This window comes from Phalacrocorax carbo, chromosome 2 (genome assembly GCF_963921805.1).
Source record: "Phalacrocorax carbo chromosome 2, bPhaCar2.1, whole genome shotgun sequence".
NCBI lineage: Eukaryota > Metazoa > Chordata > Aves > Suliformes > Phalacrocoracidae > Phalacrocorax > Phalacrocorax carbo.
This window is the reverse complement of record NC_087514.1, coordinates 22,072,605-22,194,500: the sequence shown is the minus strand read 5'-3', so window position 1 is coordinate 22,194,500 and position 121,896 is coordinate 22,072,605. Positions and strand designations below refer to the sequence as shown.

Here is a 121,896-nt window from a genome sequence, read left to right as displayed (position 1 = left end):
CTCATCCCAATAGGAAAAGCTATGATTAACCTTGATCTACAGTGAGTATTTAATGTAAAGACTCACTGAAAAAGTACTTGTGTCCTAAACTTGAACTGTGATTTCCCTAGACTGAACCCAAGCTTTGCGAAAAGTTCTTGCTTTGGCATTTGGCTAGGAAATGGAACACCAGGTGCTGTAACTGATTCCAGCATCCGCTCCAGGAACCTGTTTTGAAAGAAGAGTTATCAGCAATAATTCTTGAACTTGTACTGGAAACTGACTTTACTTTGGAAACAAAACAAGCCCTTTCAGCATTGGAAGCTCAGTCAGCTTCAATGCAAATCAAACAAGAGAAGTCCGATATGTGAGAAGAAACAAGGACTAACTCCTTCCATGTTTAGAAAGCTTTACATGAGAAAACTTGCCTCACAATAAACTGCATTCTTCAAAGCTTTCAGATGAAAGTGATCTATTACAGAAAATAATTCCACAGTGAATCATTCTGACTTTTGTTCAAAATGCCCTAGCATTTAGCGCAGCTAAATCAAGAATTATTTAAACAAAACACTAATTTGAACTTTTTATTCTGGAGAGCTAAGTAATATGACTTATAGGAGTCTCAGTAAAAACAAACCAAACAAAACCCCCCCAAAACCAATCACTAATACATTAATCAAAAGAAAAACTGATCACTCCCTTTAAATCACTAAGAAAAAAAAATCACTGCAACAAGTTAGCCTCATACAAATAGGAATTTTATTTACAATTTTCCAAATTCTCAGTCAAATACAACTTCTCAGTTAAATGTGTAGCATTTCTCCTTTAAAACAAATTAAACATCGTGTCCTTTTTACATCTGCAGTATGGAGTCCATAGGTACATGCTATTCGGGGCATCTAATGGAACAAATTTAGGTCGCTCTGTGTGTTTAACACCAAAGGTATTCTGTGAAGAGTCTTTCTTCAAAATATATCTATCTGCCTTGGGGACAAACATTTCCATAACCACTTTCTAATGACAATTAGTTAGGAAGGTTTAAAAACCCAGTATTTTATACCAGGACATACTGTTCACATGTATTTCAGGGTGCGTTACCATGTTCGTATTGCAAAGTTGCCTGCTCTATAAGCAATGCCACTGAAATCAGACTAAAGATTACCCACAGATTTAGATATTATTCAATGTGAATAAAAATGGCCATTGATGACTTTTACTTGAGTATGTGTAATTATGGGCCAATCTGTACCTGATCTGGTACCAGTGTGATGTGATTTGTTCTGAAACTTGAAACCACATGGGTCATTATACTAAAATCTTTTACAACTGTATTGCACATAAGGTTCCTCAAAAGCACAAATCTACATAACTGTGTCCTGAACTCAGAATTTACCTGCTAATTCTCATGAATAAAATCAGCCAGATGGTAAAATTGTTTGTTTTTCTCATCCCAGTGTCTGTGAATGAAGAGAAGAGGGAGAAGATATATAAACTTTGGAATCCATTCAATTATTTGTTTCTTCTGCATGTGATTTGTACTTCAGAGATGAGGATTAAAAAAAATAAAATAAAAAGCCAGACAGACCTTGGATTTATCTTTAAAAGTACCTCCAAAACGTAACAAAAATTCAATTTAATTTTGATACATATTAAAACATTTTAGTCAGTTCTGCCTGACAGCATAACACGACAGAAATGCACAAGACTTTAAACATGCTTTAAAATGACATTCAACAAAGTATTTAAAATTTAATAAATAGCATACAATCACACACAAATACATTTCATACTGGATCTTTAAGCCTACTAAAAACAGACTGGCAAAGAATAAATAAAACAGTAGTTGACATTTTTGTTTTTAAAAGGTGTAGGATTCTTGTCACACTAGTAGCCACATATTAACCTGTTTATCACAAAATTGGAAGTTATGAGTTTTTTTTTTCCCACTGATCTGTTTTGCTCCAACATGTAATATCATTAAAAAATACACTAAAAGGGACTTTTTAAAAAAAAAAAATCCAACAAAACAACCAGTCTGCAACCAAGTAAACCAGTTTTTAAATACAACGAATAAATAGGGAATTAGTAAAGCAAATTCAATTGCAACAAAAATGCAACACCCCAAGAAAAGAGCCATGGAAATATATAGCATTTGCAATATTAGACAATAATAGTACTTAAAGTGATAGTGCTTGTGCACTAAGCTCATTAGAGACCTTAATATGATTTTAGTGCAAATCCCTTGAGTCCAAACAAGCTTTATACCCTACAGTATTAGGGAAAGATCTATTACCAGTTGGAACTTACTCTGTAGTGTATTTGTACATATTGGATTATTTAAAGAACACACATTGTAATATCTTCGGCCCTTTTTTACTTCAAATTGAAAAGACTAACGACTGGGGATTTTACATACTGTTTGGCTGTACCATATTAGATTGCGGTTTAGGAAAGTCAGTGCTATAAAAGCTTTTGCCATCAGTTTACCTATTATATCTATAATTCAATAAATCATTGCATTTTGTACTTGTGAAAGAAAACGAATGCTCCTGGAGAAAGTTTCTCCTCCCTTTAAATAAGTTCACATTATGATGAAATTCAAGAATATTTAGACAAAGTGTTGTATAAACTCAAAGAAAAGTACATATTTTACATTAACAATCCTTACCAGTATTTAGTATATTGTTACAAGTATGTTGGCAATAATACAACAGAGTCAATTCCTAAAGGAAAACAATTCTGTACAAATTCACCTGTTAATATGGGGTTAAACAGGCAGCCAGTAACTCTTGAGCAGCCATGTTTCTGGTTTGAACTACAGTACCAGGATAAACTAAATTGGAAACTAACTGGGATAACTTCAGTTTAAAGAGTAATCAGATTATACTGGATACACACATCGTGCATTAAGAGCTATTAAAATGTTCACTCTAATAGTTCTGTAACGCCATCCAGTATAAGAAATGTTTAATCAACCACACAGGCTAAAATAGTTTTAACATAACGTTGTCCTGGGTTTTTAAAACTAAAAACTAGTTTCGACTGTGAAGTACAAAACAATGACAGATATTGCTCCAACTTGTACACAATCTTTCCTAAACAATCCGTACCTAGCAGAGTAATAATGCCTCATCATCACTAGTTTCATTTTTCACTGTTGCTTCTAAGCAAGTGTCGGGTATCTGGGCAGTGTGTACGATGCCACAGCTCTCACAAGGGCCATCTCGACTGCATGACCTTACACCGTGATGTGTTGCACTGTAAGGCTGTCTAAGCCCTGGTCCTTGATCTGAGCTGAGATCAAGTAGAGGTCTTGAACAGTCATTCATGTCAAAGTCTGATGCTACATCAGAGACTGGAATTAACATTTCAACATCATCATCCTCTTCTCTTCCACTTACCCCATTATCAAGCTGTCTCAAAGGACTTTGGTTCTGATTCACTGAGCTTGATCTCCCTAAAGTAAAGCGTACCCAGCGTAAGCCTTGAGTCATACGACTTAGAGCACTAGTGAGCTGGTGACGTGCGGGACTCGTGCTTGGGGGCTCTACACTCGTCACTTCTCTTCCACTATCCGTGTTACTGCTACTGCTGCTCTGAGCAGAGGAACTCCCACATGCTCCAACTGTTGCTTCGACTGCCGTTGCAGGTGGGACTTTCTGAGGCAAGGTGGCAGCAACACCACCAACTGCTCCTCCTGTGTCTCTTCTTTCATTTTCTGTGTCTGTATCATCAGATTCGACTGAAAACAGACTTCTGTGAGTATTACTTCTTTCAGCTTCTCTACTAGTACTTTGGCTGGCAACATCATCTCCATCCGCTGAGACCAATGCCAATGATCCAGAATGACGTGACCTTGCAAAATTAAAAATGCGATTCCAAATGTTACTTGATCTGCCAGCAATAGGAAGTCTGATTGAGGTAAATCCAAGCTGAGATCGTACTGCCAGTCTCAGGTTTTCCAGAACTGAAGCCTAAATGAGAAGACAAGCAACAATCAAGCGTTGGCAGTATGTTAGCATTGTTCTAACAAAAGAACGAAAACTGTTGTGCAAAATGGCATTTAACTACAAAATTAAATGTAGAGTCTTAAATATTAAAAAATGTTGCATTTTTAATATTAAGGATCTGGTGTATGTGGCAACAGACTATTTTAAAAACAAAGCAGGCATGAAAAAAGTCTAGATTCTCTTAAGGAAAAGAGACATTATGAAGAGGAAAATTAAGCAGAAATACATATGGAAGAAAAAGGGAATAAAAGAGCCATGAAGTATATGAGGTACATTTCTGCCCATATCAAGGACCTCTAAAAATAAAGACAAAATGAAAGCCAAGGCACTATAACCTGGATATGGAACACTGATTACAGAAAAGTACATCCACTGACCAAGTGCAGACCCAGTACAGTAGGTATGCAAGATGCTACAAACAATCTTAACAACAAGATAAAGTAGTCACTGTGGATTTTAGAGTACAGGTGCCCTTTGACTTGGGGGTCCCTTATTCAAACTCACAGAAAACAGTGCCTCAGCTAAGTAGGTCAACTCTCAAATACTAGGGTAGACTATATGCCAGATGCCCACGATTCTGAAAATATTCACTGATGTGTTTAATTACAGGATAAAGTACATATTTGCATCTTTTAAGGAAGATTATGGCAAAAATATAGACTATTCGTCAGAATAGCCCTTTTTCCCCCAATTAAACACATACTATATATGCATATATTTCACTTTGTGTACAAACAATGAACTTCAGTGTTCTCGTGTTGCCACCTGCAGCTCCCTTCCACAATCCTTCAGCTGCCACAGCACAGCATTCAAACAAAACTTCATGCACAACCTACCTCTTCCCTTCCAATAGTTCATAGAATGATATTCAGCTCTGAAGGCATGCATCAGTTTTAGGCAGAAAGCGTTACATACAAGTCAGAACCACCACGATTCCTTTAGCTTGAGACCACTAACTTTGAGGAAACCTCAACTAGGTATCTTCAGTCCTACATAGATTTGCCATCTTAAGATGTATATTGCTCAAAACAAAGCAAGCTGAGCATGTCCTGACTTAATACTGGCTCCCTCCCCCCACACTTAACCGTACTAAAAATTTAATTTGAGCTTTATAATTTATAGAATTCAATTTATATTGCCTCTAAGGCTTTTGCTCTTACTGATGTTCTCCCGTCTGAAAAACAAATTTTTTTAAACAGTGCAACCACATTGATTAGATAAAAGTGACATTTTTTATTACGGAAGCATCAATGCTCTAGAATAACTTTTTCATTATTTTTTGAAGGTGATGGCCTGCTCTTTACTATTCCATATTTTTATGCTAGTTAATTTCCCAGTATAGTGACTTAAGTTTTCAAAGCCTCAAGTCTTATCTGAAATATTGGTCTTCATAACGGGAGTTCACTAACACTCTTTTACTGCTCACAACTATCGTACATGCATCAGTATTTTTACTGAGTGTGAAATCATGGTTACGTAGAAAGACTATGAAGCAACTACATTCTGTTACGTGTCATTACAAAAATACGCACTTTCAGTAAGTCTTTCAAATTCCATTATATTTTAGTTCTGAAAATAATTTAAAATATATCCAAAGCAACAGTGGTTAGTTCAATTTAAGTAAAACTAAAGATCAAATAAAATTTCAGTAACTGCACAGCTTTTTAAAAGCTCCAGTACCAACCTGCAGCTACTACATGTCTGGTTTTTCCAGAATTGTCCTCTTTATCAGGAGATTTCATTTTAGTAAGAACCAAGACCTTTAGGCCACCTTTGTGGGGTTTCATGATGAAAAACAGCTCTGGTCAAGCCAAGTTTGTCTGAAAATCATAATGGTTCCTAAACATGTTCACGTGCACAAAACCCGAAGTGTCCCATACAGGGTAGGGATATGCAGGAAACATCGTTTTGTTCCAAGTTACTTGTACTAGAGGACTTACACATCTGGGTGTGACAACTGCACTGTTTTAATGGACTTTCTTGAGCTAACCCTACCTCAGGAGGCTTGTGAGCATAGCTGCATCACAAACTGTTGAAGCTTAATTTCGGAAAAAAGAGGACAGCAAGCCAAATTTGTAAAAGTACCGAATTGTTTTTAAAAAGGAACATACTGGTCTTTATTATAACCACGATAACCCATCCAACAAGAATGAGGGAGTCTACTGTGTTCATTGTAGGCATTCATTAATAAGCTTATCAATAAGTTTAGTGCCAATTTAGCTACTGAAAAATCTTCGCAATGTCTTCTTTCTGATATGCTTTCAAAGACTCTCATGCAAATTGCAACTGATATTCCTCTTTCCTCTGCAGGATCCTTTGTGACAGATCTCGGCTGCTGCTTGTGAACATGCATGCATGAAAGTAAGGGAGATCTATGGCCAAGTTTAATGAAATCCATTCTGTTCAAAATAAAAAAAAAACCCAAAACAATTCCCCTTCTTATGGCTTTAACTATTTTTTTATATGCTCAGCAATATTATCTAACAGTAAATTTTTTTTATTAAGCTGCAACACATAACACAAGTTAATGCCAACTCTAATACAGCACCACAGCAGGATTCTTCCACCGAGACTTTTCCTCTATTTCACAAAATAGCATTACAACTGAAAGCCCATTTTCTCTGAATGAAAAAGTTGTTTTGACAGAAGTTCATTCATCAGCCAAGTAAGAACTGTGCTAATGACCCATCTGAGAATCAAGATGGCTAGACACTTAACTGCCATTTACCAGCTTTTACTTTGTTACTCATTCCTGTTGATTTTAAATGGTATTACAGCCTAGCTTTTGCCCTCATCTTTTCTATGCATAGTGGGCATGATCATACCTAAACACATATACACAGGGGATATGAACTACCATTTTGCATTAGAAGCCTCAATTCTTCTTTCCCAAATTTTGAAGTGCTACCTTGCAGTCTTAACTTATATAACATCAATACAGAACATGCAATAGATTGGTAGATCTAGTTTTTATGCAAGAAGGGTTCTATAGTGTGCATTACTGGCACTCATTATCAAGGAAAAAAGCCTGCAAAGAAAACTGTGTTGCCACTGTATTGTGATTTTGTCCAATGGCTAATCCTTAGGTATGTATTGGCCTGGAAGGAAGAAAAGGAAATTCTATAGAACAAAAAAATGCAGATGAAAGTTAAAATATATTTATTTCAGTCTCCTTAAAATTTAAGTGGTCCGCCTGCTACTTAGGAATCTTACCTGATTTGGTGAACAAACAGGAAAATCTTCAACTGGTGGAATTAAGCCCTGGGCAATTAACTGTCCATAGGATGGAGGAGCTTCTCTTCTTAACAGTTCAGCCTCAACCCTTGACAAATGAGTTTCAAATGATCTTTCAAAGAGAAAAGAAATTTCATAATACATAAGACTATGATGTGTATATATATAAGAGTAAATCTTCATCAGACTGTTGTAATCTGAAATAAATTTCAGCAGATGAAGTTTTACTAATTTAGCTGAAATTTAATTGACAAAAAATATAACTAAGTCCTTACAGTCATTCCTATGGGTCTGTCCAGCTGAGACAAGAATAATAAAACCAACCCGACAATAAATTCAACAACAACAAAATAAAAAAAAAAACAAACCACCCACCCCAAAGCCCAAACAAACAAAAACAAACCAACCCCACAAAAAACCCATGGGCTAAATATAAAAGGCACCATGAGAGATGCTATATTATTTTACAAAAGTTGAAAATGTGTAATCCTGGTATGAGATAGTCTACAATAAAAGAAATATGCTGTTAAATACAGAATTGAGATATTTAATTGCAGAAATGCAACTTTTCCACACTTTCATTTTGGTAACAACATCTGAAAGCTTAACTCTCAATAATTAAGTGATCAGAATACTTCTGTTCCCTTTTATTCACTGAAAGGGTGGTCAGTCACTGGAACAGGCCCCCCAGGAATGCGGTCACGGCACCAAGCCTCTCAGAGTTCAAGGAGCATCTGGACTATGCTCTTGGCCATTCAGTTTAGTTTTAGGTAGCCCTGCAAGGAGCAGGGAACTAGACTTGGTGATCCTTATGAGTCCCTTCCAACTTGAGATAGATATTCTATGATTCTTTAACTAATCTCTTTTTACTGTTAAGGAAGAAGAGGGAACAATGCCTTAGAAATCACATGCAAAAATAACTGTATGTCAGTAAAAATGTTTCAAGTATAACAATAAAAGATATGAAAATATTTTAAAAATTTAAGTTCTTGAGGCCACCTGTTCCACTTACCTTCGCTCAAACATCCTGAGTGAGTACAATTTACAAGTACATCCCAGTGCAATGACAAGCAGCAATCCGCAGATAAGACTCCCAATGACAGCTGCAGTTATTACTCTAGTGGGCACAATGACTGGGCAATTCTCTTCATCACTGCCATCACCACAGTCATCTTGAGAATCACAAACCCAGCTCTCAAACACACACCGGTTATTTTTACAATGAAAATTTCCTGGCTGACAGAAAAAGCAATTTTTTTCATCTGAACCATTAGGACAATGATTCTGGTAGTTGCAGCGATCTGAACGAGGGTAGCAAACACCATTTCGAGAGCAGGGGAACTCATCTCTTTGGCACATGGTGCAGTTGGTTTCATCCCTTCCATTTGGACAGTGCCAGTAGCCATCGCAGCGTTGCTGCTCTGTGTAGCAACCCCAATTTCCACCGCATGGAATTTCCCACGGCAAACAGAAGCCATCTACTTGATAGGTGGCATTGAATCCCCTTGCAGCATTCACTTTGTCAGCACAAAAATGCACTCTTATCTGTCCTGAGGAGGAAACAACTGTGAGGGGAGCATGAGAGTCAAATGCTGTTAGTACCCGCAACAGCCTCCGTGGATTCTCCTCTAATCCATCATATATTTTGACATAGTCTCCATAACCTGTACCATCAAGTTTAAAATCAGTGAAACGCAAAATTACTTTGCGATGGTCACCAGTGTCTATCAGCCAGGTGCAGTTGCTTCCAGGTGGATAGAAGTCAGGATAGTTGGGAGAACTAAAAGTACCATAAAAGTATTTTAACCACTGCCCACATGTTGGCACATCACAGTCTATTTCGTCTCCTAAGTCAAGACAATCAATGTTACCGTCACATTTTAAAGACTCTGGAAGGCAAGTGTAAAGCTTGGTGAAGCGAGAAAGACACTGGAACTGATTGCAGGCACAAGGTTGAAAGGAAGAAGCTGTTGGAAGATTAGCTTTGGCACAGATTTCTTCATCAGAGTTGTCTCCACATTCATCCATATTATTACATTTCCAACTTTCTGGAATACACTTCCCATTTGCACAATGAAACTGGTCACAATCACAATTTGGTTCATCAGATTTTCCTGAGAGAAAAGAAATTATAAAAATATTATATTTTTAGAATTTAACACTTCATGGTTTGTGTCGCATATTTATTTGCTGCTTTCACTCAAATAACTTTAATCCAAGCAATAAAACAATGCTCATTTACAGTGGTTTAAAAATCTGGCTTCTGAGGTGCTAAAGTAAGTCAGAAAAATACTGTCTCTCTCCTCTATATCATTCAATATACAGAAACATTTTGTCCTGCAATACCAGTTACCTCCTCAAGTTTTCTCTTGTAAAGCAGTCAGACCTGTTTTTGTAGGTTCCTACTTTGTACCAAAGGATCTACGGTAAGAGAGAGGCTGACAGTTGAAGATTACCTATTACTACCAACTGAAGAGAGAAACCTCTCCCCTCACCTCTTCCTACTGTTTGCTCCTGCCTCTCCTCCAGCAAGTAAGAGGGGAGTGCAGCAAATGCAGAAACACGTACTTAAAACATACAAATTATGCTTTAAAAGTTGAGGATCCAAGTAGTGGTCCAGAAAACATGGAAGTGTGGGGATTTTTGGTTGGGTATTTCTGTGTTGGTTTTTTGTGTGTGTGTGTGTTTTTGGTTGTCTTTAATTCTGAAAAAAAGGTTGAGACACCCTTTTATTCAAGGAAATATGGTCTACAGGCTACTACCACACTTGTAACATCAAGAACATTTTTTTGAGGGATTCATTTACTAAAGTTCCAACCATGTTAAACACTGAAGCATACCTGGGAAGCAAGCTATTTCAGCTCTATAACGACTTAACTGAGTCAAATACTGCTGTATCATTTAAAAATCACCACAATTTCTAAAATTGGCTATAAAACAAACTACTGTGGTCAATCCTCAAAAAATTCAAAAAAAATATGCAATTCAAATGTTCCTACACAGCAGTAATTCAGGAACTACAATAAACAAATATACTAAATCCAAATAACACTACACTTAGGATTTTAAAAAAGAAACAGGAAAGACAGCATGATGAACTTACTGAAATACAGACTTTCCCAGAAGAAGCAGGCTCTGTCTTGCCTTACAACAGAACAATTCAGATTGGAAGGGATCTCTGGAGGTCACCTAATCAAATCATCTGCTCAAAGCAAGGCTAACTGAAGTTTGATTGGGTTGTTCAGGGCCTTGTCCAATCAAGTATTTTCAAAGTTCCGGCTTAACCACACAAACTGATAGAAGTCCTCATATCTAGCCTGCATTTCCCTTGCTGCAAATAATCTACTGTGATACGTCAAGTCATATCACAACTCTGTTCACTTTTTTGCTATTTTAGTATCTTATAAAGCATTAAAAATACTCTACCTTAAAATAACTTTCTTTAAATGTATCATCAGCATTTTAAAAATTTCACAAATGCTAAGGTTTTTTAAAAAAAAAATGAAGGAAAAATGAAACCAACAAGAGTGATAAATGTTATAAGCACTCCTGAGGAGTGTTTAAGTCAACAAATTTGCTGGCAGAGTAAAAGGAAAGCAAAATGTTATGTGCTGCCAGTGATTAAGTTTTAGAAAATGTTTATAAACAAAAAGAATGGATCTCATATGATACAATCTTATTCTGTTACATATTTTAAATATATATGCATTTTTATATATATTATACACTCACACACATATACATTGTTCATAATGTTAGTATGGCAAATACTTAGTATGAACCTTGGCCTTGACTTTGAAACTTGTAAAAGTGAACTACTAGACTTTTTCTCCCTAAATCGAATGACTGTGCCCCATAGGTGGTGGCCAATATAGTAGAATATGCCTAAGAAGAGACACTGAACTCGCTTAAGTACTGATTATACTCTAGCTCAATGCTTTTACCTTGCAGAACCTGGAAAAAGGTTGAGTAGAAAGCTATAACATGGAGCTGAAAACATTAATGACAATATTGTAGTTACAAAACAGGATATGATTTCAACCTAAGCTCTTCCTTCTGAAGGCTTTTAAATATCCCAGAAAAGAGCTGCTTACTTGATCCTGATTTAGCATTTTTGATCACAGATCCCGAAGTCATTACATCAGGGAAGTTTACATATGAATCAAAAATTAGAGTAATAAAATAGTAAGAGATGTACAAAATAAGACTATCCTCAGAAGCTGTACCATGAAAGACTTCAGGATAGTACAAGATAATTTGCAGAACCCATGTGCAGTTGCAGCCAAAGGACTAACACAATCCTTCCATGCATTTACAGTGAACATAAACCTCTGTACTTTTGTTAACTCTATTTTCCACTCTATATCGCCATTAGTAAACTCCATTCATCCCGTTTCGATACCCATAATTAAAGAGGTTGATAAATTAAAAGGAGTGGGACAAAGACAGAGGAAAGAAAGACAAGTGACAAAATCTACCGTCTAGTCAATCACCCTTCCTAACTGTAATGCTTTTGTCATTGTTGTTTTGTTTGCTTGAAGTGAAATATGAATATTTACCTGGAAGGTATTTATTACTTTAAACAAGAATTAATTTAAAAATTCACATGGCCTATCTTCCACATCAGTTTTTAAACATGGGTCTCCCTAATGGTCGCTTTTACACCTGTAATCTATATTGTTTCTATCATTCCAGCACAAGTAGGTCTAACTTGGATCCATGTAACTGACATATTGCTATTTTTCCCCTTTTCTAAGATCACATGCAACCTTTGAGAGTAGCCTTAGTAACACTGAATTAAATAGTCTATTGAGGAGTTAAACTGAGCACCACTGCATGATGCTAAGGAGAAGAAATCAAAAACATAATGGCACATTTGACTGTATAGCAAAAATGTTGTTAGTATTTCAGGGATCTCCTTTTCACACTGGAAAGCAGAAACAATCAAATGATTATTAAAACAGATTTGTCAACTCTTCTATACACAGGTCCATTTACAACATTAGAAGAACACTCCGTCACTGAAACACTTTGCTTCCATCTCAATCATTAAATACTTCATAAGTATCATATCAAGCATACAGACCAAGCTCAAAACAAAGTTTCAGCACTGTTCATTTAAAAAAACCACACCACACACCAAAACCACAACCAAAAACCAATGAACAACCCTCCCCCACCCTAAATAATTTTTTTTTAAAGACATTTAAAAACATTGGATTAAAGTCTTAAGTACTTGAGTACCAGTGCACGATGCTAACAAGAAGAAATCACGTAGCAGTAAAAATCACGTTTTGTTGAAAATATTACAGCTTCTTCCAAAAGGGGTTACACACTGAAACGTTTCAAGATCAGAGGAAAGGATAGGAAAGGATTTTTAGAAAAATCTCTAATGGAGCCTGTGACTTGCCTCCTCTGCCCATTCCACACGCTTATCCAAAAAGCCCTACCTTCTCAAAGCCCCTCAGGCAGGAATGCTGCCCTCCCTCCATGCCTGTGAGGGGAGGGAGATAAGCAGGGCAGAAGCCAATGCCTCACACAGGATAACAGCATGTGCATGGGCAGTTAGCAGAAACAGTAGTGGAGGATGACTGATTAGACAGTGGCACTTTTTTCCCCCAGTCATGTTTTTTGGTGAGACAGTAAGCAAAACCCAGGCAGAACACTGCCCTGAAGCTGAGCCAGCATCAAATGCAGGGCTGCATTACTTCTCCCAAGGCTTGCTAAGCTGCAAGGAGCTGAAGTGTAGAGGGAACTTTTTTGTAGGCTTGAAAACATGCACTAGAAAGGGATAAGCCTGCCTGGAAACTTCAGGTTTGTGAAGGAATGACAGGGTGGAGGAAGCCATTAGGTTTTTTCTTTCTTTCTAGAATGCAGAACGCAGAACAGGGGCAAACAGGGCTTAGGCTAGAGGACATCAGGGCTCATTTTACTGAATCTTGGTGGAATAGTTTTGAAGCTGGGTGGCAGTGGATAGATATAAGAGAGTATGAATTGTTTTATGGAGGAGTTAAAAGCACACAGAGATTTGGAGCAGATCAGAGAGTAGGGTATAGGCATACAGTGAGGAAGCAAGAGAACACAAAACTATTATGAAAACGAAGAGGAATCTAATTGAGTATTTTTTATGATCAGGACATAGAAAACCATGATCATGCTATTATATGAAATCCTAATATCACTTAAGGCCAGAAAAAAGTTTGGAGCTAGTCTTTACCCATGACTGTCTACCTCCTCTCTCTTGGCAACAGCTGCTAGAGCAAGAATTGCCCACAAAACAGCCTCAAACTATTATTACTGGTAAATAGCTTATATTGCATACTTCAATTATCCAAGAAAAATTTTACATGTACAAAACTATGTCTATTCTTGGCTAGAGTAATTTATCATTTTAATAGGTTTTTAAATTGTGTGTGTTTTTTTTAAAGGAGTGTTCTGTTTGAAGAAAAACACTTCTGGAGATGGGAAAAAATGATGCAAATGTAAAGAAAATCCTACCGTTTGTTCCTTCTCTTGCCCTATTTATGTTACTTAGAAGTCTAGCCAGCTATTTCAGCAACTAATTTTATTCTGACAAAAAAATTCACATCTTAAGCTATGTTAAAAAGCCTTCCAACTTGCCTAGCATTAGTAGTGAACTTCCCCCCGCCAAATAATTCACTGTGCTTATTTCTGTGAACACTAATTCCCGCTTTGAATAGTCAAGTGGTGCATAGGATCAAAATAATCTATACAATGTATACTTTCAATAAGCCTTAAATCAACTACAGGAAATGCATATACTGTACTTTGTTAGAAGGAAGTGGTCCTTGAAACAGAAAAAAAAACCAAACGATAAAACTGAACTAGGTATAATTTGAAACATACCAGCAAAGTAGGCTAATCTGAAGCCTTTTCTGGAGATGCTGTCATCTGAATGAAATCTGATCCAAACATGATCCTGTGAAGAGATGTATGGTGAAGGAATGGAGGAACCACATGCTCTATAGCCTTCAATATTCTTGTAGCTTCCAATTGTTAACCAATCTGAGCTGCATCGTCGTGATCCCTGAACATCAAAATCTTGAAAGCTGTGGGGGGGGTGGGGGGGTGGGGGTTGGAGGGGGAAGGGGAAGAGAGAGAAAGAAGTCAGAAGTGCTACTGAACTGGATATTACACAACCAAGCTGATGAACTGCTATACATAAAAATGGAAATTATCTGTAAGTTCTGGTCTGAAATAGAAAGAGCGGCTTCTCTACCCATGTAAGAATATGATTTCACATTGTAGTGATGATACTTTTATTATGACAGAATTCATTCTGTTAACCAAAATATTGCACGCACTACCTAATGAAGCTCAGTTTTGCTATAGAAAAACACATTAAGCCTTCATTCAAAAAAAAAAAAGGTCTGTTAATGAAATTGTCTTTGTCTCATTTAATGACTTTCATATACTACTAGGTGGTTTTATTTAATCCCAGTTTCATCAGAACTTTAGCTAATGCTATACTTAGCTAATACTATACAGCTAAATTGTTCAAAACTATGATTTCAGATAAGATTTGCTCCCAGTTGCACTACTCGGTTAGCCAATGGGTACGTCATGGAATGCCATGGTATGGCTACAGCTGTATCAAGACATGCTGCCATGGTAATGAAGTGTAAAGCAGAGACAGTCTGGCCAAAACAGGTCAGTACAGGCAACACAGCAGTAAACCAGAAACGAAATGTGAACTGTATGCTAGGTAGATGAGTGGAAGGAAAAACAATGTGAGAGGGGAGAAAAAAGTTTTATGAAAAATAAACTGTATTAAAAAGTTTAGAAAGCATTCTAGCAGATGAACAGCTCTACCTACTTTGCATTTATGCCAGTTTAATATTTAGTAGAAAGACTGTTTAAATTAAAAACCAGTACTTCAAAAGAGTAACTGATGTCAAAGCAAATACTTCATAATGAACAGATGCTTCTTAGGTCAGCAGGTCTGTACTGGAAGTAAATCTGCAGCTAATGCCGTTTCACAATCAGCCTGCGAAGCAGTAAGAATTTGTATCTTGATACTAAAACAAGCCTAGATTTCCCTTGTGGCAGTAATGGGAAATGATCTCACAAGAACTTGAACCCACAATACTACTTTTTCACATTACTGCTTTGGAAAAGTTATGAGATATGTGAAACTGCGAGGAGCTCCCTGCCCCAAAAGTCAGCTTCTCCAAAACTGCAATCATATCTATTGATACCCTGTCATATTTAAGCACATCATATGACTTCATAGCAATGAACCATTACAGAATTTCCCCTCCATATTTTTAATGCAAAATTCTTATATTTCAGAGACATTAAAAAGAAATCAAATAAATGAGCACATAGAACCTTTTTCTTCTCACCAAATCTCCAGCTGAAAACAAATGCTACATGGCTTTGTAAGTGCCAATCAGATAAAAGGAAAGACAGAAAACAAACAAAACAGAAATCCCACATTTACAGGAAGGAAGAAATTGCTCCATACAAAATTGGCAGTTAAAACTGTCAATACTTCTTCAATCCATTTGGTTAATACAGGAGCACTGTTACCTTATAGTAATGATCTCCCCTGGGTTTGCATGGATGTACCAGCTACAGTTGATTCGTGCAGGATACTCAGAGGGCCACCCCGGGCTTGTGATTGTCCCACTTGGTGATCGAATTTGTTCCGGAATATCGCCACAAGCTAAAAAATACATATATATTGAAAGCAACTTGATTAATGCAAATTTTTTAAAAGCTGGAAGGACGAAAACCAATCAACACTTATCAGGGAAAATATCCACTGAGTTAGATGAGATAGCAATAAAAACAATGTCTAAAGGAGTTCATAATGCACACAGATCACAACATGTCAGCTGAAAGATGTTCTCCAAAGCTGCCAGTGCAGAAGTTGATACTAATGTCAATTAGTACTACAGATTAAAAACTATTCTATACAGACTTTGACAACTTTATTAGGAATGTGAAAGTTTTTGTATTTCCTAATTTTATTTTTAACCTTCACAAAGACTCAGTTCAATTTAACTATGCATTTAACACCTTATGCTGAAAAATGCATGAGAGGGTAAAAGATAAATTAAAGCAAAATAATCAAGTAGTTGAAATTTCCTGTCTTAGGAAGACCCAGTGCCTGGCTATCATTTATATACCCACTTCCAGCCCTTGGCATGGAAATAATCTTCATACACATGATTCCAGTGGTTGGAAGGCAAAGAGCACTTACTGCAGCATACAATTTATAGATATTAAAAGTTAGGTTTACAGGAGATTATTCTTAAGAGGGACTTGGGTAACTACATTTCTGATAATGGACTAGAAAGCTTGTATTTATAGGACTAATTCTATGCAACTGAAGTAACTCAGCCATTTGTATTCTTACTTTATTATAGGCGCAGCTTTCTGTACTGGCCTTAACTCAGTTCCTTGTTCCTTTCACTGGAGTGTTCTCAGCTCTGCTGATTTTATTTCAAGTAATGTACGGATTATTTTTGTGGTTTTGTTTTGCTGGTTTTTTTTTTTCCCCCTTAGCAGTCTTATATCCAACACCTGTCATACAGCATATTCACAACCTTCACATAAATAGGAAGCCAGAATACTCTCCCTACAGAGCCTGAAACTATAAGGACATTTCAGAGGTCAGAAAACACATTATAAATAATTGCCCACTGTTCTTTTTTACAATTTCCACACTGCTAGTCCAAAACTTGTGGGTTCTTGAAGTTTAGTGGTAGCACAATCAGTTACACACAGTAGTTTAAACACAAGAACTATTACAAATGAGGAGGCGTTTTCATTATTGTCTGATGATCAAAAGCTTTTAGAATCTTTTAAACTTTGGAATATGTATTTGCTTAAAATAACAATCAGAACGGATGCACTGAACAAACACAATGAAGAACGTAATAGTGCAAAAGTTGTAATAATGTAATTTGTAAACAGGTTATTAATTTTTTCTATTTTTATCCACAATCAAGCTTTTAAGATCATTTTTCAAGACTACAAGGACCTGAAATTATTGACTAGCTCTAATACAATAAAAAGTTATATTCTTAAATTATTATTACTTAAAAATATTTCTATATGGCGTAACAAATACATTTCTAAAAACAGGTTTAAAAGGATTAAAAGACAAAAATGCTGGCATATGCCTGCATTTTCTGTGTTGGCTTAAATACATAACTCTAGAAACAAAAATAAAACACAGTAAATTTACCATTTTCACATACAGCTGTAAGAAAACATTGCTTTTTATTAAAGCTTCATTCATGCTGCACAGATCAGTATTAACACACTTTGGCTACAGAATGTAGGACCTGTCCAAATATTGAGGGACAAAAAAGTCTCAAAATACAGAAGGATGTTATTTTATTTTCATATACAATCAATTATACCCTGGAAACTTTCTTGTTTTAATTTTGAGCAAACCCTATAGGTGGTGCTCTAATACCATGATATTTTGGAACACTGCTCCTGTGTGAATGATCTGGATATACTTTACATCTGTTCAGACAAGAAAAGGAAGGGCTGGAAAGAAAAAACGGTTATTCACAATTAAATGTTGAAGTAAAATAGCAGTTTTAACAGGTTTGAAACAAAGACACATGCGAAAAAGTAGAAGAATATGTAAGACATTTTGCACCAAGCCTGCAGATGTTGGCAAGCAATTCCACACACTACTTGGTTACTAGTGAAATACTGCTTAGCTTAAAGTAAGTTCCCTTCAGGTGAAATTTATACTGTTACAACATTCACCTGGTTTTATATATTTAAAAACTGACATACGAGATTTTGTCACTGAGAACCTCTAAGGATGCTTTTAAATTTGCCTGACAAACAAAATCACTACAAGATAAACGTACTCCATTCAACACACGTTTATTCAATTTTAAAGTTCACCTCCAAAAACTTAAGCATGCTACAAATATACGTACAGTGTATATCTGTTGAACAGGAACCTCCAAACACTGCTAGCAACTGTAAATTACTATGCAATTAGCTTTGCAACTTCTTATGCTGGCACAGCGCACACTGATAACTATAATCTGCTCAATCCAATCCCTGCAGTAGTACATGCAGTAACTTTCACTTGTTACATGAGTTTGAACAGAAGAAATTCCACATGGAAAGCCTGTATAACCAAAGTAGTATTTTCAGAGCACCATGTGAACTTCCAGTTTTACTCAAACTCAGATATTTTTTAGCCTTTGTTTGCAATACCATCCATATCCCTATATTTTCTTTATTCTTTTAATTAAGATGGCTTTTTCTCTGTTTCCACTAAAGCTAACACTAAAAAGCTAAGGGCAAAATATGACCATTTCCAGCACCATCCAATATGGGAAGAGAGAAGCAGACTAAGGAGGGTATGAGGAAGCAAGAATGATCAGAGGCACTAAAATACAGGGTGGCGTGAACAATACTGTACTTCTGCTGTAGAAGAGAAAAAAAAGGAACTGAAGAAAGTGTGTGTATGATCAAGTGGAGGTTAAAAAAAATAATCAAAGGGGATGGACTTGAAAAGGGAATTACAGCTTCCTTAAGTGAAGGTTAGCTAGATAAGCTAAGTGTACTTGCATGCTTCGTATATATTCATTCACTGAAATCTCTTACTTTATAACTCAGGAGACAACAGAAATCTCCCTCCCATTTGCTTAAAAAGTGTATAGAGGTCAAGATCAACTGCATAGAAGCTGTGCTGAAGAAGTGCTGTCATTTTGAGAGAGAAGAGTTTCTCAGAAAGATTTTTAAAATCAAGGATAACTTTTTAAAAGAGAACAGTTTGAAAGGAAATCCACTTTATAAAGCTAACAGCAAGACTTTTAAAATCAGCTCCTGATCCTCTGCTTAAGTAGGATGTTTCTTCTAAACTTTTGAAAATATCACATACATTTTGTTCATGTGTTTGTAAACATGGAGAATGTGAGCAACATCAAGTAGGGCATGGGAATCAAAATTCTGCTCATCCATCTTCTACCTGTTTTAAACTCTTTCCTTTGTGAGCCTTTATTTTATTAACAATCTATTTGCAATTCTGTTTGTTACTTTGCCGTAACTATGTTCAGTAGATTGCAATACTGTAATTAGGACTGAAGATGTTTCACAAACTAAAGTGCAAAATAATGGTTGTTCACCGCCCCACATTACAGAATAGGACCATGAACTACCTACGGGATGTTGACTGGTAAACAGAACAGAGCCAATGAAAACTTTACAGTACAGAAATCAACTTGCAAGTTATAACAAGAAAATAATTGAGAAACCTAAGCAAAAATTCTGTAGCAAGATCTAGAGAAGTAAAGAACCTGTAGTAACAGTGAACAACATGTCAAGGAAAAAAGTCACTTCAGAAAAGCAGGGAGAGGGAGATTAGGGATTTATCTTCACAGTAATGCCAGGAGATTAGTTGAAAAGATAGAAGAATTAGCTTTCAATGTGAACCACAAGATGATAAGGCATGCATTATATTGGACATGGTAAGGACATGAATGCAGCTGGATAAATGATCTGAAGGTGTTTAAAACAGCTTAGAGTAAAAAGAGAATAATGTTGTGATAAAGTCTAAACCACGAATAGGGAGGATAATTATTGCATTTGTAACTCTCAGGAGCCACTGAAAGTCTTATTTGGAGAACTACAGGGGAAAAAGGCATAGGAATCTTTGCCTCCAGGACAAGCTGTAAAGCTTTAAGTTAAAATGCCCTTTGCTCTGCAATACAGAGACACACTCAGTAAAAAGGAACCATTATAATTTAAAAAAAAAATTGTTGTGAACAAGTGTTTTCACCACTGCAGTTCTTTAATATGGGGGTGTGTGTGTGTTGGTTTTGCAGTTGTGGCAAGTACTGTGCTACATACCTGAAAGACAGACCTAAAAACTATTCCTCAATTTTTCAGATTTTAAAGGCATAAACACTGGTTCTCTAGTGATAGCTTATATGTAAAAGACAACATTCCTTTATTGCTGTTGGTAGAAAAAGGGTGCTTGTATATTAGGGGTGTATCTGCAACTTGGCAGATATAATATACAGCAAAAGCATAAATACCAAGGACCACAGAGTCTGTGCTATTCAAACATAATTTAGTAAGGTAGGTCGTGTAGCCTCACAGTGGCAGCATGACAGGAAATCTACCATCAAGACAATAATTTCATTTTAAATCCTTTTGCAGCAGCAACTGTCCAAGAAAATTGCTTGCTTGGTTTCAACACCAAGTTAAAGTTGGATTTAGAGAGATTAAAGGCCAGATGTCTTTGGTTCCATTTTACAGGAACTCTGCTTAAAATTCTGATAAATATAAAGCTGTCTAGGTATGCTTCATGAAATATATAAACTGCGAGTTCAGAAACATGTTTGGGAGACACAGATTGTTTCAAAGGAACTTAAAAATCATCTACATCCATCCCCATCTTTAATACTTGGGCTATACACCTAATATTTAAGATGTACAGACAAAGAACTAAGTAAAAAGCCACTGGGTCTGCCTATGCACTTTCTTCAGGTTTTCATTAACAGACTACCTCCATCCCCATTATCTCAAAATTCTCCAGTGAAGAATTTTGACTTTATATTAAGATAGAAACTTCAAAAGTATGATGTTTATTTTTCCTCAGCTGGTAAGCTAAGCTATTTTAGAACAAAGGACCGCCAGAACTACTATATTTTTTAAAAATTTATTTTTAAATGGAAGTCCTCACTGAATCTTTCTTCTCAGTAGTTAAAGGTCTGTCTACCACCTGCTGTTATCTTGTGTAGAAAGTTCATTCTGTTTCCTCCTCTTGGCACTGCCCATTTGAGCATGCTGGCCAAAGTACTGAAAGCGGAGTCAAAAATTCCATTCACCTCTTGCCTAGTACATGCTTTTCTGCCTGTATTGCAACCTGTGACACAACTGTTGCCATAAATAAAGGAATGAAGGGTTAAAACAATCTGAAAGCCACATAGCCAGGTTTTAGGCTCTCTGTGTGTCTCAATCTAATTCTAGCAACAATTGTGCCGACAATGGCAAGTATCTGTTATTTATTACTTACCATGTGCCACAAAGGTACTATATACGATACTTTGTGCATTACTGCTGTTGAAAAGCAACAACATCCTTCATGATGCAGCACAAGAACGGATAGCAAAGATCTATAATTAGATTTTTGACAGTCTGAGTGGCAAACGATGGAAGAGAAAAAGAAGGTAGTATGGTATAACAGACACCATCCACTGACCATACATTTATCCAAAAACTTGACTGTGTGCACAAGTAGCAATGTAACATTTGAAGCGATACTGCAAGGATAACTATAGCAAGATGTGCAAGCTGCTGTCAAAAAGGACAATTCTGCATTTTGACTCTTTTAGATGAAGGGTGTGAAAATCAGTTTGATATCAAGGGATTAATGGTAGCTTCCCTATGGGAAAAATCAGGCTTGTACTCTTTTACCCACAGAAGAAGAGTGTTTGTCTCCCCATTTGTACATATTCTGAGTATTTGTATCGTGAAACATGACCAGCAGCTTAGCTGACACTGCTTAACATCTGAAGAACAAAGACAACACAGTGGTATCACCTAATGCCTTGACGAACGTACAGTCACATCACTAACACAGAACAATCCCAGCCATGGCTGCTGCCCAGAAGAGGCCTAAAACCGGCCTACTGGAAGTAAACGTAGCAGCCTTTGAGCAATGTGTGCTGCTTTCATACCCCATATTCTCCCAGCATATCATCAGTTTCTCAGTTTCACGAGTTCTAAAATTCTTTTTTTCTTGTATTAAGGAAACTGTGCAGTCAAGTGTACAGTAGTTTCAGTTACCGCTTCAATCTAATCAGGTGAAACGCATAACTCCTGGATTAATATTATTTGATAGTAGCAGTGTCCAAAATTACATTTCAATATATTTCATTTCACAAAAACTTTACTGTGGAAAGAAAATATCAATTCAACTTAAACCAACTTTTCTCTTAGTTCAATGTTTGTATGGAAAAATAATTAAGCAGTCCACTTAGAAAGGCATAATCTGTTCGTGAGCATGCAGGTATCAATTTTATCTTATGAGAATTTTTCCATGTTCCAGTTGCTTCATTCCTTATTACATGCTGCAAAAGGCAGTAATAATTTTTATAGCCAAATATCTCTTCATAAGATACCAGGTGGCTTTCAATATTTACTATTTAAGTCATGCATGAAATTTAAACATTACAAAAAATGACTTACCCGTTGACACTCCTGAAATATGCACATTTTCAGAATGTTCTGCAAGAGCACCATTTCCTAAAATTAAACATAATGAATAAGCTAATTTCCAAGATAAAATTTGTAAAAATTCTTCAGATACCATTTTACAGAACAGAAAGAACAAAACTGAAGTTATTTTAATTAATATTAAACATTAACAGTCATACCTTCATTTTATGATAAAACTTAAGAGAAAAACTGAAGGAAAAGTTACTATACAATGAAAATAAAAATCAAGAATCACTAGTGTACTAGGAACAATTAAATACACTAGAAATGTAAGGAACAAGAGACTGATAGTAGCAAAGAGTTTTGAGAAACTTCAGGCATTTTAGATGGTAGTTAACATGAAATGTTATTTTCTTTTCAAGAAAGGTTTATTTCAATGTATCTTCCCCATCTCATCTGGGATGAAGATTTGTAAGTAAATGTTATGCAAATAAAGTCAACCAGGAGAAGACATCCATCTATTTCATAATGAATTGCAGCCAATACCCTTTATCCAGAAACATGTTTCAGATATAGCCAGGAACTAGTGACCTTCAACAGTAACTCCCCATCAACGTTCATTAAAACTAAGTATACTTCCAAAGACAAGCAATGAGTCCCCATGTGGTCATCAAGAGCTAGAGACAAAGAAGTCATTCCTCAAAATCTCATATTCTTTGTACTCCTCCAAAGTAAAAGAAGCCTGCTAAAGCAAATACGTTTGCTGATGGGTGGTAGCACTGGTACATGATGTGACAGATCTAGTTGTATTTGTGCACATTTCCCCCACTGAACAGCTCTCATTCTCCTCTCCTTTATTCAATACCTTTTCATTTAACCTTTACAACAAATTTGTAATAAAATCTTCCAGGCATTTTGGGAGGACAGAACTACTTTTGTAAATAAGCTGCTTTGACCATAGGCAGTGAATCTGAAATTTAAAATACATCACTAGGCAAATTCCAAAACCACAGCTCTTAATCCCTCAAAGTTTTGTAATATTCATGATTTGCCATGTCACACAGATTTTCATACACGTGAAATGGATTGTTCTATCAGCACTGCACTATAAGTGTGATATGTTTGGGTAACAAGAACCTTAAATACATGAAGAAAACTCAAATTCCTTTTATACCAAGCTTAAAGACTGTTAGAGTTGACCTAGAACATACCTGCCTAAGCAAGCATCTCAGTGCTCCTCCACTGCAGTAATTACAAATAAAATGTTTCACAAATTGCTTCCAGGGTTGACACCAAATGCACAAAGACAATTTTTTAATTTCCTAAGGACACAACACAGTTAGAAACTTGATGATCAGAATTTGTAGAGAAATATGAAGTCTAATTAATCTTTTTGTTGTTGTTAAAAAAGCCTAAATTCTTGGGCTCTTAGTAGTAATGTGTTTTCCTCCCCTCCATTTCTAATGTACTAATTTTGCTGCATATATTTACATACCAAGTTGCTTTGTCTCAATTTAAAAAAAAATTCCACACTAACAATTCCCCTCAACGTTCAAGTATTTTAAAACACAAACTATTTCAAATACTGTATTAGTGAGCAACTACCTTCCAGTTAAACTATTTTCAAAAATAAAACACCTGTAAGTTTTACAAAGCTATTCTCCAAATAATTTCTCCATTTTGCATATTAACTGACATGCTAACTTATGCTTGCCATTGATTTAATATCTTCAGTAACAATTAGCTCTAAATTTACAAAATAAACACTGTCTTTGTTGTAAAGTGATTTTACCTGTAACTGATTCCACAGAAGTACATTTGTCTTGTTTTCTATTATTCTCATCAATATAAGGAAAAAATATTAACATATTTCAAGACCTCATTTAAGCTAAAAATCGCGTAATGGTATTTAATCTTTCAAATTACAGTAGGGATTATTCCCCTTTTTTGTATTTTCAAAAAGGGGTTATCAACACATAACTGTATCTGTAGTTGGTATTGAACACTGCAAATGAACAGTATGACAAAAAAGAAGGAATTCACAAACATTTGGAAACACGAAAACCCTCGAAGTAATTACGCTGAGACAGTCAATAACTGGGCACTACATTGATAGCCCCAGAATCTGAATTACAGACAAGCTGCCTATACATAAAGACCAGGAAAACAAAACCCCCATAATTTTAATGATATAAGTTCTGATAAAAATAGAGTAACAAAACATGAAAATACTGAAATGACACTGAAGTGATGGAAAGAAAAGCAAAATATATATAAAAATTGACAAGAACTATAGCTCAGTCATAATGGGAAGCATACTGAAGTGGGAACTCGCATCCAAACCCCATACTCATTGACTTAGAATTAATGGTTTAAATTAAGAAGAAAACTTAAGTCAATATCAAAAATGGAACACTAATATTTTCCATTTAAATATGCTTTATGATCTAACAATTAATCTCTTGGCATACAGTTATGTCACATTTATTGTCAAACTAACTTCAGTGATTAGTCAGAAGCAGCACTAATATGTAATGATGAAGCCTCAACTCAGATCCAAGTATCGTAATATCAAAATAAGGTGTTTTTTTTTAAATTATTTCCTTCCCAATAATCCTTCATTACATGAAAGATGAACCTTAGAAACCTCTCAGACTATTACTTCCTTTTTTATTTGAAACTGTCACTGAAATAGAGTGTGTTCAGATGCCATTTAAGTGTTACGAACTGCTGACACCTTTATGCAATTTTTAGGCAATGTTCCTTATGTGAGCTCAAAATTATGTCACACAGTTCCATACAAACTGAGCCCACTAGAATATCAATATATAACAGATCAGTAATTTCCATTAAGATATGGGAACATAATTATCCTTGAAACTCCTGTTAGTCTATTTAATACAGCAGAGTACGAGTATATAAAAAAAATTCCTTAGGTCACCAGTAAGCTTTCATATTTCTTGATGTTTTAAAGAAGTATTTACTATTCATTCCCATTTAAACCTGAAGTTTAAAACTGAAACAGGTGCCACCTAACAAAACTTGACAAAAGTTTGCCCACATCAGTTACAGGAGCTGGTTAAGTATGTGTGACAGCACAGCGCTGGAAGACGCTCACCAAGAAGATCCTGCACAAATCCATTCTGCCTGCAAGAAACCAAGTTTGTTTTTCAAAAACTGACATCTTCCATCACTTCTTTTTTTTGGGTAACTTCTTAAAATAAAAAGAAAAAATTAATCACTTGTGTAAACAGGGCTATAGTCATCTTCTTCATATCCTTTCATAAATGGACCACTTTATTTTAAGTGGTATTAAACAGAAATACAGGTCAGCTTCAGTCCTGCAGCTTAAGATGTGGTCAGCAACAGCATTTAAGTTAAAAACTTCGAATGGACAAGGCTCAAGATAAAAACAAGCATTTACTATGGTTCTTTTTCTGAAAAAAAAAATAATCAGTAGAATCCTTGGTAAATAGGATACAAGATATGTTAAAATACTGGCAACCTATAGGTTAAACAAAAGTACAGAAAGTACTTTTAATAGCTTCCTATTCAAGTGCACATGAGTGTCACTATCACTGCTGGTAAGATCTCTAAAGATTCCTTGACTGCAATAAAGAAAAAAAACCAGCCAATTGGTTATTAAATGAGTTAGACTCTATAGAGTATGTTTACAGTATGGAACAATCTCCAATTTCTGACGTGCCTTTGTGTGTTGAATAACTTTAAAAATCTCTTCAATATTCAAAGTATGGTTATGGCCAAAGCTGGTCACTGATTCTAATAGACTCATCCATAAAATTTTATTTTCACAGCACAAAGCCAGTCCCTTTGACCTTCATCAGTTTTTTCTATCCCACTCACATCATCTGAGCTGAGATGCTGCCTTCTCTTAGGAGCAGGGAGCAACAGACAACAAGTAGCTCCACGAACACTTGGATTAATTCGGTTTGATTTGTGTCTCACAGCTGACTGACCACAGAAGCAGGCAAGACAACACTAGATTTGCCTTCAGGTCTTCCAGCAGTTGAGGCATTTCTCCCCTATCAGTCTATACATAACTATGTTAAACATACCCCACCCCACTCTGAACCCAACTCCCTCACAATGCCACTTCCAACCATCCTGGTCAAAGAGCCATGAGTCCTATGCTCCTATATGGAGTCTGGAGAGGAGAACAAAACTACGTGGAAGATAAAAACCATAACCTTGGAAGGTATTTGACTCACTAACATCCAAGTTTCATCACAGATAGGAAAACAAACACAGGCCAAGGGAGTGGGGCTGACAACATGGAAAATGTTGCAAGCAGCAAACACTCCAACCAAACTGCAGAGGAAAACTGTAAGGGGAAAGTGTGGAAAAACCAATGCTTTTAAACTTGAAAAACATGACATGTTTGGAAAAAATAGCTGCCAAGTTCTATATATTTGAAACCCAGACAGTAGCAATGATGCTCAGATTAGCGTGGAGGCTAACCACAATGCAGCAGCCTTCATTTTAGGATGTTACCCCACTACAACCCTCCTTCCCCGCAGCACAACTCTCTCAAAATGGGAAGAATATCAGACACAAAAGATTACCTGCATAAAACTTCAGAGCATAAAATTAAGCCTGCAGTCCTGAAATGAGCTTCTTCTATTAGTTTTTCTCAGATTCATGCAGTTTCGAAGATAGCCAAACAGATCCCCCCCAATAATTCTGTCCCTCTTAGTAAAAATATTCAGATTAAACAACACAAGCTTCTGCATACCAGATATGTGAAGTTGGACGTTTCAGACAAAGAACAAGAAGTTTATCTAAATATTGATATATCTGAGACAGCAAACAATGACTCTTAAATGAAAACCCTGTTTTAATTTCAATTTGACTAAAACTAGTAATACAAATGCACAGTGAAGTGATAAATATCGTAAAAGTACACCCAAAAAATTGGTACGTGCAACTTTGTCCACTGTGATTCTAAAGTAAAATTTTATAACTTCAGTTTGGAAGAACGTCATGTATCTTGGAACTCAGTTAAATCCAGATAGTGTTTTACAGAGAAATTAACTTGATTGTTGAAATGAAAATGAAAATTCTATATGAAATTAAAAATGAAAAATTCTATAGTAGCAAACACCACATTTAAGTTACCGTTATTTTTGCTGTTAGACCAAGTAGTTACTGTCCACAAAAAAAAAAAATCAGGCACACATATCTCCATTGAAGCTAAATTCTTCTAAATCAAGATTAAACCTCTGCTATTAGCTTTAATAGCCAAATTACAACCCCCCTATAAATAGAACTGTAAAATTTGAGGAACTGCTGTAACTGAATGGCTGTGAAGAGAGAGCTTTTTCAAAACTACCTAGAGTTAAAAGGTACTGTGGTCCATAATGAACTCTACATAAGCAGACTGGACAGGATATTTCTCTTGAAGCACAGTTATCAGGAACAATAGATCAACTCTTCCTGTATATCATGCATATCCAAACACCCTTTATCATGGTACATGTTCAACTTACTTTACTTTAGATAACATACTTCATGACCAAACTTCCCTTCTTCATCCTACTCCCAAAATTCCTCTCTACTCTGTGCGTTACCAAGAGTAAGCTTAACTTTGTGACATTGCCTCATCAGCTGAAGTTACTTTGCATTAATCTTCACCAAATTTTGCTTCTAACTGACCAAGTGTGTATGATGCCACTAAACTAAGAATCTTACTATACACTTCCATGAACAAATTGAGGCTGCCTTACATGTCACCCCACTAAAAATGGACCCACTTAGCAATACTCCCTGGTCCAAAAATGGCATTATCCTTCTTGATCTAGAGATATGGGAGCTGGAAACATCCATGATGCCTTCCAGCATGCTTCCATTTTGCTAGCACATTCTGTGACAGTCCCAGCCAGTACCTGCCCCCCCAGTTCCTGCAAGTATCTAGGCACAGTTGTGCTCCACTTGAAGACACTGTGTATCAGGCTGAGTCTGTGGGAGAAAAGTGTAAAGGCTACCTGCCTACCCATCATACCTACAGTTAATCTAAGGTTAAAATATGCTGGTTTAGAGCAGAGCATGTGGGAGACCAACAGAAAAACAAGTACTACCACCCCCCCTCCAGATAAACTAGATGACCTTTAAAGGTCCCTTCCAACTCAAACCATTCTTTGATGAACACATTTGTTCAGTATGTAACCCAAACCACTATATTGAATTATTTACATGTAGGTCACATGCAGTTAATGAGGCAAAAAAGTTCGGTCGGATTCTCCTCAGTCTTTTAGCTCATTGTTTCCAACCTCCTTATCTCCTGAACAGTTTGCACGTATATTTGTTAAACTACTGTCCATTTAGAATTGAATGCATTAGCTGTAGGGAATTAAAGTTGTAACAACAGCAAAGAGCTACATATTCACAGGTATACAACCATGCTGCTGCCAAACTCTCCTGCACTGCAGGAGCAGTACACAGTAAATTGAGATTACACAACTGAGGAAAAAAAAAAAACTTTCTCTAATCTCAAATGAACATGAGGATATGAAAGGGACTAGACTTGGGTTTTTTCATATTTTATAACCTAGAAGTCTCTGAGAAGTCTCCTGTACTTTCTCTTCTATCTGTACAAAAAGTTCTCTACCGCTGCTAAACTGTATTACAGTGCGTTCCTCAGAAGACAGGAACAGACCTACGTGTGCAACTATAACATTACAAGAGACAAGGAACTGAAAGTGGAGCAAATAGAGAGAAAAGGCGGGGGTGGGGAGTGAACAGTCTAAGCATTTGAAAGTTAACCTCCCAGAACGGTTCATGAAATAAACAGTATTCTTGCTACAGGGAATGCTTCAAATTAAGGTGCAGCAGAGCTCAGAGTACACAGTTCACTGAAGCCAGGCAACATTTGTTACATCTCTATATTCAGTAACAAAGCAAAGCAGCAGTGTCATTCCCAGATTCCTACGGAAACCAGTCACAGCCTTTAGACGTGACACCATTTTATTATTTCCTGCCTTCTGATGACTTAGTTTGCAATCAGTGCACTCTTTTGATTACAGATATGCGTGAAATCAAATTAACACATTTGTGCACCAATATGTATTTGGATTAACTACTCAGGATAAGATTCATGATCCACAGTCATCTCATTTTCATGTCTTTATTGTTTTCTTTTATACAGTGCATTGCATCTTTGACCAGAAGTTTCCGTCCTACACCCAACTGCTGCTTACTTCCTTGGCAAAGGGCAACACACGCTTTTGCATAAATTCATGCATTTCATGACCAAAGCCAATTAAAAAAAGCATCATGTAAAGTGGCAGTATTGACTTTTAGGCATTAACCGATCAATATTCTCCAGTTTAGCTAAAGAATCTTTGCAAGAGTTATTGACAAATTTTGTATTATTTCTTTTTAAGTCAACAGTTTGGTGTTGACTAGTTACATACAGTTCTTTTCCATATTTCCTTAGGGTTAAGTGCTGGTTTCATAGAAGTTTCAGGTGATCATTTGTAAAACAGCACTAAGCTGTGCAGAAGGATGTAAACTGACCGTAAGGGAAGGATTAAATAACCATTTCTTTTAGCATAAAATTACACATGCAATAGACAGAAACATTGAGCGAATGCTGTACTGCTGTGCAGACATCAGTCAGAATTCTCTACTAAAGGCAAGCTGAGTAAGAGTGACAAAATTTACTCCAAATCCCTATAACAGAAGAATATCTGCTACAAAGAAGATACAGTAAATATATCTAAAATTTCAAACAGTGAAAGCGAATGTTCACGCAAAATGACGGTGTCATATACTCGAATAGTACAATGGCATAATTAATTTCTTTAATTAAGGAAAGAATAAAAGTGACTAACATGAAACTATACTGAAATAGTGGCTTATTTAAATGTGTTTATGATACAAAAGCAGGAAATAAGCACATAAAATTTCACTGTAAAAACAGATAAAGCACAGAATTTGTTTACAAGACTCAGTGCTGTTCTTTTATGTAGTACCATTTTTATTTTAGACCAACTGTGATGTAGTTTTATTTAGAAAACTAAGAACTAAAGAATCAATTCTGCAATGGAATTGTTTTATGTAGGTTTTAGATTTTTATTTTTACTTTTTACAACAACCAATATCTACGATTTTGTGCTTAGAAAATTACTTCTTGGGTATTAAACAATGGGTATGGTGCTGCTGGAAGTCTGCACTGTACACTTAAGACCTGCTGTCCAACACTGCATTTTTGTTTCACCCCCTCATACTGTTCTTTCTTCCTCACAGAGGGACTTTAAATGACATGCAGCTGCACTATACTTCTGAAAAAACAGGTCTTTATTCATCTCTTGGTGAATAAAACACAACTACAAAGTTTCCAAATCTACATTCACTGTACAGAGCCTAAACACAAAGTTAATCAGTACTTGAGTGAACAACAGTGCATACCTTTATTCTTATAATCTTGATAACACTGACTTAAAAATCTCCGAAGAAAAATATTCTTCTACTTTTACATTCTTTAGCACTGTAACATTATTGCCCCCACAAAAAGAAAAAAAGTGTGTTTATTCTTCAAAAATTGACTATTAAAACAGGTACTCTAAAAATCAAAGTTTACTACATAAATAAATGCTTTGAATTTGAAGAATATAAATAGATGTTACGATCTGATCATTAAACTTCTCTGACAAAACATAAAATATCCTTTACTTCCAATAATTTTATGGTGCTAACTTGGGATTTGCCTACATTGGAATTTTATTTCAGATAAGAAGCATGCTTCTGAATCTCCTGATCTGCTCCACTTCACGTGCTTTGGTTCACATTATGCTGTGGCCTTGGAGCCATCAAACTGGACTCTTTCTAAATGATACTAATCTGGAAGATGTGCTCCTACTGGTAATGGGTGCTCAGTCCTCTGCACCACACCTGAGCTAGTTCAAAGAAAAAGTGTCAGAAATGTATAGGGCACAAACATCTTCAGCCTAACTTGTTTCACTGCACAAATCCACTCCTTCCAGGCTGTGGGGTATGCCAATGCAGAGACACCCCCAGCTACCCGAAGAGTGCTCTCTGCTCGCTGCAGCTCCAGCACTGCCAGGGAAGCTCCACCTCAACTGCTCTATACTTGTGGCTTCTCAGTCACTTTCCACTCTTCCTTCTCCCTTCTATAGGAAGGGACAGCTCTTCCTTTTGCCAATCAGACACACAAAGAAACCAGCAGTTCTGTACTTGGCCGTAGTTAATGCAGCACAAACATTTTCTCTGGGTGTACTGGCAGGAGAGACTCTCACAAGAGAGAACAGGAAATAATTTTGAAAGGGATCTTTCCACACCAAATAAGCAAGATAACCCGAGGTTCCTTTATCCTAGGTTGCAAGAGAGAAGCTAGAGCAGTAACTATAGCAACTCTGATACAGTGCTGCAGGCGGAAAAACCCCACATCTGGTCACACCTGTAAATCCCACGAGACAATTCTGAATTGACTCTACTGTCATTAAAATACAAAATTTTAAATTAATAACTAAGCTAACTTGACCTAAGAGAAGGATTTTTGTGTGAAAAGCTTCAGAAAAAAAAAACAAACAGCAAAAACCAACCAGTTAAAGCTTCTCAGTTTTAGTTTGAAAAGGTGGGGACAGAAAAGAAGCTGACTTTTTTTTTAATTCTCAAAAATTCCACAAACTATTTATAGACAGCTCTAATATACTTGGCAGCAAGCAGTGGAAATTGGAAATCTAGCAGAGACACTGGCTCAGCATCAACAAGATTCCTGATTTTAAGCACGTAAGTAGTCCTGTTCGTGTCAAACCCTATACTTCTGCCCAGCCAGGTATAAAGGAAGTTACTTGACTGACCACTGCCTGCAAGTTGTACGTGTTCTCAGGTGGTAATCTGGTGCAGCATTTCAGATTATATAGAGAGTACAAACAAAAGAGCTTACTAAAACCAATTAAACAGTAAATACAGCCTTCCAAATTACAGTTAAATCTCAAGTAACATTAAAAAAAATAGATAAGGAAAAGGGAGTAGACTAGAAACTGAGGGGGTGTGAGGGCAAGAGGGACTATACTGCCTACCAATCCTTAAAGGAACTGTATGCTTTATAAGGCTTAGGTGCCTATTTTTAACTGCTTAGCCCCTATCATGAATGCAAACCTAACCATTTGCCCTATTTGAAAACATTCTACTGCCATATTACTTAAGCCCAGAAAATGCCAAAGTTTAACTATTTTCAACAGCTTTATTTAAAATAATAAAACTCAATTATTTTAACAAAGGACTGTTCAGAGCCTCTGTGCATGTTCAACTGCAGTAACTATTCTTTTCTTCTCAAATTCCATTTCAGATACGAAAAGTATTTCACATTTGAGAAGTGCCAGACTAGGGGAAAATTTCGATGTGTGGGCTGCACAGTGCTTATACAGTAGGGGGAAGATTTGTTTCATACTCTTGACACACTTCGTACTTCTATCTACTACAGTTTCTTCAAATCACTGTTGCAGTAAAAAGACTGGTTTTGGTTTTGCTCCTGCTCCATGCAGGTTTAGATTGATTTCCCATCTTAATTCCTTGTACCTACAGGAACAAATGACAGTAGGCAAGAGTCTGTACAGCTGGTATATTACATTTAAAAAAACAAACTGCAAAACCAAAAAACCATCTACAGTCAACAGAAGATTTCAGGCCTCTACAGAAGTTAGATGGTAAAAGCAGGGCTTCAGGTAATATATTCTTAAGATATAATACTGCTGATTATGTTTTTCTTCAACTGCTTTGATTCCATTCCATCTTTAAAATGTGCTAACAGAAGAAACAAAATAATCATTCATAAACTAATAACTACAGCCATCATAAATCTATTATAAGCTTGCAGAAATGAAAATATTATCTGCTACTACCCCAAGAATCCCTACCAGGAACCCCCAAAACATCCAAGCTTCTAGTTCCAGATGACAGCATGACTCAGACTTACAACTGATTTTTTCCAAAAAAGACTCAAGTAGTGTAGGAGTACTTGATATTGGGGGGTGGGGGACAATCACGAGGATCTTTGAAAAGGAGGAAAACACTGCTCCACTGCTGTATATTTATTATGGAGCCTACACCTCATGTGAGCAACAACTCAAACAGAAGAAAAAAAAATCATCACCTAAAATACATCCAGAGAATAACAGTTTCAAAATCCAGAAAGCTCACTGGATTCATAAAATAAAATTACAAAATCTATTTAAGTCTTCAAGGAGAGAGTTTCATACTTCAGTCCTGAGCAAAAGCAGGGGATTGAGAATAACCATAATTTCCAGATTTACTAGATTCTTTCCGGAACATTGGCCTGAGCATATAAGGGAATTCTGGAGTCAAGAGTATGTACCTGCTGAGCTTCAACTCTGCCTTCATGAAGGTATCAACGATAAATTAGAATTAACTGCAAAGCATCCCAGCTGCATTCACTGTAATGACATAAGTGAATAGAATGCAAGCCATTTACGGGAAAGGGTGGTAAAGCAGCAGTATATTTACATACACATTTTGCACATACATCAAATATAAAAATCATAAAAGCACAGCATGTTTATTGCAGCTAGGAAAAACATCCTCATTTGAAAGATAAAACTGTGTTTTCTTCCCTCCTCACTACTTATTACTAGAAATAAAACTTTGATTTTGACAACCTTTTCTACTCTTTAATGTGTTTTGGTTTCTTTCTGATAGAATTAAAAAGAACTGCAGAGTTCCCAAGAAAGCTTGTTTTCTTTAATTTACACAAAAGTTCACAGAAACCACAGACCTTGCAAATACTTCTGCAGGCTTGTTTATGCAAAGTCTGGCAACTGAAGTTTTTAGACCCCTAGCACTTATTCAGACTGAAACTGAACTTACACAAAATGTCACGCAGTCTGCCCAGCTATCTTCCAATAATATAGGACAGATGCTTTGCTCCTTATTAATGCTTCACTGAACTAATTAAAGTGTAGAAATAACCTTGCACAGCGTAACTCGGCACATCACCATTCATATGGACTGAAACAGCACAGTAAAAAGCACAGCCAAAGGAGGGAAGAACTCCTAAGGCAATGCACTTCTTGCCTGTGCCTTCAACATCTGTAAAACAAAGCTTTTTGTTAATCTCAAGCAAACACCCACACGCAAAATTAATTTAATTATTTACTTTGAATAATATTATCTGCTCTAGTTACAGCAGACAGAAGTGGAGATGTCACTGAGTTTCAAGGGAACCACAACATGGTAGATGCTTCCATTCTCATTGTTAAAAAGACATTCAATCCACATAGCTCTTTCTCTACTGTTATTTGTTAGCTTCAAAATCTTGATCACTGTGATAGCAAAGGCTATTAATTAGCTACCCGAATTTAAGACTTGCCTAAACTATGCTGTTTACTAAATATCCTCAGGACTTCAGAAGAAGAGATGAACTTGCTATAACTTGCCAGTCATAACATACTGCATTCCTCAAAACGCGCCATGAATTGCATCTATTCAAAAAAGACAGACCTTAAGAGAATATAGATTGCCTGCAAGATATGAAATTTATTTTACTCAGATTAATAACTTTTTAAAATTAAGAATCAGATCTTAAAATAGCCCAGGCATACTCCTGGTACAAACATGTGTGCAGACATGCTTGTACGAATATGCTCAGCACCCATGTGAGAACTGTGTGCATGACAGTCTTGCTACTTCTACATTCTTTTGTTCAAACAAATTAATTTCATCAAAGCAAACAAATAAGAGAAATAACCACTAAAATTTATAATCCAGTAAAAGTTATTTTCTCTCCAGTGTTTTATGCAAGACCTGCATATACTTCAAGAAAACTCTGCTACAGCTACTGCATTGATTCAGTTCTTTGATTCTAAAGTAGGAACCTTCAGGAAGCCCCATGGGTATTTGAAAAAGTCTAGCAGTCGTCCATATAATTAAAAAACAACAGAGAAATAGGTGTAAATCTCTGACATCCAAAGTAGTATTTCTTTCCCTCTCTTTGGAAAGCAGATCTTTTCTTTTTTCCCCTTGCATGTTATCTGCTATTAATCCTGTGATTCTTATCCTGCAAGAATGATGCTGATGCTGTACCTCGCACATTAGCATGAGTACACCTGTGAAAGAATTTAACACCTTATGCTTCAGACACTATGCAGTGTCTTAAATACAAATTTGCAAAAAGTCTAGTCATCTTTACTTGGCTCACAATATCTGTAAAACAGAGTAACAGTGCATTTTTTCATAACAGCACAAATAAGCATATTATTATAGCATTATTGTGTCAGAAACTGTACAAACACGAAAAAACTTGCTCCACAGAGCTCACTGTTTTGTGAAAACTGTATACGTTACTTTTTTTTCAGGTAAAGGAAAGGACAATAAAAAAAGCATAATGCATAAAACAAATGGAAATCCCAGCCTGCCAGGTACCAAAACATAATCAGATGGCAGTGCTTCATAGGAACCACAGCAGAGCCAAGAGGGTTTGAAGAAAGCAAGTATGATGGCTTTGTGTTTCCCATGGACAGATCTACCCAGGTGGTGGGAAACACAAAGGAAAGAATGGATAATCTTGAGTAATGTTAAGAAGTGATAAAGCTATTAGTACTAAAGAACAACTGGCAGAACAACAGGCTAGTAAACCCAAGTGAAACGGAACTTTGACTTATAGCTATCCTGTGCTAACACTCCTCCTTCCCTCTCTCCCCCAAATAACTCAGAACAAAGTTCAAAATTCTGAACACCAACGGTAAAGGCTTCTCCCCTTCCAGTAGTGGAAAATTCAGGAAGCATTTGGGTAAGCCTGAATTACATTAATTGTGCTGGATGTAGGTAGAGAGACAGGAGAGCTGTGTGAAAACAGCTGTAAAACAGTAATTTCAATATAAAGACAGATAAGATCACCTTTATATGTGATGAAAAGAAGTGCACAACTGACAGCCAAAACACTTCTTTTCACACTGCAGAGTACTGCAAACTCTTGCCACGGAGATTGCCAGTAGTTAGAAAAGAAACACTATCTTCTACTATCAGGAACTAGAAACAAGAGTGTTGGATAGTACTATGACTCCACAATTGCAAAATGAAGCAAAGAAACGTGTACAGTTGAATAAACATTTGACCTGACGGCCAGTTGAGGCAGCTGCAATTCAGCAGAGTACAGCACACTTACAAGACAGCCATAGCATACCTAACATTAGTCAAAGAGGGCAGAACAAACACTTAAACATATCATTTCCCTCCTGTCAAACTACATCCCTGACACACACAAATTACCAACAGAAAACTTTAAATGTGTTAAAGGAGACACACAGCTAATTTACTATATGGATTCTGGTTTTGCCTTTTTCCAAGGCGGGGGCCAAGGCAGTGGGTATTTGTTACAGAAAATCAGAAGATCACAATGACTTGTAGATGCCATAACATAGAATAAAGGCCATTTGTATGACCCTAAGTGCACTTTCTGTGCCTGCTCACAATAGAGCCAGTAAGAAAAAGTCTCACATTGTACGGTCATAAAATCCCAAGTTTTATTACATTACAGTAGCTCTAAGCATGCAGAAGTCCTGCATCCTTTAGCTTTATCTCATTCTTTTTCGTAACATGGCATTTGAACTGCATCCTGCTTTCTTTCTCAAACATGCACAGACACTCCTGCCCCATGTGGCAGAATCATTTCAATTAGAGCGCTTTGCAAGAAATTGGAAATGTCTATAAAACTCAAAATATGCTTTGTTTACCTCAGGGTCAAATAACCCCAAACTTGGTGTCTCATTGGACTCTGAACCTTCGTGTTTTAGTGGTAAATTCACAGCAATTCAAAAGAGCAGTTAGACTTCCAAGGAGTTAGTTGAAATAGGCACATTTAGAGAGGTGTGAATTGGCCTATTCGATTCCATCTAATGTTACCATCTTAATAAAAATGCCCTACAGAGATGAGTGACAAAGAAATAGGCTGCTTTTTTTCACCCAAACACAACCATACTTAGAACTGTACCATCCCGCTCAGCTTCAATACAGCTGGTGTGAGGCTGCTGATTTCCAATAGCCCAGTCCTCAGGCTCACCCACATGCCATAACTCACCACCGGCATAACTAGGAAAGAGGGTTCATACACAGATGCACTCTCAGCTCCTCCAGGTCTTGGGATGTTCACCAAGAACACACAGAGCAGCTCACACTGCAAGTACGTTGGAGTACACTGAAAACCTTACCAAGCCACCAGCTACCCCATGGAGGGAGTATCAGGTAGCCACAAGTGAGCATGCATACACACACTGAGATGCTTTCTCTGAGACAGAGTTCCTGCGACAAAAGCAGAAATAGGAAGAGAGGCTTAAACATAATGAGAGGAATGAGCACCTTGGAGAAGAGAATGTGATCTAACAGGTATTTCCAAAATCCGTATCATTATTTACCCTGACATTCATATTTATAATTACCTTCCAGTGTGCTATCCCTACACTTAGCACATCTTATCTCCATTTTTGCCTTGACACAAGCTCTTCTATATCTTCTTCTCATCTATTGCTTGCTTGGCCAAGAAACATTCTCAGTACACATTTACGAGTCATTAACTTCCTTCCTGAGAAGGGTTTTAGCAACTAACTTTTTTTTAGGAAACTGGAGTGCAGGAAAATCTTATTAAATATATGGGATACTATGGCAAAACATGTTTCCACTCTTCCTCTGAGGAAATCCCTGCCAAGAATCATTCAGATAACACCAGATGACTGAAGGTCAAGTTACATAGTTACTGCCCACCCCTTTGTCTACCCAGTTCACAACCCGATACTCCAAAAGCCACTTCAGCTGTTTAGTTTGCACAAATTCACTGTTATCTGGTGATCTGAATATCAACTTGAGCCTAGTTTCCCGTGGATCACACAGCATAAGAGCAGTTGTGCACATCTGCACATTCCCCACAACTTCCAAATACTCTTCCGCCAAATGTGGTAAAAGTAGTCCAAAGTAACAGTCCCAAAAATCCAGTTAATAGGAATTTCCTGAAAAAAATTATACATGTCTACTTGTATTCCAACATAAAAGCTTCATTGCAAAACTTCTTGTTACTTAATGTAGGAGATTCCACATAGAATACAGTAATCCTTGAGAAAAAAAATGTTCTGCTTCCAATAAAAGCTAGCTGGTCTGAAGGAGCTCTCTAAGTGGCAGCAGATGATCATCACCAAACATTTTAAAGCCGTGTGCAACCATTTGCTTAAGAAACAAGAGCTAAAATACGCAATGCACTGTGTTTCTTATGTGCAGAAAAGGTTTGGCATTTTGGGGCTGAGGCACATTAGTCGGTAGTCACATTTGTAAAAACAGACAAGGATAGGAGTTGGAGTTTTAAATAAAGTAGAACAGACACGCTGCTCTCAAAGTAGCCTAATTCCAGTTCCACAATGAAAACTCAACAACCACATCCTTCCCCAAAGGAGGCTGTTTGCATTTAAATGCTTTAGGACCTTTATCTTCCCTCTGAGGGACCGACTAGCCTGCCTATACTGAGAATTGATACTTCTCCGAAGAGCAGTTCAGATCAGTAAATCACATTCCTGTTGCCTCTTGTCCCTTTAATAAGTTTGCTTTTCCCCACACTGACTCTGCCTCAAGTTAAGGCAAACCAACACTCCCCACTTCACACTCACGCACAAAATCAGCATAGGACTAGAAATGTGGAGTAACAAACTCCATTCATGCACAACCATGGAACAGCTATTTATTTTCTGAGCTTCAGCTTCTACCCTGCAAACAATATTTTACAGGAATACTGTCAGTGTGAGGGGTTATTAGTCTATCTCAATACTCAAACCTCAGATAATAAAAAGCTTTTACGAAACTACACAAATAATATTTTAAAAAGAAAAATATTCACTGAAGGTTTGTTTCCAAGCATGTCACATTAGTAAAGCACAGTGAATTTAAATGCGAGTTAGGTTTATAGTATTCTTTTGGAATAAGGCCTATTTTTAAGAAGAAAGCTCAGTACCAGCAAGTCACCGCTTGATACACGAGTGTTCTTCTATAAAGAGATGCAGTGTATAAAATAACAGCCAACTAGGGAAAGAAAGAGCGCTCAGATTCAACCACTGTATGAATGAAACAAAATGATTTTCTGAAGAAAGGGATGAAGAACGCTTTGGAAAAATAGCTATGTGAAAAAGATACCAGTATTTTACGTTAGTACCATTTACCAAACTTGACAGGCAGTTGTATTCTTTTGGATGTAGCTTCCTTTCAATTTGCATGAAAAGCATTGTTACACTTGTGCATTGATGAAAGCAGATTACATCCCTTACAACTCCTTACTGGCAACTCTGCCTAATGAATAATAATCAGCCACAGTTTAAGGGCATTGGTTTCGCTGTGTGTTTGCTATTCAAAAAAGGAAGAGGATATCACTACAAGAGGTACCGTTCTGGGAAAGAAGTATAAAGGAAGTCTGGACTATTTCATAGTATCCGAGTTTTCCATTCCTCATCTTTTATTGATAGTATATACATACACCGATTTCTAAAATTGGTAAGTACTTTCAAGCTGATATAGATGGCAAAAATGAAGAATAAGGTTTATTTGTATAAAACAAACACTACAAAGACAGAATACTTGCAAATTCTTACACTGTTTATACTTCACCACTGATTGTTATCCACTTGATTGTTTACTTTCAGTGGAAGGATCTGCTCAGAGGCTTGGTATTGACATTACATGAAAACTTTTACATGGATTCAGTCATTACCAGTGTTGGGGCATGAAGAGATCTTTTCAAGAGATCTGTGTATTTGCTAAGTATTTTAGCCAGTTCAGTTCCCAGAAGGTAGCTATTAGATTTGCTGTGGCTAAAAGTGATGACACTTCTGTTGGCCTCTCTCTTCTCAAAGCAAAACAAACTGTATAGGTTTCCAATGTAGACCACCTACAACAGAGATAAATGGCCTAAAATAATCCTGGATGGGTAAAGCTTTCAAATGTAGTGTTTTATAAAGATAATTTTGAATTAATAAACACGCCACTGAAAATTCCTAAGGTCTAAAGTTAATTTCATTGCTTATAATCAAAGTGCAGGTAACAATTTTACTACAATTTTAAAAGCAGTTAATTTTGACTTGACTTTAAATTTTACTGCTGGCATCAGTAAAATCAAACTGATTAAAGCAGCAGAGCAAAGTCAAGGCTGAGTTTGGATTAAAATTCCACACCCTTCCCCTTCCAAATATGTATATACATATTCAAAGCAACCACAGGACTTAGTAGTACTTACACAAAATCATACACACACTGCAAAACCAAAGATCTACCTTGACTTTGCCAACATCTGCTGACACAGAATGATGGATGAAGTCAATGACTAACTTCATTAAGAGTGGGCTATGGCAATGGTCAGCAAAACTAACAGGAGACAAACTTAAGCACAGAGCAAGTTAGTCTTGGCTTAGGAAACAACACAGTGGATTAACGACAGAAGTTCATAGCCTGCCCTACACAAATACTATCTCCTGAGAAGTTTAACGGAACAATACAGTCCTTGGATAATCTTTCTTTAAATAATCATGACCATGCTACAACAGGGGACGCTTCACTCTATACTGCTACAGAAACGTTCTAAGGCTCAAATAGCTATCGGTTTCCTTTTTAAGGAATGTAGCTTGAAGAGGAAAATGGGTAAATTAGGCTTCAATGCACTAATTCAGCTGTAAAATAAAGGGTAAGAAATTACATATACAAGCAGACATTCCACTCTATTAAAAGCCAATCTGCTAACAAAATTCAGCACTTGCTCCTACACCCTTTTTAAAGGGAGGCACTAAATTTTAAAATAGCAAAAAGTGTGACATAGTATGGTGACAAGAACAAGATCAATGTCAGACATAATGCCTACATGTTCAAATTTCTATTTATCTGCTTTTATATAATGAAATATATTGCTCATTTAAGAATATGTTATAGAATCATAGAATCACAAAATGTCCTAAGTGGGAAGGGACCCACAAGGATCATCAAGTCCAACTCCTGTCCCTGCACAGGTCAACCCCGAAATTCACACCCTATCTCTGAGGGCATTGTCCAAGTGCTTCTTGAATAGTGTCAGGCTTGGCGCCGTGACTGCCTCCCTGGGGAGCCTGTTCCAGTGCTCCACTACCCTCTGGGTGAAGAATCTTTTCCTAATGTCCAACCTAACCCTCCCCTGGCACATCTTCCTGCCATTCCCTCGGGTCCTATCACTGGTCACCAGAGAGAGGAGATGAGTGCCTGCCCCTCCTCCTCCCCTTGTGAGGAAGCTGCAGACTGCGATGAGGGCTGCCCTCAGCCTCCTCTTCCCCAGGCCGAACAAAACAAGTGACTTTTGCTGCTCCTCATACGGCTTCTCCTCTAAACCCTTCACCAACTTCGTGGCCCTTCTCTGGACACTCTCTAGTAGATCTATAACCTTAATGTACTGTGGTGCCCAAAACCGCACACAGTGCTCAAGGTGAGGCCGCACCAGCGCAGAGCAGGACAATCCCCTCCCTTGACCGGCTGCGATGCAGGGCTTGATGCACCCCAGGACACGGTTGTCCCTCCTGGCTGCCAGGGCACACTGCTGGCTCCTGTTCAACTTGCTGGTGACCAGAATCCCCAGGTTCTCCAGCCTCTCATTCCCCAGCCTGTATGTATATCCAGGGTTGCTGTGCCCCAGGTGCAAAATCCGTCACTTGCACTTGTTAAACTTCATACGGTTGGTGATTGCCCAGCTCTCTCATATGTCTAGATCCCTCTGCAGGGCCTCCCTGCCCTTGAGAGAGTCAACAGCTCCTCGCAATTTTGTGTTGTCAGCAACTTAATTAGTATTCCTTCAAGTCCTGCATCCAAGTCATTTATGAAGGCATTAAAGACTAGTGGCCCTAAGATGGATCCCTGTGGAACCCCACTAGTGACTGGCCACCAGCCTGATGTAACCCCATTTACTATGACCCTTTCAGCCCGACCCATCAGCCAACTGCTCACTCATTGCACTACGTGTTTATCCAGCTGTGTGCTGGACGTTTTGTCCAGGAGGATGCTGTGAGACAGTATCGAAAGCTGTACTGAAATCCAAAAAGATCACATTGACTGGCTTCCCTTGGTCAGCCAGGTGGGTAATCTTGCCATACAAGGAAATCAAATTTGTTAGGCAGGACTTTCCCCTCTTGCATCCATGCTGCCTGGGACCAATGACTATGCTGTCTTTCAGGTGTTTTTCAATAACTCCCAGAATAATCTGCTCCATAATTTTGCCAAGCACAGAAGTGAGACTGACAAGCCTATAGTTATCGCGGTCATCCATGTTGCCCTTCCTGAAGACTGGGACAACGTTTGCCAGCCCCAGGCAACTGGGACCTCTCCAGATTCCCAAGAGCACTGAAAAAAATCATAGAGAGGTCTTGCTATGACATCAGCCAGCTCTTTAAGTACCTTTGGATGAATCTCATCAGCCCCCTCGACTTATAGGGATCCAGCTGGAACAGCAAGTCCTGCACAAGCTCAGGGTTTATTAGGAGTTTATCATTCCCGCAGTCACTGTTCTCTAGCCCAGGGTTCTCAGGGTCCCTGAGCCCGTCATTGGTGTTGAAGACCAAGGCAAAGAAAGCATTAAACATCTCTGCCTTGCCTTTGTCCCTGCTTGTGAGGTGACTATTCTCATCAAGCAATGGGCCAATGTTATTTCTGGCCTGCCTTTTGCCATTACCGTATTTTAAAAAGCTCTTTTTATTGTCCCTCACAGTACTGGTCAGCTTCAACTCTAATTGAGCTTTGGCCACACATATTCCCTCCCTGCAGTGGCTTACAGCATCCCTATAGTCCTCCCATGTCACCTGATCTTGCTTCCACTGGCCATGTACTTTCTTTTTTCTCTTTATTTCAAGAATATCATCCCTGGTCAGCTAAGCTGGCCTTTTGCCTCACCTGCATGACTTGCTACACTTTGGGATTGCTTGCTCCTGTACTTTCAGGAGGCGGTACTTACAAAGCGACCAGCACTGATGGACCCCAGCACCTTCAAAAGCTTTTTCCCGAGGTACCTTACTAAGCAGTTCCCTGATCAACCTGAAGTCTGCTCTCCTCATATCCAGAGTTGAGGTCTTGCTGGCAGCTTTTCTCCTGCCAACATAAATTTTAAACTTGACTGTTTCATGGTCACTGTGGCCAAGGTGACCCCCCATCTCCACTTTACCCACAAGGCCCCTCTGTTAGTAAGCAACAAGTCAAGGAAGGCACCTTTCCTGGGCAGTTCCCTTAGTACCTGTACCAAGAAGCTGTCATTAGATGGTTTAGGAACCTTCTGGCCCTGTTTGTCCCAGCCATGTAGTATTTCCAGCTGACATCTGGAAAGTTGAAGTCCCCCCTAAGGACAAGGGCGGATGACTTAGAGGTATCCCTTTGTTCATTGGTGCCAACCTCCTGGCTGGGTGGCCTATAGTAGACTCCCACAACAACATTCGCTTTATTTCGTCTGTCCCTTAATCCTTACTAAGAAGCTCTCAACTGTGCAATTGCCAACTGCAAGCTCCATGCATTCCAGCTCCTCCACTACACACAATGCCACTCCCCTGCCTCACCTGCCCTGTCTATCCCTCCTAAAGAGCTTGTTACCATCCATTGTGGCACATCAGTCACAGGACTCTGTCCCACCAGGTTTCACTTATGCCAATGATGTCTTAGCTCTAGGACTGGGCCAAGGCATCCAGCTCCTCTTTCTTGTTCCTCATGCTGCACGCATTTGTGTAGAAACACTTCAAACACAGCTCCTTGTGCCCATAGCCACATGCAGCAGTCTGAAGAGTCTCACTAGCACACAGCTCCTTCAACTTTGGCACGTCTACCCGTTGCCCATTGCTGACTAGCTTGGTACCACCCCCTTCCCCCTTCCAATCTAGTTTAAAACTCTGTCAGTCAGCCCTGCTAGCTCCTGAGCAAAAACCCTTTTCCCCTTCTGAGAAAACTGAATGCCATTAGATGTCAGCAGACCTGGTGTTGAGCATACTATCCCATGATCGAAAAAGCCAAAATTCCGCTGATGACACCAGCCTCGGAGACACATGTTGATCAGCTGGACCTGCCTGCCTCATTCAGTATTCTTCCCTGATACTGAGAGGATCAAGGAAAATACTACCTGAGCACCTGATCCTTCAGCCATCCACCCCAAGGCTCTGAAATCCCTTTTGACAGCCTTTGGGCTTCTCCTTGCTACCTCCTCTCTGCCGACATGGAGAACCAATAGCAGGTAACAGTCTGAGGAGCTTACCAAACTAGGGAGTGTCCCACCGACATCTCTTACCCTGGCCCCAGGGAGGCAGCAGACTTCCCTGTGGGTTGGGTCCGATTGGCATATCGGACCCTCCGTTCCCCTCAGAAGGCATGACAACTACCCTTTTTTTCTTGACATCAGTGGTTGTGATGTGGGGGGGTGGGCTGCCGAGATGACCGCTCCATCCCAGAAGAACCTTCATACCTTCATCCCCATCATCAGTTGTCTGCCTTTCCAATTCCAGGGCCTCATACCTATTGTGTACTGGCACCACGGAAGGTGAGGCAGGCTGAGAGTGGATTCGCCTGCCGCCCTGAGCAGTAATCTGCTTCCATTCTCCCCCATCTTATGGGTTACCTCCTTCTATCTGGTGGTAAGGGGGTACTGGGTCCTTTGTCTCTTGTGCTGTGGTTGGTTGCTGCAGGTCCCTCAGAGGGATAGAGGAGTACTATTCCACCAGTCGATCTTCTCTCACTCCCTGATACTCCTCAGCCTAGACACCTCCTCCTGAAGCTCTGTCACCAGGCTGAGCAGCTCACTGCTGTTATCAGATACTGACCTGAAACTCAAGTGCACCCTGCGACCTGGGACCTGGGCAGCTGCATGTTGCCTCAAAGGCTCTGTTTGGGTGGCTGCATCAGTTCTTGTCACTGGAAGGGCCACGAGGGATGCTCAGGGCACAGCTCTTTGCTAGGTGGATACCATGGCGCCTACTGCACTCAGCTCCTTCTAAGTGGGACGCAGCTTGTGCTTGAAGTGGCAGGGCCCTGCCTGTGCAAACTGCCTGCACGAACTGCTGTGCCACACCCTGGCTTTCTGTCCTGGTCTCTGCTCCTGGTCACTCGCGCTCCCTGGGGGCTGTTTAAGCCTCCCGCAGTGACTCCTGGCCATGCTCCTGCCGCATCAGCCCCACTTGCAGGATCTGCCAGCTCCCACGGGGTCTCTCTGCACACCTGCAGGTTCCCCTGGCTTCGGGAGCCCTCCTTTTCCTCGTCAACATGTACTCAGCTGCAGCTCTTCCCATTACCACTACTGTGTCCGTTGTCGACTGTCCTTCCAGTTTAATAGCAGACTTTCAGATACAGGGAGAAAAGCAGACCCAGAACACTGGAACCCCATAAACTGCAAAACAAACTCTGATTACACGTCTAAATAAATTAAAAATACATCAAAGTACACAGTATTTCAGTACAGGCATGAAAGAGTTGCTTAATAAGAATCTGATGCCACGGTCCTTATGTTCATAGCAATAACTTATAAACTATGTTCAACAACTCACAAGTTTAAAGTTAGTTCAGACCTCCCTCCCACCAGAGTAACTGATCTCCCTTATAAAAAAACTTACTGTTTGATATGATCATTTTACTGATCACACCCAACTGTGTAACACACACATGCCTGAGAAACTGTGCACACTTATTTCAAATTATGTTCTTTGACCACTTTATTGGCTCCCAGATGTGCAGTATGGCCAGCAAGCAGGGTCTCAGATTAAAAATTTAAATGCAGCCTTATTTTGGTCATTAATCATTTCTGAATGCTATTGCATTTTATACTGAATGCCTTCATGTCCAATGCTCTAAACGGCTATCTAGAGTTCAGATCCACCTCCTCTGTAAAGCCACAAACTAGGGACAGTTCCAGAAAACTGGTGAAAGAGATTCAAACACAGACTTACTCACTTGATTCCCACATACATCTCCCTGACCTCCATGCTTTTAATTAACATTTTAAGACAGACGTACAGCTGAATATTTCATGATACTCATTCCAAAAAGTCACTATCGGGTACTACTAGAGCTTTCTCTTAGCTAGGAGTGCAAAGGGGGATCTCTCGACTTCCCAACCACGACCTTAACTTTTCCCTCCAGGCAGATTTGACTTGCAAGGGAGTCATCCCGGGAGATGTCATTGCAAAGGACAGTTGACAGCACTGCTGCTTCTCCTAACCTGCACATTTAGAACACAGGGTCTCCAGCAAAACTCCTCATGGACCCCAAGGGCACTACATACAAGCAGTGGGAAAAGTGGACTGTGTTCCTCAAGAAGGCAAGAGGATAAAGGTATAGTCCTTCTCCCAAGCCTTATTCACCTAGAGTGTAAAGGCAAAAGGGCTGTACAGGCAGTACTGCCCCAGATTTCCACAATGGATGAAGAAAAACAGAAAGCTGGTATTGTGAACTTAACAAAAGCATTATCAATTAGCTTTGGTATACTGGATTGCCATTTACATTAGAACTGTGATACCACTGAAGCTTTGTTACAGTGCACACAGATGACAGACAACAGGTAACTTGAAACCAGGGACTGGAGCAAGACAAGCTAGACAACACCTAGGCAGCAGCCACTGGAAACAGCATTAGCTGGATCAGCAGCAACAGGGAGGTCAGTAGTAACTGGACTCTAGAAACACACAGCTCCCAGGCACATCCAGCAGTAAAGCTGCTACAGAGCACACAATTGCCAAATGCCAGCATCAGCCAGAAAGGAGAACACGCAGCAGAGTCACAAAAAAGGATGTTTCAGAACATTGACAAATGCCATACGCCGAGTTACAAAATGCTCAAAAATCGGTGTTTGTTGTAAAAACAGAAGAATCTAATGTTTCCCTGAGAATACATGGCAGGCCTGAGAGTGAGGCCTCATGTGATTCCTGAGCTCCTCCTGCACTCAAACCCCTTTTCTTGCTTGCTGATAAATCTTAAGAGTAACCTCTTAGACTGACTAGAAGCTCAGCCACCATAACACTCCTTAAAATAAAAGGGCTGTTTCCCTTCCTCCTTTCCACTTGTACAGCCCTTTAAACAGCTGTTCTCACAGCTTGGCTTCCTCTTCCACACTGAGGAACAGTTCTACCACCCCTAGCCGCTAAGGTGCCTTCCCAAGACACCCCAGTCTTTCCCTCCCTTGCCATCCCAGCTCTCCAGTCGTCATGAATATCTCTAACCACAGGCACTAGCTGAATGTTAACCATGAAACTGATTGCTGTTTCAGCACCTTTGGATAGTAAACATGAACAATGGGAGGTGCTCTGATGAGGGAAGCCATTTCTACAAAGTACACAACTACCCAAATCCATCCCAAACAGTACTTCCAGCTGCATGTCGCTGTAATCAAGAGACACGTGACTCACGATTTTATCATTCATTTTTCTGACAGGCACCAATAGGCATCTCCTTCAGAATATTTAAACTGATGTTTACATCTTGGAAAGGAGAAGTGTTCTGTCTTCATACTTTTAAAAAATTATCAACTCTTGAAGAAAAGAAAAATATACATACTCTCCCAAGTCCAGCTACAAATATTTCCATTCGGTTTAGACATGCATTTTGAGTTAAACCTCTATGCGCTCTCTGAGCACTTCTTTAGAACAGAGCAAATGGAAAAATGTAATTGCTTAGTAGTATGAAGAGCAGACTGAAGTAAATACAAGAATATTATGAATAAAACAGCATGTTAATTAGGTCTCTAGAATCATTATTTCTTTGGAAAGGACTCTGTTTAGCTCTATGTGCAGGAAAAAAGGAGGGGAGGGTTAAAGACTCCACTTAAAACTTGTGATAAGAGGAACATATATACATTTGTTTACTGCATGTGACCTACTCATTATCCATCTCAGTCCCAATTACTACGATATCCCTAACTGAAACTTTTACTTTCTTTTACTTGAGATACTCAAAATACAACTTCATAGGGTGTTTTCCTTCTATCAGGGTATACTAATTCACTGTATTCTAATACATACACTTTGCAAAGCATAGGAGAAAAAGGCACTAACCAAAGTTTTATGAAAATCCAGAAGCCAGCACACGTAAGTGTAAGCACATGCCTTCCCTACACAAGATGCATCAACAGGACTTCCATTTTCTGTTCTGAAGTGCTCACCTTCAGTTACTAAAGAGTTCTTTCTAAAGGAGCAGTTCCTTAAGTGAGTAAGATCACTAGATTTTTAAGAGACATCATCGACTAGAACAAACTTATTACTAGTAACACTGGATAAATTAGAGGAAAAACAATCTTCTTTTTTTTTTCCCATGAAAGTGCTGTTCTCACAATCTGTACTTTCAGAGGGACCTATCTACGTCTCCCAGGAGGTTCATATAAAACTGGAGTAATAAAACCAAGTTACAGCAGTCTTTGGCAGAGTAATTTTTTTTTCCTAACTTTTAAACACAAGCAACTTCATTTTACACTTCCATCAAGTGCCAAAGTGTGCTCACACTGCTTCTTTGAGGATCACTCTAGTGTTTTCTGGCTGCAACTGACCTAAAGAGTCTTCTCTGGTTACTCAGAGTTGATCCTAGGGGCCTCCACTTAGCAGAGAAAGCATCTCAGAGGTTAGGGGTAGTCATGAATTACAGACACACATCAGATGGGCATGCAGTTCACATCCTAATATATAGTTCAAGTGTACTTTCCACTTACAGAGAAATACAACTAGTTCACTTCCGTTGCTTTGCTGAAAGTTTGTAGTTCACTATCTGAGTGAGCAAGTTCAGCTTTCTTGCACATCAAAAAATTCCGCAGCCCATTAAAGGTATCTGGGAAAGTACTGATAAGTCACAAGATGCTTAGATGAAGAGAGAGACCGTCCTACGATAACTCAAGCTACTAAACCAAATGTTCCTGTGTGAGTTCCTACCCCCCACCCCCCAAAAAAAGAGAGATATGGTCTACTTGTAAGCTTTATTAAATTGGGGAGAAGTAAGAAGCTTACTCTTGCTTGCCAACTAACTTTTGATCCAGTAACAAATAAGTCAGTGGGAAAAAATACTCTAAACTTGTTCTTCTCCTGAATAGTTCTAGAAAGTTGTTCCTCGCAAAACAGATGAGAAAGTTTTACAGGCGTTCCCTCATAACCTAAAATTCAGAGTGTCAAATAGAACAGCACGAATAAAAATCTAGTAGATAGCTACTAAATATTCTTGCCTTGCTAAAAAGACACCATTAACACATTAACAATGTATCAAAAGTTATATCCAAATTTAAAGTACCTGTTCAGAGAAGCAAGTCAAAGCCACAACTTAGAATCATGCTTTTGACAGACCAGTGCAAATACTTTCAATTGTGATAAATTTAGTGGTTTAAACTTCGATACTTACAAGAAGCAATACTATATATTTCCATGCAACTGTAAACCTTCATGTAATAAAGCATTAGTAAAGTAACAACTGCAGCAAAAAAATCAAGTGTAGAAAGCAAAATAAAACAAAAGGTACTCAGAACTACACAGTTCTTCAGAGTATGGTATCGTATAGCCTGCTATAAACCACTTGGAGCATTTACTTCTAGTGAGAGGATAAACAGAGGAGCTCGGATCTACAACCAACTTCCATAGTACCAAATGCATCACTACCCAGTGTTTTCTTACAACCATGTAAGCTAAGTAGGCTGAATCTTGCTGACCCACTGACACCTCAGTAATAATCAGTACTGCAAAATGTTACAGCTAGTCATTCTGAAAAGCATACAAGCCAAAAAAAATCCCAGGTTGTCGGCAAATCACACTCTTTCAATTAATGCCTAGCTAGGTATTTCAGCTGTTCCAGTATTTAACTTCATCATCAACTATCTGGGACCATATAAATGGAACACTAAAACTGGAAAACAGATATCTAGGAAAGCAAAACCACGCTATTTATACAGTACAAACAGTACTCATGAATTTAAAAAAATAATTAAGGGACTTGGTGATTTATACATAAAAAGTATGAAAATAACGTCTACAGCTTTGGAAACTGAGGCGTACGGTAAAAGATAAATGATGCGTGGAAGGACATACCTAACATACCAAAGATACTAAGTTTGAAAATCTGAGATCTGTTAATGAACCAAAGACTGATCATAACTGCATGTTTTAGCCAGGACAAATACAAAACAATATATTTAGGGCTTAGTTGAAAATAATATCCATACAGTTTACATCTATTTGGTACTAAAATAGGAGTGACTAAAGTAGTCAAACAGATCCACCTGTAGGGCCCTTGCAACACTAACGCAGCAGAGCTCTTCCTCTTGTAGCAATGACAGAAGCAGCCAAAAAAGCCGTGCTAATTATATGCTTTGCTCTGGTGACAGGAATGGAGTCAGGTGGCTTCTGTTCTGATTCCGGTTACAAGTACCTCTCTGCTCTTCCTCTGGCTGAGGATGTCCTCATTCAGTGCATAACAATCACACCAACTACCTTACATTAAATTTTCACACTCTTTTTGCTACAAGGTTGTCTAGGATGTGGGTTTTTCCTTCTCCCCTTGAATGAGCACTGCTTTAAATATTGCCTACATGATCTCATAGATACTTTGACTACGGACCTAACTGTGGCTCCGAACAGCCAGCTGAATATGTACGTACTTGCACAACTTGACATATGATCAACTTATTAGGCAATATAAGTTTCTATGGCATTAAAATTAGGACATTCTCACTTCAAGGACTACAAAACCATTCTAACAAATTAAACATAGCAGTTTTGCCAATAATATAATTTACAGCGTCGCAAAATATATCTGTTCGGTATATCACAAAAGTATCACTAAAGAGTGACATTCAAGAGTTTAAGGTACAATAATTTATTAAGCCAAGCCACTCCTTTAGGACAGTCTGTTCTGGCTTTATAGTTCAACTTCTTTAGAAAATTAAATAAACTGGCTGGCAGACTATTTGCTTACATGATTCAGGCTATTCTTTCAAATAAGGTGAACGAACCCGAGGCATTATTTATTCTTCCTCATACCATCATTAGCCAGCTGACATGTAAGTAAAATTTGGGTCCTGACCAATGAGCTTCTATGACATTTTTATCTGTCTTGTCTTAAAGCCAAATGAACAATGAATTATAGATATAGTCTCATTGTAATCTCAAGCAACATTTGTACCACCGAAACCTGGAATGGTTCTAACCTAAAACTAAGTGTTTAAAAGCTTATATAAGTGTAATATGTATTTCTTTAATGGGCCAGAGAAATGGCAGTGGCATTGCAGCCTCAGTAGTAACATATAACATTGTTTCAACCACAATTTTTGGAAATAATAATTTTCTGACCTCTGCTAATGTTTCTCAGTAATTGGTCCTTCAGGAAGTACTTATTAAAGCCAAACCCATCCTGAAGAAAAGGAGAATTAAGACTGACCTCTATCTGCCTCCACTTCTACCTTTGAACTGTTTTAGTTTTGCTGTCCTACTACTGTAAATATTTTCCTTTGATACTCATTATATCTGGCGAAGCCAGCAACAGGGAAATTTACCTGCTGCACTGACCACTACCAACTCTACAGAACACTAGAAAAGTTCTCAGTAGGCTTCTGTTCAGTGGGACAGAAATTCAAAGGAACGTATTTGGGTTGACAAGTAGAGTTAAGACTATCAAAAAATTGACTTTTCAGGAATCTGAAGAAGCCAAGTACCCACACTTCTGGACTCTGACCCAAAGGAAGCCATGTCCTAGCTTTTGCACTGTTCCACCTCAGAGATTTTTCATAACTCAGCCTCTGCTCTGGAACACCAATCCCTCCCAAACTGGTCCTAAAAATGCTGCATCACAGAACCAGTAAGATATAATCCATTATCCTGCCAAGGGTTAAACACAAATAAAGCAAAATGGTAATGTTCGGAATTCAGTTCTCTAACCTAAGCTTATGTTTTAACAAGAAAATAAATAAAATTAATTTGATTTCCAGTCGATCAATCAACTTTGGTTTGAAAAGCACTGCCTCAAGAAAAGGACCAGTTTCTTAAATGACATTTTTCCCCTAAAGAAACTACTTTGCACCACATATGGTTCTGTTTTGAACTCAGAGAATTGTTAGAGCCTTTCAGATATGCAGAACTGTCTTCAGATTTGTCCCAGTAACAGCCATGCCAGGATTATATGGACAGACATACAATCAGTTATTTGTTAGATATAAAACTCTCAAGCCAACTGAAAGGCCAGACGTATTAAAAGCAAACGCCATTGCCCAACACCTCACCAAGCTATAATTCTCGTTAGTCGGTGCCATTCCAATATTTCACTCATCAGTATTCCTCCTTCTCAAATTTTTATAATTATAGTCATCATCAGAAGGACGGTTTGAAAAATTCACTAACTACAGGGAAACAGAGAAACGTTCTCTGGAGAGCTCAATGCCCACATACCAACCTTGGTGAATTTAGTATTTTAATTAGTGGAAAATTCTAGATATTACAGCTGTGCAACTGCATAATGGAAGGCAACCAAAGTGATGCACTGCTGCTTTTGCAAGTGTGCACTTACCTCCAGTACTGCCTACTGTATTCAAAGCCTTAACATGCAGTAACGTAATGATACCTACATGGCTCTGCTCAGGATCAACATCACAGTGCAGAGCTCTGCTGTCAGCAGTGCCTTGATCACATTTATGCCAATATTAGATTCGTTTGGAAGAGCTAAATGCAGTTGTACAGGAAGGTGAAATGCTTCAATAGGGAATAGTTTCCACCCCCACTTCCATCTCCCAAAAGAAACAAATAGGAGAAATCAAAATGACAGCTTGAGATAGGGCTATGCTACACAGCGAATGCTTGCTTTCATTTTGGATGCTCTTGCCCGTGGAAGACAAAGTACTTTTCCCTCGAGCAGTGAAACTGGTCAGAACTTCAGGCATCTGTAACAAAAACTGTTAGGAGAAACTAACCCCTCATGAGGATGAGGCAGCACACTGATCGAAATTGGAAGCAGCTTCTCCTTCCTAGCAGTGGCAATAATGGACGGCAATGTGTTTCTCAGCAAGGCAAAAGGAAGTTATGGACCCTTCATTCTTAGCTGAACTTTGGAAAGCTTGATTAAACATCTATGAAAAATGTTATGTGGCAAGAATTTTATTTGGTTGTTCTTTTCTCTAACTAAAGATTGTGCTTGTGGTTTAAATTTCTGTAGCGGAAATGCTGAGAATACTGCCTAAGCTGCAGTATCAAAATCTGAATCTATCCATTGAAGTCAGGCTAATGGTGTATATCACAACTGAAATTTTTACTTTTTACTTCAATTCTGCCACAAGTCTAATAAACAAATATGGAGTTTGTTAAAAACCTTTGCACGAATGTTAAATTTCTCAAGTATGTTAAGTATACAAATATAAGGACTGCTTGATATATCCAGACTTGAGATTTTTCCCTACCAGTTCCTGCTCTACCATAAGCCAACTCCTTTCTACTTGTGCTTTCACTTTAGCTTTCGACACATCAGATTTTTAACAGCCTATGTAGATATTAAAACTGTTTCCCTCGACTCTGTGCACATTTAAAAGATCGGTCACTTAGTTCATGCAAGCAGGCCCCCTCAAAAACTAACTTACACCAGTGTTGTTATTCAGCTGCAGGTCCTGGCATAACTGTAGTTCTGCTTGAAGAGGTCTACCTTACTTCTACCCACATAGATATGAAAATTACAAACTTTCATGGTACATCTACACTTAAGAGTTTGCACTGATCTTTGCAGCACAGGCAAGGGCTAGACAAAGCCTTCTGCACAGACAAACCTGAAATATTTCATATGCTCAATCTCGTGTTTAAAGCAAAGGCACCTACTTAAGAAACTGCTAAATCAGGGCCCCTGTTGCTGTCCTCCTCAGCGCAAGGCACGCGCCCAACTCCGTGCCAAAGGCTGCTTCCCACGTCGGGGGCCCACGGACACAACCTACTCTTGAGTTTGTAAAACAAACACAACTCCGTGAGAAAACAGGCAAAAGAGTCTGGGTTTTGATCTATTGTGTGTTACTGGGCCACTCACGCGCTGTAAGAGCCAACGCAAGTACATTCCCTAACACATTTACACAAGTATTTTTCACTGGGAGTTCTGTTTCAAGATGGGTTTATAACAGTAAACGCTGTTCAGGTACGAACTGAAAACGGGCTGAGCCGAAACGAAGGTCCCTGGAAGGGCTTCAAGGCCTGTGCGATGTGTCACGACCTCGAGAGGCGGCAGCGGCCGCCCCACCGACCCCCGGAGGGGCTCGTCCTGACCCCGGCAGCAGGCCGCGGCCGGCCCGGCCCGGCCGGACGTGGAACATCTCCCAGGCATCCCCAGTATCCCCAGACAGCGATTATTCGTGACTCAGAGGATCTGGGGTTGGTTTGTTTGCGCGGCCCCGTGCCAACTCCGGAGTTCCCGGCAACGTACGTAGTCTGAGGGAGAGAAAGCCGGGGGCAGCTGGGCCGAATCCCAGCCTCAGTTTTAAGGACTTCCCTGAGGAGATTTCCGCCCGCCCCCACAGATGCGAAGGGGCCCGGGGCGAGACCTGCAGCAGCCGAGCTCGGAGCGGGGGACGGGGCTGAGGACGGGGCGGTACGGGGACGCCAGCGGGGCCGCCGCGGGGAAGGCGGCGGCGGCGGTCCCGGGAGGCGGCAGGGCCCGGGGCGGGCCGAGGGACCCCGGGCCGTCGCGCCGCCGGAGGCCGGCCAGGAGAAAGGCCGCTTTGTTCCCCCTCCCCCGCGGCGGGCGGCCGCCTCCGGCCCGGGAGCTGGAGACGGACGGCCGTCGTCGCCCCCCCACCCCGGTACCTACCGCAGCAGGAGACGACGAGGAGCAGGAGCTGCGCTGACCTCCAAGCCGGGGAGCCTTCTGCGCTCCCCCAAGGGGCCATAACACCAGCCCGCAGGGAGGCGACGAGGAGCCGGACCTGCCGCCGCCGCGCCCCCGATACGGAGCCGCCGCCGCAAGAGGGGCCGGCCACGCCTCACCCCCTCGCCCACCGGAGCCGCCGCCTCGGGGAGCGCTAGCGGCCCGCACACCCGCGCCTCGTCCGCCCGCCCGCCCGCCGAGCCATGAGCCGCCGCCACCTCCGCCGGCCTCGGCCTCCTTCCCCTCGCGCCGCGCCGCTTCCTCCTCCCCGGCTGGGCTCCGCCGCGGCTGCGCACTGGCGGCCCGAGCGCATGGAGGCGCTCCCGGCAGCCGCGGGCCGGGCGGGCGGAGCGGGCCGAGCGGGGCGGGGCGGGGCGGGGCGGAGCAGCCCCCAGACTGCGGGGGCGGGCCCGGGCGGCACCGCCCCGCCGCCGCGCTCCTCCTGTCCACCTCGGCCGCCTCCTCGGCCGCCGCCGGCAGGTTTCGGCCCGCCCTTGGCAGCGCTCCGCCCGTCCCGTCTCGTCCCGGCAGCCGCCGCCGCCGGCCCCCGTCACCGAGGCCGCGTCCCCCCGGGCTGGGCCCCGTCGCCCGCCCGCGCCGCGCCGCCCGGTCGCCGACCCGAGGCGGGGAGGGAGGCTGAGCCTTCCGTCAGTACGGCGGCAGGGCAGCCTGCAGTCCGGGTTGCGCGCAAAATAACCACAGGGGTATTCGGGTGTCCCGGCTTTCTGCCCCGAGGAAAACTCCGTGTGTGAAATCAAACCCCATCTGTAAAGTGCAGAGACACCCCGGCAACTGGCGGCCGCTGCGGTCCTGAGCGCCAGATGTGCATTTCACCAGCGAGACCGAAAAACTACAGTTCAAGCAAAAAGAAAAACTGCTGTAGATGCATAGCGCCCAAAATTACGGACCTCACAGAAATTCCTTGTGACACGTTCCGTTCAACTGCAACAGCCCATCTTTCACCCTTCAATGACACTATTTCCCTGCTGCACAGTTATCTATTGCGCTCAGTTGTTCGACCGAGTGTCACAAGGAAGTAGGATTCACAACACAACTTCTATATTTAGCTCGAATTTTGCAGTGCCTGTGAGAAGTGTTTATTGCCGCTGTTCTACATCAACTGATCTACTTGGTAAAACAAAATATTACCATTCCTGAGAAAAAAACAAAAGTTAACTTACATTGGTAGGGTTTTCTAGCTTGTCCTGGTTTCAGCTGGGATAGAGTTAAATTTCATGGTAGCTTGTATGAGGCTGTGTTTTGGATTTGTGCAAAAGCAGTGTTGATAATGTGGAGATGCTTTAGTTGTTGCTAAGTAATGCTTACATTAGCCAAGGACTTTTTCAGCTCCCCGTGCTCTGCCAGGTGCACAAGAAGCTGGGAGGGAACACAGCTGGTACAGCTGACCCCAAATGACCAAAGGCATATCCCATACTGTATATCGTCATGCTCAGCATATAAAATTGGGGAGAAGAAGAAGGAAGGGGGGAATGTTTGGAGTGACGGCGTTTGTCTTCCCAAGTAAATGTTACATGCGATGGAGCCCTGCTTTCCTGGCGATGGCTGAACACCTGCGTGCCCATGGGAAGTGGTGAATGAATTCCTTGTTTTGCTTTGCTTGTGGGCGCAGCTTTTGCTTTACCTATTATGCTGTCTTTATCTCAACTCTCGAGTTTCCTTACTTTTACTCCTCTGATTCTCTCCCCCATCCCACTGCGAGGGAGGGAGTGAGTGGCTGTGTGGGGCTTAGTTGCTGGCTGGGGTTAAACCACAACAAGCTACACCATGAGAACAGATGTGTTGTATCAGACCAGGGTTCTTTCTCCACGAACGATGATTGCTATGGGGATCATCAAGTCCAACCATGAACCTAACACTGCCAAGTCCACCACTAAACCATATCCCTAAGTGCCACGTCTCCCCATGTTTTAAATACCTCCAGGGATGGTATCTCAACCACTTCCTTGGGCAGCCTGTTCCAATGCTTGGCAACCCTTTCAGTGAAGAAATTTTTCCTAATATCCAATCTAAACCTCCCCTGGTGCAACTTGAGGCTGTTTCCTTTCATTTGTCGTTCTCTGATTTCTCCCACATTTATTTCCCAATCCCCATCTATTTGGGAAAGAAGGGAAGTATGTTGGGGGGTTGTCTTTTTGGGAGGGAGGAGAGATTTATTTAAGGGTGAGCATCAGATGAAGATGCAGCGTTAATAATGGTCACCAAAGAAGGAAGGTAAACCAGACAAGCATGAATGCTCTCCAGCTCTCTGAGAATTTGTGGCTCAGGAACACCATCTCCTGTACTATAGATGATATCATTGAGTTTAATAATCCTCAGTGGATTAATCTTCAGTAAATTTGTCCAGTCACAGTTTGAACCTAAGGGGGATGTGACAGTCCACCTCTCAGAAGCCATGAGTAAGCATGCAAAATTAACACTTTAAGGGAGAAGAAAACACAACCTTTATTTATAGCTTTATACAAATAAGTAAAGCATTCACAACTTCTTAGCCAACAACTTTTTTGCTTTTTTTCTACTTGTAAGTCTAACCAACTTCTTCAGTGAAACTCAGGTGTCCTATTTTCCACTCAGTGTATCCCATTCTTCTTTTTGTTTGTTATTAACAGTGGAGCACTGGAAGGATGCTCAGAAAGTCTCGTCTGTAGCCACTGAGAGAGACATTTACAGCTCTTATGAACACACACCACACAGATCCTATGAACACACAGGGACTTCTAACCCTCCTACAGTAATTACAGCTGTCTGTGCTGGCTGCAGGTCCTTACCGGAACCTGTTAAACTCTCTGCCATAGGGATAGATCAACATTATCATTATGTTTACCTAACATTGCTAGGTAAACAAATAAACATGTGATTTGCAGGGGACAACAAATTGGACAGGAGTGTCAATCTGCTCCAGGGTAGGAAGGCCCTACAGAGGGATCTGGACAGGCTGGATCGATGGGCCAAGGTCAACTGTATGAGGTTTAACAAGGCCAAGTGCCAGGTCCTGCACTTCAGTCATAACAACCCCATGCAATGCTACAGGCTTGGGCAGGAGTGGCTGGAGAGATGCCAGGTGGAGAAGGACCTGGGGGTGTTGGTTGACAGCCAGCTAAACAGGAGCCAGCAGTGTGCTCAGGCGGCCAAGAAGGCCAATGGCATCTGGGCTTGTATCAGGAATAGTGTGGCCAGCAGGAGCAGGGACGTGATCGTGCTGCTGTACTCGGCACCGGTGAGGTCTCACCTCAAGTACTGTGTTCAATTTTGGGCCCCTCACTACAAGAAGGACATCAAGGTGCTGGAACGTGTCCAGAGAAGGGCAACAAAGCTGATGAAGGGTCTGGAGAGCAGGTCTTATGAGGAGCGGCTGAGGGAACCGGGATTGTTTAGCCTGGAGAAGAGGAGGCTGAGGGGAGACCTTATTGCTCTCTACAACTACCTGAAAGGAGGTCGTAGTGAGGTGGGTGTTGGTCTCTTCTTCCAAATTACTAGCATTAGGACGAGAGTAAATGGCCTCAAGTTGCACCAGGGGAGGTTTAGATTGGATATTAGGAAAAATTTCTTTACTGAAAGAGTGGTCAGGCATTGGAACAGGCTGCCAAGAGAGGTGGTTGGTTCACCATCCCTAGAGGTATTTAAAAAATGTGTTGAGGTGGCACTTCAGGACATGGTTTAGAAAGCATAGTGGTGCTGCACTGGCAGTTGGACTTGCCGATACTAGAGGTGTTTTCCAACCATAATGATTCTATGATTCTATGACCTATAGCCTTCCTCTGTTCCTTCCAAAGTTATCTTTGTCTGTCTAGTTCAGCCCAGTTTCTACCGCCCAGTTTTATGCTGTTGACATGTGATAAGAGTCTCTTTCGATAGATTTTAGTTGCATAATAAGACAACAACAGTAATTCTCTTTTCAGATTTAATGCTATTGCGGATAACCCAAATATATCTGTTGGTAAAAGTGCTTTCAATCACTTGCACGGACAAGTGGCTACCCTTTACCATGTACACAGGTTGATTGCTCATGGCAGCAGAGAGCAAAGCATCAACCCCTGGCATCATGTGCTTAACTTCATCATCGTTCTCAAAGATGCGGAGCAAAGGATTATATGCAAAAATAGTCCTGCCTCAGTACTAAATGAGCTTGGCAAGCAAAGGGTGAGATACTGAAGTAATGAACTAGAGAAAAAAACCTCTGCAGGAGTAGTTTGGCTGCATATGAGATGATCTGGATCTTGTAAGTCCAGGGAAGACAATGTGTTAGTAGTCCAGCTAAGACGCTCAGGATATCAAGCAACATCTTCCTATGTCACACCCTTAGCAAGTTCGCCAAATCTCTGAACTTTAAAGTATTTCAAAAGACTTTCCTAGAAAAGTTATCTGAGTAAAATGTCTTACTCTTTTTTTTGCCGCTTCTTCTGTTGGTCTCTGCTGAGAGCTGTCTGTCTTAATCTCTTTGATGCTTGGGAAGAAGAATATAATTTCTCCTATGCCTTAAAAGTATGTAGTAAATGATAGACATAACTTTATATACATGAAATTCTAATCATGACTGTATTTTTATTTGGGGTTTTCTTTTACTCTTATCTGAAGATGACTAATAAAAGTTTATCCATAGGAGTCTTTTTAAGCTGGCACAGAAGTTGACACTGTCTTTCTTTTGTGTTTGAAGGCAGACGAAGATAAAGCATCCTGAAAGTGCATACATGGTTCACCTTGAACCAAACCAAGATTGTTGTAACAGGCAGTCGTCCTTCTGTCTGAATCTCAGGGCTGGCACATGAAGCTACTGGAGCAGCTTCAGCAAGAATTATTAGGCAACCACTGATTATCAGCATATGATTTTTTCCCCCTGTAATTTTACTTTCAACATTGTTTTCTTTTTAATGATTGGTTTGTTTAGTCACTTCAGCTTCACTCCACTGTCTGCCACACGCACATGCTTCCTTCTCACCATCTTATCTTTTTCTCTTCACACCCCTTCCTCATCAGTTCTCCTTTTCTTCTGTCCCGTCAGACTATGCTGTCAGCAAATGCCACCCACAGATTTAAAAGCAGTTTTATGACCCATTGTAAAAGTCCTCCCCAGTTTATTCTTTTCTCTCTATTCCTGCTCTGACTGTCTGTGAAATGGTAGGAGACTATCTTACAGTATGTCTCTCTAATGCCAAGTCCTGGTTGGGACCTCTTGGCACCATTTTAATACACAATAAGAACGGAGACTATTTAAGTTGTTGACTAGACCTCAGCTAAATGAAGTAACAGTAATTTTCCTTTACCAATCTCATTCTTTTCTGTCCTATATCCTCCCTTCAGGTGAGGTCATAAGAAACGTTGGCATGTTCAGTACCAGTGTTTAATTTTCGGTGACACCTCTACCACATCTGAATTTTTTTGTGTTTTGCAGAACAACATGAGTACTTTATCATAAAAGGACATAAATGGAATTCGAAATATTCTTATTCTATTATATTAATTTTTCCAAAACAATTCTTTATAAATTAAAGTATGAAAAAGTAGGCAGCAGAGAAAGTGTATTTCTCTCCCAGAATTGCATTTGTTTTGCAGCGCAGCATATGAAGACTATGACAACAATTTTGTTCCATCTCTTCAGTGACTTTTTTATCAAACAGTTGTTTGCACAGCAGCTTTCTAATAAACTCAATTTTAATTCTACATTATTTTTAATACTAGACCACAGCTACCTCAAATCTAGAGTACCCTACATAACTTCACTGCAAAATGATGAAAGACAGTAGAAGATGGTGCCAGAAATGTCTGGATCAAGGCCATTGTGTTAAAAATATATAGCATACATCAGAATCTGCTTGCGTCACACTGGTGTACATATTAATATTGCTGTTGTGTGCTAGAGAAAATAAATGTGTTAAGTGATCATTTATTTCCCTGGTATTTATTATTAGTATCACTGTGCAGCCTAGAGGCCAGTCAAGAGTAGGGTCCCATTATGCTAAGGACTGTACAAACATAGAACATGCTGTATGTTGTGCAGTGGAAAACAGTCCAAGTTTAGCTTGGTTAACTGCAAATGAAGTATGTCTGGACCCAGTGACAGCGTAGCTGCGTCCTTGTACCTTGCATCCAAACTAATTTTGCAAGGTATATTGGTTTAAGCAGCGTGGTCCACTAACTGCTTCTGGGATTTGCAACCGTTTCTTCAGACCACCGCAGAGCACTTGGAGTAAGTCAGTGCTCTTTTCCATGCTTTATCACCTGGGGACTGTAGATTTGTAGACAGTTTGTAAGTTCATTGCCTAGAATCTAAACAGAGTAACTGGATCCCCCACAGGAGACAGGCATTTGTGTACAAGCAAGTTTTAAGAACTGCCTACAAAATTTGTTACCTCAGTTAAAAGTAATTCATGTCCCTAATGTAATAACAGTTATTTTTTCTTATTAGTAATCCGAATCTGGACTGTCTCTCTTACATGTATTGGATATTATACTTTAAATATTATTAGAACTGTTTTATGTTCAACTGACTGTTCAGTTTAAATCATGAGTTGTAGTCATAGGCTCTGTAGTTTCCCTAACAATAATAGCACTTCTGTCATATGCTGCATGAATTGCTATTGACTAATTTTGTAGTTTTAGACATTTCTGGAAATGTTGCCCAAGCTTGTTCATTTATTAAAGTACATTGCTGCTGCTGCAAGGACAATCAAACAGAAGGAACTTCAATCTGGAATAAGCCATGTGACAAAGCATGACCTAATTCGGCCTGCAATTACACTGTGTAACATAATACTTAGGTGAGTACCTACAACACGGCAACACCACCAGTGTTAAAACTTCTTTTGTTCTTTCCTTACTGTTAACTAAAGCAGCTTACCTCTTACTGTGGCAATGTGGACCTAGATGGCAGGCAAAGATCAACAAGTATGGTGATACCTTCATTATTCTGCCTGCATCCTTAATAACAGCCCTAGAGTGGCTTAAGAACAACTGTATTAGCATTATTTTACTACAGGACTTCCAGTGCACTGAAGAAGCAGCAGTCATTATCTAAAGTGGTTGAATAGCATCAGAAGATAAGAGAGAACCTGCGTCCATAGTCACATCACATCTCAGAAGAAAATCTAGTCCTTCACTCCAGTCATGAGAGACTTAAGGCTGATTTTAGCAACCATTCTCTTACTTTTGGATTTAGCTTCTCAGCGTCTGTTAGCTGATACCTGGAAGAAACTTCTATCACTACAATCTCTTTTTAAAATCAATATGCTTTTTACACATGTATACACATTGGTCTGTAAAACATTATAATAAACCCACAAGAAAAGCCTGAGTTTAAAGTCTAGCCAAAACAATTAATTTATAGGTGAAGATATTTGTATAAAACTTTCAAATAATTTTGAATAATTATCCAGTCACAGAAGGAGCACAACTGTTCAGCTGATTCATGGGTAGAATGAAGAACTAAATTATTAGTATTATTTTAATTTTAGAGCAGACAAACCCAAAGACCAAGGGGAAATGAAAGACAAAAAAACCTGAATATGCCAAAGGAGAGAAAAAGCCAAGACAAAAGTCTTCATGACTGCAAAAAAACCCAGAAAACCTCTTCAATGCTAACAGAACATTTCATGAGCGGTTTTCAAAACCTAAGAGGCTAATTAGCTAGTGTGGAAGGAGCTATTAAAAACCCTACAGGTTTTTTGTGGAATTTTTCATTTTTTGAATTCAATTTATTTTTTCTTACACACAACTTTTGAAGCAATTATCTCTTCAAGCTCCATACTGACACTGGTAATATTCTTGATTTTTAATTAGGTTAAATTAGAAACTCCTTCATCTGGCCTGCACATGCACATCATGTCCCCACTGGTCATCAAGGCAGAAACAGGAGTGAACTACTTCTAAAGTTTAGCTCGAAGTCCAAAGAAGCGGAATGAACTCTAGTTGCATAGCGATCATCATGTTCTGCTCGTTGACACTGCTGAGAGGAAACACAACCAACATGATATGTTAATATTTTGCCCAAATAGATTTGTTTATCTTGTTGAGTGCAGATAATCTTTAGCCACAGTTCCAGATCATCTGTTTGTCATGTGCACTCATAACCTCCAAGTGGAGGACTTTGAGTCCGAGGGCAGGATCTCAGCCCAAGGAGCTCTGCAGTCCTTCAGCACTTTCAGGAACTTAAGCCAGTCTCCTTCCCTAATCAGTTCTAAAACTGATTTCTCTAGGACCAAGACTGAAGTGCCTTGGTTTACTTACACAATAGCAGTTGAGGTGTTGCTGTTCTAAAATTCTTAACAGATTTTATTTGGCTTAGCCATGCCTAATGCCATTTCATAGATATGAGTTGCAGTTTGAAGAAAACCATGGGGTATGAACTTGAGGAGGTGGGTATGAACACTCTGTAGGATAGCTGCTACCCTCAAAGGGAGGAAGCCCTACATGAGCTAGATGTTCAGAGAGGGATTACATTACTTCCGTGTTACTCTTCCTTTCCATTGTCCCATCCAGTGGAAACTATCATTTGAAGTCATAATTTGGCTCTTATTGCATGACTGTACCAGATTTGGCAAGTAGAACTCCAGCCTTAAATCCAAAAGCAATGATATCTCTTAGGTGAAGGTTTATGAGAACTGTGAGTCAGAACATCTAACTAACTGTAGTAAGACCTTAACATAACCCACAGGTTAGGCAAGATTAGAGGAGAGGGCTTCTAAGAACTCTCAGGCTGTGAAGTACAGGCACAGTAACTGACAGCTACTGGCTTGAGCAAAATCATTCCAAGGAGTACTACACTTTTCCACCTAAACTTCTGAGTATGACAGTTATTCTGTTAAAGGTCCAAAATGATAGTATGCACACACACATACACACACACACAGAGGTGTGTATATATATCCATTATAGTCATATACACTGTTATACCTTCTACTCTTATATAGGTACCTTAATCCTCATAGTACCTATTCCAGTCTAGCAGTCATTCTAGGTCTCTCCTTCCCTTGCCCCAAATCACATGGTTATTAAAAAATCATAAGACTCTCAGTAAGACTTTGCATATGACTTGACTCATAAAACTTGGCAATACCACCATATGCTCACCCATTCATGCTAAGGCAAAAATCATGTGGTAATACGTTAAGAGTGCCAGGGATTTGCAAAGCTCTGCAAGTCCCCAGAGGAACATGAACTTTTTAGTTGTGAAGTGTGCGCAAAATACACATGTAAATTAGAACTTACAGCTGTTGGTTTATTTTTTTTAAGTCTGTTTTCATTTACACAGGTATTTGATAGACCCTTCTAGTCTACTCTGACAAAACTACCTTTTCTGAAATCTAATAAACAAACTTACCTTTATCTGTAATCAAACCTATATTAAACTGCACAGAAGACAGAGTAAATGCATATTCCTAAAGATGTACATTACTATATTAAAGAAAAAATGTTCAGCAATATAAATTAAAATAAAATGTCTCAAGTTTAATAATTCAATATTTTAATTGGACCTTGTGGTAGGGTGATATCTGGTACTGAAGAAAGATTTCCTACTTTTTTTTTTTAGCATTTCTCCATCTTTTAATTAAAATACAAGAAAATGTGAAAGGAAGATTAAGATTATGACATTCACATTCTGTCACCTGTTCTTCAGAGAACATCCCAACAGTGCGCTTTACATCTAGTTATTAGAGCTAGAGGAGTAAATTAAGGCCTGGGTGTCTAAATCCCATTTGCATCTTTCAGTGCATCTGCTGTGAGTGAGAGTGGGAGATCCACAGCAGAAGAGAATGCCTCATATTCCCTGTTCCCCTGTAGCCACAGGGATCAGTGGGTTAGAATTAGCATGATCATTTGGAGAAGCATTTCAAAATATTAAAAAATGCCTTTAGGACTAGACTCGGTTGTTTTACATTTTAGTTTTCCACTGTGCCAGACAGATTTACACTTCATTTTTCCCTTTCAAGTTTTAGTCCTACTATGTTATGTTGCTTATTTATTGAAATGATGTTTTCAATATATTCCTGTCAGGCTTGTAGAAGTCTTTGACACACTCCAAGTGAGCAGTAGCACAATAACACTGAAATATTTTCATTGCAATATTCAGAGATTTTAGAGCTATAGGCTGTATCATGAACTTCAGGAATTAGCATTGTTCCCTGAAGTAAATGAATCTCCACTAATAGCAGGTTTTCCTGAAATTACTCTTGGATCAAGCTCCAAATTTTCCATTTGTAAAAAGTTCAACCATTTGATGAAGTTTCACTTGTCTGTAAACAGACAGCTGCCTTTTTTTTCCCACTGGAAAAAAGTGATAACGGCTAATAGACAAAGGCTTTTGTTTGTTTGCTACAAAACAGCTGCTTCTAATCTACCTTGGACTCGCACTGGTATTGCTGTATCACGGAGGATGTAAGCAAACAAACAAGAGGACAATGAGATCCTGAAGGGCAGATTTCCAGCACCAGAAAGCCCACTAGTAGTGGAATCAGATGCAATCTGATGCAATAGCAATGTAGTTCACTGCAGTCATTTATTATATTGTCCTTTAGCTCCAAATGTGCAGAATAGTTTTCTACTGAGCCTGCATAATTGCATTGCAGGAGATATCTGGGACTCCTGGAAATGCTGGCAGCTGGGATCATTTTCTTCTGAACTAACATGTGAGGCTCTTAAAATTCAGACAGGCATTTTGTTATTTTTCACAGTGTTCAAATTTTACTTGTTTATTCACGACTGTCCAGGGCAAAAGGGTAAAGACAGAGGCTCTGTCAGTAATAAACCTTCCACCACTATCTGCAATCCTGTCCCTGATGACTGGTCTGTGTCACAGAAACCCAGCTCGCTGACACTGCAGCACCGCCTCTCATTTCACTCCCCTGTGTGTCCTCTCCCCCCTCCTCCTTATTCATCACAGATCTAGAGCTGGAAGGATAAAAACTGAGGGGAAGCCAATATTTCCTCACACTTAATCTGTGTGTCCAGAGACAGTATACACTCTGGCCATGCTGTTAATCTCTAAATCCCCTAAACAGATAAAGCCTTCTAGAGAAGCTGCTGTAGACACTGAGGAGAAGATAAAACTGACTTGGTTGCTTCCTTGGAAGACTTCAACTTCCTAGCTTGAATGTGGACATAAAGTGCGGGAACAAATCCCTGTCTTGATCTGGCAATTTCTTCCTGTAGGAGGAGATAAAACCTGCTGAAAATAGGGGCAGAACTATAAAACTTCATTCCAGCGATCTGGGACATCAAGAAACCTATCAAGACAACCACCAACTCAGCTGCTGTTTGCAGTGAACATGCTGGCTTCTCCTGGCTAGGCTTGGTACAGACATGGCGCTTGTTGCTCTAAGGATTAAAATGTCCTTGACAAAGGAAGGGTCACAGAAAGCTCTATGTATTGCTGCAACTTTTCTGTGGACTCTAAAGCTCTGCTCACTAGTTACTCATTTCTTGCTCTTCCAACCAGTGGCATGGAAAAGTGTGCATATATTTCAGTTTGCTGCATACTTCCACTACCTATTACTCAGACCCAGACTGAAGTCTCACTTTCAGTACAGTCAGTTCTGCATAGGGTAGTCCAGCCTAGCTGAAAGATCTCCTTATCCTGTGACAATTTGTGACATTTAGACTTTGCCAGAAAGGAAAAAAAAGGAAGGTCAGGAATAATACATGATTGCAGTGCTGCTGACAGGACTTCCACAGGAGCTGGTGCAAACTGGCACTAAATCAGGAGATAACTTTTTGACTCTGCCACAGTTATCCCCTTGCCCACCTTTTCCATTTAAACTGGGATGATTTTGATGGTGGATGTCTCATTGCATGAATGCACAGTGCCCATAGCTCAAGGATTCTGATTTCAAGTACGCTATAATGTGTATAGTAAACTGAATTAAAGAACTGCCTTTATAAAAGACAAGTACATTCATGAAATGTATGTCTGGCAATTCAGCAGGCTTTTAGTGTAACTCATTAGTAGAAAGCCTATTCATCTGTTTTAATTTCAAAAAAAGAAGGACAGTGAAAAAGCAAAAGAGGATTCTATGAAGTAAAGATTCACAGAGAGTAGGGATGAAAATATCCTGCATCAAGATAAGGCCTCTGATTCATTTTACTGCAACCATTGAGTTTCATTTCTTGGGAGATGCTCCCCATGTATAGATATGCGCCAAATACCTGGAAATCTTTTGAGTGAAATTTGTAGCTGCTAGTGCAAGTTGCTTGCAAATTACATTTCATTGGAATTTCAAGCTCCTGCACACCCTCCACCTTTATTTTCCTCCCTCCAAGACACACCCCAGCCCACATAAGGAATATATAAACATCTTTTATTATACTTATATATACATGCATTGTTCATATGTTAAGAGAAAAAGTACTGTAGTGCATTCAAAAGTGAACAAATTTTAGTGATCGATGCACAAACATCCATAATTCTGTCTTTGTACTTGTTCATTACATAGCATTCTCCGAATAATAAATGGGTATTTATTCTCCTGCTGTCCTTAGGTGACTAACAGATAATGTTCCCATATCAAATGGTTTATTTTTTAAACCTGTTGCTAACCTGTTCAACAGACTGCTTGGAAGCCTTACGTCTGGGGTAGAAACCCCTTGACTGATAATTATAATTAAGTAATAAAGATTATGTCACTATATCTGGTGATCTGGCAGGTGAGGGAATACATGAAGAAACCTAATATATAAAGATGAGCTGGTCTAGAAGATATGCATCCCATAGTCTTCCGGGTATTCACTAATAAAATTACTGAATGACTTGTAATTATATTTTGTAAGCTAGGAGAGAGCCAGAATCATATCTAAGGAATTGGAAATGAAAAGATGGACTGATTAATTTTTTTTTTGTTATATAGAAGGAAATACTAGTAATTGCAATTTGCTAAACATATCTTGAACTATAGTAAACTTAATTAAGTTAAGAAATAAGAAAATCTATATGTATCTACACCAGTGAGGACTAATAACAATGCAGATGCAAAAGCATGGCACCTTCATACTTTAGTTCAGATTTTGATCAGATAGCTAATAGATACAGCTATAAAATCTCAGGACTTTAGGAGTCATGGAGAGAGGAGCAATTCCATCATCAACAGCAAAATGAGTTTGAGATCCCTCTTCAGTAAGACAGTGCAATGATAAACAGTAAAATCCAAACTTGCCTAGTTAAATACAGAGAACGCCCTCAGTAAAAAAAAAAAAAAAAAGAAAAAAAATTCATTCCAAATTTGATATCAATTTTCAATAAAACTTTGCAATTAGCTTGAAATAGCATGGATAGAATTCTACATGAATTTGAAGTCAACAACAAAATACCCATGAGCTCCTGTGGGAGCAGACAGTGTCTCATGCTATTTTATTCAACATTTTTATACTGTGATTATTGCTGTGGTATCTGAGTATCTTGCAGGGCATTAGGAAGATGACTACTGTCTGTCACATACGGTGGCTCAGCTACTCCCCTGGTGCAGAAGTGAATGTGTGCCAGGTAGTGCACTTTGCCCTGGAGGTGAAATGGAGATATCCTGCCAGGTAACTCCCATGCTTCTTTACCAAAAAACTGCAATGCATGTGGATGCAGGAGGTATATCTGGAATCAGGCACATATGCCATGGGGCTAGCACCTGGATTTGGCCACTGTAAGGAGCTCTACAATGATGTCAATGTGCAGAGGCTGCCAAAAAAAAAAAGGTCTCAGCCCATATCTGTACCTCTCCTCACCAGCATGACTGTACATGCACTTATACTATAGTCTGGACAGTGGTAGCGATGAGCAGCTGCAAGGAGAAGGGTATTCAAAATCACATTTCCCTTTCATAGCATTACATTGCCAGTCTTTCATCTGCCGGCTTATCTGACCTATATTTCATCCTCTCCAAAGTAGCTTAACTTGTAAGAATCTTCCTCTTTGTACATTTTTAAATCAGAAGAGTATCTTGTACTGATTATACTACAGGACCTCTGAGTTTTACCACAGGTGGAATGACTACCTACATTTATTTAGCTTGCTCAGCAAACAGTCCTTTAAGACTAATTAATGACAAACTAAAAAAGTTAACTCTTACAGAAACATAAAGGAATCACACAAATCCTTAATCAGAAAAATAATGTTCAAAACAAGACATCATCAAAGACTGGTAAATTGAAAATTCAACCAATTTACCATTTGATCTACTGTCATAATTCTTAAAAAAATCCACCCAAACCCCAAATGCTGCTGTAGCTGCTCACTGGTGGAATAGAGAAGATAGAATTTCAGCAATCAGGTGATACAAAATGATGGAAATAAAAAAATACCCATTTCTTATTTTCAGTAGACCCTAAAGGATTCCAAATGAAACACTTTGCAATGATGTCTTTCTAGTAAACATACAGTTTAAACTGTGCACTTAGAGATTATATTGCTAGCTCTGCAGAGCACCAAACAGATCAGTCATATTTTATAAATCTGAACAGTACTGATAATACATCTGACATCGCATTTCGTCAGATGCTCGTCTTCATTGATCTGAATACAAAGAAAATAGGCATGTAGCAGACAACATTTTATAAAAGAATTTAAGACTAAGCAGTCAACAAAGTCTCATTACAAATGCAAGAAAATTGAACAGCAACATATTTAGTTGTTACAATTATTAAAACATTCAGCTTGTTTGTCATGCAGTCCCTGCAGGAAAAACCAAGTTCAGCATTACGTAAATAACAGTAATGTCCTTAGCAGTGGGAAATCTAGGGAAAGTCACACCATGGAAATTTTCAGTGTAAACCAACTGGTGAGGTTTCCTCCACTCCATCATACATTGTATTTTAAAAGTCAGTATTTTTCATACTGCAGATACATTGAAATCTTAGTTATTAAATTAAAATAATAAATAAATAGAGTATCACAGATAGAACTCGGTCTGTGAGTACTACTAAATATTGATATTTTAGTTGTGAAATAAAAAGTCTGGTTTTCTTTGGATGGCTCTTCCAATTACAAAAAATTCTATTCATTATAAATACACGACAGCAACAGTCTCAGAAGTAAAATACTATCAAAATGACACCACAGCTAGGATTTTAACTTAAATTCTTTAACTTAAATTCTTTACCATTATTCTATAAACAGTAATAGGTTAAATGCTACCAGCTTAAAAAATAATTAAAACAAATATTTGTAAGTATAGGTCATTGATATTTTTACCGAGGAAGGCATTTACTTAATTTCTCCTGTTGAAGTTTTCCCATATTCTGATATCCTTCCCTAAGGAACCTTCACATTCACACTTGCTATAAACTTTGCAGTATTTTCTCTTAAGTGATTTTTAAAAATCTGAATCTATAAGTCTATTGGATAAAATTAAATAGCCCCCACTCCTGGTTTTTTGTATCTTGGGGCATTCAGAGCAGTTAGCAGTGGTGGTCCACACCAAAACTGTGGCTCTGACTTTGGGGCACAGGCTTTTCTTCCCAAAATTGGTGTTCATATTCCTTTCTCAATCCACATGTGCAAAGGGTCTCCCTTTTCATTTTGAGAGCATACATTGGGTAATGTGGACATAAAGATACATTAAGAAAATCAACAGACACATCAAATGGAACAGGCAGTATTATACTTTTCTTGTGCTCTCTGCAGGTGCTAGCCATAAGATAGCATACACAAAAAGAAACAAATATCCCCAATATTGAAGTTATGGAATTTTAGGTAGAAACATTTGTGCTGATGTGCTGGGAGAAGCCAATGTTTGTCATGAGCAGAAGAGCCTGGCCATAGTCCATGAGCAGGCAGGGCGGCCTTTGTTCCTGCTAAATGAAGGAGCGATTGGACCTGAGGCTAAAGGCCAGAAGGTAGGACAGCAGGGCCAGAGCATGGCTAAACCGCCCGGACCAGCAGATAGACTGACAGCTGATACATGCTCTTGTTGATCCAAGGCAAAAGGGAACAAGGAAGGGAGGGCAGAGTCACCACCCTGAGGAGCCATGGTTGCAGATGTATGGGGAGGGAGCAGAGTGAGCTCCCGAGGTGAAACTCACTGGAAAGGACAGCTTGGGAAATGTGAGGAAGTGAACTGCCTGCTGCTATTTGGTCTTAGCGTGTCCACACAAGCAGGACGCTGTGTAGATTTCTTTGTAAATAAACTGAATTTCGCTAAAGAAAGACCTTATTGTAAAAATCTATTTCCCCTACCAGCAGAGTAATTGGGTACAACTCTGAATGCTGGCTAAGCACTTGAGTCAAAAACCAACAAGATAAAGCTCTGAGCTTGGTAGAAGGGTTACTAAAAGAATCTTTTCAAGCCTATTCTGGAACATTACAAAACTTATTTCTTCTCCAGCCTTATTCCCAACGCTCGCTGCCACTGTTCTTAGAGGTTCCTTTCTTACTGCCAGTATGTGAAAAGCATAAACACTAGAGATAGTCTGCCTTCCTACAGCAGATTTCTTTCATGCCTGTTCAGGTTTCAAAGCAATGTCCAAATACAGATGATGTGGGAAAATCACCCCTAACAAATAGGAAATTGATGGCAAATAAATGGGTGGAGGCATAAGAGGAATGCTTATCTCTTACCAAGGTTTATTTATCATCAGAGTGGCAGGTATATACCAGTTCTGACTGTTTTTAAAGGGGAGGTATACAAAGGCCTGTGTTGGCACAGAAGGGTGAAGAATCAGGAGAGGTTCCAGCTAAACAATGGCTGGACTTATTATTAGCTTGCTTCCTCAAGCTCACAAACACCCAAATTGTCCCTCCATACCTACTGTCATTAGACAAAAGCATAACACTTTCCTTCTGTAACACCCCAATACACGATTAGCCTGGGGAACCTAGGAGATGCTATATACCTACATGTATATATGCCTTTTTCATAATGCCCTATAATCAGAATACATCACTAAAGAAATATTGTAATTCAATAAGCCCATGTTTCCTTGTGCTTTATTCTGAAATTAGGCAGATTATCATGCCACAGTCAAAAGAGTACAGTATCACCTGAATGCATGAGGATTTAATAGGAACAAAAGATCTCCCTCATACAGATGTGAACACTAAGCAACTTCACCAACTGCAGTGAGATTGCTCCCTGTAACTTAGGGCAGTTTATACTCTTAAGTGGTTAAATGTATGGATGTGTCTTCAGTCTTGAGACAACTGGTCATTAATATATAACCTTTTTTGTACTGTGTGTTGTTCATTTGTTTACATGAAAGTACATTTCTTTAATGAAGGGGTTCCTTTTCTTTAGAAACACTTATGTCTTGAGTTTGGGGCACTAGGTAATAATACAGAGTGTGTGCAAACTAAATAAAAGTAACATTTGCACTGTGAAATATTTTCTTTTCCCTCTTTTTGGAAACATTTCCTCTCTCCCTGCTAGTAACCATAAATCTTTTTCTGTAATGCTCTGTTAGCTTTAATAAGTACAGCACAGTAGCCAGTGCTAGCTTTCACTTACTGCAGCTGAATGTTAAGCAGCATTGCAAAATGTTAAGTTGCAAGATAACTGACTAGTTTTCTTAAGACATTTTAGGGAGATTGAGAATTAACAATGCTTCTCACCTCCCTCTTCACACCCCAGTAGGAAAATGCTAATTTCCTATTAACCTCGTCACAGCTGTCTCACATTCCATTTTCTCCATTTCACAATTCAGACAGGAACATATGCACTGGCACCATGCGTTGTTGATGGAAAAGCAGTTGGAATTCCTTTCAGCAAAGATTCTACTCACAAAACTTCATCTGAGAGAGGGAGAAAACTTGCAATGTTTAGGGCATAAGACCCACATATAGGAATTGCAGTGCTTTCTCATATGGTCTTGTAGATAACATCCTGACGCTTTGTGGCTAAGTTCCTAACTACAGATATCTATCACCTGACTCCTGAAAAGTGAAATATTACTTTAGTTCTCTTAACACTGACAGTAACACTATGTACTGAGAAGGCACATTTATGCTGTTGGATTGAATTTCTTGCAGGAGTCCTAGTCCATAGTCGTCCATATTGCCTACATGTTGATATATCTGCAAAGAAATGTTTGGAGGCAGGCAGATAGTTTCACAGCATCCACAGACAGTCACAGCACGTTGTTGGATTCCAGTTTGCCTGTCTGGCACCCTGCAAGGTATCTTGTCCCCTCCCCGCTCTGTGCCACCAGGCACAGGCACCATGACTGTGCCAGGTGCTGTGACATGTGCCGCTGGATGGTGCAGCTCTCACTTTCCCACATCTGCTGTAACAGCAGCAGAGGTGGTGAGGATGAGCACTAGTTTCCTGTAAGTGATGGTTTACTTGCAGTCAATCTGTCCCAGGCCTGGTACACACAGATCAGGACACCATTTCACTTTGGAACAAAACTTCAGTGTGGAACATGCTTGTTCCCCTGAAAAAACTCTTCAGTCTGGAGCAGCTCAGCAGATTTACCCTTGCTATGACAAGCCGGAACCTTTACAATGTGGCTATGAACAAGCCAGATCACCCACCCTGTCTACAGTAGTTTCCAAGACACAGGAGACAAGACTATTTCTTCCCAAGCCCACTCTGTGGCCATGGCAGCAACACTTTTCCTCCCTTCCAGGGCAAGTCAGAGCTAAGCTGCCCAACCCAGCCAGCTTGGTGGTGTTGCTCTGCGAGTGTGCTGGTGCAGGTACACTTGCTGCCAGGGTTGGGGAGCAAGGCTGAAGGGAAGACAACAATGTCATCTTTAGAGAAGGGACATGCTCTGCACACCCCTGTTTATGGAGGGCATCCTGGCAGCCAATGGGCAGACCTGAGTGCCTTCAGCGGGAGGGCTTTCCAAAGGACTCCCCCTCTCCCAGTCTCCGCCAATTATTTGTCTTTGCTGTTCTCGCTTCATCCATCCAGCAGCAAAGCAGTCACAGTGAAAGGGTTATAAATTCTACTAGTTACACTTGCAACTCCTCAGACCTGTACTGCAAACCTAGTCCCCACTTACTGGCCACATAAATTGGCAAATTTCAAGCCCTGGTAGTTGCAGGCTGTGGTTGACAGCCTGCAGTAGTTATAACACTCCAAGCTACAGCCTGGAGGCTGGTTTTGGTCCAGTGTGGGTCAATGTGGCATTAAGCAGATGTAATGTAACCATAGCACACCATCACTCCACTAATCTCAAATGCTGATTTTACTTTCCAAGGACATATGAAGAAGTCACAGGTTCTCTATATGCATAGATGTAGGTCAAACATCTAAGACAGGCAAACAGCAGCGTAGTACCATTAGCATTGTGCCATTAAGGAAACAGCTATCTCTGCCAGGTGCTTGGGTGTTGCCACCTGGGGCCAGAGATGATCTCCAGGCAATTCTCCTGGGACAAGGTCTGCAAAGAAATTAGTCCAGCCTTGGTAAAGGAATGTGAGTAGAGATCTAGCAGGAGCCTGACTTCTAATCATGAGCCCTTTCCTCTTTTCCAGCGTATTGGGAGACAGAGGAGAGCAAAGAATTGCTCCTGGGAGACTTCTTTGCAGCTCAAATACAGGCTCAAACTGGCAGGATAAGGCCATGAAATAGGAGACGTGAAAAATATGAACATCAGTGCCCAGTTTCTGTGCCTGATTTTTGCCCATTCTTGTTTAACTGTCCGTAGTAAGAGGAGATGCATTGCAGTGTGTTCACAGCGTCTGTAGCCCCCAGCCACCATGCCTATGCAGCAGCCTCTGTCAGGGAGAGCACTCAGACCCACAGGATGGGGAGGAACAGAGCATCTGGGCCTTTTTAAGATCTGAAAGAGTAACAGGCCACACTAAGCATATGTTCCGGAAATCACAGACCTGATGTCCAGAGGGAACATTTTAAAAGATTTTCAGGCCAAGAAGGAGAGAGAAAGATAATGAGATTTTTGCCTTTCGGGTACAGGTACATCATAAAGATCAGTTAAAAAGCACACATCCCTGTGGATAGGGCTATTCTCCTAAGAGGGACAGATACATCTTCTCTGTGATGTAAAAAATGGGTTTTTCTTTTGCTGCTATTTAGGCAGAGTTGCCCTGTTTTGCTGAATTGAAAGTGTCTGCTCTTTGGTTTTGTATGGGAATTGGCTCATGGTAGAAAGAAGAGAGGACACTTTCCTCCTCTTGGGGTTTTGTCTGCACTGTGGGTTGTGGCAGGATGTCCTGCAGATGTGGCAGGACAAGCGGTCTCACTAGTGCATTTTGGTCTCCCTATTCTAAAACTGTCAAGAGCAGATGGGACACTGATCCATTCTTGAACGGAGACTATAGCCAAATACTTCTTAAACTGTAAGTGCTTGCAGAACTGCAAAATACCTTAGGACTGTTCCAAAGTCAAATAACATCAATGTAAGGTGCCAAAGTGTGCAAAGCCTATATCTGCTTGTCCATTCATTGCATGAGCTAGGTGGACAATAAATTGTAGAAACAGAAAAAAACAAAAAAAGCATACAGGTGCTGACATTTATATGCAGAGGGGAAACCATTCTTTATGAGTCTAATGGTACACATTCAGTGCTGCTGTCTGTCTGGTCATAAACAAACAAACAAAAAAGATGCTAATACATAATGGTAGTTGTTCCTGATATAGAGGTGTGAGTGGTCGAGTACATGGTCCGAGCAGCAGGTGGTGGTGTCTCATTACCCAGTGGCAGCTCCACCCAGGGATGGCTCTCCAGAACTGCTGACTGTGTAGGGTGGGTAGAAGTAGTTTACCAGATGGCATAACATGCATTAATTGCCTTTGATATTGAGGAAAAGGTAAGTCTAGGTGAGTTGAGAGTAGGCATCATATGGCCTTCAAGTCCCAGGTCTCATGTGACTTGCTGTCAGCCATGGGAGCACTAAGCAGCATGGTCATGCAGTTGCCTAACAGTCTGGTGAAGGACCGGATAATGTGATTTGTGGTGACTGTGGGCTGTAGATAAAGCTGGGAATCAGATAAGGCTGGGAAAGTGTGTACTAGGTGAGCCTGCAAGGCTTCAAGTTTTGTAGGACCCACAAGAGCATCTCAGTCTGTCCCAGTTGATGTGACAAGATTAGAAAGCTGAGGTACCAGAAATAAGTGTGTGACAAAAAAGAAAGGTAAGACTAAGCAATTAGTATTACCACCAAAGACGTAGCCCACACTGTTGTACTTAAGTTTCAGGCTGTATTTGTGGCAGACCCACTATCTCTAAAAGTCGATGGATGTTTAATTCGAGTAGTGCCTGAATACAAACTTACTAAGGCTTCTAGATTGTGGGCAACTATTAAATAGCATCCGCCCCAAACACACACACACGGTTCCTTCCTTTTACACACAGAAGAAATAAAGGCTGAATATCTTAGCAGGCTTTAACAGCCTCATTTATAACATCACATTTCCTCAGATACAATAGGTAATTTCACTGGGATTCAGATTTTCCTGGTGCAAAGGAAACATTTAATTGCTCACATGTATTTTAATGGTTCTGTTTTTAACTGGTAACTCCATTAGTGTCAGAATACTATAAAGACATACAAAAACAATTTTACAAGAAATTGTTAGTCATTAAAATGTTCAAAGACAATTTTCTAAAGGACAAATGGAAGTCTTCAATTTTCTGAAAATCCCAAACTGCACCAGCTTAAAAGACCTTTTTAGTGAGCTTAAAAATATTGATTCTATTAAAACCAACTTGATTTGATGACTTGAAGACACTTTGTTAATGCCCATATTTTTCCTGTTTTAAAGGCGGAAATCATATGTTAATCATATTTACCATGTTATTATCTTTATCTTATTATTATATTTAAAATGCTTACTTTAAATATTTTGGGCTGCTAGATCACTGAAGCCAAACAACAACTTTAAAGCAAACAAAAAAAATAACTTTAAGAATGCAGTGAGAAACAAATGAAATTACAGCAGGGATTCTGCTGTGTCTGTAATTCAATTTCTTACTGAGCACGATCAGCTCTTCCTCTCTCTGTGAGGAGTGTGACGGACAGGACCTGCCATCTGCTCTGTGAACAGATGTAGGGCTGGTGGGGCAAATTGTTTCTGGTGATGACTGCTTTGGCTCACCGAAGATGCTAGGACAAGGGAATCTGCTAATTACAAAAAAAGGGAATTGTGGCACTGGTGGTCCTTTCTCCAGCATTAGAGAGGGTATATCGGTGTTACCACCTATTGCTAATTCCCTGCATTATACAGCACATGCAGATGAAGGCAGCAAAGCCTTTCCTTTACCTCAAGCTATGAAATAATTAATTGTGCAACAAGTTAAATCCCTCTGTGCTGGAGGGAGAGGTAAAGGCAGTGGAAGGGCCAAAGGTGGGCAAGAGGTGGATAAGAGCTGGGCAGTCAAGCTGTCTCTTCTCAGTCTCAAAACTCATTCAGCTTTAAATCAGATGACCTTTGTGCTACTTTTACATTTCCTTTTCTTGGAGAGATTCAGAGAACCCAGTAGCCTAAAGCAAAAGCTTAGCGAGCCAGGCTGCAAGTCAAGGATTGTTTATTGTCGCCGTTACTCATGAAGACTTTCAGCACTTTCTGAAATGGGTTTCTCATGCCCATGTGGTAGGTATTTTCCAGCCACAGGAGAAAATGCAAAACTTGTTCCAAAGAGCATAAAATACACAAACGGTACTTGAAAGGATGCAGCTTACAATAGACTACAACTTGGTGACTGAGCTTGGCAGGAAAATTTTCTTCTGTTAAAATGTAGCTTCTACTCCACAAAACACACTTTGATGATATCAGTTTGGATTTTCTTGACTTCATAGAAGAAGGGAGTAGTCAGAAAAGATTCAAGGTATAGAGGGCAATGTGATGTAAGATGTGACAGGCATTGAACATGGAAGCCTGCCTCACAAACACAATCAATGGGATGATGCAAAAAGACGTAAGGTGTACAGAATTTGTTAGAAAGGTGCTAGAAGGGAAAAGGAAACTCAGACTGATAGGCTGAAAAGGGAGGCCAGCTTCAGCTGGATGCGGAGGTGGCTGAGTTTAGTCTGTGCCAGAGGGAAGACATTTAAGGCTCAAGAAGGTCAAGCTGTAGCAAAGCTACCATAGTCAGGATGGGAGATTATGAGCATCTATAAATAAGTTATGATCTAAGAACTGCCTAATAGGATGTGAAGGGTGAAGTGAGGGCTTGATTCCAGTTCAGCTGGAAAAGTTTAAGATTGCAGTAATAACTCCAAAATCCACTTCAGAAATGAAGTGCAAATGGAGCAATACATCATTCATTTCCCTCTTTATCTGTATTTCTCTTTTTTTCCACTATGCTGCTAGTGTCTGTAAGTTCACTTTTGATGCATCCTTCTCTTCCAGCAATGACTCTTCTATTTCCAACCTCTTTCTTCCTCCCTAGTTTTTCCAGGATCTTTCCTTCCTTCTGCTTTTTTCTAGCATCCTGCCATTAATTTCTCACTACTTTTCTCTATTCCCTTGATTAGTTCCATGTCCCTTTTTACCAGCTCAATTCTGGTAAGCAGTGATTGCTTACAGTTAAAAACCATATGTTAGATTCACCACTGACTGCTCCTGTTTTTAAATGCAACTCCTCTGATTTCCGTAGGCAGCAGCATTTCATTGGCATGGTCCTCGAATAGCAACACAGGTGGGGAAGAAATTTGGACCCCCATATTTACAGTGATTAAAATCACAGACTCAGTAAGGCTCAAAAGGAGTTGGAACTCTGCTGTTAGTTCTGCATCATGTCCTTACATGCGTACAGTTGCCTCCCCTCTCAGCTAAACCTCCAGCATATGGGGCCAAGGTGCAGGTGGAAAGCTGCAGCTCGCAGCTGGGAGGACATGCATGGCACCAAGAGACATCTCTTAGCGAGTGACTGACTTTGTTTCCCACAATGCATGCCAAGCTGCAGCACTACGCTAGAATCAAGGGGTAAATCAGGACGCCCTTGACTGTGAGCAAGGCTACCAAATGTCTGGGGTTTACCCATGTCTTCTCTTCCAGCCCTCAAAATCTTTCTGGGTGAATGTCTGACATATGAAAGCCCTTTGGTGATAAAATTGTTGGCCCTACTATACTTTGTTGTAACAAACTGACATTGGCTTGGTGCTTCTCTTAGTGGCTGTTACACAGCAAAAAGCTCATGTCCCCGGTGTTTGGCAGCACAGATCCTAACCCTGATCCTAACAACTGTCTATCAAAATTTTCCCTTGGCCAAAAGTCCAAGAGTTGAATGCAATGGTTAACAAAGAGGAAAACAACAATGGTCCAGCTGTAAACTGGGAATGGGTGGACTGCTGGCCCAAGGATGACCCCAGCCTAGCATTTGGGTTATCCGACAGTGTAAGGCAGTGCCACAACCCTGCTTCCGGTTGTATGATGTAGCCTTGGTGCAGGGACAACCCTTGGACTCCTCTTAAGCTAAATGTAGATCAATATTCAAGGACTAGTCAACCTGATCTAACATTTTCATGGATGGTCCAAGTGATAAAAGCATTAAAATGACTGTGTGTTCCCTGCACAGTCACAGCTCTCCTATGAACGTGACGGAAAGATGAGGTGGTTAGCCTCCCAAACACAGAGTCTGCCTATGACACAGTCGCTGGCTGTTTGTGGCACAATGGGTCACACAGTGACAAGGGGCTGCTGCGTAGCTGGAGACTATCCCATGCATGCACCCACATGGAGGGGAAGCCCTTGAAAAACCTAAAATACAGCCAGCAAAATAGATTAAGTTTTTTTTATATATATATGTTTTATTTTTTTTTTTTAGCTCTTGGCATATTTTCTCCGTTGCATTGCAAGCTAGTTTCTTGGAGTTTTCAGCACCATGACTGTAAGGCAAAATGTGCCAACACACATGTCCTTACACAGCAAGTACTGCTGATAAATATAATTTCTACATAAATGCTTCCTCTGGAAAAAGGAGTGATTTCTTCCTCTGCCTTTATTATGATCATTCGTACCAACTGTTAACAACATTTTAAAAAATGTCTGTCTTTTGAGCAGTATGTTGTCCTACACATAACGCTGTCAAAAAATGTGCTTAAGTTAGGCACCCTATTTTCAAACCCAGCTCCTTAAACTTAACTGTGTAAATAAAACTGTGGTCAGTTAAACTTCTCATTGGTCCCAGTCAATTAGCTCCAGTCATGATGAGAAATATCAGTTCTCCAAAAAATTAAGGCTCCATCAAAATCATCCAGAGTTGCAACCAAATAAAAATGCCAGTGGTTGTTTTAATGGTTTATTTTGATATCTGAATGTTAAAAGCAACATAAGTGAGGCATTTGCAGAACTAATACTCAGTACCTAATGAACACTCAACTTCTGTCCATCAGTTTATTAATAAATACCACATGCATAATTAGAGTTAAAAATTTACCTCTAGATTTGCAGCTTTATCTTGGGTTTGATAAACCGATTTACAGAAGACCTATAGCATATCATCAGTGTAAAAGCCTCCTTTGCCCTGAGCTCAATAAGATTATTTTTAAAACCCTGAGAGCTTTTGTTGGTTAGCTGTTAGAGCATGTGGGAGGACAGGACCAAGTGTACAATTTTGGCGAATACAGCTGCCATTAGTTAAGCACAGAGCATGAATTAAAGTGTCTGTACTGATGAAAATGTTCAGAGCCTTTTAAAAAAGCCTCCATTTTATATCAGTCGATTTAAATACATTAGTATTGAGATTTTTTTGCAGTTTTTCATCACAGAAAGTCAAGATATTTTATGCTTTTTCATATAGAAAAAGCGTTGGATTATGTTAAATACATTATATATACACATTCCATATAAAAGCTATCTTCTGAATACATGGAGGCTGTAAAAACAGCCAAAGTTAAATGTGTCTGCACAACCTCTTGCATATTCATTACATGTAGGCTTTTTGAGTGCATACTCTCATATTTTAAACCTGTTTTCGCTAGGAAAACCTTCCTCTATACAGGAACAACCATAGCAGAACACCATCCTAAAATAAGCTTTTGACATTTTTACACATCAGTCCTGCAGGCTGAGTGTGCTATCGCTTTCCCAGCTGTCGGTTGCCTATGGTTTGCTGGGAGCTTTCACCATCCCTGTTCTGCAGGTAGGAAAATTGGGGGACCCTTCCCTACTCCATTTGCTCCCAGTGTGGCCAGTGGATTTGGTCCACCCAGGGCTCCAGTTTCAGGATGTCCAGCTGGGTCAGAAGTGGTGGCATGGTTGTTCTCACCTGCAAGGCTGTGGCTAGGAGCAGTCAAACAATGAGCAGCTTGGGTACAATAATATCTCCAGTCAGGACAGCCCAGCTTGGACAAGGATGGATGTCCACAGCCTCACTTATACCAGAAAAATAGTGTTTTTGCTGACATGGTTGCTACCAGTTCCCAGAACAGAATTAAGGAGCATAGCACTTGCTGATCTGCTTTCTTTTTTCCCTTTTTTAACTTCATCTTTCAGCAGAGTCTGCCTATATAAACCAAAAAGTGACAGTGAAATACCAAGAGATTTTAGATCTAGACCTGACATTAGACCTTTTGCCTTGAAGACCATGCAAAATTTTGAAAGTGCTTACCATATGGATCACAGACCTGCATTTAATAATCAGTCCTTCTAAGAAGCAGTGATTAAGATGTGGATCACAGGTCTGCCTTGTAATCGTTTTAAAAAACAGAAATCAGCTCTTGAGGCAAAGCTAATGATTTGCTTCTTGTACTTGCTTAACCGAAGTTCTGGCTTTGATGTGTTGGGTATTCAGTTCTCTGCTGTATTGAGTCCTGGGAGCGAGGTGCCTCCTGTGATTACCACTGTAAAGATATGGTCTGCATAGGCCAGAAACCTGCACCCCAGAAACACTGAAGTTCTTTTAGAAAAATTCTTTGACCTTGGTTAATCTTAGAATCACAAACTTGGTATATTTTTACCCCAGTAACTTGAGAGATTAGCTTTCATAAGAGGTAGACATGCCACAAATCTTTTCATATTTCTAATATTAATGTTCTTTACAGTCAGTAAGTTCACCTTCCACAATTCTGAGTCATTATATTCACATTTTTCTAAAGAATGATTCAAATTAGATAGTACGGTCCTGTAGTTTGATACCTACACTGAGAAGGTAGGCAAATCCTGTTCTTCCTTCATAACAATTTTTTATTCCAGATGTACATGAAAAACTTAGAATAAACCTTTAGTTCTTCCCTCCTGACCTTGATTATAGGACAAAAGAAATTATAACCAGTTACTCCTCTATGGCACATTATAATAATTTTCAGGTTGGCTAATGTTGGTTGATCACCTTGAATGTACATTTCCACTGCTCTAACAGACACCATATCCTCTGGGAATGAAAGCTTTTCTTTAAATAAGACAAAAAAAATTTCATTCAGATTTTCTACAAATTCCTTGACTACTGCAAGAAGAAATCCTCTTGCAAAGTAGATGAGTGTGCCAGCTCTCCTGCTCCATCCTGCCAACGTCTCAGTCATTTCTGTGAAAGGAAGAGAAATTTGATCTCTACAATCTATTCATTTTTTGTGCTTTCTTTGGAGTTGGCCAGCAGAGCAGATCAATTAACATAAACGGCAAAAGAGGCTGGACATCTGGGGAAAGACACCAAATTAATTTTCCATAAACCTCCAAGTAACCAGATGGCAAATGACTCAAAGGCCTATCTTCAAGAACAAGCAAAAAGGGACCAAAATAGAGTTAATAAACCTCATCCTATCCAACATCAAGTTTTCCTTCTGTAGCAATCCTGCTCCAAGCATAGCACTGTGGCATACACAGAGACCTGAGCATCCTGTGATCATGTATTGAGATAACTATATGACAGAGTGGACAGAAATAGATTAGTTATACTTAACATGTATTTTTAGTTACATTTCTTCCCTTGACACTTTCTAGCCAGGACTGCTGCAAGGTGTCTGGAAACTTTGGAGAACTGTGGGAACACAAACATCTCACTGAAAGACTTTTCTCTGTCAGCTCCTTAATTCAGTTTCAGACTTGCCTCTTTGAATGAATGACTACCATGGGAGTATTAGGCAGAGGGGAAAATAAAGCTCTTAAAACATTTCAAGCACTAAAATGAATGATGCCTGGTTTCTACAGCTTGTAAGTCACTTCTGTTTTACTTGTCTAGAAAGGTGCAAGCTCATCTCTAACTTCTATGGCCAGCTCATTTGTGTATCATCCCTCTGCTGTTGATTACCTGGTGTCTAAAAGGGGATGAGCTCATCCAGCACCGTTTCCTAAGGGCATGTGTGGTATATCCTTCCTCTAACCGATCACCTTTTTTTAACAGAGTGTAATTATCTCTGAGGGCTGATTTCCACAAGGACAATGAGCTCAAAAGTGATTAAGAAGGGAACCCACATCTGTGTGTTCTTGCACCATATGATTTCATTTCTGTGATAAGCCAAAACCCAAAACACTTCTTAATACTGGTCCATCCATGCAGTTTCCCACAGTCAAAATTTGTGAGAAACATTAACCAGCTACTTTCAGTTGACTGCTTTGGTCAACAAAATAAAATAATAATTTAAAAAATTTCCCAAGGAACTCAACTAAATAAATAGCATAGTACAGGTATTAAAGGAGGATTTATGGAGGTACATCTACACAGAGGACACAAGTAGTGGCACATCCTAGCAAAAGGCTAAGAAAAGACAATTTGAGTCACTCAGTCTCATCAACTGCACTATACACGACAAGCAGTTCTCTGTCATTCACATAAAAGCCTGATCCAGTTTGTGTAGCCAACATTTCATGGTGCCATCACTGTCTGTTGGGAATTCCTCTTTTTTTTTGTCTTCCAGAGCATCTTTTCTTCCTCTTGGGACTGATCAAGACTCCCATGACCATTCATTCAAATATTTTCTAATCTCAAATATTTTGATGTTACTTTTGTTCCATAAACAGATTAATACCAAAACACTGTGACAAATTGTTTTAAATGTTTTGGAAAAAATCAGAAAGATTTTTTCCCCCCCAAACCAGAGAGACACTTCAGCATTTTTATATCAACATATTTAATTTTCTTGCATTAAAACCAACTGAAGAAAAGTTTATTGAAGGCCACATGAAGTTGCAGCAGCCTGTGATGTTGAAGTGCCTCGTGGGACCTGTCATTCTAGAGCCCTCCCTCCTGCCTAAGGGTTAGACAGCCTTTCCTGCAGCGCATGATTGCCATGACAGTATGCCATAATGCATCATGAGGGAGATGTATAGGCAATAAGAAGTTCAGACCACAGAGGAAAGGAGGGCCACAAAACATTTTCACAAATCTGTGAAACCGTCCATAACACTTAAACGTTGAACTGACTTCAGACAAAAAGTTTTAGTGCAGTTCAAAAGATTATAATTCAGATCAGATGTATTCAACACAAGACCTTTTTTAGCTTTTTTTTTTTTAAAAAAAAAAAGAAACACTGCCATTTGAAAAGTTACCATCACAACTTCATGGTTTTGAGTAGAAATACCACTTTGGCTATTCCTATAATATGCACAGAAATATGAGCCTGAGAATAAAGCCTTCTGACAGACAATCCCTACATCCACATTGGTGGAAGGAAGTTTCCTGAATAGGTTTGCCTATAAATACCACCCTGCCTTTGCTGTGCAAGGCAGAAAGCCCTTCTGGGACAGAACCAGAGAGAAAATTTTCTGCTTTCCCTGAAAGCTCACCAAAAGCCAGCACCTGAATAGAGGTGTCAAAATGCTCTGCACATGAAGCTCATTTTACTCTACTGTTCTCAGCTGAGGTTCTCAGGTTCACATAAAAAAACACAACATAGATCTGCCCAGAGCACGTGAGTTTGTCAACTAAGCCAGTAAATGGCAATGATGGAAATTATTACTTAGGGTCATCCTGGGTAAGGTTTTAAGTTCTTGCCTCCAGTCCAGCAACATTTCTTCTGTTTGTACCCTATGAACTGATGAATGCCATTTCTGACCATTATTCAGAGATATGCTTAGAATATGCATTTAACACAACTGCAACTTCAAGCACACCCTCTGTTGTCAGTAGAATTGAAAGGCCAGTGCAAAGGTTAACAGCTTGACATCTGGCATGATTTTATTTCCAAGACAGACGGCAGGCTGTCTGTGTGATAGGGAGGCATGGGGTGATTGAGTGCTACTGTGAGATGGTGTACACACAGACCCCATGGGGAGGGGATCCCAGGGCAGAAAATTCTCCCATTGTGCTGGAACATGTCCAGAGAAGAGCAACGAAGCTGGTGAAGGGTCTAGAGCACAAGTCTTATGAGTAGCGGCTGAGGGATCTGGGGTTGTTTGGGCTGGAGAAGAGGAGGCTGAGGGGAGACCTTATTGCTCTCTGCAACTATCTGAAGAGAGGTCGTAGCGAGGTGGGTGTTGGTCTCTTCTCCCAAATTACTAGCGATAGGACAAGAGGAAACAGCCTCAAGTTGCACCAGGGGAGGTTTAGATTGGATATTAGGAAAAATTTCTTCACTGAAAGGGTTATCAAGCATTGGAACAAGTTGCCTAAGGAAGTGGTTGGGTCACCGTCCCTGGAGGTATTTAAAAGACATGTAGATGTGGCACTTAGGAACATGTTTTAGTGGTGGCCTTGGCAGTGTTAGGTTCATGGTTGGACTTGATGATCTTAAGGGTGTTATCCAACCTAAATGATTCTATGATTCTATTAAAGCCAAGCTGGCTATGAAAGGAGCAAGATTATAGTGTCTCTTTTTTTCTCAGTCACATCTGGAAATAAATCACATGAACAAATAAAGCGTGAACTTAACCAACAGTGCTTTGCTAGGGCTGCTGAAATTGCCAAGAAACAGGGGACTGTAAATCCCAGTCAAGTCAGGCTTCCCCTGCAAACCAGACAGCTCTTGTTGGAGGCCACTCATTGCCTGGACTAACATGTCAGCTTGCCTTCTTTCCTGCAGTTCTGGAAGGAAGCTATTTCTGAGTCATTTACACTTGGAAAATATGGAATTTTCAAATTTTGCAACAGCAAAGATCCTTTCAGTTCCTAGGAATAACATCAAGGCATAATCCTCAGGATATGAAGCTGAAACATGATCATCTATGCAAAAATAGTTGGGCAAGCGTAATCTTGCCTCCTGAAGAAAAATGATCTTTTACTGAACTTCCTGAACTAACATACTGTCATACACAGCCTTGTGAATGGTTTACGTTTCAGTCTGCTGCCAAACTACAGTGTTGCTGGAAATCCAAAGGTTAATTGCAGCACTTTAAAAGAATAGCTCTGTTTTATTAATGTCTGTGTTTGGGGAAATTAATAATTAGCTACAGGTATGTATATTAAGTTATCTATTAGTTTACATAGGATTGTGAGAATTATCAATGCATATAAAATTATCTGTTGTTTTAAATAACTAAGTATTTATGATGACACAAGATTTACTGAAATAACTAATCCTGAATCTAGCATTGTTTTGGTATGGCAGAGAGATTGAAAGTGCACAGAATTGAAGCTTTTCTGTGGCTTGATTCAGTTCTTTCTTTATCTGTCTCGGTAAAAGTTTATGAGCCGGAAACAAACTATCTGAAAAATTAAGCTGTTGACAATATTTTATCACAATATGAAGTTTCATTTTCTTTATGAAACTGTTTTCCAGTGCTTGCATTTTAACTGTATTTGACATTTCCATAAGGTTTTCCAACTTCAAATCTCAGGCTGTTTTGGAGAGTTATTAGAATCATATGTGAAACATAGATTATTAGAATCTTTGTGAGACCATGTCTCAAATACTGTGTTCAGTTTTGGGCCCCTCAGTATAAGAACGCAATGGAGTTGCTGGAGCGTGTCCAGAGAAGGGTGATGAAGCTGGTGAGGATATGGAGAACAAGTCTTATGAGGAGTGGCTGAGGGAGCTGGGGTTGTTTAGCCTGGAGAAGAGGAGGCTGAGGGGAGACCTTATCGCTCTCTTCAACTACCTGAAAAGAGGTTGTAGTGAGGTGGGTGTTGTCTCTTCTCTCAGGTAACAAGTGATAGGACAAGAGGAAACAGCCTCAAGTTGCACCAGGGGAGGTTTAGATTGGATATTAGGAAAAACTTCTTCACTGAAAGGGTTGTCAAACGTTGGAACAGGCTGCCCAGAGAGGTGGTTGAGTCTCCATCCCTGGAGGTATTTAAAAGACATGTAGATGTGGCACTTAGGGACATGGTTTAGTGATGGCCTTGGCAGTGCTAGGTTCATGGTTGGACTTGATGATCTTAAGGGTTTTATCCAACCTAAATGATTCTATATTTTATTTTAAAGCAAAATGCATTACTTAGTGATATATTACCTTTTATGAAGTTGTATTAGTATAGTCAAACTGATTTTGGACAAACTATAAAATATTTAAAAAATATTCCAAAATGACTTTAAGTTTTTCTAAATTAAGGGGGTTTTGTTTCAAAAAAGACTGGAAAATTACTTATTATTTATTAATTAAATGAAAAGAAAAAACATAAAAGGAACATTTTAGAAAGAACAACACTCTCTTAAGCCTCTAACATTTCCTAGGATGAGAGTCCTGCATTCTAACCTGGTCTTGTTTTGTTCATCAGATATATAGAAATACCTGAAAAGTGATTATATTTTGGCTTAAGCTAAAAGCTGGGCATGTCAAATGTTTGTATTTGTTTTTTCCTCGGGCATTCTAGCAACTCAAGATTCCCCAAATGTAAACAAAACCTCCAATTTTCCCAAAAAAGAAAATATCTTCACAAAGTCAGTTCTTATATACCTAAAATAAACTTCTGGAAGAGTTACAGTCTAAAGTTAAAATGGTAAAAATTAAATTGATGCACTTCAGCCTTATTGAACGCTGAAGATTGCTTCACTACTTAGATCAGAAAACAGTTCTTGGATGTTTATTGAAATCTTGTCCTGGTTTCAGCTGGGGTAGAGTTGATTTTCTTCCTAGTAGCTGGTACAGTGCTATGTTTTGGATTTAGGATGAGAATAATGTTGATAACACACTAATGTTTTAGTTGTTAGTAAGTAGTGCTTACACTATTGAAGGACTTTTTCAGCTTCTCATGCCCTGCCAGCAAGAAGCTGTGAGGCGGCACAGCGAGGACAGCTGACCCAAACTGGCCAAAGGGCTGTCCCATAGCATGGGATGTCCTGCTCAGTGTATAAACTGGGGGGACCTGGCTGGGGGGCAGCAACCACGGCTCGAGAACTGGCTGGGCATCTGCTACAAATGAGCAATTGCATTTTGCATCACTTACCTTGTGTATTATTTTACCATTATTACTATTATTTTCCCTTCCTTTTCTGTCCTATTAAACTGTCTTTATCTCAATCCATGAATTTTACTTTTTCTTCCCGATTCTCTCCCTTATCCCACTGTGGGGGATAAGTGGGGGGGGGAGTAAGCGAACGGTCGTGTGGTGTTTAGCTGCCTGCCAGGTTAAACCACAAAAAATCCTTTAGAAGCCAACATATTTAATAACCAGGAAACTTGTATGCAGTGAAGAAAAGGCTAGAGATATCAATGTTTCACTAAGATGTCATCAAGAATTTAGCTGAAGTCTAGAATAAACAGCAGTGGTTTGTCCATCTTTGATAACAGCGCTGCTGAGCTTTGGAAAACTAGTTCATCACTGTTTGACCCATATGAAAGTACATGTAAAGTAAATTTCTATAGGAAGAGTTTCAGTTAGCTGTAATGCCAGACAAATTGTTGACAACCTAAACCTGTTCTGGGGTGATTTACAAATACACTGACCCCACACAAAACTCTTGGGTTTTTTTTTTTGGAGGTAGGTTTTATTCTCAGAAATGTTGACTCTCCTCTGGTAGGGTATAACTTTCTAATCTATTTCTGAACCAGTTTGAAAGTCTTAATAGTGCCCCATAATTTTAAGAAATGGTCCTTCTTCCTAAAAGGTGACAAGATTCAGATCTTAGCCTTTAGGGACCCTTGAAAACATATTATTTTATTCAGGAAAAATATCCATAATCTTGCACACAGAGAAAAAAGCCTTAGAAGGGATTAGGAAATACCAGTGTTCTTTGTCAGTAAGTACATAATTCATTCAATTTAGTTACTGCTAATCTTTTTTCTTTACTTTTTTAGCACTGACCTGATGTGTCAAATTTACATACATTTCAATAGAAGCACATTTTCTAGTCATACAGAAAAGATTAGCTATATAGCATGGTCCTTAAGAGTTGCAAACAGCTTTTAAATCCTACAAAGCAATAGTTTATAACTATGCTAAGTGATCTTTTTATATAATTGCTAATAAGAACATTAGCACTCTTCCTACACTAAAAGGATCAATTAATCTCTTACATTAAAGATAACTTGGAGTTAATCTATCATTAGATTGACAGTGCTGATTTCAGAAAGTTTTTATTATGTATATACATTTTAGAAAAATCAGACTAAAATAAATTATGTTTTATAAGTGTCCTTTTACATAAGATTTTAATTATTACGCTTTTTAAATTACCCTCTCCCTAGTCACACCAGGGGAATAATAGTAAACCAATTGATTGCACAGTGTATCTGCTTAAAAATTGAAAATAATAAAGAAAGGGTTTTCTGTTAAACAAAGAACAACCCAAAACTAGAAGAGATATTGGCTGGATCACTATGTGATTAAAGGCTTGGCTTTTATTCTTGTATTTACCAATTCACTTCATGTTTCTCTTCTCTGCCATAACTCTGCATTTGTCAGATGAAAGGACAGCACTTTGCTACTTAAGCAGCTAATATGTTGTAAAGGGACTGTTTCTCCCTGTGCCTCTGCACTGTTGCTACAAAACTGCATCCTGGTGTGTCTGGACACCATGGTAGCACACATTAAAAACCCCCACAGAAATCTTATACAGGCTTTTATTTATACAGGCTTTGAGATTTCAAAACAGAATTGCTGTGGTATAGTCAGGGGTAGGGGTACTCCATAGCAAAATTAATATGAACCAGCTACACAAGCATGAGAGACTAAATATAAGGTCACAAGGTGAGGTACAAAGAAGTTTTGGAACCAACACATAGGTACCACAGGGGTTTTGAAGCCACCAGAATAAAGGTTATCCTGACTGTGTTTGTGTTGTCATTTTGGACTGAGATAAGCACCTCCCAGTCACAGAAAGGAAGAGATCAGCTGTGTAGAAGAGTGTTCAAGAGCTGGAAATTGCTTCAAATCTCACAAGGCAGCAATGAACATCTCCTGTTTGGGACTACCCTCCACCCCCGCTTCATTTCCTTGGGTGAATTTCAGGAGGGAGGAGTAGGGATGAAACACCCCATGACTACCGACCTCGTGAGAATGGGTGATGTATGTTATTTCCCAATTCTGTGGGAATTCGTCAAACCCCTTCTCTACCAGTTGAAAATCATTATGCACATCCTATTTTTAGTTCACATGGTATTTGTTTGTGTATCTTTTTCCTGTCTCTCCTTCTTCCCACCAGACTGAGGGCAGGCACTGTGGGAAATTAAACTCTTGTTTCATACATATTAATTTGGCTTTTGTATGTTAAGTAGCAACAAAATCTTCTGATTCGAAGTCTAGAATGAACCACTGCAGTCATCTTTTTTTCTTATGGACAAGACTATAGAATAAGCCTTGAATAAGCAACGACTTAAAAATTTGTAGATCTATTAAAATGGTTTAGATCTATTAAAAAAAAAACAAACATAGTAGGCAACCAACAGCATTCATTGGTTAATTGTTTGCCCTCACCGTTCAAAAAACAACAAAGAAAAGATGAAGTAAAATAAGCCTCTGGGTTCAATTTCTAGACTGAATTTTGTCAAGCATGAGCTACTGGCTAGCAGTTACATCATATCCAACACTGAAAACCCCACATCTATCAGTTTCCCATCACAGGCTATGGTTGGGAAACAAGTCAGCCCTTAGCCTTTTCTCTGTCATGCTGAAATGAATGGCACCCAGAAATCTCACAGTCAATGATGGACTAAAGGATGGTTTCCAGACTCTTCTTTAAGCCCTCATTTAGTAAGGGGAAGAACACAGCGCTGAGACATCTGCATGGCATTCAAACTATGTCCTGTGCATCTGGCCCTCCCAGCTCCCGTCTGCCTTCTTCAACCCTCCAAACAAAACTGAGAGACCAGCTCTGCCAAGGTCTCTTCAACCACACGCACAGGGCTTGCAGCTACTCTCCCAAATTTCCTAGTGCTGCTCCCGTCCTCTTGCTCTGCTCTGGGAGAGGCCTGGCAGCCAGGGTCCCTGCAGGGAAAGAGCATTTTGTGTGTCAGCTTCCCTCAGGACTGCCACGCCATGTAATTTCCAGAGGTGAATTGCATCCTTCTTGTAGCAGATACGAATAGGATACACTGAACTACAGCACACATAAAAACAGTTGGAAGGAGTTGTGCGGCCAAAAGTTTTGAACTATGCAGTTCCACCCCTCAGGGCTTGTGCTGCATTATTTATAGCTTCCAGTATCCTCTCATTCTGCCCCTTTCTAGTTAACAAATCCCAGATATGCTTGGATAAGTACTTCAAAATTGTAAAGTCAAAGAACAGCTACAATAGACAGCAAATATTTACAATTGTCATGGAAAGTATCTATACCTTATACCATGGTCTGTCATTTCAAATCTCTTTTAGGCCTGACAGGCTGAGAAACCAAGGTCATTACATTCAACATACACCTAACCAGCGTCAAGCACCTATTCTTTCCTAGACTGCAAAGCCATAAAGAAGATGAGATGCAACATCGATGGTAGTAAACTCAGTGATAATTTTAAGGCTAAATATGCTTCTCTCCTTTCCATTTACATGTCTTTCCTCCAGATGGGTCTTAAAAGCTTGGTATCATTTGCTAACTGATTACTGGCTTAACTGAGACCCAGTTAAAAACAATGACAAAACCACAGATCTCTCAAAGGCATTTCAATACTCTTCTTCTTACCAAGGAGTCATTGATGACCCTGAGGTTTTGGGCCATCCCTTCCACACCCTGGCTGGGTGACACAGCCCTTCCAGCAGTAGCAGCCATGTGTGCTGAGTGAAGCCTTGCCACCCCTCGGAGGAATTTGTCATTATCTTAGGGAATCATAGAATTGTTAAGGTTGGAAAAGATCCTTAAGATCATTGAGTCCAACTGCTAACCTATCACTGCCAAGTCCACCAATAAACCAAATCCTCAAGCACCATGTCTACCCTTCTTTCAAATACCTCCAAGGATGGAGACTCCACCACTTCCCTGGGCAGCCTGTTCCAATGTTTGACAACCCTTTTGGTGAAGAAGTTTTTCCTAATATCCAATCTAAACTTCCCCTGGCACAGCTTGAGGCTGTTTCCTTTCATGCTGTCACTTGTTACCTGGGAGAAGAATCCGACCCCCACCTCGCTACGACCTCCCCTAATGCAGCTTGAGGCCATTTACTCTCGTCCTAATGCTAGTAATCTGGGAGAAGAGACCAACACCCACCTCACTACGACCTCCTTTCAGGTAGTTGTAGAGAGCAATAAGGTCTCCCCTCAGCCTCCTCTTCTCCAGGCTAAACAACCCCAGTTCCCTCAGCCGCTCCTCATAAGACCTGCTCTCCAGACCCTTCATCAGCTTCGTTGCCCTTCTCTGGACACACTCCAGCACCTCAATGTCCTTCTTGTAGTGAGGGGCCCAAAACTGCACACAGTACTCGAGGTGTGGCCTCACCAGTGCCGAGTACAGGGGCACGATCACCTCCCTGCTCCTGCTGGCCACACTATTCCTGATACAAGCCCGGATGCCATTGGCCTTCTTGGCCGCCTGAGCACACTGCTGGCTCCTGTTTAGCTGGCTGTCAACCAACACCCCCAGGTCCTTCTCCACCAGGCAGCTCTCCAGCCACTCCTCCCCAAGCCTGTAGCGTTGCATGGGGTTGTTGTGACCCAAGTGCAGGACCCGGCACTTGGCCTTGTTGAATCTCATACAGTTGACCTTGGCCCATCGATCCAGCCTGTCCAGGTCCCTCTGTAGGGCCTCCTGCCCTCCAGCAGATCGACACTTCCACCCAGCTTGGTGTCATCTGCAAACTTACTGAGGGCACACTCAATCCCCTCATCCAGATCATCAATGAAGATATTGAACAGGACCAGCCCCAACACTGAGCCCTGGGGAACACCACTCGTGACCGGCTGCCAACTGGATTTGACTCCATTCACCACCACTCTCTGGGCTCGGCCGTCCAGCCAATTTTTAACCCAGTGCCCTTGTGAACAGCCAGCTTCTCCAGGAGAATGCTGTGGGAGACAGTGTCAAAGACCTTACTAAAGTCCAAGTAGACAACGTCTACAGCCTTCTCCTCATCCATTAAGTGGGTCACCTTACCATAGAAGGTGGCCAGGTTAGTGAGGCATGACCTCCCTTTCACGAACCCGTGCTGGCTAAGCCTGATCCCCTGGTTGTCCTGCATGTCCCTTGTAATGGCATTCAAGATGATCTGCTCCATGACCTTTCCTGGCTCTGAGGTCAGGCTGACAGGCCTGTAGTTCCCTGGATCCTCCTTCCGACCCTTCTTGCAGAGGGGCATCACATTTGCTATTTTCCAGTCATCTGGGACCTCCCCAGTTGACCAGGACTGCTGATAAATGATGGAGAGTGGCTTGGCGAGCTCCTCTGCCAGCTCCCTCAGTATCCTTGAGTGGATCCCATCCAGCCCCATGGACTTGTGAATATCCAGGTAAAGGAGCAGGTTGGTGACTGCTACCTCTCCAACAACTGGGACTTCATTCTGCATACTATCTCCACCTCCCAGCACAGGGGCCTGACAACCCTGAGGATGACCAGTCTGACTATTAAAGGCTGAGGCAAAGAAAGCATTAAGTACCTCAGCCTTCTCCTCATCTTTCCTGGCAGGGTTACCTTCCGCATCCAACAAAGGAGGGAGATTCTCCCTGGCCCTCCTTTTGTCACTGATGTATTTATAAAAACATTTTTTGTTATCTTTAACGGTAGCAGCCAGTTTAAGTTCCAGCTGGGCCTTTGCCTTTCTAATCTTCCCTGCATAACCTCACAACATCCTTATAGTCCCCCTGAGTCACCTGCCCCTTCTTCCAAAGGCAGTAAGCTCTCTTTTTTCTCTTGAGTTCCAGCCAAAGCTCCCTATTCAGCCAAGCCGGTCTTCTCCCCCGCCTGCTCGACTTACGGCACATGGGGACAGCCTGCTCCTGCACCTTTGAGACTTCCTTCTTTAATAACACCCAGCCTTCCTGGACTCCTTTGCCCTTCAGGACTGCCTCCCAAGGGACTCTGTTAACCAGACTCCTTAATAATCCAAAGTCTGCCCTTCTGAAATTCAGGGTAGCGGTTTTGCTGACCCTCTTCCTTACTTCTCCAAGAATCGAGAACTCTGTCATGTCATGGTCGCTGAGCCCAAGACAGCCTCCGACCACCACATCACCCACCAGGCCTTCTCTGTTCATAAACAGCAGGTCCAGCTGGGCACCTCCCCTGGTTGGCTCACTCACCAGCTGCGTCAGGAAGTTGTCTCCCACACACTCCAGGAACCTCCGAGACTGCTTCCTCTCTGCTGTGTTGTATTTCCAGCAGATATCTGGTAAGTTGAAGTCTCCCACGAGAACAAGGGCTAGAGATTGTGAGACTTCAGCCAACTGCTTCTAGAGTACTTCATCTGTCTCCTCATCCTGGTTGGGTGGTCTATAACAGACTCCCACCAGGATGTCTGCCTTACTGGTCTTCCCCCTGATCCTCACCCATAAGCACTCAACTTTACTATCGTTGAGTTCTAGACAGCCAAAACACTCTCTAACATACAAGGCTACCCCTCCACCTCTCCTTCCTTGCCTGTCCCTTCTAAAGAGCTTGTAGCCATCCATTGCAGTGCTCCAGTTGTGTGAGTCAACCCACCAAGTTTCCGTGATGGCGACCACATCATAGTTTCCCTGGCACGCAATGGCTTCCAGCTCCTCCTGTTTATTGCCCATGCTGCGTGCATTGGTGTAAATGCACTTCAGTTGATCTATGGATCTCTTCTCCAACGCAGGCATGCCACCCCTAGGCTCATCCCTAGCAAGCCTGGTTTTATCCCCTTCCCCCTTCGTATCTAGTTTAAAGCGCTCTCAACAAGGCCTGCTGACTCCTGAGCCAGAATCCTTTTCCCCCTTTGCGACAGGTGAACCCCATCTCTCTCCAGCAGGCCTGGTGCCATGTAAACTGCCCCATGATCAAAAAATACAAAATTCCACCGCTGGCACCAGCCTCTGAGCCACATGAGATGGGACTTCCTGTTCCTTTCTGTGTGTCTCCCAGCTACTGATGGGATGGAGGAAAACACTACCTGCGCTCCTGTTCCTTCAAGTAATCTCCCCAGTTCTCTAAAGTCCCTTTTGTCTTTGCACTTCTCTCAGTTACCTAATCACTGCCAACCTGAACAACCACTAGCGGATAATAATCGGATCCTTTTACTAGCCTAGGAAACTTCCTGGTAATGTCTCTTATCCTCGCCCCAGGGAGGCACCAGACTTCCCTATGGGATGGGTGCAGTCAGCATATCAGGCCCTCTGTTCCCCTCAGAAGAGAGTTGCCTACGACAATTACCCTTCTTTTTTTTCGTACCAGCGGCCGTTGTAATGTGTGGGCCTGACTGGTTCCCTCTAGTCAACCCCTTGAGTGGATCACTGTCTGTATCTTCATCTTCATCTTCTGAGGAGAGACAGCAAAATCCTTTCTGCAGAAGTCTGACAAGGATCAAAGGAGGGCATGACACAGTCAGCTTTCTAATTCTGTCATCTACATGAACCTTGGAAGAAAGCAGATTACCCTTTTGCAGGTGTTTAAGCACTCCAGTAATTATGGAATGTTGTTTGCATACATTTTGGCAGGACCACCTGAAGCATCCATATAACCCTTAAATACTCAGTTGTGCAAATTTTTTCCAAATCTTATGGGCCTCTTTTGATGTCAGGCTGTTTATCTATTTTAAGAGGAGAATCTGGAAGTTCAAAAACTTATGGTGAATTGCTGCATAGATCCTCTAGAGGTGCTGAAGATTAGTATATATCCTTTGCCTAGTTGATCTTTGAGAAAGAAAGCAGCTTAATCCCTGAGCTGGCTCTGAGAAAGTGTGGACCTTTAAAGGCGTCTGCCTTTGGCTCCAGATCTAGAGTTTGGATTTTATATCAAGGCTGCTCTATTAATAGCAGGCCAGACTCATGCAGTCTTTAACAAAGTAGGAGTTAATTACATTTCTTCCCCACTAGCCTTAACAAGTAAGTGAAAAGATGATTGTGTATGCAGTCGAACAATCTTTATGGGAGGGTGAACTGAAAAAACATGTCAAATGAGCTAAAATAAGTGGTTATAATGATCTGTTCAGCTGTTGGTTAACTCTCATTTTCAGATCAAGTCCTGTGTTTTCTACCGGTTACATTATACAGTTCAAGGGGTAATCTACCTAGCTGTTCATACTCATTGAAAGACACATTACTTTTTTTTTTTTTTTTTAAATTACAACACCACTCATATTCACCCTTAAAGATCTTAATTTTCAGGATTTTTCATCATCTGTAATGATGGATAAAATCTGGATACGCTACAGTTTAGTAATCCCTAAAGTGCTGCTTTTCAGGCCAAAGAAGCCATGCAGAAAATTTTGTGAGTTCACCAACAGAAAAGGCTCTGTTTTGGAGAAGGATAAAGAAGAGATTTTAATCATAAAGTGTGGAGTTGCAGTATACAGAGACAGCTGAAGGCTCCTCAGGTGCATTGGTAAAATTTAATTTTACCACTCCAAGGATGGAGGAGCCAGGGGTTTGACTATGGGAAAGAGCAGAACCGCCACGGGAAGCTGGTGAAGGTACAAAGCTTGCTGGTTTTGCTGCTGTCAGAGGGGAGGACTGGGCACTCCTGCAGGGCTGGTCTTCCTACATGTGCCCTCATCTTTCAGCAGTGACTCTACTGATTTTGCAACAGGCAGTGTAAGCAGGAGAGGCATAGCCATGCAACAGCCTTCAGCAGTCTGCTGTGCTAGGCAAGCACTAACTCTGCCCACAGCTGGTGACAGTCTTTAATTATCAAGATGTCCCCATGGCAGACAAGTTCCTACTTCTAGGATCAGTGCCTGGTATCAGCTTTTGAATGCATAAAGCAGTATTTTTGCAATCACTGTGTACACGAGCGCAATAAAAAAAATACAAGCATTCATATCCAATGTAGACAGATCCTCAATTTGCTTCCCAACAAAAGACTTGTTTCAAGTATTAAGGGCAGATACTCAGTTGCTATAAATTGCTACATGGTACAGACATTCAGGATTCATTTGAAATTCACAGATGTATGACACTTTTAATTTTCAAACAAATCACACATAGTAGAGCATGGTAGCTGTAATTATTTGTTTTGTGATGTACATAGATGGCTGGAGCAAGTGGGAGCTGCGTTACACAAGACAAAAGGCAGGCACCCAGCTGGCTGCAGGCACCATGCAAACGGAGTGTGTAACTAGTGGATAAGACCAACAAAAAATCAGTGTGTGATGAAGACAAGACAAGTCAGATGATGAAGTACCATAACAGCAAGAATATGGTTTAGTATCAACTAGTCAGGTGTGTATTTTATATAAAAAAGAAGCCATTGGTAGCAGCCAGAATAGTATCAATATTACAGCTAGGAAATAAAGACATTTTAGCTGATTTTAGGGCCTTTTTAATTTCCATATTTGTTATCAAATTCAATTTCCCTAAATTCACTTACTCATAGCTGTATTTGCTTACTAAAATAGCTTCCCAAGAATGTCTGGTTCTCTGTTGTCAAATTAGATATGGAACCACTCACGAACAGTGTTGGAAGTGGAGTTGCACAAAGTGTGGTAACTGAGGTATTTGGGCAGCTAACCTGCTAACTTCAAAAATATATTTGGGTTTGTCCTGGTTACTCAGTTATCATTAATGATACTCAGATTCTCTTTCCCTGATTAAGTGTCAGCCAACCAGAGATGAGAAGCAATCCCATTTGGCAGGACTTGACAAAGCCCATATTACCAACAGTGAAGAACAAATAACTAAAGCAGGGCAAGAAGTCTTGGGCTGATGTACATGCTGTACGCCCTCACACAAATATTTCTAAGATTTAAAGATGTTTTGTGAATAGTTTGCAAACAGAAGCAACTGCAGACTGAAAGGATTATTTTTTATGAATGGCTTGATGGGATTTATTTACCACAGCAGCTGGAAAATGTCTAACATTTTAAACAAAATATTTATATTTTTGAAGTAGAATCAAATAGGAAAACATTCAAGCTATATAATAGTCTTCTAGTCATGTTGACTGGAAACACTTCAGTCTTTGCAACAGAAATAGTTATTAATTAACACTAATTTTCTAGACTTGTTCAGATTACACCGTTGATTAAACATCCTCAGGACCCAGTAAGAATAAAAAATGAATGCGTTATGACTTGTCAGTTATACAAACAGGACTTTCAGCTACCAGGAAAGGCTTTGAGCTACATAAATACTTACCGCATTCCTACAAAACACAAACCACATGGTGAATCGCCTCCACTTAAAAAACAAAAAGACAGCAGAATTGGATGTAACTAGTCATATGCTTTTTCACTGCTTAAATTATAACTTCTTAATATACAAGAGGAAAAGCAAAGATATTGCAAAGCGGTCAACACACATTTGTGCTTAAACCTTTGTGCCCACACACTTATGCAAATAAGATCAGCATTTGTTTTTGCACAAGTGTTACTTTTTCCCTACATTGTTCTTTAATTCCTGTGTTACTTTCTAAGATAAGTAGTAAGAAAGGAAACAAATAATAGAGGAGACAAAGGCTGTCTAATTAAGTAAGGTATCTACCTCCTCTCTGGTACTCCATTACATCATCACACTCCCAGAAAATATTTTCTGAAAATCCATTTGTTCCAGGATCTCCTCCTCTCCAGCTAATACACACATAGCTTATTCTGTTCTCAAAACACTTCAGTCTTAATATTTTAACTGTTCACATTAGAACATTTGTCTGGATCCATTCATGTAGGTTAGAAATGGCAGAGATCCAAGCACAAATCCTTGCAGGACTCTGAAGAGTATTCTTGCTGGGATGAGAGACCTTTTTTTGTTGTTGTTGGGTTTTTTTTTTTTGTGCTAGCCATTTCTTAACCTAAGCCTATGTTTTCTTTTTCTTGGATGCTGGTCCTGCACTGTGTGCATGAAGACAAAGAAGCCTGTAAGAGATCATTTATACTACCTGCAAACTCAGATGCACTGGACCACGGAATGTTCCTCTGAGTCATTTCCTCTTCACTGCCCTTAAAAATAAAGCTTCATCTCCTTGTCTGCTTCATTCTCTTTACTACCAAAAAAGTACGGTAATTTGTTGGTCTATAATACAGCACACATAAAGGATATGAACTCCATTGTGTTAGAAACTACACAAACAAGGACGAAAAGAAAATCCTTGCTCCAGAAACCTTGCTGTTCTGAGAATTATGTATGCTAAATTGCAAAACACTAATGGAATGGATCGATACAGCATTTGCTGTGTCTTCCCTTGCTTTGGTCCTTATTGAAAACAAAGAATTGACTCAGTTCACTAGCAGCCAAGCTGTAATCAGGTAGCAGGGAGTCACAATGGGCAAATCTTGTGGTAGACTTGAAGAAGGCTGTATGAATGTCTCTGGAGAGCACAGACAAAGCAGCTGTATATTTGCAGGAATTGCATACAATTACCACAAATTTATGATGACAAAGGTATTACCCTTCATATGTGTCGTGGTTTAGCCCCAGTCAGCAACTAAACACTACGCAGCCGCTCGATCACTGCCCACACCCCTGTGGGATGGGGGAGAGAATCGGAAGGGCCAAAGTAAGAAAACTCATGGGTTGAGATAAGAACAGTTTAATAATTAATATAAAACTGCAATAGTAATAATAATAATAATAACAATAATATAATTAAAAGGAAAACAACAAAAGAGAGAGAAGTGAAACCTCAGGAAGAGGGAAAAAACCCAAACAAGAAGTGATGCAACCGCTCACCACCCGCTGACCAACGCTGCCAGTCCCCAAGCTGCGATCGCTGCTTCCCCTGGCCAACTCCCCTCAGTTAATATACTGGGCATGACATCATATGATATGGAATATCCCTTTGACTAGTTTGGATCAGGTCTCTTGGCTATGCCCCCTCCCCTCCCGGCTTCTTGTGCACCCGGCAGAGCATGAGAGGCTGGAAAAGTCCTTGACTAGTACAAGCACTACCCACCAACAACTAAAACATCAGTGTGTTATAACATTACTCTCATACCAAGCCCAAAACAGCACTGTACCAGCTACAGTGAAGAACATTAACTCTATCACAGCTAAAACCAGGACAATATGACAAAGGTTGGCATAGCTTAAAGACCAGATGATGAACATTCACAAAAATGGAAGATCCATTCAAGCCTAGAGGCTCCTAAGCACATACCATTAAGACATGGTAATGGAAGGAGAGAGATGCTGCCTGTTTGTATAGCTGCTTGCAGCTCCACAGCCCAAGGAACTGTGTTTCCATTTACACTTGGACCGATTAAGGAGTGCTGTGGAAAGCTCAAGCTGCTCTCTGTAGAGCCATAACACAATACATCAGCTTGTCTACCCCCACATCCTGACAGGGTCAATGGCACAATAAAATCAAGTGACAGCTTTTCTAGCTCATCTCCTCTCCTCTCATTCCATCAAGCCATTTGCCTTCTAGAAACCATTCACGCAGGAACACTTACTCCTTGCTGCCCAGCACTTTTGCTACTGCAGACATAAATCAGAGGTAGCTATTGCACTCTGATCTCATGCTCCAGGGCTCTGGCAGCCCGGCCAGGATGGCAAACCAGGCGGCCTCCAGGACATCCCACCCAGCTGACTACCAGGCTTTGTCCTCCCATCCTGCTGGATTATCTGCTCCCCTGGCCCCTGCCTCCTCCCTTTTACTGCTACCACATACAGATAACTGAAACTGCTCAGCTGGTATTTTCCTGGAGCAACAGTTATTTCCTTGGAGGGTTTTCTTTTTTGGTATTATGGTGCGGGTCACAGAGCATGACTATATAGAGGGCAGGAAATGGGGCACTGGCATGACCAATCCCCATGTTCAGGCAACATAAGAAAATGGCCTAGAAGCATTCAAAGGAGAAAATAATTAAATTGGATGCACTGCGTTTTGCTGCATGCCTCAGTAATGCTTTCCCAGGACATGATGGGGGCCTACTTGATCGACAGCCAGAGGCATGAGTTAATTCTACATCTCTCAACAAAAAAACCTAGGAAGATCTTATTAAAGCAAGCAAACCCCAGCCTTTTTTAAAAGTGGTTATGCAAAGACTGCCTGGTACAGGCTGTGCAGTGCCTCCACCGTAACTTCATACTGACCCCCAATGTTCACGTACTGTGAATACAGACAGGCCGGGGACAGCCTGGATTTCCCATACATGCAGAAAAGTTAATGTACAGCCCAGATGCTTCTTCCTGAAAGTGCTGGCAATCACTCCACAGTGGGGTTGCTCACGATTTGCAGACACAGAGTACATAGGCTGGAATACTTGAGGAATTACTCTGATCAGGTTGCTGCATGCCAGGAAATCTGGGACAAACATGAGAAAAAATTTTAAATCCACCCAGGGAAAGTTTTCAGGCAGGACAAGGATGCGTCTGAGGTAACCTAAATACACAGTAGCTGTAGTTTAGAAGAAGACAACCTTTCAGGCCTTCCAGAGGACCCAAGAATCACTCAGCCTATCGGGAAGGGAGGGAGCTAAACCTTCCAGCTTCCAGCCTTGCCTGCATTTCCCAGTCCCACAGATCTCTTCTGCCCCACCACTTCTCTCTGGGATTCACTCAATATTGCCCTAATTTCCCTCTCTCCCCACACCTGAATTTATTTGCCCTCCTGACCTACATAGGGCTCTGCTCGTGCTGCACGCAGCTGCTCTGTCCCCTCCCTGTGGTCATCCATGTGCACCATTTCTGTCCTTTCTGACAACTGAACATTTTCTGAATTTTCCACTGCATTCAGACTACACCTCTTTTTACACCCCCTGCCTTCCCCCTCTCACCTTCCCGAATCACTTTTCCCCCAGAACATAAGGAGCCTTATTCCCCCGCCTCCATTTTTTTCTAACCAGATTATAGGTCCAGTGGCCATTGGGTGAGCGTCAGGGTCATTTCCACTTTCCTGTGGAAAAAAGCTACCTATCTTACATAAAAACTGGCAGGCAACAGGTCTTTTGGCACCTCTGCTTCCCATTATAGTTTAGGTTTGCAAGTGAGGCTGACAATCCCCTGATTAGAGAACTTCTCCTTTTCTTTTTTCCTTTTTTTTTTTTTTTTTTTTTTAATATGTTATTCTTATTCTTCATGTTATTCTCCCTGTAGAGCAGTGAGTGACAATCTTTAGCTTGGGTAAGCTTCAGCCACTGGGAAGCACAACCAAGACACATTTTTATTTCTCTGAATTTCTGGAAAACTGTGGGAGAATGCAACAAACCTTAAGCAAACCTATTTTTAGTAGAGGACTTTATCCCAGAAACCTTTTGCCGAAACTGTGCCAAGTGCGCCTTGCTGCTCAGAGCACCCCAGGCTCCCCCAGCGCCCAGGTGGCTGCTGACTGTTTCCAGAGCTCTGAACTTTCAGCAAAAGTCTATTGGAGCTGGCATTTTGCCCCAAGATGAGTTGTGATACCAAGGCTGGAATGGAAGGCGGGAGAGCCTTAAAGGCAAAGAGAAGAAGCCTTTATCTAAAGGTAGAAGGTGACATTGTATTTTTTAGTGGCTGGTAGGTGCTGGGAAGGTTTTAGGGACAGGAGAAGCAGCAGGTATACCAGTCTATAACAAGGCTATAAAGTAAACAGGGTGAAGGGATTGTGATATGTGAATCCAGTTTGCAAATATCTGCTGGATCATTCCTAGAAATAAGTTTCTTCTTTTTTTTTGACCTTATTTCTTAGAGGATCCAGTCTTGCTCTGTGTTTTGCAGAAGACACCTGTTCGAAGAGCTGAGGCTGCTCTCTCTGATGTGGAGTTCAGAATTATGTTGCAGTTTGGTGTGTTCAAGGTCAGCAGTCAGGCTATGCTGGAGCCCACAGGCTCCCTACTAAAAAGAGAGACTCCTGGCGCACTGCAGAGCTGTTCATCAAGGTCAGTTTGTTCAAGTAAAGGTCTCTCTCAAAAAAATTACTTGCAATGCAAGCAATCCCAGATGTATTCTGCAAACCAAATTTATCATAAAAGTTCATGTCTGCATGTATATTTGTTTCCAGTACTTTAGATGTAATAAATACTACAATGTTAAATCACAATAAAAGAAAAGGGAAATCTTTTCAGTCTCCTACCAACAGAGCATGTCAGTTGCTTAACTGGAAGCCCAAAGGAGGAGAATAGCTCACTAAACTTCAAAAAAACCCAAATGCAGGCTGAGAAGATTTGCACTGAGTAAAGAGAAATACAATGCACATATGAAAAGCAGCAACTGAATTTCCTATTTGAAAATTTTCTATAATATTTCTGTAATATGACTGAGCTTAAAATTAGACATCTGTTCAGGCAGATTACTTAGCACCTTGGCACAGATGTTCTCTGTTTTTTATTATAGCGCTTTAATTAAAGAACATTCATCAGCATTCACTCAGCACAGTTAAGTGCCACTTTGAATAGAGCTGCACGGGGAATGAATTCTGCGTGCCATTGGTAATAGTGGCTTTAAATCAGACGGTGATGCCGAATGATTGCCATGAAGCCAGTCACAACCTTTTTGCCACTACCAATTGGAGAAAGAGGTCGGGAGGGGACTCACACCCTCACGTCTGTGCAACAGATGCCGACACACCTTCCGCCCCCCACTATCCCCAGTGTCCCTGGAGGGAGGGGAGCAGGTGCTGAATAAACCAGCTGGGGCTTCCCCTCTGGTTCCTGCTCTGCCCTGCTGCCTCCTCCCACTGCTTTGTGCTCTCTTCCCACTGGCTCCCCAGCAACAAGTGTGCTTTACTAGTACGGGGTTTTCAAAGTAAAAGTGAAGGTGAGGGGAAAAGGTCATGTCAAATTTACATTAGCTAAACAAGGTAAACTACAGAATGCTATCCAGGGACAGTATGGAACAGTCCTTCAAAAATATGTGCCAGGTGATGTAGACCAAAAAGTAAATTCTTAAGCACTGTGAACTGAGCATAAAAGTTTACAAGTCCCTGTTTCCATGTCCCTGCAAATTCTGGCAACTGAGTGTATTCATCTCACAAACTTCTCACGTCAGCCTCTTGCAGGTGCAGCATGCCTGCTACCCCGGGCTCTGCCTGGCAGAGACCTGCAGAAATGACTGCTGCGTACCACAGAAATGTGCTGGGTGGGTTTGATTTGTAGAGAGCCTATAATTTGCTTCCTATCTCTTTTTAAACCCATTACATCCCTAACAATGGAAGCTGTCAGCTGAAGTGATTTTGTCAGCCAAATTTGAGAGCCTGCACATTTTATGACCATTAAAGTTTCCTGTAACTTCTCACTTGATTTTTTCCATGTCTAAGAACATGAGTTTTTTTCCGTTTGTCAAATTCCAAAATAAGCATCAGAGGTGATAAGAACTTGTCAGCTCAACAGGAAAAGACTGGGGATTTGTTCCCTGGGCTATTTCTATTCTTCTAACTTAATGGATGTTTAGTGTAAAATGCATAGACAATCTATGCCATTATGTTACAGTCACTCTCTCTTATGGCACTCCCGTTTTTGACCCCATGGGTTTGGTTTGTGTTGCCCACAGAGGCAGTTCTTCAGCAGTAGAAGGAGAAGTATGTTCCCCAAAGATCCATTTCATCCCAGCAGTTTTGGTACTTTTCTGGATCCTGTAAGGTGCACGCTTGTTTCAGGCTGACAGGGTGCTGAACCTCAAACTCCCCTAAGGCACAGTCTCACCTTCAGCAGAAAATGCCCAGCTGGGTCTATGTGGGGAGTAGGCTTATGGCAGCCTGAAGCTGGCGTGTCAGCTTTTGCTACCCATACATGTTTTAGGTAGACATATCCACTCATTTACGCTCTCCCAATGCAGTGGGAGCTACCTACCCCTGATGGGAGGTAGGTAGCTCACCCACCGACCACGGAGACCAGCCACATAACATGTACCTTGAGCTCCACCGTGCCTGATGGGATACCAAGTGATTTCTTTTTATTAAAACTTTCTTCTGAAAGTCACTGTTAGTCAGACACTACCCTGCCATTTGTGTTTTTTAAAACTGCTGTCAGTATCTAACCATTAAGGATGGCAGCCTGTCTTTTTCCTCTGTGCTAAGTAGAGCACATAGCAGAGGCTCGGCCAAGAAGCACAGCGCTCCCTAGTTATTCTGCTGGGGCACACTAGGATAAGTCCCTGGAGCTTTGGGGCAACAAACACAGTAACTCTTTTTAGCATTGTTTCTAAAAAGAGCTTTGTGAGTCTCTTTCTGCATGTGTCCTTTTTCCTTACTCTTCTGAAATTTTTTACTCTCCTATTTTATGTCAGTATAGAATACAGTGTCAGAATTCTGCTTTGATTCCCGTTGTATGTTGATATAACATAAAAACAATCAAAAGGTTATGATGGCTTAGTCTCTATTCTGGTTTTGAAGATGTTAAGAAGTCTGGGAAACACTGTATTTTGGAACAAATTTCTCATACTTCGATCCCTACGCCGCTGTCTATAAAAGACTTTCTGGATGAAAGGTGAAACCCTGCGTGCCCTGCTTCAAATGCTGCTATTTACCTTTCATAACTACATAAATCAACAAATTGGATAAATATTTTTCCTTGAGGAAGGGATGAGAGAAAGATGGAAAGAACAACATGTGACAGGTCTCAGTGAGTTCACGTAATGTGTTTCTGGAAGACATTTAAATACTTCGGTAGGAAAAGCAGCCCCAGAGGAGACAAGGATGGAGGTAAGAAGCATTGAGCGTTCATGATAGAAAGAGCTTTTCTGAAACCACTAGAAAGACTGAAGTGATCTTAAGGATACGGCTACTTAAAACAGGTTTTGATGGGATCCAGTCTTTAGTTAAATGTCACTGTGGCTGTATGTTAAGATGCTGTATTGAAAGAGAAGGTCCAGTTTCTCATCAAAGTGTCCTGTTAAAAATCAAAGCAGATAAGAGACCATTTCCTGCCTAATGCAGCTGAGGAACCTGATCCTACAGGGAAGTGGCCATTCTGCTGAATAATTCCCAGTTCAGTCATTTTTCATTATTTTTAATTCAAATTCTCTGACACTAGTGTCATATCCTCGACTTGCTTTGTGCCTTACGGCAGAGCGGTATGTTGCCCTCCTTTCAGATGCTAGGCCTGCTATCCCTCTTGCCTCCCAGATTTAACCACTCCACCAGCTGCACCCCCCCCAGTTGCATTCTGCATCCATGCCAGGACGAGCTGTTACAAGCAAAACACATACATTTGTTTCAGGTAAATTTCCTCACCCCTTCACCCCTTTATAAAGCTGAAGAAAATAATCTGATTAAAACAATTTCCTTTGTTTGGGGCAGGGAGGAAATAGATTTGATTTTTTTTTTCCATAAATTTAATCTCAATTTTATTTTGATATTTTTAAGACAAACCAATTCTGAATTAAACAAAAATCAGAGCAATTCTCAAAATTACCTTTAATCGAAGGCTGAAACTTGAAATTAAATACTTTATTCCATCCCCATCAAACATTCTCTTTCTCAGAAATGGTCTGGAGCTGGCAGTTCGGATCCAATGTACTCAGGCACACAAATGTCTTTCCTACCGCCCTCCCTCCTGCACTGCCTCACTGTAACGTTCCGCTGTGGCTTTGGAGATAAACCTTTGAGCCTGGGGAAGGGACAAAACCAGCATTAACCACATGCAGTGCAGGATTCTTTCTTTTTCCTCCACTCAACACCATCAGGAGCAGAGACAGCTTCTTCGAAAGAGTGGATCACTTTTTCTCCTCCCTTCAATCTTCTTTGTCCGTGAGGATGATCCGGTCCATGTCAGAGTTAATTTCATTTTTTCTGCTTTCTGACCTAGTTTCAAAAGTCCTCTTAGGCCTGTATGCAAGCTAAAAGTAACTTAAAGTCACAACATTTATACGAGAAAGCATTAAAAAATAAAATGCAAAAATCCTTCAGTAGTATTTGCAACTTGGAAAGAGAGAAGAGAAAAACAGTGGTCCCAATCACTTCCAATGAAAGTAAGACAAGGCCCAAACAAAGTTCTGGCTGCCTTCTCACTCCTAGAAAATGGTACGGTCAGTGAGAGAAATGGTGACAGATACCAGAAAGGGCATGAGGCTTCATGGGTCAGGGAACTTGCACACTACCCAAAACCAAATGCCGATGTGCAGACCTGTGATCTCCTTTTTAACAGGCTTTAGCTATGGGAGCAGACAAAGAATACAGCAGAACACTGCAGTAGTTTTGAGAGTTTTTTTCCATTATGGTTTAGTTGTTCTTAGTATTAACATAGAATCAGAAAGAGATACACATAAATCCAAACGGCAACAGAGGACTAAGGGTGCTATCTAGCATCCAGATACCATTCGCAGCAATAGTTTATAAACTGTGAAATTGAAGCTGTATCCAAAGGACAATTCTGAAGTTCTAGGTACAGGTCCTCAGCAAACTGAAAGACAGAGAGAACTTTAGAAGTAAAGAATTTCCCTCAGCAGCAGCAGCAGAAGGTATGTCAGTGTGCAAACAGCATCATGGTCAGAGCCTGGCCCCTGAAAGAAACAACAGGCTCCACAACAGAAGAGTGGCTGAAAGTTACATGCAGTGGCTTATCCGCAATCCTTTTCTACCAATTCTGTTACCATTATGCTAAGATTCTGACCCGCATTCTTATTTACTGTACAGATCTTTGTCATTGCGAAGGAAATTTAAAAAAAATAATAGATGTATATACATATTCTGTTGCACAAAAACAATTTATGACCTGCTATGGAAAAAAGAAAAAAAATTGGTTTAATTTCCTTTTGCGTTAGAAAATGTAATTTTGGAGCACTGCTGCACAGAGGCATTAATGGGTAATTTAGTGCAGCGTTCTCTGTAAGTGTGTAAATAATCTTAGAAAAATTGGTGCTGAGAGAATTTTGGTTTGAAAATCAGTTTTCTTGGGGGTATGAATATAGAGCTGGTTAGGTTCATACAACAGAGCACAAAATAACTACTTTTTTAAAAAAAAAAAAAAAAAAAGCCACGAGTTCATGCATACAAGGCCCATCAGGTAGATCCCTATGCGCAGAGACAGGGAAAGCCTTTGCTTGATCAACTTACACCAAGTGCCCAAAAGAGAAGTGTGCAAAAGAGCTGTGCAAATGTATATAAAGAGAACTGTGCCTGCCTCATACGGTCACTGACTCCCGGTCGCCGCAGGGGAAGAAAAGTAATAATGGGGATGCGAGACCTATGCTCTGGCCATAATCCCGCTGCACGGGTTCTGCCTGTTCATTGTGCTGCAAATGCTACACCGGCTTCATGAAAACACCAGGTTGCCTGTACAGCGCAGGTGGTGGAACTGTTTCACTACGTATATATATATACACACAGTACTTTTTTTGTAATCCTAGGAGGGGTTGAATCTCGCACTAAGAGGATCACGCGCCACGGTTCGCTTGACTTGCCGGCCAAATGCCTGACCCGCGAAGGCCGCCGGTGCGGCTCCACCGCCCCACCCGCGGCAGCCGGGGCGGGCAGGGCGACGCCCGGTAACGCCGCGGCGGCGGCGGCGGGGCGGGGCGGGGCGGGGCGGCGGCGCGCGCTCAGCGCTGGCGGCACAGCGCCCTCTGGCGGCGCCCGCCGCGGCCGGGGCCGGGGCCGGGGCCGGGGCCGGGGCCGGGGCCGGCGGGCCGCGGGGCCGGGCGGGCCGCGGCGGGCCGCGGGAAGGAGCTGAAGCTGCTCCCCGCTTCCCTAAGCTTGTTTTCTGAAACTAGGTATTGAAACCTGCCGGAGGACGGGTAACCCCTGACCCGCGGCTCTAAGCGGCCGGCACTGCGGGCCGAATTACGCAGCTTTCAGGATAAGCCCACGGAATCAGAAAAGCGGTGAGAACGCCACTGACCGGCTACAGACCCTTCACTAAGAGACTCGCCTCAATCAGGTCTGAAAGCCTCCCGTCCAGCAGTCCGTCCCTATTCAAGTAGCCCGCGTCGGCCTGCTACTAACTTCGTTGTTACGGGTGCCGGTTTCCCGTACTCCAGCGCCCCCCACCCGGAATTTGGCCGTGCGCCGGTGCGCGGAGACCGGCCCTGCTGGGAATGCTCACTGCTCCAGCAAAAGCGCGGAGAAAGGGGAGCGGGCACTGTGAGGGGGAGACAACGCGCTGAAGAGTACGGCGCAGGCAGGCAGCTGCCAGTTTGCCAGCAGTTTCGCTCCTGTCTCAGATTAGTGTCGCTTCACTAATGTCAAACAGGTACATCCCTATTCAGCCATGTATAAACAGATAAACATAAAATGTGTTCTGCGAAAAATCAAAGAAGATACGAAACTATGTTTTCCCTTTCACACACTTTGCATTTTCCTCACCATATTCAAAGTCTGTTCTGCAGATGCGTAGATCTGTGAATCCTGTGTGTTTAAAACTTTGCTTTCATCATTTATAGCTTATTGAGCTATTCTGTAAATACTTACACGTGCTGAAGCAACCCAAGCTGCGGGAGTGGTTCTTCAGAAGTACATCTTGGAAGTGGATCCTTCAGGTAACAGAGCACACTCTGCAGCATACCAACGCCATCAACCTCAATGAAAATCCATGGACTGACCAGCTCTGGATCGAGCCCTTGAGGTATATTTTACAAACACACCGGTTTGGTCATCGGTATTAGCATAGGAGCCAGTGGCACTTGAGTTGGGAACAGGGCTGCATCATTCTGGAGATTGAATAAGCTTTCAATAAGCATGATTTTTTTTTTCCTTAAGACTGTAGACAAATTGAAATCAAAGTGTGAGTAGCATGTGAGACTAACACCAGAGGCGCACAGGTTATAGAATGAGGAATGAAACAGCAATAACCCCACAGTTTAACTGAACTGCCATAACAATCCCATAGCAGACCTGCACTGTCTGGATCTAGAACCAGGCCACAACTAAAGTTTCATCCCAGCCAACAGTCCCCATTTGTTATGTTTCCTAAACTGTTGTGAGATCCTCTATTTGTCTTGGAAAACAACTTTAATTCACTGTCCCAGTTCCCAGCGTCAGGGACAGAGGGTGTGGAAAGCATGCTCCCTAAAACATGGTGGAGACTAGAAGAGTGGCCTGGGATAGGTCTTGTTCAATAGCATGCCTTCAGCGTGCTGACATCTGCTTTGCCCATCACAGGTTGACTGGTAGTAAACTCTTCTTTCTCCCAGTAGTTCTGCCAAGTTATTCCTGACAAACCTGTACGCTGCATAGACTGTATCATGTAGTTTAGGTAAAGTAGTGTCGTAATAAATAAAACACGGTAATTTGAATGGTTTTCCATTTAATTTCCAATTTTGTTTCTACAGTAGAGGCTGAATACACCAAACAGATGTCTCTAAATTTTTTAATACCTATAAAAATTATTCAGAGTTCAAGTTCCTGAAGCTGAAGAGTTTCAGCCAAAGTTGCGCGACAGTACTCTGGATACTTACTCTGCCTAAAGAATTTTTCCAGAGATTTCTTTCCTATGGCCCTCATTTTTCCCCTGGACTTTTAAAGTTAATAACAAGCAGTTTTTATTAGTTTCAGCTCATGAGTCTTGGTGTATTTATTCAACAACATAAAAGAGCTGCTCATCATCCTGTTTTGTTAGTGTCTCATAGCTCTAATCTTGACCTACTTTGTGAATGTTTTATTTATCAACAGCGGGCTATGCAAACAGCCTCATCTCGGAGGAATTCCAAACACAGGCTAGATCCAAGAGGATGCAACTTCTCCAGGGCATCCCCACCTCTCCATTTTTGTTTTTGTCAGCTACTCTCTCCCTCCTAAAAGGTCTTTCAAGCTTCATTTTTCCCTGACAGTATTTCTATTTCTCTTTCATCGAGGAACATTGCCAACAACATGTACTTACAATTAGTTTCTCCTTTCTCCTACGAGCTATGACTACAAATCGCACACACAAATCTTGCAGCATTATTAGGAAGTGTCCGTGATGGTATGACTCATTTCTCAGCTGAGATTGCAAGTGCTTTGTGGTTTTCTTATCTTTCAATAAAAATAATCTAGGAAAAGAGGCAGTCTGGAGCATCAAGGAAGGAGGAGCAACAGAAGCCCCGAAAGTAAGCTGAGCACGTATCACTACCTTCGTCAAGATCCACACATAACAATGTACATTTGTTACACTGGGCTTCCTGGTGCTTTCTGGCACTTCTAATTTTGGGAACAGACAGAAGTATTACACACTTAAGGTCAACAGCTGAGAATGTCCTTCAGCCAAACGACCAAAAAAAAAAACACCAAACCCCAAAACATACCCCCTACACAGCTAAAGAAAAAAACCCACGTAGAGCCACAGAAGGGGTTTTCCCCATTTAGTTTTAAAATAAAACATGACATTTCATAGTTGCATGTAGAAAGAAACTAGCCATTTATATCCTCTGCCTCTTGCTATACTTTTACAAGAAGCTCGGGTAGGTGGGTTCCCAGCAAATTCTGAAACTACTTGGGCAGAAGGTGTCTGCTTTCAAGATAGCTGTAATACTGCTTGCAATACAGAGTAATGCTGTACCAAACAGCCTGAGAAAACCAACATCAGACGAGAGCAAATGGAGACTTCCACTGCAGGAGAATTTATTTCAGGAACAAAAATAACAGGCTTTAAATGAAGCAAATTGACGCAGGAGAAGTGAAATACACCTCTCTGGAGCGTGGCACAGGCACCCCCAAGGGAGCTACAAAGCCCCGCAGACTCCCTGAGGAGGCTCAGGGCACCACCCTGAGACCTCAGGTCAGGCTCGACCCTGGTGTCACCCCAGAGCTGTTTCAGCTCTGGAAAACCTCCAGCAAGATAACACAGCTGCTACAAGTTTCTCCAAGAAAAAGGAACCATGTCGTGAAGTGGGCAGAGCTTGGGGGCGAGAGTGGAAAAAAGAAGACAACTCCTAACCTCTCTAATCAACTCTCTAACCAGCCATGGCTATTTTGACTCTTGGCTCACCATGTGGTCTCAGAGCAGGTGCTGCCTCCCTCTGCCCAGAACATATTTACAGATTGAATTTACTTTATTATTTTCTCTGTATGTGCACAAGGTCCACCTTCTGCCCAGCTCTTTGTCTCTGCCTCTCCCCCAGCTGTTACCTTCTCAGCATCTCATCAGCATACGCTTTCATTTCCCTTTGAGACTATTTATAAAGTTGTAAAGGAACATAAATTCACATTTTTTCATCAAAATATATTAGAGATCTGACTACTTTGCAGCATACTGAAACTGGACTCATACAAAGAGGCTTTGAAAAGGTCAAATGCTGTGAATATTCAGTTTCTAACTACATTATATTCAGCTGTGCTTACAGTCTTTTTGTGTTCATTTTGTCAGGCTATAGTAACAAATGAGTTTGCTGATATTATTTATGGGATACTAAATCTTATGTGCAACAACATAAAGTTCATACTAATGAGCAGAAATCCATCACTGATTTGTAGGTTCAGTCAAAACAAAAATAAATATCTGAGACTGGGAATACCAAATTCTTAATATGTCTGGAAGATACACAATTTGAGGATTAAATTATTCATAATGTTTCCACTGACTTCAAATAATATTTGACAAATTAGTAACTCATTTGTGGTTAATTTATAAATGGAAAAAGGTAAAAAATGCCATATATGTGACCCTTGCAATTTATTTCAAATAATAACCTCCTAATTTTAATTAGACTCTTGAAAGTTTTCTAATGAAGCCCACTTCGATTAGTTTCAAGATGATTTTATCACATTCCAAATTGATTTACACTGATATGATTTCCCTGCAGTCAGTGGAGCTAAACTGATTTATTCCTGATGAAGATCTAGCCTGCAACAAGGTACTAAAATCCAGGAGATGGGTTGCACAGAAAGTACTCTCAGCTGGAGGTGCCGACCATGGTGCCCGTGGGGCTGGGAAGCTCTGGCTGGTAAAGAGGTCGTACAGTTATTTCCATCACACCCTGGGTTGCTGCTCCTCTGCACAGCCAGTGAAAGAAGGAGGTGCTGAGTGTAACCCTGGCGTGGCATGGAGGTGACACAGTAGAATTCATTGCACCCATCTCTCATTTTATTTTGAGAATCTGAGGGTCACAGAACAGGAATCTGGATTTCTCCATGGTCCATCCCTTCAGAACTGTGAGATCTTGAACTTTGCAGTCAAGATGTCACTCCTGTAATACATCCAACATGTGCTAAAATGTAATTTCATCTTATCAGGCACTCAGTGAGGGAAGTTTTATTTTTATATAAACCTTTTTACAAAATCTTTGTAATCTCTGCCAATTAATGGAATTAAAAAGAGAGGAAAAAGCGAGGAACAGAAAGCAAAACCAGAAAGAGAAATGAAGAAATGAAATCCAGGGGGGAAATAACAGAGGAAAAGGAGACAATTAATAAATATAATTAAGTATGACTTGAAGGTGTTAATGAGTATAGTGGTGCTGTGGTCATCAGCGGAAGGCTATAGCCTTGAATAGAGATTGTCAGCTTTTGTGATTAGTGTCTCCTAGAAAAGAGTCTGTCATTAGATGTCTGCCCTTGTTCTGCCCTTACATCATCTTCTTTCTTATCCTCACAGCCCTGAGCCATGCTGCCATTCAGTTCCCCAGGGGTTTTGTCCCCTGTCCTCTTCTCTTCTGTTCCCTCCCAGCCGTATTTCTGCTTCTTTTACCATCCCTATGGCTTGCGCATAGGCACAGCTTGCCCAGCCAGGCCTCCTGCACCCAACAGCAGGAGCAGGCTTGCCTCTCTGTTACTTACAGGTGACAGTAAAGAGAGCAGAATGGCTGTAACACCCCCCCCCACTTCCCTACCTCTACATGAACAGAACCCCGAAGGAGAGGGAATGAATTTCTTCCACCTCCCACAGTTACCCCTATTGGCTGCAACCCTTTCAGAGGCAAACGTGGGGAAAACAGTCAGGTACACAGCGCTTCCCACCGCACCGTGCTGGGAAATGATGTGCAGCCCTTGGGTGTGTATCCAGGAGCTACTGCAGCCCGTCATGCACGTTCTTTGTCTCAGAATTTATCATTAACAGTAATTTGTGCTGTAAGCAATCTCAAGAGATTGAAACCTCTTTTTAGCCACATGCTATGTCCCTCCACTCTCAATCTAAACACAGAAAATAAGGAGGGGGCCAGGAGGCACTGACAGCACAGGTCAGTGGTGGTGGCAGAAGCAGAATGCAGTTCTCCTGCCCTCCTCTGTCTATTTACTGGGATTGTCCCCCAGTAAAGCAAATAATTTATAGCTCTGCATATTGCTAAGCCATTACAGCTCTGGGCTTTTATACTGAGTCATGAAAATACCTTAGAGGATTGAATTGATTCTATTAAATGACATATGATCAGATGTCTTCTGTGCCAAAAATCTCTTCTGCACCACTCTCAGTCCCAGACCCCTGCCAATGACTCACTTGTTTCCGAAGTAAGGGGGGGGGAAAGAATAAAGGGGATAGTAACATTGCTTCTTTAGATTCCAATTACTAATGCAGACCTTGGATTTGTCTTATGGATGATGTTTGGCTTCTAGTAAAGTTAGCTAGTACTACTGCTCTACATCGATGTGGGGGAAATCAGATTGACTGCACAGATCAATGGCTCAGGCACAAAAGCCTTCTGCATGCAGGCTAAACAAAGGTCTGTTAAAATGAGCCATAGAATCCATGTTCAGAGAGGTGAAATTCTCAGAAACAAGATAGTATTTAAACCAGACCCTAGGTGTGAATAAATCTTGGTATGTTCTGCTGGAACTGACAGAAAAGATCTAGTGGATTTCCTAGAAAAACGACAGTCTGCTATTTGGGAGCTGCCAGAGAATGAGGATGTTTCCTGTATTGATTGATGCTGTAAAATACTCACCCACAACCAACTCAAGGGTACTTCTTCCAAGAACACAATACTTGTGACTTTAGTGGAAATGAGAGATAAGGAGAAGATCCTTCAGGCAGCCTGGAAAGAGAGAAGCATTGAATTCCAAGGGCAAGTGATAACAATTTCTCCAGACTTCAGCCAAAAGATACAAGAAAGAAGGAATTGGTAGAACTTTAAAAAGCCTTTGTAGATTTTAAATCCAAGGCTGTCATCTCTTCTGAAACTGGGAGTTCTACAGGAAAATAAAGATTACCTCCTCTGGGATGCAGAGTGAAGGAATCCGTTTCTAACAGATATCACCCTCGTCATTGCCCTGGGCCATTCAGATGGATTAATTCCTTGCATTTTGCTGGCAGAGCCCAGGTAGTGAGTGCTGGCGATGTGTGCTCTGTGCAGAGGGACCCATGGGAGTTACAAGCAGCCCACCAAGTCTACTCCATCACGGGGACTGAGACAGATGGTACAGCTGCCAAAGCTGGCGGGGCCGAGCATCTGGTAAATGTGTTGATTTAAAGCAGCTCTCAAGGAGCATCCGCTGCTGTGGCTGAGGTGAGCACAGTTCAGAGCTGCTTCCCTGACGGAGCCTGTGGGGGACCTGGGGCAGTATTGCCACAGCCTCTTCTTGGAAGCAAGTACCAAATGTTTTGGAGGATGAAGAAAAGCAGCCTCCCTTCTGGGCAACCTGTCAGGGATTGCTGATATCGGGGAGTCAGCGCCATGGAAGGTTACTGCTACCACTATTTCACAATGATATTTAGATTCCTCTAGGAAAGCTCTGGTCAGGCTTTTATTTTATGTCTTGGCTCTGTCAGTATCTTCTGTCTCTCCCTCTCCCTTTTGAATAAACAATGTCTGGTTTAAATATAACTGTAGTTCAGCTTCTGACTATTCACAGCCAGAGATGAGTAACGATTTCCCTGGGGTACAGAGAGCACACACAGAGGGTTTACCAGCCCGAAGCTGGGACTACAGCTTTTGTGGCTGCACCCCAGATAGTTTTAGACTGGCAGTATGGAGGGCTGGGCATGTTGTCCTCTGTTTTTATTTGGAGTCTGAGACAGCTTTTGTCTCCATTTCTCTATACTTATGTTGGTACTGAGTGATAGCACACTGCTTAACTGCCACATAAATATAACCTTCATGGTACCAACTCATCAGAAGAAGACTGGTGGGAGGGGACTGAGGAAAAGATTACAGGCTTGCAAAAACTACTGCAGTTGTTTTAATCTGCATGGACAGCTCCAGAAAGGCCACGAGCCTACTATTATATGTTGCTGTCGTGCCCAAGAAAGAGAGCACCCATGAGCTATGAGGCCATACTAGCCCAAATACCAAAGGCATTCCCAGAAATGCAACGGGAGGTGGCCCCTCAAATCCATAGATACTTTTCAAAAGTACACCGCACCACTCTGGAAATGTAATTATATATAAGAAGAATTAATTTCAGTAGAAAACAAGTATTTCTTGTGTGTGTGAATCCCATGATGCTAGAAAATTACTGCTGACAGTGCTGCCAGGAAAACTATCCCAGTATGTCTCATGTGAAAGATTAAGTGGGACAGCATGCCTGGTGGTCAGATACTGAGGGTACTGGAGAATCAATTTATAATTCTAAACCTGGTCAGTTTTTACAGCTGAAAGCTTCTTCTTCACCAAGAAAACCCTGCAAAGTGGTCACCCTGCCAACAGCAGTGTGACCGCTTCTGCCAGTTCTTTCGTGGACAAAAAAAGCTTTGCAAACGAGTCCGGTTTGCCTACGTCTTTTAGCCATAGTCTCCTCCACCCTGCAGGTCCCTTTGTTTCTGTTACTTTTGCATTACCTAAAGAATTAATGCTTGATATAGTAGGTCCTGGTTTACACCTTAAGAACTGAGGAAATTTTTGCACGTTGATAAAATTGACATGTTTTATCTGTGCCCTGCCATCAGAGTACTAATGGGAATCCAAATGTTTTTAGAACTTTTCAACTGCCACACAAACCACCAGGAGAGATACCCTATCTTTAAATCAGAAAATAGCTTCTTTCCTGCTATCTTATCAAACAGCACCACATAGTCCTACAAAATGTATCCCAGCCGAACTACTAATGGGGAGATGTTTACATACTAGACGGGAAGCTATGAGACCCGATTTGGGTAATCATAGGAAATGAGGAAAGCAAAGTGCTGTGGAGAAGGAATTCCAGACCTGATCTGAAGAGGAAAGAAATTTGGATACGAAGGTTCCTCTTAAAAGCACCAGGTGCACAGATAACAAGGCTTGATGAATATGGGTGGAAGAGATGTAATGACCTGTATTGTAGAGATGTGATGTAATGTAATGACAAACTGACTGCTTCACTGGCACATAGAAGATTATGAGAAATTTATTAATATTAATTTTATTTTTCAGGTTGCCATTTCCCCATCATGTATGTTAAACAAAATAGCCTCCTTTTACCTCTTGCAAGAAGCATCCTCCTTCTTTCTCCTATGCTGCCCCCAGATTCGGGAGATGTCTAAGAGAACAGTCTCCTTCACCTCCGTCCTTAACACCTCTTTGCCTTGGTGTCTACAGGACAATCTGACACTGTCGAGATGACTGGCATGTGGATAGCTTTGTCCATTACCTGAAGTAATTGTCATCTTCTTTCAAGCCTGTTTATAGCCTTCTGACTAATAAGGTTTGTGAGCTTCACTCTTATTAATTCTTTTTGCATTCGTGCAGCTCCTGGGACAAGCCTCTGACCAGAGGTGGGAGGCACTACCTCAGTAATCTATATATTGCAGCAGAAGTATGTGGTCTTTTTGAGTAAGAAAGCCCACTCCTGATCGGAAAGTTTAAATATAGAAAAGACAGAGTGTTTTATCCTTGCCTTACAGAATATCCACTTGGATTTAGGAGCCAGCTCGGAGAGCCTTGTTCACTCGCTGAGTTCAGCATGGCTGTAATGTGCTTAGTTACAGTCCTGCTCTTGAAAAATTGATTCCACTTTCAGAAATATTACCGATTCTAGGGGCATTCACCACTGTAAATATAAGGAATATTGCAAAAACCTGGGAACCTCGATGATCTTAAATGTCCTTTCCAGCCTAAATATTTCTGTGATTCTGTGAAATTATAAAAACCGTGGCCAGCTTTATAAATGTGCCCATCAAGCGTTCTAGCTCACGTGAAGGGAAAGAGCACAAGCTCCAGGTTTCTGCAGACTCATTTCATCCATACTTTAGTCCAGGAATATCTCAGAAGAAATCTTCTTAGAAATTTTTGTATACTTGTTACAAATCTGTGGGAAACAGGTTTCCCTGTTTTGGACTGTGAGAAACCTTTCTCAGCAACTCAGCCTTTTCTGGTTTGTTTTTAAGTACAACTGGCATTCCCGTAATGCTCTTCCTACTTCTCCTGAGTTGGCCAGCACTAAAGATACATCCAGAACTTCACATCTGAGAGGGACTCTGAGCCACATAGCCATCAAGGCACACTGAGACCCCTTCATCCAGGACCAAAAAATGGAAGGGTAAAAACCCCCTGTGTCCCATGATAAAAAAGCCTTTGCAGGAGTCTACACAGCAGTCAGGAGGTGTGGGCCAGCACTTTTGGGTCTAGCTGAGCTAGACAAGGCTTGAGCAGCTGAGGGGAGTGTGCCTTTTTCCTGTGCACAGCCGTGCTGAAGTCCACGCTGCTGTTTCATCCTGCATTTCTAGCTAAATGAAGCTGGCTGAGGGATATGTGCTTCATATTGTGAAAAGATTTTTAGTCCCATCCATTTTTCTACCCAAAATATGGGAAGCATAGAGGAGTAGAACAAGAATGAGGGGAAAAGGAAGAAATCCCTCCCTTCAACTTTCAACAGTCTTTTGAAAGACTATTTTTAACATGTATGATAAGTTTGGGTTAAATATTTGGGGTTTTTATTTGCCTGATTTTTGTTACTGTGTTGCTGCCCATTGCTGGATCAGGTGTGGTAGCACCTCATGACTATTGCACCCTGCCTCAGGCTGGTTATTTATATGGGAATAGAAATATGTGGCAGGTCCAAGCACCAACAGAAGCCAGGAGCTTTTCAAACCATGGTACCTGATGCTGTAAGCACACAGCACTTTATTCTGGTCTTGCTTTTTATGGTAAAAATTCAGAACAATATGTGCATGTGCAGCGACAACAAAAAGCAATTAGCAGGAACCCAGCTGGACTTACAGGCCACTCTTACCTGTGATATAGCCTAGTTAAACATGTCCCTAAATACAATTTGCCACTAAAAAAAAGATAGGAGAAAAAATACAGGGCATAAGTTAGTCATATCACTTAGGGTGCTCCTTAAAGTTTCTTGTAAGCAGTGGTGGAGACGGCAGTATAAGGACATGGACAGAACAGAGTAGAATACAGTAGGAAAGACTAGAAGCAAAGTGACTTGTAAAGCGAAGAAAACCAATCAGTGGCCATGAAATGAAATATGGCAATTTCTGTATCATGGTGTACCATAAAATGAAGAGAACTAAAACCTCAGAGAAAGAAATCTTCTGGTTGGTTTTGGGGTTTTTTTATGTTTGTTTGGAGGGTTTATTTTGGTTGTTTTTAATTTAAAATGCGAGTTTTTAAAAGGTTCTGTTAATCTTCTTGTGGACGCTAGATGGGGATCTTGAGTCAGCCATGCAAGAGACTCCTTTATCCTTTTTCTTTATTTTAATCTGTTTCATCATGGGCAGAGTACATGCAATGCAAGTTTGCTCTTCAGGCATTTATATTTTTACTAAGGTTTTTTTTGGGGGGAAGGGTAATCTACAGTAAATAAATATTTACTTTTAAACATACAAGTTTAATTAAGGTTATCCTATAGCTTTCAAAAGAGAAAGGAATGCATTTGGAACTGTAGAGCACATGCTCTTCTTCGTCCTAATTATTTGTTTAATTCCAATGGCACATTGCAATTGTTTTCTCACTCTTCAGTGCAGGATGCGGTTTACAGTTGACAATTGTCTTACTGCCGTGTAGCACAGATTATGACAGGGAGAAAGACGGCGGAGCCGCTCACTTGTGGCAGTACTAATGACCCAAGCATTGTTATTTCTATAAATAGGATCTTTGTGTGCTAACTAAACCTGAGCAATACAACTGTGAAAGCCACTTTCCTTCAATCTTCCCCAAATCTCTGTATGACTTGTACACATGATAATAAATTAATCTCTCTTGTTAACATGTTGCTATTTGTTTAATAAGTACCTCTTTCGTGTCATGTCAAGCTCAGCCATAAAATGTGAATCGTAGTTTGAGCCATTGTCCTAAATAGTTTCTTTCTTGATGGATACTTTCTCCTCACGTCAGTAAACTGGGCTTTTGCAAATTGCTTTGCAGGGTAGCACATAAGGCACAGACGGACCTCAAGCTTTCGGACACTGTTACGGACTGGCCTTAACTAAAATGTGTTTGGCTGTCTCAGCTCATTTCGTAGGGACACACTGGTCCACATCATATAACATGCAGTTTGGGATTCTTGCCAGCCTCTGCCCAGAAGATACCCAGAAACTAATTAGTGAAAGGCCTTCTTGCTGCATCTCTGGAGACAGGGTATATCCAAGGTGAGGTGGGATCATTCCTCGGGCAGCAGAAAGGAGAGACAGCAAAAAAACCCAGCCCTGCAGTGGGCCTGTTGTTCTCAGTGCCGTTGATGTTGGAACACTCTGTACTGAAACATGCCAGTGGAGGAATAATTTGTGCTGCAGACAAACAAGCTGAACACCAAATCAGTTCTTTTAAAGGGATCAATTTTTATAACGTACTACAAATAAACAATTGTTTCTCGATATGGGGAATGATTTTATTTGATGGCACACGGTGCTGTGTCTGCAGAGCAGATTGCTCTGTCAGAGCAAAGGGAAAAAATAATATATTAAAGACATGAGATGCATGAAAAATGTCATTAAATAAGTCTTTACTAGCCTTGAAATGGGGATGGTTTGCATAATTGATTAATCATAAGGGGACATTTTTGGTCACAGAAATTATCATTAGTAGAGCTCCAAAGTTAAATAATCTTTATACTACTAAAAAATGCCATTTTCCCCTCAGATCTTTCCAAGATCTCTCCTTCCTTTTAGTCTCTCTGACTTTTACAGGCCTAAATAATTGAACGATATTTAACTAGAAGTGTGGGTGATGAAACCATTGTGAGCAATTTTATCCCCACGGCGCTCTGCAAGAGCAGCAGCATGCTTGGGCACAATCCTGTGAGCTCGGCTATGGTGCTCCACCTGCCTGCACCAGCAGTTTGGATCTGGGCGTTTCTCTCCCAACTCCGTGCCGTGGGAACTGCCCAAATTTCCTTCTTGTAAAAGAAAAATGTAAACATGCCAAGCAGCATCTTTGCGCACCCTTTTTCATTCCGGTGTTAAAAGACAACTCACCTGATTCTTTCGAAAATTATTCTGACAGATAATTTCACCTCCTTGTGAAACTGCGGGCATGACAAACGTACACATGCTTTGTGAGACAGTTTCCGGTCCTTTAAGATGAAAGGCCCTGCGTATAATTCAGAGATATAATAGTAAGTATTTTTTTATTGCCAAGAATTTAATTAAGGGAAACAGCTTTAGATACACAGTTCTCAGAAGGATTTTCTTTAGTCTTCTTTCTTTAAGGCTGTTTTATATTGAATAAAACAGTGATTGCCTGGAGCAGGAATGGGTTAACTGAGGCTTGCCATACCTGATTTCATTCATGAAATAAATGGAATGTGGGTCCTAGCCTGTTCCCGCACAATGAAGTGGCCATCTTCTCTGCTTCGCATTTACTGTAAATCCTTCAGGAGGTACAAATGGTTAGGAATCACATCTATGACAAAAGGAAGAATGCA

General features: G+C 40.6%; 1 protein-coding gene across 2 annotated transcripts; it reads right to left on the bottom strand.

The window, feature by feature from the left end:
- Nucleotides 1-715: 715 nt before the first annotated feature.
- LRP12 (LDL receptor related protein 12) lies at nucleotides 716-55,532 on the bottom strand. 2 transcript variants are annotated; one of them, XM_064442250.1, is made up of 8 exons: nucleotides 55,182-55,532; nucleotides 22,431-22,487; nucleotides 15,777-15,912; nucleotides 14,091-14,293; nucleotides 8,236-9,337; nucleotides 7,203-7,335; nucleotides 3,381-3,953; nucleotides 716-1,436 (listed from the first exon to the last, which is right to left on the bottom strand). In XM_064442250.1, the coding sequence occupies exons 1-8, from the start codon at nucleotides 55,258-55,260 to the stop codon at nucleotides 1,425-1,427; spliced, it is 2,295 nt and encodes a 764-aa protein (XP_064298320.1). In that variant the 5' UTR covers nucleotides 55,261-55,532; the 3' UTR covers nucleotides 716-1,424. The 2 variants fall into 2 exon arrangements, with proteins under 2 accessions (XP_064298320.1, XP_064298319.1); XM_064442249.1 differs by having other exon boundaries at nucleotides 716-3,953.
- Nucleotides 55,533-121,896: the final 66,364 nt, after the last annotated feature.

What these genes read in the sequence shown, in the direction of transcription:
- LRP12 (XM_064442249.1), bottom strand. Translation starts at nt 55,260, where the DNA reads ATGGCCCCTTGGGGGAGCGCAGAAGGCTCCCCGGCTTGGAGGTCAGCG. An exon ending in CCTCGTCGTCTCCTGCTGCG is followed by an intron (nt 22,488 to 55,181) that starts GTAGGTACCGGG and finishes GTTTAATTTTAG; the next exon opens with GAAATGGTGCTCTTGCAGAA. An exon ending in TATTTCAGGAGTGTCAACGG is followed by an intron (nt 15,913 to 22,430) that starts GTAAGTCATTTT and finishes TGTATTTTTTAG; the next exon opens with CTTGTGGCGATATTCCGGAA.